At 54.8% G+C, this 109,028-nt stretch overlaps 9 protein-coding genes and 1 long non-coding RNA gene across 18 annotated transcripts; 6 read left to right on the top strand and 4 right to left on the bottom strand.

Moving 5' to 3' along the window:
• The first annotated feature begins 2,358 nt into the window (after positions 1-2,358).
• On the top strand, positions 2,359-10,086 carry ICAM3 (intercellular adhesion molecule 3). Its single transcript, XM_086699122.1, has 7 exons — positions 2,359-2,704; positions 3,276-3,542; positions 7,824-8,129; positions 8,468-8,755; positions 9,102-9,356; positions 9,471-9,719; positions 9,805-10,086. The coding sequence occupies exons 1-7, from the start codon at positions 2,623-2,625 to the stop codon at positions 9,996-9,998; spliced, it is 1,641 nt and encodes a 546-aa protein (XP_086555248.1). The 5' UTR covers positions 2,359-2,622; the 3' UTR covers positions 9,999-10,086.
• A 900-nt stretch (positions 10,087-10,986) lies between these two features.
• On the top strand, positions 10,987-26,360 carry RAVER1 (ribonucleoprotein, PTB binding 1). 2 transcript variants are annotated; one of them, XM_086699124.1, is made up of 14 exons: positions 10,987-11,271; positions 12,844-12,910; positions 15,459-15,928; positions 20,093-20,284; positions 20,458-20,587; positions 20,931-21,025; positions 21,931-22,018; positions 22,308-22,519; positions 22,623-22,716; positions 22,792-22,928; positions 23,700-23,774; positions 24,249-24,389; positions 24,804-24,887; positions 24,985-26,360. In XM_086699124.1, the coding sequence occupies exons 1-14, from the start codon at positions 11,002-11,004 to the stop codon at positions 25,129-25,131; spliced, it is 2,202 nt and encodes a 733-aa protein (XP_086555250.1). In that variant the 5' UTR covers positions 10,987-11,001; the 3' UTR covers positions 25,132-26,360. The 2 variants fall into 2 exon arrangements, with proteins under 2 accessions (XP_086555250.1, XP_086555249.1); XM_086699123.1 differs by having other exon boundaries at positions 22,623-22,928.
• Positions 26,361-26,391: 31 nt separating this feature from the next.
• FDX2 (ferredoxin 2) lies at positions 26,392-31,207 on the top strand. Of its 5 annotated transcripts, none has more exons than XM_086699125.1 (6): positions 26,396-26,742; positions 26,829-26,883; positions 27,026-27,193; positions 27,453-27,598; positions 30,439-30,526; positions 30,776-31,207. In XM_086699125.1, the coding sequence occupies exons 1-6, from the start codon at positions 26,589-26,591 to the stop codon at positions 30,930-30,932; spliced, it is 768 nt and encodes a 255-aa protein (XP_086555251.1). In that variant the 5' UTR covers positions 26,396-26,588; the 3' UTR covers positions 30,933-31,207. The 5 variants fall into 5 exon arrangements, with proteins under 5 accessions (XP_086555254.1, XP_086555251.1, XP_025772344.1 ...); XM_086699126.1 differs by having other exon boundaries at positions 26,409-26,742; positions 27,087-27,193; XM_025916559.2 differs by lacking the exon at positions 27,453-27,598 and having other exon boundaries at positions 26,408-26,742; positions 27,087-27,193.
• A 492-nt stretch (positions 31,208-31,699) lies between these two features.
• ZGLP1 (zinc finger GATA like protein 1) lies at positions 31,700-34,098 on the top strand. Its single transcript, XM_086699130.1, has 5 exons — positions 31,700-31,851; positions 32,085-32,459; positions 33,292-33,377; positions 33,730-33,823; positions 33,969-34,098. The coding sequence occupies exons 1-5, from the start codon at positions 31,715-31,717 to the stop codon at positions 34,096-34,098; spliced, it is 822 nt and encodes a 273-aa protein (XP_086555256.1). The 5' UTR covers positions 31,700-31,714.
• Positions 34,099-37,360: 3,262 nt separating this feature from the next.
• ICAM5 (intercellular adhesion molecule 5) lies at positions 37,361-44,300 on the bottom strand. Its single transcript, XM_086699132.1, has 11 exons — positions 43,845-44,300; positions 42,636-42,905; positions 42,125-42,445; positions 41,616-41,903; positions 40,979-41,233; positions 40,597-40,845; positions 39,889-40,131; positions 39,524-39,802; positions 39,202-39,441; positions 38,530-38,796; positions 37,361-37,807 (listed from the first exon to the last, which is right to left on the bottom strand). Exons 1-11 carry the CDS (start codon positions 43,924-43,926, stop codon positions 37,530-37,532), a joined length of 2,772 nt encoding a protein of 923 aa, XP_086555258.1. The 5' UTR covers positions 43,927-44,300; the 3' UTR covers positions 37,361-37,529.
• Positions 44,301-45,479: 1,179 nt separating this feature from the next.
• ICAM4 (intercellular adhesion molecule 4 (Landsteiner-Wiener blood group)) lies at positions 45,480-46,914 on the bottom strand. Its single transcript, XM_025916536.2, has 3 exons — positions 46,264-46,914; positions 45,837-46,142; positions 45,480-45,691 (listed from the first exon to the last, which is right to left on the bottom strand). The coding sequence occupies exons 1-3, from the start codon at positions 46,655-46,657 to the stop codon at positions 45,549-45,551; spliced, it is 843 nt and encodes a 280-aa protein (XP_025772321.1). The 5' UTR covers positions 46,658-46,914; the 3' UTR covers positions 45,480-45,548.
• A 155-nt stretch (positions 46,915-47,069) lies between these two features.
• Positions 47,070-56,767, bottom strand: ICAM1 (intercellular adhesion molecule 1). 2 transcript variants are annotated; one of them, XM_086699134.1, is made up of 7 exons: positions 56,611-56,767; positions 54,718-54,975; positions 49,861-50,166; positions 49,205-49,492; positions 48,868-49,125; positions 48,437-48,685; positions 47,070-48,296 (listed from the first exon to the last, which is right to left on the bottom strand). In XM_086699134.1, coding segments are annotated over exons 1-7 (1,428 nt in total). In that variant the 5' UTR covers positions 56,678-56,767; the 3' UTR covers positions 47,070-48,294. The 2 variants fall into 2 exon arrangements, with proteins under 2 accessions (XP_086555260.1, XP_086555259.1); XM_086699133.1 differs by having other exon boundaries at positions 47,070-48,350.
• A 23-nt stretch (positions 56,768-56,790) lies between these two features.
• LOC147583780 (uncharacterized) lies at positions 56,791-66,561 on the top strand. Its single transcript, XR_015248537.1, has 6 exons — positions 56,791-57,081; positions 58,382-58,998; positions 59,254-60,240; positions 62,066-62,250; positions 62,668-62,778; positions 66,202-66,561. It is a non-coding gene; the product is annotated as an uncharacterized LOC147583780 (long non-coding RNA).
• Positions 66,087-73,432, bottom strand: MRPL4 (mitochondrial ribosomal protein L4). The gene is made up of 9 exons (XM_025916504.2): positions 73,094-73,432; positions 72,942-73,008; positions 72,705-72,855; positions 70,524-70,575; positions 69,444-69,561; positions 68,453-68,559; positions 68,246-68,355; positions 68,091-68,167; positions 66,087-66,964 (listed from the first exon to the last, which is right to left on the bottom strand). Exons 1-9 carry the CDS (start codon positions 73,148-73,150, stop codon positions 66,819-66,821), a joined length of 885 nt encoding a protein of 294 aa, XP_025772289.1. The 5' UTR covers positions 73,151-73,432; the 3' UTR covers positions 66,087-66,818.
• A 5,757-nt stretch (positions 73,433-79,189) lies between these two features.
• Positions 79,190-93,143, top strand: S1PR2 (sphingosine-1-phosphate receptor 2). 3 transcript variants are annotated; one of them, XM_086699135.1, is made up of 2 exons: positions 79,190-79,421; positions 90,653-93,143. In XM_086699135.1, the coding sequence occupies exon 2, from the start codon at positions 90,695-90,697 to the stop codon at positions 91,751-91,753; it is 1,059 nt and encodes a 352-aa protein (XP_086555261.1). In that variant the 5' UTR covers positions 79,190-79,421; positions 90,653-90,694; the 3' UTR covers positions 91,754-93,143. The 3 variants fall into 3 exon arrangements, with proteins under 3 accessions (XP_086555261.1, XP_025772015.1, XP_086555262.1); XM_025916230.2 differs by lacking the exon at positions 79,190-79,421 and adding an exon at positions 85,700-85,885; XM_086699136.1 differs by lacking the exon at positions 79,190-79,421 and adding an exon at positions 86,228-86,337.
• The last annotated feature ends 15,885 nt before the right edge of the window (positions 93,144-109,028 follow it).

Below are 109,028 nucleotides of genomic sequence, written 5' to 3' on the forward strand. Positions count from 1 at the left end.
TAATTCTGTGTTTGTTTGTTTTATAATGCTACGTTTTTTTTCACATGTTTATTTAGTTGAGAGAGAGGGAGAAACAGAGACAGAGAGAGAGAGAGAGCATGAGCAGGGGAGGGGCAGAGAGAGAGGGAGACACAGAATCCGAAGCAGGCTCCAGGCTCTGAGCTGTTAGCACAGAGCTCAACGCGGGGCTCGAACTCATGAATAGTGAGATCGTGACCTGAGCCGAAATCAGACACTTAACTGACCAACCGAGACGCCCTGGCGCCTCACTTTCATTCTGGTTTTGATTTGCATTTCCCTAATGGCTAGGGAGCTTGGGCATCTTTTTATATGTTTAGGGACCGTTTATATCGCCTCTTTGAAGAAATGCCTAGGGGCGCCTGGGCGGCTCAGGCAGTTGAGCATCTGACTCATGATTCCGACTCAGGTCATGATCCCAGGGTCGTGGGATCCAGCCCTGCATCAGGCTCCATGCTGGGCTTGCAGCCTACTTAAGGTCCTCTCTCTCCCTCTGCCTCTCTCCCCCACTTGTGCTCTCTCTCTCTCTCTCTCTCTCTCCAATTTGTTTTTTTAAGGTTTATTTATTTATTTTGAGAGAGAGAGAGAGAGAGAGAGAATCTCAAGCAGGCTCAGGGGCACCGTCAGAGTGGAGCCTGATATGGGGCTCAAACCCATGAACTGTGAGATCATGACCTGAGCTGAAACCAAGAGGCAGATGCTCAACCGAGCCATCCAAGCACCGTATCTCTAAAATTTAAAAAAAAAAAAAAAAATTAAAAGAAATGTCTATTCAAGTGCTCTGTCCATTTTTAATTGCTTTTTTGTTGTTGTTGAGTTATTCTCTTTTATTCCCCCCCCCCCAAGAATACTGACCTCTCAGGTGAAGGTCTTTAGACCCTGCCTAGTAGTGTCTGCATTGTCCTCTTTAAATGTTGCATTGAAATCCCACCTTGTCACCTCAAGGAGAATGTCTGGAGATCCCCTGTTCATTTCCTCTATAACTTCCAGGAATTTCTGTAATCTGGGTATCATCCCTTTTCACATACACAGGTTTCTCACGCCATACAAAAGTAAAGCGTTCCCATGAAACCTTTTGTGAGCCAAAATGGCTTAAAGAGAGGAAGTGCTTCTCGTTAATTTATACAGAAAAAAATTGTTAGCGTTCCCAGGCCCAAAGAATAACCCCTCTTCGTTTTTTCTGAGACCTTAGGGCACATCCTACTAACGGATGCACAAAGCAGATCAAGATAAAGTACGGATGCCCGTAGACACAGGTCAGAGCCCTGGGGGCCGGGGGCTGAGATGCTGCGTGTAATCCCCGGGACGGGCCTTGGCGGTGTCCCTCTCCCTGCCTCTGCGACGTCCACTGCAAAACCAATGCCGAGTACTATTTTCTCGCTTTTTATCTTTTCTCATAAAAGGGCAAATCGTTTTCAGATTTCTTTCGGTTCCACAAAAACAGGTACTAACGCAGGTCTTTCGTAAACGTGAAGTGGCGTAACGGAACTTTAGAAAAGTGGGGGATACCAGTATTATTTACAAATACTTTTGATTTTGGTTTTAGGGGATCTCGCGGGACTTTGTGGGAAATGGACTGGGGGGGAGACCCGACTGGAGGGGGAAGGTGCTTCAGCTGAGAGAGGAGGGGGCGTGGCCTCAGGATGGGGAGAGGGCATGGGAGCTGGGTGCCATCAAGGACCCCGGCCAGGTCCCTCTCTGGAGCTCCGATCGGAGGCGCGAGGGGAAGGTCAGAAGCTGGGGAGACGGAGTAGATGGAAGTCTTAGGGTCCACCTGACCCCCAGTCCCTTCTCTGGGGGTGGAGAAACCGGCTGCCCGGAGGGGTGGGCAGGGGGGCGGAGGACAGGGGTAAGGACCAGTTACAAGTAGCATCCTCAACAGATGGAGGCTCCAGACTCGGCTGTACCCCAAACACCCGGCCTCAGCATGACCCACGGGGAAGGGGGGGGTCCTCGAAGATCTTCAGAGGTAAAGGGCCCCCCAGTAGCCACTCAGTCAACACACAGCCAGCCACAAGGGCCCGATACATGTAGGCTCTGTTCATTTTCACATCTTCCCTCATCTCAGGGGTCCCTCAACTGTCACCCCCAAGTCTCTTATTCACCCCCACAAGGAATGTTGAGATCTCCCACTGCGCTTTTAGACCCTGCCTAGAAGTCCCCCCCACTGTCAGCTTGAAATCCCACCTTATCACTTCAAGGACAATGTCTGTCAGGAGATCCCGTGTTAACTTCCTCTCTGGGAACACGACACCCCCCTTCACCCAAGTTCATCAGGAAGGAGGTGTCTTCCTTGTGCTGAGAACAAAGGAAGCCGACTGCGTTAGCATTTCCTGTCAGTGCATTTAGAGGCCAGCGGTGTTAAGTCAGGTTTGCCCCTTCCACGACCCAGCAGCACCCTCCACGTCGTCGCTAGGTCCCCCACTCTGGACCCTCTGGGCCACAGAACATCCCCTCTGCCCTTCCCCAGGTCGGGGCAAAGAGCAGCCCCTGGACTTCTGTAATTGTAACCACTGTGGCTGTGCTTCCGTCCCCAGGGTGCCCCGCCTGCTCCCCACTGCCTTGCACCTCATTAAGGCAACTTCCTCCTGCAGGCTGGCCAAGATGTCACCCTCGGGGCTGCTGCGGGGGGCCTGCAGGACCACACTTATCTCCCTGCTCCTGGTCTGCTGTCTGCTGCCCCCAGGTGAGGCAAGTCAGCCTGGGGAGGGCTGGAGTTGGGGGATCAGGGGAGGGTGGGGGAATGGAGAGAGCAAAGCTTCCCACATCCTGGCTGCCGCAACACTTCCTTAAACTCCCACCTGACAGGGGGCTCATCACTGGCCTCAACAGAAAGTTATGGCTTCCTTAACTCAGCCTTCAGGGCTCCCCTGCCTGTGACTTGTCTCCTACCCCAACGCGCGTGCACACACACACACACACACACACACAGTCCCTCCCTGGACCTCTGTCTCTCCTTTTCCCTCTGCCAGGATCACTTCCCTTTCACTCAGATAACCTATCCTTACTTGCCCTTCCGAACTGGCCCGATTTGTTCCCTCCTCCAGGAAGCTTTCCCTGACGTGCTTCCTCCTACAGTCTGGATCAGGGTCTCCCCTAGCCTTCCTCGGAGGCTTCCCCAGTTCCTGACCAATCATCCGTCTTCCCCACCGGACTGAAGTACCATGAAGGCAGGGAGGTGATGTGAAAAGGTGGGGCCTTGCAGAAGGGTAGATTGAGGCACTGGAACAAACGGCGGTGTCCCTCTGTTCCCACAGGTGCCCAGGGGCAGAAGTTCCCACTGAGGGTGGAGCCCCAGAACCCGGTGCTGCCTGCAGGAGGGTCCTTCTTGGTGAACTGCAGCACGGATTGCCCCAATCCCAAACTCATCACCCTGGAGACATCCCTACCCAAGAAGCCAGTGGGCAATGGCCTGGGCTGGGCAGCCTTCCAGCTCAGCAGTGTGACCAGTGACAGCCAGGTCCTCTGCTCCGGCTTCTGCGATGGCTTCCAGATGACAGCCTCCTCTGACATCACAGTATACCGTGAGTGACTGTGGCTTGGAGGCGGCACTGGCCTTGGGCAGTAGTGGTGCGGGGGAGCAGGGAACCCTGAGTCTCCAGAAAGGAACGAGGGCTCTGACCCAGAGCTTGGACCTGAATGTGTGTGTGTGTGTGTGTGTGTGTGTGTGTGTGTGAGAGAGAGAGAGAGAGAGAGAGACAGACAGACAGACAGACGGACAGAGACAGAGAGATACATCTCAACCATATGCCAGGGCAGCAGCTGTGAAATCAACTTGCGTCCCAACAAGGATTCTTAAATGATACCTCGTGTCTTTTATGTATTACTTTTATTTTCACAGCAGTTAATCATTCATGCATGTGGTTCCAAAATCCAAAAGTATAAAAAGGTGTGTGTTAAACCTCCATTGCCTTGTGCTGGCTGCGAGTGGTCACTGTTTTAAATGTGGACACTAGGGGTTCATTCAGTCTTTAAGAAGTCTCCCAGGCGGGGGAGGTACACTTAGGAGCCCCATTTCACAGATGAGGAATTTAAGCCTCAACGGGGTAAAGCTGCTTGTCAGGGTTCATAGCCTGGAGAAGTGGGTAGTCTGGCCCTCAAGCCCTTGTTCCTAACAGATGAGTCTTCCTTCCCAGACCCCACTGTTACCAGTTTCTTTCTCTCTCTTTTTTTTTTTTTTATGTTTATTTATTTATTTTGAGGTAGAGAGCGAGAACCAGTGGGGAGGGGACAGAGAGAGGGAGGACACATGAAGCAGGCTCCAGGCTCTGAGCTGTCAGCACAGAGCCCAATACGGGGCTCAAACTCATGAATCACGTGAGATCATGACCTGAGCTGAAGTCGGATGCTTAATCGACTGAGCCACCCGGGTGTCCCCTGTTTCTTATGGTTCCTGCCAGAATCCCTCTGCACTTAAAAGAATACAGTAGACGAGAAAATAGAGTACGGACACTCATGGAACCTACCGTTTTGTGAAGCCTTCCTAAATAAGTGTAGTATGTGCGTGTGACCGTGTGTAGGCTCCTGCTGTGGGCCAGTATCCGTTTTGTGTACCTGTGTGCGTGTCTGTGAGCGTCTGTATGTGTGTCATCATCTCTGTGTGTCTGTGTGAGTGCACACGCGTGTCTGTGTGTATCTGAGTGTGAATGTGAATGTACACGTCTGTGTACGTCAGTATCCACACCTGTGTGTATATCTGTGTAAGCGTGTTTTCTATGTCAATGTGTGTGTCCGTGTGTGAGTGGCCGTGGATGTCTGTCTGTGTCAGTACATGTCGCTGCATTCATATCTTTGTGTCCGCATTTCTGTATAGGGCGTACATTTGTGTGTGTTTCAGATGCCTCTGTCCAGGGCTCTGCGGGAGCCTGTAGGTCCTGGCTCACCGGAGCCGACTGTCCTCACCTTTTCCCAACCCTGTGTCGCACTGGGTAGCTTAAAAGCGGCCATCGAGGCAGTGCTTTCACGGTAGAAATTGGCGTATGCTCCATATTGTGGCTAGCCCACCGCACCCCAACCCCGAGTTCCCGAGCATTCCTGGCATTTGCTGGCCTATCATCATCTCTGACCAGTGGTGCCCCGATGGGGGCCTCTTTGTTAAATATTCTAAAATCGTAAATAAAGGTTTCTCCTACTGTCCGAAAGTAAAGCATTCCTATGAAACTTTTTATAAGTCAAAATGATAGAAAGTGAAAAATCAATGAATTTATATTGAAAAAATGGTGAGCATTCCCAGACCCCAAAAATAACCTCTCCTAGGCTTTTTTTTTTTTTTTTTAGCTTATTACTTTATTTTGAGAGAGAGCACATGCTCCCTGAGGAGGGGCAGAGAGAGTCAGAGAGGGAGAGAGAGGATCTCAAGCAGGCTCCATGCTGTAAGTGCGGGGCTTGAACTCAACAAATCATGAGATCATGACCTGAGCCAAAATCAGCCCCTCCTAGTCTTTCCTGAGACCTTAGGACATATCCTGCTAACAGATGCGCAAAATAAATGGAGATAAAGCACTGATGCTCACAGACACAGGTCAGAGCCCTGGGGACTTGCGGCTGAGATGCTGAGTGTAATCCCGGGAAGGGAGCCTGGTGGCACCACCTTCCCCGTGCAGGGTGCCTGCTCTCTGTATAACTGCTCTCTGTATAGCTGCATGGTATTTTCGTTTTTTGCCATTTTTTTAAATTTTATTTTTTATTTTTTTAAATTTACATCCAAGTTAGTTAGCATAGAGTGCAACAATGACTTCAGGAGTAGATTCCTCAGCGCCCCTTACCCATTGAGCCCACCCACCCTCCCACAACCCCTCCAGTAACCCTCAGTTTGTTCTCCATATTTATGAGTCTCTTCTGTTTTGTCCCCCTCCCTGTTTTTGTATTATTTTTGTTTCCTTTCCCTTATGTTCATCTGTTTTGTCTTGTCTCTTAAAGTCCTTATAGGAGTGAAGTCATATGATATTTGTCTTTCCCCGACTGACTAATTTCACTTAGCGTGATACCCTCCAGTTCCATCCACGTAGTTGCAAATGGCAAGATTTTATTCTTTTTGATTGCCAAGTAATACTCCATTGTGTGTGTGTGTGTGTGTGTGTGTGTGTGTGTGTGTGTGTGTGTGTGTCACATCTTCTTTATCCATTTATCCATCGATGGCCATTCAGGCTCTTTCCATACTTTGGCTATTGTTGATAGTGCTGCTATAAACATTGGGGTGCATGTGTCCCTTCTAAACAGCGCACCTGTATCCCTTGGATAAATGCCTAGTAGTGCAATGGCTGGGTCGTAGGGTAGTTCTATTTTTAGTTTTTTGAGGCGCCTCCAGACTGTTTTCCAGAGTGGCTGCACCAGCTTGCATTCCCAGCCATTTTTCTTAAAAGCGGAAATACTCTTCAGATTTCTTTCCATTAATACTAACTAACACAGGTCTTTCATAAAAGTGAAATGGTGTCATGGAACTTTTGAAAAGCTACACTTCCCTGTAGTAAGATGTGAAATATTTTTCATGGCAGCCAGTGCACGGGCCTCTGTGATAGCTGAGATCCGGGCTCAAATCGTTGAGGGTATGAGATGTTTCCCGAAGGAGGCCCAGGGTTTGGTACGTGTGCCTCAGAGGGACACTACTGTTGCGGCAGGGAGAGGACCCAGCCTGGGGGTGTTGAGTCCCTCGTGACTGTGTCAGAGCATCCTGAGAGGCTGCTCTGGTAAGAGCCTGGAGAGCCTCGGATGGATTGAGGGCGGGGGGGGTGGGGGCGGCTGGGCCAGGCTCTGGGAGAGGCCAAGGCCAGAGTCCAGGCCAGAAGCTGGGAGTAGCCATGGGAGTCCCTAGATGTGACATCAAGGAGGCAGGTGACTGGGCACCTGGCTCAGTCGGTTAAGCGTCTGGACTTCAGCTCAGGTCATGATCTCATGGTTCAGTTCGTGAGTTCGAACCCTGCACTGGGCTGTCTGCTGTCAGCTTTGGACTCTCCATCTGCCCCCCACTTCAAAAATTAATAAACATTATATATATAAAAAAAAAAGGAGGCAGGTGAATACACGGGTCTGGAGTTGGGAGTCTCACCTTCTAAACCCAGCCGGGCCCCTTTCTGGCTATGTGTCCTTGGATAGGTCATCTCACCTTTGCCTCTCTGGGCCTCAGTTTCTCCATCTGTAAAGGAGAAGAATAATAGAGAAGATTTCACTTGGTTGCCTGTGAATGAAGGTGGATGACATTTGGAATAGGAGGGGCAGCTGGGCGGCTCAGTCAGTTAAGTGTTGGCTCTTGACTTCGGCTCAGGTCATGATCTCACAGTCTGTGAGTTCAAGCCCCACAGCACGCTCTGTGCTGACTGCACGCAAAGCCTGCTTGAGGGTTCTCTCTCTCTCTCCCTCTCTCTCTCTGCCCCTCCCCCGCTCATGTGGTCTGTTCTCTGTCAAAATAAATAAATTTTTTTTAAATTGGAAAGTCTAACGAAAACTCTAAATAAACAGGAACTTTTATGAGTACTAATAATGTTGTATGTGGTCATAAGTTGGTCCCCTTCCTTCCTTCTTCTTCTTTTTTTTTTTTTTCTTCCCTTAACTGTGAATTTCTCCAGAACAGAAAATCTGACTTTATTTCAGTGCCTGGCAAGGTGTCCCACGAAACAGGAAATAATAATCATGATGCTAAATGACAATAGCAAACACTTCTGCAGGCACATACTAAGTAAGCTCTCCAGGTTTATTCAAAATTTCAATTCTGCACTGGGGCACCCTCAGCCCCCTCTCTGCTCTCTGGGGTGGGAGTTGCAGGGCTGGCTGCTAAGTGCAATTCTCCCCCACCCCCAACCTTACCCCAGGGTTCCCGGAGCGCGTGGAGTTGGCCCCCCTGCCCCGCTGGCAGCCCGTGGGCGAAAACCTCACCCTGCTCTGCCAGGTGGCCGGCGGGGCGCCCCGGACCAACCTCACGGTGGTGCTGCTCCGCGGGGAGGAGGAGCTGAGCCGGCAGCCGGCCGTCGGGGAGCCCGCCGAGGCCACGGTCACGGTGCTGGCGGGCAGAGACGACCACCTCGCCAATTTCTCGTGCCGCACGGAACTGGACTTGCGGTCCCGAGGGCTGGGTCTGTTCCAGAACAGCTCGGCCCCCAGGCAGCTCCGAACTTTCGGTGAGGGAAGGGGCTGCGGACGGTGGGTTATGAGCTAAGCCAGAGTAGAAGCGCCCTGGCCGGGAGGGTTTGGAAAACGGAGTGGACTGGACCTCAACGGCTTCTGGGAAGCCATGCCCTTGGCTACTGGACCGTGCACATCTTCCGTTGGGAGACTCGCGGCCGCGGTAGCCTACGAGAAGGCTCCGTGGGTGTATTCTGGGTAGGGGGTGATCCAGGCCGCAAGGTATTCTGGGAAAGGACCGTGGTTGGGGGCACTGAACGAGTCATGGGGTAAGGGGAGACCCTTTCACGGTTCTGGGAGACCTCCTCCTGCTCACGCCTGCCCTTCTCCGCAGCCCTGCCCGTGACCCCCCCACACCTCGTTGTCCCCCGGCTCTTGGAGGTGGGAACGACGTGGTCCGTGAACTGCACCTTGGACCGGCTGTTCCCGGCCTCCGAGGCCCAGGTCCAACTGGCGCTGGGGAACCAGATGCTGAATCCTGCTGTCGAGAGCCATGGGGATACGATCACGGCCACAGCTACAGTCACAGCGAGCGCGGAGCAGGAGGGCGCTCGGGAGATTGTCTGCAACCTGACATTGGGGAGCGACAGCCGGGAGGCCCGGGAGAACTTGACCATCTACCGTAAGAGGGGGCGGAGCCAAGACGGCTCGACAGGCGGGACAAGGGGCGCGGCCTCGGTAGCCGAGTGGCGCCGCACAGATGACGAAGACTAGACTGGAGGGGTGGGGCCTGAGCCTCCAAAGTGGGAGGGGTTGTAGTGTGGGCGGGGTCTAAGTAACTAAGGGTATAGCCCAAGTGTCCCAAGTTGGAAGGGGGCGGGGGGGGGGGGGGGTGGTAGGCGGTGGGGACCCGCAGAGTAGCAGAAAGGCATGGCCTGATACCTCGAGACGAAACAGGTGTTATGGAGGGCGGGGATCCGATGTGAGGTGGGTGGTCAGTAAACTCCAGGGCAAGGCCCCGCTTTTAGGCTTCTGGGGGCCCATCCTAAACCTGAGTGAGTCCAGCGCCTCTGAGGGGACCAAAGTGACTGTGACTTGCGCGGCCGGAGCCCGAGTCCAGGTCACGCTGGACGGAGTTCCGGCTGCGGCCCCTGGCCAGCCTGCCCAGCTTCAGTTAATCGCCACCGAGAGGGATGACAGGCGCAACTTCTCCTGCAATGCCACGCTCGAGGTGGACAGGGAGATCTTACACAGGAACAGGAGCGTCCAGTTGCGTGTTCTGTGTGAGTAGGTCACTCTGACCTTTAAACCCTTGCTCCCCTTGTTTGGTGGGAAGACGTTACTCTTCCTTGCCACGCTGTGACTCCAGTATGTCTAATCATTTGACCGTTTCATAGACGGTCCCAAGATTGACCAAGCCAAATGTCCCCAGCGCTTGACGTGGAAAGACAGAACCACCAATGTCCTGCGGTGCCAGGCCCGGGGCAATCCGGACCCCGAGTTGCACTGTTTTCAGGAAGGCTCCCGGAATGAGGTGCCCGTCGGGATTCCATTTACCGTCATGTTAAACTATAGTGGTACCTACTCCTGCCGGGCGGTCAGCTCTCGAGGCACATACACTGTGACCGTGGTGATGAACGTTCAGGGTGAGCCAAAACGGGGTTGCGGATCCAGATGGGCAACCCACGCGGGGAGAGTGCGTGTGTTTATACTCCTTGCTTCTCTGCATAGGTCGGAATGCCCGTGCTGTCACCATTGTCATGGTGGTGTTAGTGACCCTGGGGTTGGTGACTACCACTGCGGCCTTAGTGTACGTCTTCGGGTTGCAGAAGAGGAGTGACATTTACCAAGTGAACCAGGGGAGCACTTGGTTGCCCCTGACGTCTAGGCAGCCCGAGGAGGCTGTGGGGGAGGGGCCGTCCTGAGCTTCGAACCTGGGGGATGCTGGACCAACGACGATAGGGGTTTGGCTGTATCCCCGGTTCCACACCAATAAAGCCCTGAAAATCCGGAGTCTGTTGCTTGATTCCACTTGCGCTAAGGAGCTCACCCACTGTGCTTTGCGTCCTTTGAGTGACAACTTTTTTTTTAATCTTTTTTTTTTTTTTTTTTTTTACATTTATATATTTTTGAGAGACAGAGAGAGACAGAGCGTGAATAGGGGAGGAGCAGAGAGGGAGACACAGAATCTGAAGCAGGCTCCAGGCTCCGAGCTGTCAGCACAGAGCCTGACATGGGGCTCGAACTCGCAAATTGCAAATTGCAAGATCATGACCTAGGCCAAAGTCGGATGCTCAACTGACTAAGCCATGCAGGCACCCCAAATTTCTTTTAATTTTTTTTTCAACGTTTATTTATTTTTGGGACAGAGAGAGACAGAGCATGAACGGGGGAGGGGCAGAGAGGGAGACACAGAATCGGAAACAGGCTCCAGGCTCTGAGCCATCAGCCCAGAGCCTGACGCGGGGCTCGAACTCACGGACCGCGAGATCGTGACCTGGCTGAAGTCGGACGCTTAACCGACTGCGCCACCCAGGCGCCCCTCTTTTAATTTTTTACATTTATTTTTGAGACAGAGACAGAGCATGAACAGGGGAGGGGCAGAGAGAGAAGGAGACACAGAATCCGAAGCAGAATCCGAAGCAGGCTCCAGGCTCTGAGCTGTCAGCACAGAGCCCAACGCGGGGCTCGAACTCACGGACTGTGAGATCATGGCCTGAGCGGAAGTCGGATGCCTAACCGACTAAGCCACCCAGGCGCCCCTCTTTGAGTGACAACTTATTGGCAGAAAGGGGTGGGGCCTGTGGCGCCCAGAAGCGGCTTGAACTCTTGAGAGGCGGGCTGGGCCTTAGCCAATGGGCCGAGGGGGTGGAAAAGGAGGTGGGGCTTCTCCTGGCCAATCGGCGGGCGCGCCCTCGTTGCCGCTCTATGCCGCTCCGCCCAGGCTCGCTGGTCCCAGAAGGCGCCGGGTTTCCCAAGATGGCGGCCGACGTGTCCGTTACTCACCGGCCCCCGCTGAGCCCGGAGACTGGGGCCGAGGTTGAAGCTGACGATGTCGCGGAGCGCCGGGCACCCGAAGAAGAACTGCCGCCGCTAGATCCAGAGGAGATCCGGAAACGCCTAGAACATACCGAGCGCCAGTTCCGTAACCGCCGCAAGATACTGATCCGGGGCCTCCCGGGGGACGTGACCAACCAGGTATGGGGGGGGGGGGGGGAGCGTGGCGGGAAATACCACCGTGCGCGTGCGCGGGGGGAACCGGGCGACACCAACACTGGGCTCCGTTGAGGGGCGTCGGCGGGAGACTCCAAGCGCGGGATCTGTGCGGGTTCGGGAGAAACCAAGAGCAGGATGGGGGGGCGGTGATGGAAGGAGAAACCAACTTTGGAGTGAGGGAGGACGTTGCTAGGGGCGACCACGGGCTTGGACGAAACCAAGTTATCTCGGGACAGGGAATGGAAGGGGGCGGGCAACTTTGGCCTTGCTGGGAATTGTGAATGGGCTGCTAGAGTGGGGCCGTGGAAGTAGGGATGGCAGTTGGTCCTTCCTCTGATTGTGTTTTTCCCCACCCCCTCTACCTTGGGGTGGCGGGACCTCGTATCCAGAAGTTTCAGGGTTGGCTAGAGTAAGCCTTTCCGTAGCACGCGTTTATCGACTCCTCTGAGAGATCCGGAAGTTGTAGTAGTTTCTGGGGTCTTTTCTTCCCCAAAACCCCTGGATTAATTTGGAAAAATAGAGACTCCTGTCCCCAGCTCAAAGACCTGCAGGAAAGGGGGGGGGGCACTGTTCTTTGCCCCCCACCTCACACTAATCTGGCCCGAGGTGCCCTTCTTTTGGGGCCTACATTGGGCAGGGCTTCCCAGTGCTCTTTGGACCCAAGGAGATTGCATCTAGTCGGCCCTGCCCTGCCGCGCCGCAGTGGGATGGGTTCCTTCTCCCTGCTGCTGAAAAATCTCTGCTCTCTGACCCACCCGCACATCTGCCACTGACTCTCCGTGCCCGTAGGTAGGCACATGGCTGGTGGAGTCCCAGAAGGGAAGGGGTGTGACTTGGCGACAGACCTAGGTCAGGTGCCACTAAGCATGGTCTAGTTTTTTTCTAGAGCTGGTCCTCCTAGTGCTTACCGTCTCTCCGGTGAGAACACTTTATCTCCCGCGGGGTGCACAGTGTGTCTGGCATTAGCTGGCTCAGAGCTTGTCCTCAACGTTGGTTTGCAAGAAGGCCAGCCCTGTCAGCCCGAGGGAATTGGGAGGCAGGTGAAGCCATGCAGTGTGGGCTTATTAAGCACACAGAGTCCCCAGTCAGGTACCCCTGGGTGGCATTCCCTCTGCTGCCCTGACCAACTGCATGACTTTGGACATGTTCCTTCGCCTCTCTGAGCCTCAGTTTTTTTTTCATCTACAAAATGGGCTAATGCGTAATTTGTCCGGTTGTCGGAAAGAGTCAGACTTGCAAACTGAAGTTCAGATGGGTTGAAATTATTTCCCTAAGGGGCATACCGCAGAGCTGGGAGTTGAACTCAGACCCAGCTTACTCTTCGGTGTGTTGTGTTAGTTCAAAGCTTGGAGTCTGCAGCTAGGCTCTGCATCCCAACTCTGCCAGGAGTGGCCTCAGCGTCCTTGGACAAGTAACTGCTTTGAGCCTGTTTCCTCCTTTGTAAAACGGGTCTGGTAATTGATCTGCCTTCTTAGCTGGTCCATGTGGAGGTGGCACTGGGTGGCTCCCTTCAGCCCCTGGTGACTCCGTATCCTTTGGCTTCTTTCTCCGCAGGAAGTGCACGACCTGCTCAGCGACTATGAGCTCAAGTACTGTTTTGTGGACAAATACAAAGGGACAGGTTTGTGGGGCGTATGGGTTGGGCTAGTGGCAGGAGGTGACAGTCCCTCAAGCTGGGAGGGTCCAGGCCCAGTGCTTCCTCTCTGGAACTTCAGGCCCAACATTGTCCCCTAGGTCAGGGCAGGACAGACTGTTGTCCCAGTCTGTCTTTCATCCTGGGTACCCACTGTGGGGCAGCTTTGGTGTTCCTCCCCTGGGCTGCCCGACCTGGGCATTGGGCTCCCCACTTCCCGTGCCCATCCCCCCAGCCAGCCAGTCACCCAGGCCTGTCTGGTCTTCTCCTTCAAGCCCTCCAGAACAGTCGGTGCCCTTCCATCCCTCAGCTTCCTTCCAATCCGTACCTTCTCCATCTCTTCCAAACTGGCAGCTTCCCGCTGGCCTCTCTGCCTCCTTGACTTCAAGCCCCTGCTTGTCCTCCCCCAGTAGCCAGCTCTGATCTAGTTGCAAATCTGATCCAATCTGGTCCTAACCTTGATTATTCTTCTCTCTCCAAAACTCTCTGAGAGCCTTCTCCTGACTGCCTTGCAGGGATGTGCCCCAGCCTCACCAGCACCTCGGGCACCCATAAGGTTCCAGGCTGTTCCCTCTCCCAGTGTTCTTTTTTTTTTTTTTTTTTTAATGTTTATTTATTTTTGAGAGAGAGAGACAGAGTGTGAGTGGGGGAGGGACAGAGAGAGAGGGAGACAGAATCTGAAGCAGGCTCCAGGCTCTGAGCTGTCAACACAGAGCCTGAGGGGCTTGAACCCACGAGTCGTGAGATCATGACCTGAGCCAATGTCAGATGCCCAACTGACCTGAGCCACCCAGGTTCTCCACCCTCTCCCAGTGTTCTTAGCTGTCCCTTCTGCCATCTTCACAGTGCCCTGAACACCACACCCATCATGGCACTGTCACCCTGGACCATTGTCACTTTCTCACTCACCTGCCTCCCACACCGAGTGGTTGGTTCCCTGAGAACAAAGATGGGTCTTGTCAGCCTTGGCACCCCCCCACCCCCACCCCCACCCCCACCCCTTGCATGGGAAGCTCTCTGTGGATGTCTCTGCCTTAAACCTTCCAGGGCCTTTTCTTGCAATCTATAAGATGGGTGAGAAGTAGCTGAGGACAAGTAACCCCTCAAGACTCACCTTGCAGCCTAGAGTAGTTAAGATCTTGGGCCCTGGAGACTAATAGACCTGGGTTCAAGTTCCGGTCTATCCTCACTCTGTGGCCACAGGCCAGTGATGTACCTTCCTGAGCCGCAGTTTTCTCACCAGCAGATTGGGCATGACCTGCTTGAGTTATTCATGAGGCCAAACACACTAGAATACCTAAAAAGCCTGACACCTAGTAGGTGCTTAGTAAAATATTGGCAGGGGCCATGAGTCAGAAGTATTTACTGGGCATCTAATATGAGGATGTGCGAGGCATTGAGGATCCAGAAGTTAAATGACACTTTCATTCATAAAGTCTTCCAACAATGAGTGTTGAATGTCCTGTGCTGGGCACTGGGTACATAGCTGTTAACCAAATGGAGACAGTCTAGTCTGTGAAAAAGGCTGTTATTCAAACCGCTGCAAATGTGGAGGTGAAATGACCATTGGACCAGAAACTGCAGAGCCCTGTGAGAGCACAGAGCTGGGATCTGAAACAGGAACAGTCAGGGTAGGCTTTGTGGGGGAAGTGATGTTTGCAGGCCGACTGTACGGTGGGTTGGAGTTAACCAGGTGAAGAATCCTGGAGGTCAGTGTTCCACGCTCAGGGAAAAGCCGGTGCAAAGGCCCGAGGCAGAGTGTGCGTGGCACAGTCCAGGAAGTAGCAGCAAGAAAGAGGTGGGAGAGGGCCAGCAAGGCCAGTGGGCCAGGCCACGCAGGAGCCACTGGCCCCTGCAGTGAGACACCCCTGGGCACCGGCATGGCATTATCTGATGATCCTTTTGAAAAGTTCCCTGTGGCTGCTGGGTGGAGAGAGCAAACCAGGAGTGGCAGTGGGGGCTGAGGCTGTGGCGGGTGACAGGGGCCTGGATTTGAGAGGTGTTGGTGGCCTGGAAAGGTGGTGAGGGAGGGGTGCAGAGCAGGGTTCTGGGGTCTGCCTGCCTGGGTTCAAGTCCGGACTCCTTCACTCGGGCAGGAGGCGCTGCTCTGGGCCTCTTTTCTTGCTGGCAAGACGGTGGCGGGCGGGAGTACGTTATTCTTATTTCACGTGAAGACACGGAGACCCCAGAGCCATTCGGGCTGGAGCAGAAACCCCGGCCCCAGCGACCACATGCTTAAGCACTCCCGTGTGTCACCTGAGTTAGCAAGTTTTTAGGACCCAGCCAGGCCCCAGTAGGCGAGCACTGCTGTGGGTTGGGAGCGCGGACGAGGGGCAGGAAGCAGGCCTCACGGAGGCAGGAGACGCCTGTAGCAGTCGTTAAGGCTGGCAACCGTCCCATCCGGCTGGTGCCTGAAATGTCCCGGTTGTTGGATACCCCAAAGTCACACGAGGAGGCTTAAAGGGAGGTGGCGGGCGGCCCCAGGGTGAAGGGTCGGCCTCCGCTGATCCTCGCCCTCCTCCCCCTCCCACTGCAGCCTTCGTGACCCTGCTGAACGGGGAGCAGGCCGAGGCTGCCATCAGCGCCTTCCACCAGAGCCGCCTGCGGGAGCGGGAGCTGTCGGTGCAGCTGCAGCCCACGGACGCCCTGCTGTGCGTGGCCAACCTGCCCCCCAGCTTCACCCAGCAGCAGTTCGAGGAGCTGGTGCGGCCCTTCGGCAGCCTGGAGCGCTGCTTTCTGGTCTACAGCGAGCGCACCGGCCACTCCAAGGGCTACGGCTTCGCCGAGTACATGAAGAAGGACTCGGCCGCCCGTGCCAAGTCGGACCTGCTGGGCAAGCCGCTGGGCCCGCGCACCCTCTACGTGCACTGGACAGACGCGGGGCAGCTGACACCCGTCCTGCTCCACTCCCGCTGCCTCTGTGTTGACCACCTGCCCCCCGGCTTCAGCGACGTGGACGCCCTGCGTCGGGCGCTGTCGGCGGTCCACACGCCCACCTTCTGCCAGGTGAGCGCACCTCAGAGGGGCCCTTTGAAGTCACCTGCCTTTCCTAATCTCCCGGGTCCCTTTTAGTAAGACAGCGGCAGTGCCACTTTGAATGGGGTTCTTGTTTGAAAAGCCACGTGGTATAGGGGGTGACAGCCCAGCTAGGAGCCAGATGGCTGGGGTTCAAATCCCTGCGAACCCTTTAGTGACTTGCTTAATCTCGGTGGCCTCGGTCCTCCGTATAACACGCAGGTGAGACCACCTTGGTGAAAGCTCAGTGCAAGGCTCGCTAGCCTCTCGCTCTCGTGTTGATCAGGTTTGTCGAGTGCCTTCTGGCTCCCAGGCCTGGCACGAAGGAGGCGGCTCAAGAGAAGCCCACGGTCCATGTAAGCCTTGAGGTCAGGAAGTTGGGTTTGGTTGGATTCCAGCCGTGCTCTGTGGCTCTGGGCAGTCACTCACTCACTCTGAGTCTTGGTTTCCCTCCTCCGTAAGAAAGGAGTCGATACTCACACATCACGTTGGCCAAATGGTCTCTGGTTCATTCGAGTCACATTTGTCATGCGCTTCTTTGTGTGCGGCACGAGCCCCGGGACAGGCACAGTGTGGGGAGAACGGGCCAGGCCCAGTTCTTAGCCGGCAGATAGTCTCGCCCGCAGACCCCCAGCAGAGACATTCCTTCAGCACCCACCGAGCACATTCCTTGGAATCGCCTCATCCTAATACAGCCCAGAGAAGCAGGTGATATCCCCATTTTCAGGGGGCGCAAAGAATTCAAGCGCCCTGCCGAGGGCTGGACAGCCAGGGCATGGCAGGGCCGGGATCGGAGTGCCGTGGCCTGGCTCCAGAGCCCCAGGCCGGCGTGGTGGAGGCTGGTATATGGCTCTGACCCCGGTTCTGTGGCCCGGGTGCATCCTGTTTCCCTTGTGTAAAGGGAGTGTTGGGCCTGGGGACCCCGACATCTTAGGAACCCCTCTCCTGCTCCCTTTGCATTTGGTCATGCTGCTGCTTTCCGTTGGGGATCTACTGTGTGCTTGTCCCTGGGTAGGCCTCCTGCCGTGTGCTAGGCTCTCTGGTGGGGCTCAGGACAGATGACTTAGCTTGACAGCGACATCCTCTCTTGGAGGTAGGACAGCAGGGCCACGACCACCACCAGGTTCTCACTCTGAGCCTCAGGTTCCCCATCCGGAAATGGGGCTGACAGTGTTTTGTGATTGGGTTGTTGTGACTGGCTGTTTGTTCCTTCTTCCACTTACAGTAGGTGTCCTGGTTGAATGGAGGACAGGCCCAGGTGTCAGGCACGTTGCAGTTGGAGCCTTAATCTCCCTAGGTGGGAGCCACGAAGCCTTGGTTACCCTCTGACCCCTCTCTCTATTCATCTGTGAGACAGGGCATGTCGTGAGAAGGTGTGCATCTGGGTCTTGGTCAGAGGTGAAGGTGGAGTGCTCAGTCGAGGTGGGCTGATGGCTGGAGCCACCCTGTGCGGGCACTGAGCAGGTGCACACCTAGGGCACGACCTTTCTCTGTCACCGTGGAGCAGCTTCTTGAATCCCCACAACCACCCTTTGAGGTGGGTTCGTTTGCTGGCCCCACCTTGCAGATGAAGAAAACAAGGCCCAGGGATGGGCATGTGCAGTGATATGCCTGCCAGTAAGGTGGGCTGGGAGTCAAGGTCAGTCAGCTGACCCCGGGGGGTGCGGGGAGTCCACATTCTTCAACGTTTTTTATTTATTTTTGGGACAGAGAGAGAGACAGAGCATGAACGGGGGAGGGGCAGAGAGAGAGGGAGACACAGAATCGGAAACAGGCTCCAGGCTCTGAGCCATCAGCCCAGAGCCCAATGTGGGGCTCGAACTCACGGACCACGAGATCGTGACCTGGCTGAAGTCGGACGCTTAACCGACTGCGCCACCCAGGCGCCCCGGGAGTCCACATTCTTAAGGTGGTCACCCTCACCTCCCAGGAAGGCTGGATGCTGAGCTGGGAGTTTGCTGTCCTGCTGGGGAGTGTCATTTTCAACATAACCGAGATGTTGAAAGGAAATCCCATAGCTCACAGGCCAATTTACATCACATCTGATATGCTGATGCCATAGACATGAATAGAGCACGTATCGTAAGACCTTGGGTGTTGTAAGAAGCCTTTCTCGTTTTATTTTTTTTTTGTGAATGGGCAGTCCAGTCTTGTTTTGAAACTCAGCACGTCCAGAAAGGTCACTGGCAAAGGCTCCCTCCGGCCCCACAGCGCCTTTGCCTGCAGCCCCTGCTCAAACCAGTTTGTTGTGTCTCCTTCCAGGGTGATTTTATCACGCATTTCAAGCAGATGTTCATATGCCCTTGCGTTCCCCTTTCCCTGACCCAGATACTGCCATGGCTGCTTTGGTTTGGTTCTTACACGCTTTCTTGGACACATTTTCGTGTTTAGGCATGAGAGCTTTCTCATTCCTGTTGAGGCTGCGATATTTTCCATTTCGTGGGTTCTGCCGTCCTCTGTGGATGGACGTTGTCTTGGTTCCAAACCACACTGTGCATCACTGGGGACCAGGAGGAGCATTGTTGGCTCTTTTTTTTAATGTTTACTTATTTTTGAGAGAGAGAGAGCATGAGCAGCAGAGGGGCAGAGAGAGAGAGGGAGACACAGAATCCAGAGCAGGCCCCAGGCTCTGAGCTGTCAGCACACAGCCCGACACGGGGCTCGAACCCACAAACCGGGAGATCATGACCTGAGCCGAAATCGGACACTTAACCGACTGAGCCATCCAGGGACCCCAGCACCATTGGTTCTTAAATATCTTTTTTTTTTTTAATTATTATTTTTTTTATGTTTATTCATTTTTGAGAGAGAGAGACAGAGCATGAGCGGGAGAGGGGTTGAAAGAGAGAGGGAGACACAGAATCTGAAGCAAGCTCCAGGCTCCCAGCTGTCAGCACAGAGCCCGACGTGGGGCTCAAACTCATGAACCGTGAGATCATAACCTAAGCTGAAACCAAGAGTAGGACGCTTAACTGACTGAGCCCCCCAGGCGCCCTGAGCATCATTGGTTCTTGAGACCGCCATAGCCACAGTGAGGCGGGTAGTCTCCTTAAGGCCATCAGCCTGGCCTCATCTGATGCCGGCTCCAGCTCTGTGGCCTGAGCAAAAGGACTGCCCTTCTCTGAGCCTCAGTTTCCTCTCCTGCTAAGTGGGCATGCTGACGGTGCCTGCCTCTGCGATGTGGTGAAACAGCTCCTGCAGCACCCAGCCCATGGGCGTGCAAGGTCCCACTGGGTGTCCTTCCAGTATCTGCTTGCTCTGGGACACCACCAGCCCACGATTCCGGCACCCACAATGCCCTGAAAACCCAGAGGTTTGCTCCCTGAGTTGGTGACAAGCTCTGACCTGACCTGACAAGGGGCCATCTGTGGCCTTTATCTTTGTGCCTTGCTGCAGAGTTATCTGTGTGTCTGATTCATGGGAGCCTCAACCCCACTGGGGGAGCGGACACATGATACACAGCGCGGGCCGCATCCTTCTTTCTCCCAAACAGCATTGATCCTGGAACACATCTGGCCCCAGGGTCTGGATCGGGGGTGGTGGGCCTGAAGTACCAAAGGGCCGCCGTCAAGGGAGGTGGAGGGGCCTCCCTCCCTCCCGGCCCTGCCAGCTTGGAGCCACCTGCCTCACCCCCAGGCTGTGTGTCCTTCCCGGTCCCGGCTGCCGTGTCTTCAGCCTGAGGCTCGTGGTTGAGCAGCACTTTGCAGCCACCCACCTCGTCTCCTGCCAGCGTGTCCTCTTCCCAGCTCTATAACCCGAGCGTGCCATCCTGCCTCCCTGAGGCTGCCTGTGCTTGGCAGCCCCCATCGGGGCCCCCAAGTGGCGCTGACGAGAGGCCCAGGGAGCTTGACCCATGCGAGGCCAGGTCCCAGCTTTGCCCTCCCACCAGCTGTGTGACCTTGGGCACGTCGACCTATTTGAACCTCAGTTGTCTCCTCTGAAAAGTGGGTAGGGTGCGGCCTCCTAGGGCCATTGAGAAGATTCCATGAGCCAGTGCAGGAACAGGGTTCAGAAGAGGGTAGGACCAAGAACCCACCCCCTCTGGGGAGTTCGCTGTCATGATCCGGGTCTGGTCGCTGTGGTCACTCCGTGTGAGGGTGGCCACTGTCACTCGGGTGCTCACGTCTGCCTCCCCCTGCCCCACGCCCCCGCCAGCTGGCCTATGGGCAGGATGGGCAGCTGAAGGGCTTCGCTGTGCTGGAGTACGAGACGGCAGAGATGGCTGAAGAGGCGCAGCAGCGGGCGGACGGCCTGGCGCTGGGGGGCAGCCACCTGCGAGTCTCCTTCTGTGCCCCGGGGCCCCCTGGCCGCAGCATGCTGGCTGCGCTCATCGCCGCCCAGGCCACGGTGAGTGTGTGCCTGGGACGGGTGCCCCCGGGGGCGGGGGGGGACCGGGGGGCGAGCCCTCCTCTCTGGGAAAGTCAGGGTGCCAGCTGGGCTCTGGGGGTGAGAGGGAGGGGTGAGCCGGCCTCCCCATGGCCGGGTGGCGCCCTGAGCCGCTCTTCTGTTTCTCTCTGCAGGCCCTCAACCGGGGCAAAGGGCTCCTGCCCGAGCCCAACATCCTGCAGCTGCTCAACAACCTGGGGCCCTCCGCCTCCCTCCAGCTGCTGCTGAACCCCCTGCTCCATGGCAACGCGGGGGGCAAGCAGGGTAAGGTGGGGCCGGGCAGAGTGGCGGCCGCGGTCCCCATTGCGCTCAGAACCCCAGCCTCCCCAGACCGTTTTCCCATCTGAGCTATAAGGGACTTGAACCCACAAGCAGGGGCTGGGGTGAGTGGCAGTGACCAGGGTGAGCTGGTGTCCTGAGCCCCTCACTGGGGCAAGTGAGGCAGGGTGGTGGGAAGGGGCCGGCCCTCCCCACAGCAGACTCCCTTTCCTGGGCCCCTTTTTTGGGCACGTCAGTTGCTTTCTGGGAGCTTCGGGCCCCGGGTTGCACCTAACCGGGGCAAAGGCTTCCGTCTGTGGTCCGCTCTTCACTTCCCGGTCTCCCCCAGGCCTGTTGGGCGCACCTCCAGCCGTGCCGCTCCTCAGCGGGCCGGCCCTGTCCACGGCACTGCTGCAGCTCGCCCTGAAGACCCAGGGTCAGAAGGTAAGTGCGTGCCCGGCCCGGGGCCCCTGGGACCTCCTCGTCCGCACGGACTCCCCAGCCCTTGTTTCTCCACCTCACGCCCTTCTCGCATCTGCCGGGGGGCTTGCCGTCGCCGGGGTGATGGGACATCTGGTCGTGTCTGTGGGGCTCAGTACGTGGTCTGGTCTGTCGCAGGCGCTTGGGACTCAGGAAGGGACTCAGTCTAGGGAGGGAAGTCCAGGCCTCGCGGGGGAGGAGTGCGGTCTCTCGCTCCCACCTCCTCAGCGCGCATACAGGGAGACCCGTACAGACCAAGGCACACACAGATAGGTATACCGCGCATAGAAATACATACGCCACGTCACCACTCTCTCGGTGCACGTACGCGGAGACCCGTACGTGGGAGGCATGCGCACACGCCTGCAAGCAGACCCGCCGCACACGGACACACGTGTCACTGACCTGTCTGTCAGGGCCACGTCAGTGACACGGGTGTGTCTGACAGTAACTGACGGGATTAGGGAATTAGGGGCTCACCCTTGCGTGGCTGGTACACACACTGTGTTGGACACTGTGCTTCCGTAATAATCAGGGGGGCTGGGTGTGGGCAGTGTGCCTAGGAAGGACTGTCCTGTGTGGGGTGACAGGCCCTGACATGTTGAGCATATGGTGCACGCCCCCTGGGGCTCCCCGGGGTCTCAGATGGGCCCTGGCAGACAGGAGGCCCTCCGTCCCCATGGGACAGCTGGATGGGTGATGGCTGAGATGTCGCAGACACTGGGGGACGCTGTGCGCGTCTGCCCGTGACCGGCCATGGCCTGCACTCTGGGTGTGCTGGGTGTTGTGACTGTTGAGACCCTGGGTGCCACCTGTCTGCTGCCCGGGCCACCCTGGCCCATCTCCAGCTGATTGTGCTCTGTCTCCAGAAGCCTGGGATCCTGGGAGACTCTCCCCTGGGCACCCTTCAGCCTGGGGCCCAGCCGGCCAACCCCCTCCTCGGAGAGCTGTCTGCAGGTAACACAGACCCCCGCCTCTCCTCATCTTTCTGGGCCCCTTCTCACTTTCTCTTCCTGAGGCCCCTGTCCTCACTGGGCCTGGGAAAATGACCTACTGTCTCTGGGTCTCAATAGTCCCATCCGTCCGTTGGGCCCCCACCTCCCAGGGTGGCCGTGAGCATCCTGGGAGTTGATGTACTCAGAGGGGTCTGTTCATTGCCCAGTACCTGCTGATCCTTGTCCAAGCTCAGGGCCCCGGGAAGACAGGTCTAGTGTGGTTGGACACCAACACCTCCTTCTCTCTGTAGGGGGGGCCCTGCCCCCGGAGCTGCCACCCCGGCGAGGGAAGCCACCACCTCTGCTGCCGCCACTGCTTGGCCCCTCTGGGGGTGACCGGGAAGCCATAGGCCTGGGTCCCCCAGCAGCCCAGCTCACTCCACCCCCTGCCCCGGTGGGCCTCCGAGGCACTGGCCTTAGAAGCCTCCAGAAAGACAGTGGGCCTCTGCCACCGCCCCCCGGGGTAAGGCTCCTCCCCACATCCAGTACCATTCCAGCCTCCCCCCCACCCCCCCGCAAGGTGCCACCTGCCAGGGGCCCTCACGAACCCAGCCCTCCTGCTACAGGTCTCGCTGCTGGGGGAACCCCCAAAGGACTTCCGGATCCCCCTGAATCCCTACCTGAACCTACACAGCCTACTCCCAGCCAGCAACCTGGCGGGTAAGGAGGCTCGGGGCTGGGGAGGCACAGGGAGAAGCCGCCGCCCAGCTGAGGGCCACCTGCCTCACCCCCCAGCCCCCGGAGGCGGTGGCGGAGGTGGTGGCAGCAGCAAAGCCTTCCAGCTCAAGTCCCGCCTGCTCAGCCCTCTCGCCAGCTCCCGCCTGCCCCCCGAACCAGGGCTGCCCGACAGCTATGGTTTCGACTACCCCTCGGTGAGTACCCAGCTCCCATGTGGTCTGCCCTCCCGAGGGCCACTGCCGTGGCCCCTTGTCCCCTTGATAGCAAGTCATTCTCCAAACAAGTATTTCACTAATACTGACTGCCCGGCAAGCACAAGGGAGACAGAGAAGAATGTGCCAGACACTGTCCCTGCCCTGAGTCTCCTGTCTGTTTGTCTCTGCCCATCAGACCTGGTTCCTGTCTGTCTTTTTCTCCCCAGAGACTTTAGGCTGCGCTTCCCCTTGGAGACCAGGATCAGTGTCTTGTCGGTCTCTGTCCTGCTCTCCCGTCCTTGATTCCTGTCTCTGTCACTGGAGAGCTGCTCCTTCTATGATTCCAACCTCCTCTAGCTCAGACGTTGCAGCCTGGCCACCTGTGTAACCCCTGTGTTACGTTACGTTTGGTCCACGTTGGGTTTTAAAAAATTTAACAGCTGAAATAAACGTCACTGCTGACATGTAGAAGAGTTCACACAACCCGGATCCCTCGCCGGCCTTGAAGAACTCCGAACACCTAGGTCCATGGGAGCCATGTGCCTTCCCAGCAGCCATCTCTGGGGCCAGGGTGTCACCACTCCTGGCAATGGGGCACACTTTCTGTCTCACTGCAGCTGCCCCACCTGCAGTGGGAAGTTGCCCCCACACAGTAGAGCGTGCCCCCTCTTGGCGGGGGCACTTCCCCAGTAACAGCTGTGCTGTGGGATTCAGCCAGGGGTGAGGTTGGTGCAGACTCCAACCCAGCGTGCTTCTCCCACTTTCATTCAGGACGTGGGACCTCGGCGGCTCTTCTCCCACCCACGGGAGCCAGCTCTAGGGCCCCACGGACCCGGCCGACACAAAGTAAGAGCTGCCCTGTCCATCTCCCCTCCTGGGTGTATCAGTTAGCCTGTGCTGCCTAACAAGCGGCCCCACCACTTTGTGGCTTAGAACAGCAAACATTTTTTCTCACCATTCTTCCTGGTGTGGGGGGGGGGTCTCTGCAGTCACATGACGTGACAGTCACATGACAGCACAGCTGGGGCTCAGCAGTCTGCAGTGGTTTTAGCCACATACCTTGCAGCAGAGGCCTCAGCTGCAGTGATTTAGCTGCTGCATGTGGAGCCCATCCTCCAGCAGGCCACCCTGTGATGCTGTCCTGCGTGTGGTGGTGGTCCCGGGGTTCCTCAGGCAGGCCCCTCTGCCTTTACAGTCATGCTACCCTCCTGTTGGCCAAAGCTAGTCACGGGACAAAGCCCAGTGTCATTTGGGAGGGTCTGCAAAAGGGGTTGGATTCTTCAATAATCTGTCTCACTCAGCCCGGCCCCCTCTCTGCAGATGTCACCCCCGCCCAGTGGTTTTGGTGAACGGAGCGGCGGGGGCGGCGGGGGGCCCCTCTCCCACTTCTATTCGGGCTCGCCCACTTCCTACTTCACCAGTGGCCTGCAGGCTGGCCTCAAGCAGAGCCACCTTAACAAGGTGAGGAGCCTCCCCAGCTGAGGACAGGTCCCCAGGGACAGGCAGGATGCGGGAGGCCCTGTGACCCTTGGTGCCTGGGCCAAGCCCGGGGTGGTGACAGAGCAGGGGTCAGCTTTGCTCAGGGCCGGCCTGAAACAGGCTGTGCTCCCCACACCTGTGTGGCTCTCACCTGGTATCGCCCAGCCTTCCTGGCCTCCTTTCACTCCCTCTCCAGTAGCCCACGGTGTGGGTGATGTTAGCCCCGGTTGACAGATGAAGAAACCGGCTCAGAGGAGAGAAGTAATCTTCCCCCCCCCCCCCCCCCCCCGTGTCCTAGCTAATGAGTGGGAGAGGCAGGATTTGAGCCCAAAACCCCTTGCCTTCGCCCTGGGGGCTGCTTCCTCTCCCACTCCATCTCTCTCCCATGTCTCCCAGGCGGTCGGCTCCTCTCCACTGGGCTCTGGAGAAGGGCTCCTGGGCCTCGGCCCTGGGCCCAACGGCCACAGCCACCTGTTGAAGGTATGGAGCTGGGGAGGGGCAACGGGAGCACGCGGGGCTGGGGAGCGGTGGCCCCCAGATGGCCCCTGACGTGCCACCCCCTCCCCTCTGTCTCTAGACTCCGCTGGGTGGCCAGAAACGCAGCTTTGCCCACCTGCTGCCCTCGCCCGAGCCCAGTCCAGAAGGCAGCTACGTCGGCCAGCACTCCCAGGGCCTCGGCGGCCACTACGCAGACTCCTACCTGAAGCGCAAGAGGATTTTCTAAGGGGCCGGCGCCAGATGCTCAAGGGCCTGCACCGAATTGCTTTTGGGTTTTCTGGTGTTCTGTTTGTGTTTCCCTCTCCCCCTTTCAGTAATAGAAAAATCTCTGAAAGACTTTGTTGACCAACCAGCCGGAGCCCAAGGAGTGTGGGGGAGTCTGGGGGCCAGCTCCCGGCATGGAAACTCTACAGCCTTAAGAGAGAGGGGCCCTGGCCAGCTCTCTCTCCCCTCCCCTGTATCCGCCTGTGTCTGTCTCTCTGGGAGTCCTCTCCTGCCTCGTCACTCCTGTATCTTGGCCTTTCGAGTGCCTTGGAGGTTCCCCTGGCCTCCCGTGAGGATCAGAGACTGTCCCCCTTTTTTAACTTTGACGATTGACTTTTGTTTCCTTTTCTAATTTGTATTATTTTTTAAACAATCCAGGACGACCCCCAGCTCTGATTCCTTCAAGGTCCAGCCTGTCTGGGCCTTCATTCCACACTTTCGGTTTGAAATGGCTCAGCCCTTTTCCTGTCCTGTCTGCTGCAGGCATGGATGTGCCCTGCCCCTGCCCGCCCACTCTGGCCTGTATTCCAGCTCGGGGTCCCCAGCCTCCTGCCACAGTTCCCTCACCTTCTGATGCCTTAAAGCCGGGTCCCAGGCCCTGCGGTCAGAGCCTCTTAGATGCCGAGCTCCGGAAGCTTGACTCAGGACCAAATGGCTCTGGCCTGGGGATTGGGCCCCTCTACCCAGAGTCCCCACTCTGGGGACAGTAAAAGGCCAAAGCCTTGGTTTTGGCAAACCAACTCATCATCCCTCCTGCCCAGGCCTAGGTGCAGAGACGGGTTTTCTCTGCCAGCTCAAACCAGTCCTGCTGTCAGTCTGTGGGAGTGGGGTATTGTGCATCTCACTGAGCCTCTGCTGTCTCCCCCCACCCCCACCCCCCATGTTGAAGATGAGCTCCACCTCTCCATCCCCAGGCTAGATCACCTGGAGCTGGCCTCCTGGCCTCCTGTGGGCCCAGTGGGAGTCCAGCAACTTCAGGCGGATAAGCTCTGCCCTTGCCCAGCAGCAGGACCTTTGGGCCTGAGGAGAGCCTGGGCCCCTCCCCCTGGCCGGCTGGGCCACCAGCTTCTCTCCCCGGACTCTTGGGGGGGGTCCACATCCACTCCAGGGGGGTGTCGTCTCCCCAGTCCTCTCTCACAGACTTTCCTTTGCTGAATTAAAGTTTGTAAGTAAATGGTTTTAAAGAAAGCAGAGCTGGCTGGTTCTTGGGACAAACAGTGGGCGTGGGTGGGAGGTCAGGGATGGCCCCGCAGGACTTTTGTGTGGGTGAGCTAGCCTGGCGCCCTCCTACCTTGGCAGTTCCTGCCTGAAGCCCTTGCTCTCACGAGCCCCACGCAAACGACAGGGCTTATATTCGGGCAATTACGGGCGCTTTGGTCGCGCGGCTGCCACTGGGCATGCCCAGTCCCGGGTCACGTGATGTCTGTCATGGCCGCCTCCGTGGCCCGGGGAGGCGTGAGTGCTGGGCTGCTGCTGCGGGCGGCCAGGGGAGCCTGGTGGAGCCGGCCCGGAGGCAGTTGGGGGTCTGGGGAGGCGGCGGCGCCAGCGACAGCCAGAGGATTCCGAGCGACAGGTACCTGGGGCGCTTCGGGGGCTAGCGTTCATCCGTCGGACCCCCGCAAGGCGCCGCGGGGCCGCTCACCGAACCGTGTTTTTCAGGCTCGCACCCGGCGGGGGAGGAGGAAGCTGGCGGCCCCGAGCGGCCCGGGGACGTGTGAGTGTAGGGGGATAAGGCCCCTATTCTTTATCCCATGAGGTTCCTCCGGTCCCCACCTTGCCCTGCAGCCTCATCTCTGTCCCATTCTACGTCGTCCTATTCCCCTGACCGTCAAGCCCCCCCCCCCCCCCAACCGTAGGTTCCACCTGGCCACCGCGTCCATCATCAAGTTTGGCATCTGCACCTCCATCTGTCCCCAGGGTGAACGTGGTGTTCGTAGACCGGTCAGGCCAACGGATTCCGGTGAGCGGCAGAGTGGGGGACAATGTTCTCCACTTGGCCCAGCGCCACGGAGTGGACCTGGAAGGTGGGAGCCCGGCACAGGGAATTGGGGAGGGCCTTATTCATTGTTTAAAAAGACCCGCAAATCAGATAGGGTTCTCCATTACTTAACCCTCCTGTGGCTTCCCATCAAACATGGTTAAAATCCAGATTCCTCACCAATGTCTCTGACCAGCTCTAAACCTCTTCACTCACTCAGCAGTTATTTGCTGAGCACTTGTTAGAGGTTATTTACACCACTGCCCTCCAGGAGCTTGTATTCTCTTCCTCCTCCTTCTCTCTAGTCTAGACACACTGGCTTTCTTGCTGTTCCTCAAACAAAAAACCAAGTTCGTTCCTGCCTCGGGGCTTTTGCACTTGCTGCTCCAGACATCTGAAGTACTTTCCCACCAGATCCTCTGGCTCTCCATCTCATCCTTCAGGTCTCAGTGTAAATGTCACCTTTCTGACAATCTCATGCCTTCATCCCAGTTTACGTCCCCATCCCCAGTCACACTAGGTCCTCAGTGCGCTTTATTTGCCTCCGTAGCGCTTGTCATTGCTTTCTTTCCATTTTGTCGTCTGTCCTCAGAATGAGACCAGAAACCCTCTTTGCCGCTTATCGGTTGCCTGTCATGGTATTTAGATGCACCAAGTATTAAGTCAGTGTCTGTTGAATGAAAGATAATGATAGCAGACATTACCTTAAGCGTGTTAAATAGCTATTGATTTGATAAAATCTTCATAACAACGCTACATAATAGGGGGGATTATCTCACTTTTTAGGTGAAAAAACTGAGCCCCAGGTTAAATTGACACAGTCCAAGGTCAAGTAAGTGGCAAAACTAGATGCAAAGCCAGTTTATTTTAGCTGCTAATCTGTGCTGCTCTTCTGTGCATATTGAATACCTACTGTGTGCCAGGCAACAGTGTACAAAACAGATAAGGCCCCTGTTGTTTCACACCAGTTTCAACCTAACAGGGACAATGATCTCATGAGTAGACATGTAATTATATCATGAGCAGCTGGGGGCGCCTGGGTGGCGCAGTCGGTTAAGCGTCCAACTTCAGCCAGGTCACGATCTCGCGGTCTGTGAGTTCGAGCCCCGCATCAGGCTCTGGGCTGATGGCTCAGAGCCTGGAGCCTGTTTCCGATTCTGTGTCTCCCTCTCTCTCTGCCCCTCCCCCGTTCATGCTCTGTCTCTCTCTGTCCCAAAAATAAATAAACATTGAAAAAAAAAAAATTTATCATGAGCAGCTGGAGAGGGCGGTCTGAAACAAAAATATACAGGGTTACTGGTTGGGTGAATATAATACAGAGCCTAAAGTATTGAATCATTACAGGGGGCGGAGGTATTGGGGGGGCTGGGCATGGCAGGCCTACTTCAAGTTCTGTTCTGGGATTCAGTCACCAGGAGACCAGGACAGAGATTGGAACATGAGTTTTCGAGGCAAGTGGCCTACGGTCAAATTTTGCCTGTTACCAGCTGTATGACCCTGAGCCAGGGTCCTTAACATCTCTGGACCTCTGTTTCCTCCTCTATAATATGGGGTAATTTAGTTACTGTGGGTTGCTATGGAGAATTACACAGATCTCGTAAGTAGTGCTTAATCCCTGGCATGTGGTTAGTGCCCAGTGACTAGTTGGGACTGTTACGTTAGATAATCTCTCTCTCATGGGGTGAGGATGCTAATGAGGTGGGAAACAGGGCTGAGGAAGAGATCCCTGGGGACTACCTGGAGCTTCAAGGCCCAGACATTTTCTCCCCAGGAGATGGGGAGGGTGAGCTAAGCCACCGGGTCCCCCAAGGAGCTTCTTCCGGGTCAGGAGGCTGCCTTGCAGCTTCATCATCATCGTCCAACATGTCTGGAAGAGAGAGAATTCTGTCCCATTCACTTAGAACACGTGTCTCTTGAGCATCCACAGCATGCCAGCCTCAGTGCCAAGTACACAGAGAGGAGGCCAGGTTGACGGAGCATAGGTAAACCCAGAGATTAAGACGGGAACTTTAGACTGTGGTAAATGCCGTGCAGAAATTAGAGTCATCAAGGCCAGGGGGAAGGATAAGAAATCGGAGGTGGGGGAACTGGAAGACAGTGGAGTTGAGTCCCTGAAGCCAAGAAGGATCTAACCATGGAAAAAGTAGAGAGAAGAGCATTTCAGGGCAAGGGTACAGCAAGTGCAGAGGTCCTGTGGTGGGAGACGAGGTTGGCATGTTGGAGTTGAGCAGAGGGGCCAGTGTGACTGATGTGGAATGAGGGAGAGATCGGGAGGATCTTAAGGATTGGTTTTATTCTGGCTATGAAAACCCTTTGGAGGGGTGCCTGGGTGGCTCAGTCAGTTAAGCGTCTGACTCTTGGTTTCGGTTCAGGTCATGGTCTCACGGTTGGGGGGTTCAAGCCCCAAATCGGGCTCCGTGCTGACAGTGCGGGGCCTGCTTGGTATTCTCTCTCTCTCAAAATAAACTTTAACATTTATTTATTTCAGAGAGAGAGAGAGAGAGAAACAGCGTGAGCAGGGGAAGGGCAGAGAGAGAGGGAAACACAGAATCCGAAGCACACTCCAAGCTCTGAGCTGTCAGCATAGAGCCCGACGCGGGCCTCAAACTCATGAACCGTGAGATCATGGCTTGAGCTGAAGCTGGATGCTTAACTGACTGAACCACCCAGACGCCCCACTCAAAGTAAACTTAAAAACAGAAAACAAAAGAAAGAAAGAAAACCCTTTGGAAGGTTTTAGGCCAGGAAGGACATTATCCTGAAGCACAGTTCTCAGTGATCAATCCAAAAGTTGGGAATGTGTCCAGGGAAAAGCAGGAAACCCCAGTTTCTGCGTCTTGCAACCCTGATATTCTGATCTCTTCTGCCACACTAGGTGTGGAGTGAGCTGGTCCCATCTTTAGGAGCAACGGAGAGATGGGTACACCCTTGCCTGGTGCGGCGAGAGGGTCCCAGCCAGGGCTTACAGGCTATGGGGACCCTGCCTGAGTTTTCACCTCTCAGCTACACTGAAGTCAAGTCCATGTTCCTTCATGGTGCCATGCACGTAGGCCACTGGGGAGTCCTTGGGAGACAGGACACCCTGGACGTCCCTTTGCAGGCCTATCCACAGTTCGGGAACGGCTAGCTGAGCGAATGACAGGGTGGGGGGGCCACACGGTGCGTGTGCAGAGGACGGAGAGAGGAGGGGCGTCTGGTGAAACAAACGGCCTCTCCTCCCTCATGCCTTCGACCGAGCCGCACCTGCCTGACCGTGTCCCTCACCGGCACGTCCCCACTTGTTGCCCCCAGGGGCCTGTGAAGCTTCCCTGGCGTGCTCCACCTGCCATGTGTACGTGAGCGAGGACCACCTGGACCTCCTGCCTCCTCCTGATGAGCGGTGAGCAGGCGGCCCCTCCCGGGCCTGCGCGGCAGGGCCCGGCCGCTGAGTCCGCGCCCCTGCTGCCCAGAGGCCCACACGGGCGGCGGTGGAAGGCAGCCCCAGCTTCTCGCCCCCTCGCGGCTGCTGGCGGCGGCGCTGCCTCCTGACCATCCCCCCTGGATTTGGGCAGCCTGCTCCTGCCCACCCTCGGGGCCCCCGCCAGCCAGACACCATGCCCGCCGCTGACGGCTGTTCTCCTTGCTCCAGGGAGGACGACATGCTGGACATGGCCCCCCTTCTTCAGGAGAACTCCCGGCTGGGCTGCCAAATCGTGCTGACTCCAGAGCTGGAAGGGGCCGAATTCACCCTGCCGAAGATCACCAGGAACTTCTACGTGGACGGCCATGTCCCCAAGCCCCACTGACGTGGGCAGCCGTCGTGGCCCTCGGGGCCAGGACTGGAAGAATAGCCAAGCTGCCCGCCCAGCCCAGAGCGTGGACAGGCCCGAGAGAGATGTTGGGAGCAGCCAGAAGCCCAAAGCCCCTGCTTCAGATCCCATGTCCAGGCTCTGGGTGGGGGGTGGGGTGGGGGGTGGGAGGGGCACCAGCCCCTGCCCGGGAGCCTCCCCCAGACTCAGGAGAATCAGTGTGTGGATGGGGTGGAATCTGACTGGAATGACAATAAAACTGTCTCACAGACCTCCAGCATCTTGAGTGTCCTCAGGGGCGGGCAGGCCTGGGGTCTATGGCTGCATCTTCTTCACCTGGACCCCCAACTCTGCCCTCTCATAGCAGCGATGGGGCCGCGGGGGTGGGGGACCACCGGGGCGGAGACCTGGAACCTCCCGGGAGGAGAGGGCGTGGGGGCCTGAGCACACGTGGATCGGCGTGGCAAGGCCCCGCCCCCACCGCCGCGGAGGGATCCGGAGGGGTCCGGCCCGGCCCGGCGGGGTGCGAAGTCCACCTGAGCCGGGTGACCAGAGTGGCACCGAGGCTGGCCTGAGGCGCTGGGAACCGGGTGCGAGCATCGCCTGCTAGAGGCGCCCGACCCCGCTGGCCCCGCCCAGGTGGGGCTCATTGCACCCTCTGCAGAGGCGCCCCCACCAGGCGCGTCCTGCTCCCCTCAGGTGGGGCTCATCGAGTGGGCCCAGGGTGGGCGGGGCCGGGCGCGATCGGGGCGGGGGAGGTGGGGCAGGGCCGGGGCGCGATGGAGGCCCGGCCTGTCCCAGACTTCTCCAAGCTCCAGGAGCTGCTGGCGCCGACGTGTCTGGACCCTAAGGCGTCTCGGGCGCCCCCTCTTCAGCAGGCACCAAGGACCCCAGGATGCCCCAGACCCAATGGCAGGTGCGTGAAGGAGCGGCCCCTTCCCCAAACCTGACCCAGTGGTCAAAGGGTCAGGACCGCTGGTTCCTGGGGTTATCCAGGGGTCACGGTGTTAGTTACTGGTGCTTAAAAAAGAAGAAGTTCTGGTCCCCAGGGAGAGTTGGGGTCATATGGGGGTCAGAGGCCACGCAATCCCCTTAGCCCATGTCTCTGAAGACTGCACAGGTGCTGCCCACACTGTCCCTTGTCCCCAGGTCCTTCTGGCCTGCACGCCAGGACTCCGTCACTGCCCTGCGTTTTCTCCAAGAAACAGCAGAGGGGCTGGTCCAGCGCCCTGCCCAGGACACCCAAACCCTGGGGGCCTCCCGGGAGCTGAAGGCCTTGGAGTCTCTGGGACCTTCGCCTCTGGCAAGGGATGCCGAGAACATGCTGACCCCAATCAGCCAGCAATGCTGCAGCTCGAGGCCCCCGGAGGCTCCCCCAGCCCCCTCAGCCCTACCCCAGAGGAAGCCCCGGAAGCAGTCAAAGCCCCACCGGGGCGCTGAGAGAGTGGATCCCCGGTTTGAGGGGGTGACCCTGAAGTTTCAAATAAAGCCGGATTCCAGCCTCCAGATCCTAGCCAGCTACAGGTAGGGGCTGGCCCAGAGGAGGGCGCCCTTTTTTGCAAGTTATAGTGATAATGGTGGGGGCAGGGACCTCCAGGCATCTGCTCATGGACGCCCACGCCAGCCCTACAGTTACAAAGGGCTCGAGACCTCAGGCTGGTGCCCGTCCCAGCCCTGCTGCTCTGATCCAGCGACGTTCTGGTCTGAGCGCAGGTTCTTTTTTTTTTTTTTTCAACGTATTCATTTTTGAGAGAGAGCACAAAAGCGGGGAAGGGGCAGAGAGGGAGAGGGAGACACGGAATCCAAAGCAGGCTCCAGGCTCTGAGCAATCAGCACAGAGCCCAGCATGGGGCACAAACTCGTGAACCGTGAGACTGTGACCCGAGCCGAAGTCGGTGAACATCGGTCACTGGTTTTATGAGATGGGCCCGACCATCCTGAGGGCCGCCGCTACTGTTACTTTTTTCAATAATGTTAATGACAGCCATTTGTCAGGAACAACAATAAGAGGTAACAGGCAGCACTTGATGTGTATGGGCTCATTGAAGCCTCGTGAATCCCATTTTACAGATCTGGAAACTGAGGTGCAGAGGGTGAGATCACTTGTCCAGAGTCACGAGGTGGGGACTTGGGAGAAATAGGAACTCAAACTGGCAGGCTGGCCCCAGGCTTCCTACCTCTTCATATGATAATCACCATTATCATTGTTAACGAGGGGCAAGGTCAGGCCTTTCAGACATCAGAAGCCTCCTCGGGGGATGCCTGATGCCCGGACAGTGAATCATCTTCGTCATCGAGGGGCGCTGCCCTGGACGAGATACAGATCCCCCAGTGCTAACTCCTGTCTATTCTCCAGCCTGACCTGCACTAGCCGCTCCCAGGGTCCCTCCACAGGCCCTGCGGGGGGCCCTGAGGCCAACTCAGGAGGCGGCGAGGCCCTGGGTGAGTCCCGGAGACTTGACAGCTATAAATATTTGTGGGGGGGAGGCAATTTCCCATCGTCTCTGTCTTTCTTCCCGTCCTGCTTCCCCATTTAGACCCATCCAGAAGGAGTCATGGTGCACCTCCCTCCACTCGAGCTGAGTCACCCCCACCCCCGGTTTCCTCCTCTGTTTAGCTTTGCCATCTGTCTCCCTTCCTGGCTTTCCCTCTGCTTTAGATCTGGTAATACCCAGGGCTGGCCCGGAGCCGGGTGGGGCCCTCGTCGAGACTCCAACAACATGCCCCACCTGCACGGGCCTCCTGAGCCCAGACTCTTGGCCTCTGCCCCTTACCCTGACCTCTGCCCCTTCAGGGCCCCGGTGCTGTGCTTCCTGTAGGACCCAGAGGACCCCACTCTGGAGAGATGCTGAAGACGGGACCCCTCTCTGCAATGCGTGTGGTATCAGGTCCTCAGAACGGAGGAGGAGTTTGGATGCTTAGCCAGTGTGGGGTTCCGGGAAGGGAAACACCCTCGGGGAAAGTGGTTCCCTTGAGGCAGTTTCTGGGCCCCTGCTGCATCCTGATGTTGGTTTCTTGTACCCCCCACCCCAGGTACAAAAAATATGGCACCCGCTGCTCCAGCTGCTGGCTGGTGCCCAGGAAGAGCGTCCAGCCCAAGAAGTTATGTGGCAGATGTGGGGTGTCCCTGGGCCCCCACCAAGGCCCGGCTCAGGAAGGGTAAGCCCTTCCTCACCTAGCTGAGCCCATCCGGACTCAGTTTCTCCAGGGAGGAGATGGGCAGGAGCCCTCCTGGGAGGAGTGGGGAAACAGCTGGAGTCTTTGGGGGTCTAGCCTTCCTCCTCTCTCTGCCCCCTCCCCTTCAGGGATCCCAGGTGGAAGACCCAGGCCTCCGGCTCCAGAGCCCCTGTCTCAGGGGGCCACTGTGCCCCATCGTGGCCCCTGGTCCAATCCGGCTTGGCTGAGCCTCTCCTCAGAAAATGTCCTCAGCAGTGACACTCATATTGTTGACAGCAGTAACAATAAAGAACAAAACGACTCTGAGAAAAGCACTGTGACTCGGGGATCGCGTCTCACGCACGCAGGCACGTGGGGGCAGGTGTTTTCTCATTCGGATTCTGAGGGACACACACAGAGTCGTCTATACGGGCACCAGCCGCCCCACAGGGAATTAGTCACCTTCACCGCAACTCCCCATACAGGGCGACAGCCACCACACGCAGAGACTGACAACAGTAGACAGACACACACATGGGGCGCCTGGCTGGCTCAGCCCATGGAGTGGGCGACTCTTGACCTCGGGGTTGTGGGTTCAAGCCCCACGTTGGGGGTAGAGATTACTTACAAAAATAAGATCTTAAAAAGAGAGAGAGACAGGGGCACCGCCTTGGGCGGCTCAGTCGGTTGAGCGTCTGACTTCGGCTCAGTTCAGGTCACGGTCTCACGGTTTGTGGGTTTGAGCCCCACATCCGGCTTCAGCGCCATAGAAGCCTGCTTCGGATTCTCTGTCTCCCTCTCTCTCTCTCTGCCCCTCCCCCCGCTCACTCTCTCTCTTTCTCTCTCAAAAATAAACAAACATTAAAAACAAAAAGGCGAGACAAATACATGAGTGGGGCTGACACACACCTTCGCACACACACAAGACACATGGACAAGCTCACATGTGCTGACACTCACATGAGACAGACCACACACTAGCCAGAAACATGCACTGATACTCACACCTGCTGACACACACACGTGACAACACACAGGAAATACACCTAGATGACACACATTGGCACACGGTGGTATCCACACCCTGGGCCCTCTATCAGCTCTCCCCCTGCCTGCAGAATGTCACCTTCCCATGTCTCTATGCATACAGTCCCTTCTGTGCCCCGCTGCTCCTCTTTCAAGGTCTCTTTCACCCCATCAAAGTGTGTCCCTAGCCTGAAGCCAAAAGCCACGTGGGAGAGGAGGGCCCTGGACACACAGGGCACCCGTGCTCACTGGGAGGATGGGTGGGCTGCAGCCAGGGTGGGGATGTCACCCCCGTGACAGTGAGCGAGACCTGCCTGGCCACACACTCCAGGAAGGTGAAACCCTCTTTGTCTCTCCCGGGTGAGCCCACCGGGAAGGCCTGGGCCCGGGATTCCTCAGCCCTCAGATCCCTGACTCATTCGGTCTCACTCTTCCTCAGCTCAGAACACCCTCCCGCCCTGTCTCCCCATAGCCGCTGCCTTCTCATGACTTGGGGGCAGGGCTCAGCCCCGCACCACATATTCAGAGAAGTCTTCCTTGACCACCCAGTCTAAAATAGACACCCCAATCCCATGCTATGTCAGGCTCTAGTTCAGCTCCTCACTGGTCTCCCTCTTAGAACCTACCAGAATTAAAAAAAAAAAAAAAAAAAGAACATACCAGAATTTTCAAGTCTCTACTACTCTGAGCTTATTTCATTCACATTCATCTCCCCACCTGGACCGTGATTTCAGAGGTGCAAAGCCACATCTGTGTCCCTGACCATGATAGGCCACCCCAGTGCCCAGCATGAAGTTCCTTGGGGATACACGTTGAACACACAGAGGTCTCAGACTGTGTGTGAACTCCCGGCTGTTTTTACCCATTTATTCAGCATTTATGGAGCAACTCCTGTGTGCCAGGCCAGTGGGGACACTATATGGTAAATAGAACAAAGGTCCCCGCTCTAGTGAAGCCAAAATTCTAATGTGACAGTAAACAAATAATTAAATATCTCGTAGAATGGCAAGTAGTGGCTGGTACTTTATTTAGAGAAAATAAAGTATGTAAGGAGATAGGAGTTGGGGGGGCTACCTTAGTGATGGTCCTCTCTGAGGGGGGACAGCCAAGGCCTCTCTGACATCTGTGTAGAGACCTGGGGGTAAGGAACTAGCTGTGGGACTTGAAGATGAAGACAGTCCAGGCAGAGTGAATGGCAAAAGCAAAGGCCCTGTGGCAGGTGGGACCTTGTGGGACTCCGAGGAATCGAGAAGACGCTGGTGGGAGTGGAGAGAGGTGGTTAATGGTGTGTGTGACAGTAGGGGCTGCACCATGCTTGTGCCTTTTCTCCTTCTGTACCCTGACTAGGCCTCTAGGCAGCCCCCCAGCCCAACCCCCGTTTCCTGCTCTTACCTTTGCTCGGGGAAATGTTTGCCTGGGGCAGCTGATGGAGTGGGAGCTGTCCAGGACTGTTTCCTTCTCTCTGGCTCTGTTCCTGCTTTGGAGAGAGGCAGAGACTGCAAGGGTGGGGGGAGGTCCAGCTGTTCTCTCCTTATGCTGCCGGGCGGTGAGGGAGGTGGTGCTGTGCGGGGGGGGGGGGGGGGGGGTTGGGGGGGTAGGGGGGGGGGTGGAGTGCGGTTGCAGCTGATACTGCCCTGCCCTGTCTCTTGTGAGTCGTGATGGGCAGTCAAAAGGCAGGTTAGGGGTAAACTGAGACACCTTGGATGGACACAGGATGGAGAAGGCATTGAGGGTGGGGGCAGGGATGCACCCTTTAACGGGAGGGACATTTTGGGGGCTGACGCTCATAACTGCAGTCCCTGTTTGCATTTACTCATCCTGGTGAGGCCTCAGGACGGGAGCCCGGTGTCCAGACCCCTGGGAAGGGCCTCCACCCATCCTGGGGAGGCAGCTTTAGCTCTTCCCGGAACCAGGCCTGGGGGAATCACCTAGCCCCCCCCCCCCCCCCAAGTGTTAGCTGGGTTAGAGGTCAGTGCTCTGGGCGGAAGAGATAAAGGGTAGGGAGCTGGAGGAAGGGGTGTGGTCCCCACCCCAGCCCAAGGGTCAGCTGAGAGCAGGAAACTGGACACCGAGAGAGCAAGCCCCGGGTCACACCGCATGAAGGCGGCTTGCACTGCGCCTGACACATAGTAGGCCCTCAAAAACAAACAAGCAAAAATAGTTTATTTAGGAATATCCCGCGGGGTTGGCATTGGAACCTTGGGCTGCTTCCACATCGCAGACTGAAGCAGACGGACCCAGAGTCCTTTATAAAAACTTTATTGGGGGGCGGGGTAGAAAAAGGGGATGACGCCCCTGGAATTGAATAAATAAATGAATAAATAAATAAATACATAAATAAATAGAACAATAAGTAAGCCCCCCTGTGCCTCTGGGGGGCGTCCCCCGGCCCGCGGGGAGAGGGGAGCGGGCTCACGCTGACGTCAGCTGGATGGCAAAGACCTCGCCCCCGGCCTGCGCCTCCGCGGTGCCCGCAGCCTCGGTTCCACCTTCGGCTGCGGCCGTGCTCCCTCCAGCGCCGCCGCCCGCGCCGTTGAGACACACGGCCTCACCAGAGCTTTCGGCCTCCTGCACGTTATACTCGCCCTTCTTGCAAGCGGTGGACTGCACGTAGAAGGCCAGGCCGGCCCCCGCGGCCAGCAGCGCTGCGCCCCCCGCCGCGCCGCCCACGGCGACCCACAGCCACGGACCTGCGGGGTGGAGATCCTCAAAGAGGGTGGACCGGCTCAAGGCTCCCAAGCCCGGCCTCCTCTTTTCCCTCCCCGCAGGCGCAAGGTGAGACCTCCCGGGCCTGGCAGAGAACCCCAGGGAACTCACAGCGCAGGGTGGGGGATAGGAGAAAACCCGGAAGGCTACCCCCCCCCCAGCGCCCCGACCCCGAGGAGTGTCATCTCGGCATTGGATAGAAGCCCCTAGCTCCAGAGATACCCACAAGTCAACCAACTCACCCCCAAAAGGATGAAGGTGGGGGGAGACCGGGTCATTCCTTCACCCGGAAAAACCACAGAGATACGCGAAGTAGGGGGAAGGGATCTTGGCGAGGGCCCCCCTCACCCGCCTCCTCTGCTCTAGGTCCCTCTCCAACCCCCCTTCTCCACAGCGACGCAGTGAAGGGCGAATTATTAGATCAAGTCTCATCACACATAACCGACCCCAAGTTAATAAGCTCCTTCCGACAGCCATCACAGCCCTGGAGGGTCCCTCCCCGTGAGCTCCAGTCCTCCCTCCACCTTCCGCCCCCAACCCGCCATCGAAACCCCACTCGCCAGGGCGCCCCTGACTTCGGCCCTGGCACACTTCAGTCTCGGGTGCGGCGGAACGGGAGCGGAAACAAGGACCGGGTTCGGGGGCCCCAAGCCGCAGGCCACGCCCCCTGAAGATCCCTCGCCCCGCCCCTCCAGCCGCCACTCACCAGCCACGCGCACTGTGATGCGCCGCGCGTGGCGCCCATGCGCGTTGGTGGCTGCGCACTCGTACTCGCCGCCGTGGCTGCCCATGGCGCCCGCCACGCTCAGCGTGCTGTTGTTACTCGAGAGGCCGATGTTGGGCGCCCCCGGGGGCGCGCGCCAGCTGATCTGGGCTGGGGGCCAGGCCTCCGCGCGGCAGGTCAACGTGAAGTTCCCACCTGGCCGCACGCCTCCGGGAGGCGAGGCTGCCAACTCGGCCACCACCGGGCGGTCTGCAGGGGACGGGAGGTTGGAGGGGCCGCTCAGAGCCGGTCCAGCCACTGACCTACTGACCTTCCACCCAACCACAATCTGAGAGCACCCTTCTTCAGATGGGCAGGCGAGGACCCTGCCTCCCACCAGAGCCACCTCTCCCCATAATCAGGCTGTCATCAGCACTAAAATCCTGTGCCCTGGCTCAAGGAATGAGAAGTGGGGCCCTGCACCAGCGCCCTTTTGACCTAGAACTCGAGGGGGCCCGGGCTCCTGTTCCCTAGAGTTTTCATTCTCCTCAGGTTTAGATGAGGAATCAGGAAGGGGTCTGGGGAGGTGCCCTTGAACTGTCTTGGGCAATCCTACTGCTGCAAGTCACTGTTTGGGGGACCGGGCGCCCTCCATCTGGTGCTGCTCCCACTCACATTCCACGCCCACGGTGACAGTCCGTGCGTCCGTGCCATGCGTGTTGGTGGCCAAGCAGCGGTAGGTACCCGCATCTTCTCGGGACACGCGCAGCCGCTGAGGCCTGGGCACGCCCTCCCGGGAGCAGAGCACTTGCGGGGAGGGGCGACCCCGGGCGGCGCAGGCCAGCGCGGCAGCCTCAGTCCCTTCCAGCCACGTCTGGTGACTCGGGCAGGTGGACTCATCCATTTGCGGCGGCGCTGCAAAGCAGCCATGGGGGACGTTAGGGGGGGCGCAGACCCTGGGGCACCCCTACTTCCCACCAGCCTGGGCCCCGCTCACACTCCGTGCTCACGGCGACTGTCTTGACCACGGAGCCGTGCCTGTTGGTAGCGTTGCAGACGTAGATACCAGGTACCAGTTCACTAGAGATGCGGGGGACTCTGGGACTAGGGTCTGGGGGTGCCAGCGGGAGCAGCATCCCTTCACTGGTGCCCTCTGAGCCGATGCACTCCACGCTTGGGTCTGGCTTTCCATCCCCCTCACAAGAAAACAGCTGCCCAGATCCTTCCACCCATGTCCAATTGCTGGGGCAGCTGAGCTCCTCAAAACTGGGGCCATCTGGGGAGCAGAAGGTCACACAGAGACTGGAAGTCAGGCCAGGGTTATCCTCACATACCATCCTGCCCCGTGTTGTCCCCACTCACATTCCACCGTGACAGCCACATTTTTGGCTGCAGAACCTCGAGCATTGGTGGCTTCGCAGCGGTAGGTTCCTGCGTGCTCCCGGACCACATGCAGCAGGCCCTCCAGGACCCTGGCCTCCCCAGAGCGCACACAGCTCACGCTCGGCGGCGGGACTCCATGCGCCACACAGCTCAGTGAGACTTCTGTTCCTTCCAGCCATGTAATGTGTTCTGGGCAGCCCACGCTGTCCAGCGCTGGGGCGTCTGGAGGAAGATATGTTGGTTCGGTTTGGGGTTTAGGGACTGGCCTAATGTCCCTAGACCCCCTTTCCATCCAAGGGCGGCCACAAAGTGTTGGGCAGGCACAAAGACACTGAACCAAAGAGGTTTCACGCTGGTCGAGCTGTGAGCTGTTTGGAGCCCTTTTTCTGATTCCTACAAAGCGCCCACAGGACCGTCCCCGAGTCTTTGACCTAAAAATTGTTAGAGGGCTTGGAAAGTCCCCCTTTCCAAGACTCCGTCCAGATGTCGCACCCCAGACCCTTATGGACACGTCTACTTCTTCCTCTCCCTCTTTCCCCAAGATCTTCCCCTAATCCCACTCGCCAGCCTCTTCCCTTTTCCAAAATCCTGCCCAAAGGCACACTTCAGATCCTGTTCCCACTCTTCCTTGTAGGCTTAGTTGCCCCTAGACCCTGTTAGAGATGCGCCCTGTGCACCCCCACTCACACTCCACCGTCAGCGTCACGTCCTTGACTGCCTGGCCCTGGACATTGGCCGCAGTGCAGCGGTAAGTGCCGGCGAGAGCGCGAGTGACTGGACCCAGCAGGCCCAGCGCCAGCACTGCCCCGCTGTCAGGCCGTGCGCAGTGCACGGAGGGAGCGGGGTTTCCTCGGGCTTCACAGCGCAGCGTCTGTTCTGGGCCCTCAGGCCACGTCCAGCTCCTGGGACAGTCCGAATCGTCCAGCCGAGGGGCGTCTGCAGGCAGGGGCGTGGGATACAGAGAAGCTGGACATGGACCTTGAGGAAAAGCCCCACTTCCACAGCAGGGCCAGGGACTGGACAGGTCCTTGGAAATCACGGGGAGGCGAGAGGTTAAAGGCCAACTCACATAGGACGCGGAGTTCGGCGCTCTTGTTCTTGCTTAGGGTCTCCCCGTCCACCTCGAGAGTGGCATCACAGAAGAAGCTGCGCCTGTCGTCGTCCTCAGTGGCATTTAGCTGAAGCTGGGTGGGCTGCCCTGGGACCACGGCTGGAATTCCGTCCAGTGTGACCAGGACTCTGGCCCCAGCTGAGCAAGTTACTGTCACCACCTTCCCTTCGGGGATGGTGGGCTCGCTCAGGGTCAGGACGGGCGACGGGAAGCCTGGGGACAGGGCATTGGCGGTGAATCCCTTGACCACGCCCCTCCTGTGGGTCGAGGCTGACCCTTATCTACCCGAACCCTCCCGGCTCTGCGGCCAAACTAAGGGTATCGCGCTCCGCCCCTCGGGATGCGCAGGCTCCGCCCCATCTCGCCCCGCCCCCTTGAGGTTGTCTCCGCCAAATCTTTCGGAGATCCTCGCTGGGTTTGCGGCCTTCCCTTTCCGGCGTCTCATATTCCGCCTGCTATTCAGTCTCTGTCACCCCTTATGGACTTTCGGACCACGCCTATTCCTATACTAAGGCCCCGCCCACTATTTGCCCCGCCTTCCCGTTCCTCTGGCTCCACCCCAGAACCGCGAAGCGCCCGCGTCACTCCCTCTTACTGTAAATAGTCACGTTCTCCCGGGTCTCGCGGCTCTCGCCCCCCAGGGTCACGTTGCAGACCAGCTGGCTGGCGCCTTCCTGTTCTGCACTAGCTGTGGCTGTGGCAGTGGCCATAAGCGCGTCCCCCTCGAAGGTGATATCGGGACTCAGCCTCTGATCCCCTAGCGCCAGGTAGACCCAAGCCTCCGAGGCTGGAAATAGCTCGTCCAAGGCGCAGCTCACGGGTCTTTCTGAGCCCACTTCCAAGAGTCGGGGGGCAGCGAGGCGCGGGCGATCCGGAGACAGGGCTGGGAGTCACAGAACAGCTTGAATTTATGTATCAAACGCTCAGTATGTACTAAGCACGTTCCATGCACCATCTTATCGTATTATCCTCAAGGCACGTAGGGGAAAACAACGTGCAGCTGGGGCATGTTGGAATTAGGATTAGAATTCAGATTTCCCTGCTTCCAAACTTCTTAACACTTGCCCGACCCCTTTTGGTCCCCTTCTCCCGACACTCACTCACCGAAGGTTCGGAGCTGTCTGGGGGCGGAGCTGTTTTCAAAGAGCCCCAGGCCGTGCGGCCTCAGGTCCAGCTCCGCGCGGCAAGAGAAATTGGCCCCATGGTCCTCCCTTCGCGCCAGTACTGTAGCTGTAAGAACAGCGCCCCGCGCTCGGGGTGGCTCCCCCGCGAAGCTGCGACGGATGAGCTCCTGGGCGCCCCGCAACAGGGTCAATGTGAGGCTCCCACGAGGCCCAGCGCCCGGGACCCTACAGCTCAGGGTAAAGTTCTCGCCCACAGGCTGCCAGGCAGGCAGCGGCACCAGCTCTACACGATCCGGCCGCTCTGGAAAGGGTAACCACAGCTTTTTGGAAACGCGGGGGTTTAGAGGGACGTGGCGTGGAACCAGGGGCCCAGAGCGGGAGCGCGTGGGGATCCAGAGGGTGGAGCCCGAAGGGGAGGACTCTGTGACCCAGGGGGCGGGACTTGGAAGGGAGGGAAAGTAGTAGAGTAAGCGTGGCCGCTGAGAACTCACGGAAAGTACGAATGAGCCCACGCGCCTGCAGTGTGCGCCGCGCGCAGCGGAAGAAGCAGACAGGCTGGGTCTCCGGCTCACGGATGTCCACCAGCTGCCGAGCCAGCCAGCGCAAGCCCCTCTGGGTCCCATTCCGGCGCAGCGAGGTCTCCAGGCCACCGCGCTCAGGTCGTGGGCAGTTAGTGCTGCAATTCAGCCACAAAGATCCCCCGCGCTCCACGAGCGCCACGCGGGGCTGCAGATCCGCCCAAAAGGGCTCCTGCGCGACCGCTGCCCAGGGAAACGTGGGCTCAGCCTGGGGAGCCACTTTCCTGGGATCTTAGTGCCCCTATTCGAATCAGGGATTCTTAGGGAATTAGCAGGGGGCAAGAAAGAACTCAGGAGCCCTGCATCCTGTCCCGGCCTCAGGTTTGCAGGCGCGCTCCCAGGGTTCAAACCTCGAGGGCGTCTCTGGGACGGGGCAGCGGAGACACCCCCCCCCCCCCCGTCTCCAAGATGCCCATGGAGCGATGGGAAAGCATGGGGGGGAGGGGGGAGGGGATGAAAGATGGGGTCTTTGACGCACACCGCAACGATGGGAGGAGGGGACCTCGTGTGGAGGAAGGAAAACGAACTGGTTCTCAGGATTCTTGCCGGAGACGGGGGAGACAGGTTGAGGCGAGGGCAAAGGGGAGGTGAAACTGAGTCAAGCATAAGTGAGGACCCCCCCAAACCCGGGAGAACACAGAAGGCTGGGCTCTTGGAAGGAATCGCGGTAACAGCTGAGGGACTCGGTTGCCAGGGCTCCGGATGGAGCGGGAATAGCTCCTCTGAGTCACGGCAGTTGGGGAAATCGGGTCTTTCCGGACCACGAGTGAGGAAGATGTCAGTCCGTGGACCAGGGTGCATAACAGAGCGTGGGGAGGTACCCCGGAAGGGGACAAGGGAGACACGGGGTATCCAGAGCATGAGGCTGGATTCGGAAGAGCACCCAGGATCTCGAAGAAGACGGTAGGGTAGAGATCTGGGCGGACGAGGAGTCTGGAAGCTGGGTCTCCAGTGTATGTTGGTGGGAAGAGGGATAGAGGGGAAAGGCCAGGGCTCAAGGTGGGGCAGAAGCGTGGGAGTGGAGCGAGAGGAGGGCGGAGCCGGGAGGGGCTTGTGGCCGCTTATCTGGTCCGGGAACTCCGCCCCCACCCTGTCCACCCTGAGCCAGGACCCGGCTCTTACCTGAGAGGCCGAGGAACCCCAGGCCCAGGGCAGCCCAGAGGCCGAACAACGCCCGGCACAGCCCTGGCGAGGGCCCTGGCATCGCCGCCGCGGGGGAAGCGCAGGAGGCGAGGAGAGCGCGAGCGCGAGCGCGGAGCTGGGCTAGAGGACGGCGCGGCGGGTGGGTTGTGGAGGAGGCAGAGTTGCGTTCGGGGATTGGTTTAACGTTGGTAACTTGGTTTCCAAGGAGGGGGCGGCGGCAGAGGCGGCTGGGGGGGCGGGAGGGCGAGCGTGCTCCAGGCTCCCGGCCTTGGCGAAGGCGTGCTGGCAGGAGCGAGCGACCCCCGGGGTCTACGTGGAAGCCCGCCCCATCGCCCGGAGCCTTCTGGGGGCGGCCGCGCGCTCCCGCGTCATCCTCCGCGGCGAAGCGGAGGTCCGGGGATGCTGGGTTGCCCTTCTCAACCCCCCACGCTACCCCTAGCTTGGATGCCGTGATAATAAGCTGGACTCAGAGCTCCGCCCCCATAGTTATCCGTCCCCCTCCCCCCTCCGCCTCCGCCCCGCGCCCCTTGAGCAGGGGGTTGAGGGTTTGAGGGCTAGGAGAGATCTGGAAAGAGCAGGATGGGGGAAGGCACAGTTCTAGGGAAGGGTGTGGGGAGGCCTCCCTCACGGATCCTTCTCCTTTTGACCTGGAGAGCTGAGGATTACAGCCACGCCCCTAGTCCCCCTCCGGCTCCGCCCCCGCACGCGACAGAGGGGGTGGGGACGAAAGTGCCAGCGAGTCGGGAACACGTGTGCATGCGCGCAGCGTTCGCGGGCGTCTAAATTAGGGTCGGCTCCGCTCTGGGTCTGTATTTACCCAGCGTGCAGCGGGCACGTGTCTACGCGGCGTGTATGAGCTCAAGCCTCGGAAGAGCACCCCAGAATCCGCTTTCCGCGCGGTAGGCGGGGCCCTGGACAGCCCGGGCCCTGCCAGATACCCAGTGCGGGCTCGGATTCTGTCCACGCGAGACCAAGAGACCAACTATAACACTTCGACCCTTCATCCGGGCCCCAAGCTTTGACACCCCCGCATGTGCCCGGTGACTATCAAGACATTGCCAGGACATGAGTCTGTGACACCCCACGTGGGCCATCTGATTGCTCCTTCCCTGCAGTCACCACATGGGCACCTTTTCTTCATATCTCTGTCCCTCGTTGTCATGGGCCCCCTCCCATTTGTGCTCTCCCCCCAGCACTAACAGTGAACTGTGGGGGCCAGTTCTCGCTCCACCCCTGTCCTCCAGGAAAGTGCTAGGTTTTAAGGGGGGTGGGGGATAGGAAAGGAAACTTAACATCCAATCAGAGCTGCAGCGTGGCAGCAGCAGAGCCAATCGGGAAAAACCATACTGTGAGCCATCCCCTACCACCACCACAGCCCAAAGCCCTCCAGTACCCAAACTATGCCTATCTGCACCCCTCTGATAATGCCTGCAGGAGAAGTACTTTGCCACACTTGGCTGGAAATGCAGAGGGACTGGGACGCCCAGGTCCCCAGGTGGTTGAGAATGAGGAAACCTCAGGTGCCCTAAGAGAGACCAGGAACTTGGAGAAAGTGATTGAGGCAAGGCCAAAAAGGAACCCTAATGGGGGACGTTTAGGCCATGGGACAGAGGCTGACTGAGGAAGGCTTTATTGAACCAGTCAGGGTTCCCCAAATTGCTTCTGATTCCTTTTTCCTCTGGCTCAGCGGTCATGGACCACCCCCTCTGCACCCCGGGACTGCATCAATAGCCATTTTCGCAGGTAGGTGGCCCCCACGACGAGAAGGATCCCCACAAAGGCCGCGATGGAGGTGGAGGCCAAGACCTTGGGCGCGGGGCTCCAAGCTGGGGACAGGAGGTGAGAATTAGGAAGGGAACACATGTTGATGTGACGCCCCGCATGGAGCTGCCGCTTGGCTCTCTCACCCTGCCGGGGTCATAACCCTTCCCCACCCCTCCTCAAGTCTCCAGGATTCCAAAGGTGCCTCACCGAGGACTGTGAGCGTCATGGGTGCCGAGCTGCTGCGGACCACCAAGCCATCAAGATTGAGGCGTGCGTGGCAGGTCACGGGCTGCAAGAAGTCGCGGGGCCTAGCGGGTAACGTGTACGTCAGCGTCACATTGGCCAGGTCCAGGCCAGTGAAGCGCTCCAGGTTCTCAGAGTAGATGACCCGGCCGCCGCGCCTCAGAGTCACCACCAGGAAGCCCACGGGGAATACGTGTGTCACGTGGCAGCGCAGCGTGTACTCACTGCCCACTAAGACTGGGGGATCCAGGATCACGCTGTGCGGCTGTTCTAAAGCAAGAGGGGGCCGCTGAGCAAGGTGCGCGTGCGCCCCCTAACGCGACTGTCAAATACCCCCCCCCCTCCGTCCCCCTCCCCTCACCCCAGAAGAACCTGAGCCCCAGTCCCTCACTGTAGGCGGTGATCTTGGCCGTGGCCCCCCGCGTTTCTCCTGCGCAGGTGACGAAGCAGCGCACCTCGGAGCTCCAGGCCCTCACATCCAACAGCTCGTAGGATACCCAGCCGGGCCCACTAAGCGTTCGGCCTCGCCGCAGCCGAGTGCTGAGGCTGGAATTCTCCGGCAGGGGGCAGCTGCTGCTGCAGTTAAGCCACACCGAACCCCCCGGCGGCACGGCCTTGAACGCCGGGCTCACGCGCACCCAGAAGGACGCCGAGGTCTCCGAGGGCTCCGGAGAGTTGCCTCCGGGGCCTTGAGCCCGCGCAGCCCGGCGCCAACGCGCGCTCCCGCCTCCCCGGTAGGCAGCCGCCAGCAAAACCAGCAGCGAGAGGGGGAGCAGAGACCCCATGGGAAAGGGCCCAGACTGAGGGGCCCCGCGCCAGGGAGCCAAAGGTGGCTGTGGAGATAAGGAGGCCCGCAGCCCCGCCTCCTCAGCCCCACCCGGAGAGACAGAGGCCCCTAGAGGGCCCTGGAGCCTGCGTAAAGACCCTCAGCTCCTCCCTCGGCTCAAGGACGGGATTCCAAACCACCAGAAACCAAGGGTCAGAGAGTTTTCTGGAGAGGAATCTTTAATTTTCGCTAGAATCTTAAGAGGTTCTGAAGAGCCCCAGATTTGGACTAGAGCCTCAGGGGTGGGCCTTGAACCGGCAGCCTTTTCTTAGGGGAGGAAATGGGAGGATGAGGAGGAAGTGGGAGGATGGGACTAGAAAGGGCTCCAACTGGACGTTGGACATCTTCCCTCAACTCACACAAGGCAGGCGCACAGAGAAGAAGCTTTATTAGCACAAGAAAGAGGCTTCTGGAACTGGGAGGGGATCCCCCCCCAGGCCTCTCCTCTGCACTGCCTGCAGGGCCCTTGTCTCCGCTGGGATTTGGAGCTGCCAGAGTGCTCTGTTCTTGCAAGGTCCCAAGATGGAACCAGGTAGGACAAGGCAGGGACACACAGCGGTTGGGCATAGTTTCATGGGACTATATGGTTTAGCTGCCAGTGAATGGGCATTCATGTTTAGGCACGCCACAGTGTCACTGTGAGCACTAGCAGATGCTTATGGGCAGAGAGGTGGTTAACGGAGGTCAGTGTCAGAGATGGGGGGAGGAGTAAGGGCTCAGTGGTTGTCCCTGGGCAGGTTACCAACTAAACCACATCACCATTGCCAGTCCCCTTCTGGGGGAAAGCAGCTTAGCCAGCCGGAGTAGGGAATTCCAGCCCCACTTGATCTTTTTGCCAGGCACTCCTTTGCAGTGCACAGCCGGTACAACTGTACCTGGCGGCCCTGAATGAGACTAGACGGAGAACTCCCTGAGGACAGGAACCTATGTTCCTCTTCTTTACTCTTCTAACCCACATCAAAGGCACTCAATAAATAGCTCATAAGAGAACACATTAATAAATACATCCATCAAAAGTTGGGGACAGTCAGTGGACAGCCGCACTGGAGCTGGCATGTCAGAAGAAGGATGGGGATATGTTTCCATGCTGTATGTGTTTGTGCAGGCCACTTCTCCCTAGGACTGCGGGGCCTCAGCACATGCAGCAGGGGTGAGTTTCACTGTTTCGCAGTTGGGTGTCCCAGGTCAAGTGTCCCACCACACCCCCTCTGGTCTGGTCAGGCTTTGGCACCCCTCACAGTCATGACCCAAGTCCCGCCCCCTCCTCATGGCTCAGTCCTGTGACTACAGGTCAGGTGTGAGGCTTGGGGATCCTAAGTGTGCATGCGCCTTGATCCCCAATGCTGTCCGTATCCTGAGGCCTCTGTCCTGTCCTCGGGTGTCCTGGGAAGGTGGGTGGAGCTGAATGGACCATTGTTCAATGTGGCACTGCTGCCACTGTGTGGGGGGCTGAGGAGGAGGCCCTGTCCTGGGACAGGTTCAGGGTGGCGTGGCTGGTGTGTTCAGCTTCATGGCAGCCGCCTCCTGGGCCTTCTGTAACTTGTATTTCTGGATCTTCCGCTGGCGGTTATAGAAGTAAGCAGCTAGGCCCGCAGCTCCTATGGTGAAAGCAACTGTCACCAGAATGGTGGTGAGGATGTAATTCCGGTGGTCTGTGGGGGAGGACACAGTGGGTGATGAAGGTCGAGCCAGGCTCACTGCCTCTGCCCTGCCCAACCCCAAACACCAGCACACTCACAGATCACGTTCACGACCACTTCACGGGTGACCTCACCACGGGGGCTCCTGGCCTGACACAGGTAAGTGCCTGCAACCTCCCGCGTGACAGGTCTCAGGTCCCCGATGGGCAGCAGAGCATTATCCCCCTTCCGGCGACACTTCAGCTCAGGAACTGGATTTCCCCAAGCTTGGCATGTCAGGGTCTGCTGGGAGCCTTCCTGCCACGTCCAGTTTCCCAGACAATCCCTCTTGTCTAGTCGGGGACCATCTGGAGAAACACAGCAAGATGAGGGATGAGGTCAGGGACCAGGACACCCCTCACCACCTGGGACAGGAGGACTCTGGAATCTGGGGAGAGGGCTGGAGGGGACCCCCAGAGGGCAGGAGCTCCAGGGGCCTTAGGGGTTGGGTCTTGAGGATTAGGAGTCATTGTCCAGCAGCTCCACTCACACAGGACACGGAGCTCCCGGGTCTGGTTCTTGTGTAGCACCTGCCCGGCCACCTCCAGGAGAGCAGAGCAGAAGAAGATGCGCCCATTGTCCTCGGCGCTGGCATTTAGTTGGAACTGGGCCCTGGGTCCTGGAAGCCTTGCCGGGACCCCCCCGCTCAGCATCACCAGGGCCCCGGCCTGGGCTTCACACTCCACGGTCACCACAGTCTGTTCTGAGACCTCTGGCTCACTCAGGGTCAGGCTGGGAGCCGGGAAGCCTGGGGGCGGGGCACACGGTGAGCACCGCCTCCCAGTACCGGTCCCACCCCTTGGAAGCCCCGCCCCGTCTCTACTTACTGTAGATGGTCACATTCTCCTGCCACGACCGGCTCTGGTGTCCCAGGGTCACCACGCACGACAGCTGCTGGGTGCCCTCCTCTTCCATGTTGGCCTTGTCATGGGCCGTGGCCAAGAGGGAGTCGTTGTTGTGCGTGACTGTGGGGTGCAGGTTCCAGCCAGACAGCTCCAGGCGGACTTGGGCCTCCGAAGCTGGGAACAGCCCGTCCATGGTGCAGTTCACGGGCCACTCTGTGCCCGCTTCCACAACGCTGGGGGTAACAAGGTTTGGGTGCGTCGCTGGCAGGACTGGTGAGAGAGGGTGGGTGTGAACACAGAGGGGACAGACAACCTAAAGCCCTTTTCTGGGGGCATCTTCATTCCCTCATCTGGGGCATCCTCTTCCCAAGAGCCTCCGTGGCCCGGGGTCACCCCTGCCCCGGCACACATATGGGGTTACAGATGGGGTTACCGCCTTCTCAGAAGATCCTGCAGCTGGGGCGCCCCATCCCAGTGTACCCCACCCCAATGGCCAAGAACATGCTCTTTCCCGGGAGCCCTTGTAATCTACGTAGGTCACCACCTTAGCACCCCCATGACCAAAGGCCCCTTTCTTCCCCACGCACCAAGCAGGACCCCCCCCCCCCATCCTCTCTGGCAGCTCCCCAGCGCCTCACCGAAAGTTCGGAGCTGCCTGGGGGCCGAGCTGTTCTGGAACAGACCCAGCCCTCGGGACCGCAAGTCCAGTTCCGTGCGGCACGAGAAATTGGCGAGGTGGTCGTCTCTGCCCGCCAGCACCGTGACCGTGGCCTCGGCGGGCTCCCCGACGGCCGGCTGCCGGCTCAGCTCCTCCTCCCCGCGGAGCAGCACCACCGTGAGGTTGGTCCGGGGCGCCCCGCCGGCCACCTGGCAGCGCAGGGTGAGGTTTTCGCCCACGGGCTGCCAGCGGGGCAGGGGGGCCAACTCCACGCGCTCCGGGAACCCTGGGGTGGGAGGGTGTTGTGTGAGCCAGAGAGGCTGCCCGCCCGCAGGGGGCGCTGGGGCGCGGGCTGCGCCCCGTCCAGGGGCCTCCCCCCTCCCCGCTCTTCACGCGACACACCCCAAACCACCTAAGCCAGACAGGAATGTTAAGAGCTTCAGGATAAACCGGTGGGAAGTCCCCAGGTGGCTGAGAAGGGGGCAAAAACAATTTATCCACTGCACCGTCTAAGAGTCAAGAGTGGGAAAAAAAAAAACAAAAACACCAAAAACCTCAAAATCTATCACCGGGAGTCCGGTCAAATACATACAGTAAATTTAAACTGCCCAGTCCAGTAGAGATTGAGTAGAGATTGTTTTTTTTTTTTTTTTAATTTTTTTTTCAACGTTTATTTATTTTTGGGACAGAGAGAGACAGAGCATGAACGGGGGAGGGGCAGAGAGAGAGGGAGACACAGAATCGGAAACAGGCTCCAGGCTCTGAGCCATCAGCCCAGAGCCTGACGCGGGGCTCGAACTCCCAGACCGCGAGATCATGACCTGGCTGAAGTCGGACGCTTAACCGACTACGCCACCCAGGCGCCCCTAGAGATTGTTTTTAAGAGACCCTATGCTCCCCCCTTCTCTTCTTCTTGGCCTTATTTCCCCCCACAGCACCCCTCACTGTCTGACACCCAAGGGTGACACACATCTTCTCAGTTAACTCGTTTCTCTATTTCCCCGTCCTGCCAGGTAAGTTCAGCCCAGGAGAAGGGGGGGGGGGGAGGTCTTTGTCAGCTTTGTTCTCTGATCTGTTGGTGGCATACAGTAGGCTCTCTGTATTTATAGAAAAAATAAGTTTGAGCCACCCACACTGACTTAAGGCCTTTCAGGAGCCCCCTTTTAGGGGAAAGAAGTTCCCAAATGTGCTGCGTGGTCCCCTGAAATGTTAAAAATGCAAGAATAACCAACAGACACTCAAAACGGAACTCTGAGTATCCCCTGAAAACACAACATGTGGGCTTGGGTTTTGCAGGCCAGGGTCCCCGTCACACATAAAGTAACAGAATTTCAGGCCAGGACTGAAAGTGAAAATTAAAAGCAGAGTCCCAGTGAGCTGCGACTTAGCACTGAGGGCCCTGGGTTTGATTCCTAGCTTTGGGGCTTCTGTGCTATGAGCTGTAGGCGAGCGACTTTGCCCTGGAAATTGCTCCAGCCCTCGCAGTTGGGGAAATCGAATCTCAGTTTCCTGAGCTGTAAAATGGGTTATTGGAGGTAGGGCTTTCATTAATGCATTTAAGAAATAGAATGACTGTAAATGGACATGAGGTTTCCTTTTAGGGTGATGGAAATGTTCTAAAATTAGATGGTGGTGAGAGCTGTGCTACTCTATAAATACATGCAAATTTGTTGAATTGTACACTTGAAAGGGGTGACTTATGTATGTATTCTGTAAATGATATCTCAGTATAGCTTTAAAAACAAACGGGGGTGGGGGGCAAGAAAACCTTTAGACATCCAGTGCTTACCCATAAGCACCTGCTGCAAACACGAATTTGCAGAGCTGGGTGCAAACCTCAAACCTCAGCCCCCAGAAGGAGTTCCTATCTCTGAGCACAGCTCCTTGCCCTGAAGGCCAGACTGGGGGAGGAGGTCTGTCTTGCCTCTGCCTCTCCCTGAACCCCAACCTTCAGTCCTGGTTAGTTCCCTCTTCCAAGTATTTGTCTGCCCTCCCTTCCTGTACCCAGCCACTGCCCACACATGTGGCCTGGACGAGGTCCACGGCCAACTGCTCGCTGGCTTCCCAAAAGGCCAGCCTTCTGCTAATGATTTTTTTTTTAAGTTTATTTGCTTATTTATTTTGAGAGAGAGAGAGAGAGCCAAAGAGAGAGACGTGGGAGGGGCAGAGAGAGAGAAAATCCCATTCGGGGCTCGAACCCATGAACCGTGAGATCGTGACCTGAGCCAAAACCAAGAGTTGGATACTTAACAAACTGAGCCACCCAGGCAGCCCAGCCTTCTGCTATCTAGATCCCTGGCCTGCTCTCACACCCTCCATGGCTTCCTAACACCCTGAGGAAATCCCCACCAATCTGCTGGTATTCAGCCCTTCCTAACACCGACCCCCTCCGTTCAGCATGTTTTCCCACTCAAACCTAGGCTGTTCCCTCTGCCCTGAATGCCTGTCTATACCAACTTCTACTCACCCTTCAAGGACCAGTTAGGGGTCATCTCCTACAGGAGGTAACACGCTCATCCTTTCTAGAGAAAGTTCAGCCACCCAGGGATCTTTACACCAGGGGTGGGGCAGGACCAAGCCAGACAGGGCCTCTCCTAGGTGACCCCCTGCCTGTGTGCAGGACATCGGCTCCATTTCACAAAGCTGGAAATTAAGGCAAAGGCTGGTACCCAAAGTCACAGAGGGAGAGACGTGGCAGACCCAGGCCCCAAAGTTGGAGCACTGGGTTTTCAACTATCATGCCAAGATGCAGAAGTCCCTCGAGGAGGTTTGCCTGGGGTTTTACAGGCCACTGGGAACGTTTGGGGACTCTCCTCAGCTGGCCAGAATCTGCCCAAACATGCTCCAAATCAGAAGCAAAGCCGCTGTTTTCCCCAAAGGCTTTGCCCAGACACCATGATGGTGGAGTGTCCTTCACGCCTCAATGCATCATTACACCCACGCGAGGAGGTCTCATGGCAAAGTCAGTGAACAAGCCATATCCCCTGTGGCCACCCGGTCCATAAAGGCCATGCTGGGACTGGAACCCAAAGCTGTCTAACCCCGAGACCAGTTGGCTAACTCTTTCTGTCTTTTCTTCCTTGTTTGTTTGTTCCATCTTGTTTTCATCTGAATTTTATTTATTCATTGCCTATGGTAATAGTAGTTCTCACAGTTGAAAGTGCCCAGAGAAGAAGAAGGCACATAGAAAACACTGGCCCCAGGCCCTCTCCCGGAGCGCCCCTCCCCCAGCCTCTCTCTCTCATTTCTTGGATTTCCTCTCCTGGCTCCTTTCTGTGTCAACACGGGCGGCCCTCACCCCACCCTGCTGGTCCTCAACACCAAGGATGGCATGCCACTCGTTCTGGGCACGCCTCTCTTCTCTTGAACGTGATGGGACACCTTGGAGGTCATTTCTCTTTCAGGACATGGGAGCTTCCTCCTTCTCTTTGTGCAGTTGCATACTGCGCCTTCAAGTGAGCAAACTACAGCGTATCTCTCCCGTGCCCTGTGCCCGAGTGGGTTGCAAACTTTTGCCCATGCAAATAAAGCCACAGTAAAATAACCCCATCCCGCAGCCCACACCGCTCCCGCGGGGCTGGGGACACACATAAGCCCAATCCCGAGGAATGGGATTTCTGTGTCAAAGCACACATGCGTGGGCCACTTAGAGAACTGACACCACTTCCCCACTCGGGGCTGTGCTTCTCTGTTCCCACGTTGTCAGCGATGTCCCAGGACTGCCCGCTTCCCCACCGTCTTGCCAGCATGGCTGTTATCAACCCTTTTGACTGCTGCCAATATGTGAAAATTGCCATGTCCGGGCTACTTTTAAATTGCATCTTCTTTAACATTTTGTTTTAAATGTTTATTTATTTTTGAGAGAGAGAGAGAGAGAGAGAGAGAGAGAGGCCGAGCACAAGCAGGGGAGGGGCAGAGAGAGAGGAAGACACAGAATCTGAAGCAGCTTCCAGGCTCTGAGCTGTCAGCAGAGTCCGACGTGAGGCTCGAACTCACGGACTGTGAGATCATGACCTGAGCCAAAGTCAGACGCATTTAACCCACTGAGTCACCCAGGTGCCCCTAAACTGCATCTCCTTCTTTGTTAATGTTTATTTATTTTGAGAGAGAGACAGAGAGAGAGAGCATGTATAAGCAGGGGAGAGGCAGAGAGAGAGGGAGAGAGACAGTCCCAAGCAGACTCCACACTGTCGGTGCAGAGCCCAAAGTAGGGCTTGAACCCACGAACAGTGAGATCCTGACCTGAGCCAAAATCAGGAGTCAGATGTTCAACCGACCGTGCCATCCAGGCGCCCCTAAACTACATCTTTTAAAAAGTCATATCTAGGGGCGCCTGGGTGGCTCAGTCGGTTAAGTGTCCAACTTTGGCTCAGGTCATGAGCTCGCGGTTGGGGAGTTCGAGCCCCGTGTTGGGCTCTGTACTGACAGCTCAGAGCCTGGAGCCTGTTTTGGATTCTATGTCTCCCTCTCTCTCTGTTCCTCCCCTGCTCTTGCTCTCTCTCTCTCTCTCTCTGTCAAAAATTAAGATTTAAAACAATTTTTTTAATAATAAAAAAATAAAATACAGAGTCATATCTAGGATCTGTCACATGTTTCCAGAGGCCTATAGTACTCAAATGTACTGAATCTCTGCAATACGCTAAATGCACCCAAGAAAATTCAAGAAGGGGTTTCAAACGACAATGAGGCTTTCCGAAGATGTGCCCACCAGTGCTCTGGCGAGCCAGCTCTGTCCCCACCACCAAGCAACAAAGGCTGTCCCAGCCCGAGGGGACTCGCACGCGTCCACCTCCCCCACCCAGCCTGCCTTGTCCAGCCCCTGGGCCCAGCCACTCACAGTACACGGTGAGAGACATCGAAACCATTGTCTGTGCTTGACAGTACGAGAAGCATATTGGGGTGCTATCTTCCTGCACACCACTCAGTTCAAAGATCTTCCAGTTGTCCCCCTGAGCGACCTCCTTCTTAGTCAGCTGCGTCTCCAGGCCCAAGAAGGGGCGATGGTCACAAGAAGTACTACAGTTCACCTGCACAGAGCCGCCTCGGGGTATGATGGCTTCTAGGGGGTGCACTGATGTTTGGGCCCCTCCAAGTCCTAGAACAAAAGACGGAAGTCAGGACAAATCGGGTTCATCAGCAATTACCGTGTACCCAGCTGGGTTGAGGGCTGGGCACAGAGCCCTGAACGAGGCAAAACGCTGCCTTCAGTGTGGGAGACAGAAAAATTCATAGGCAAACAAGATAATTAATAACTGATGTTAATAAGAGCTTTGGCAAAAACAAAGCAGGGTGAGAGAACAGACAGTGACTTGGTGACAGGGTAATGTGTGAGCAGAGATCCGAATGATGAGAAGGGGCTGGCCATTCAGAGAAGAGAGAAATTAATTCTAGGCAACAGGCACAAGTGCAAAGGTCCTGAGGCAGGGTGGCTGGAGAGAGTTAGTGAGGAGGAAGAGCTGGGAGAAAGGTCAGGAAGATGGATCATGTGGGCAGGGCAGGCCATGCCAAGGACTTGTTCTTCATTCGGAGGGCAGTGGGGAGCCACGGTGGACTTGAGCAGAGGAGGGACATGAAGTCAGTGTGCTTCTCTCTCCCAGGATGTGAGGTGGAGGAGGCTATCCCTCCAGGAATGGAAAAGTTCCAACTGAGTTGTCTCCTCACTTCCTCTGCCAAGTGGTCTCCGCTCTCAAGACCTCAATTTCCCCTTCTGTAAGGTGGGTAAATATAGTCATCCCAGCCCCCGCTTAATGCAATGGACTCCTAGCACAGGGCAGACAGTGCCTGTTTGCAGGGAAGAAGGGGGCTTGTGGTGATTAGCTCCCTCCGACCCCCTGGTGCCTCCAAAGCTGAAAAAAATATCTATCTGGGCCCTTCCAAAGGGCCTATCTATCTGCCTCTTGCAAAGATTCCTGTCCTCAGCTTTGGGTTCCTCTATCTGGATGGAGGTGTGGGAAAACAGCAGCTCCGTGAATCCTCCGAGAGTGATTCTGGGATAGTTCCCATTTCACAGAGTGAAATGGTGAGGCTGGGAGAAGTGCGGTTACTCAGCTGAAAAGCAGTAGAAACCACATTGGCATCTGGACTAGAACCCTTTGTTGGGCTGGTAACCACAGGTGTCCCTTTCCCACTCTCCGGCTTCCCAACACAGACCACCATTTGGCGCTCCCCTTGTCTCCCTCCGGCAACCCCCAGACTGGGGCTGGTGGAGGGGTGCTGGGGCATGCCACTCTCAGCCTCTGGCCTTTGGGCAAGTCAGCCCTGGAATTCCCCTGAGCAGAGGCAGTCCTGGACTTCCCCAGGGGCAGGGGGGACGAGGAACAGAATGTACATGTGTGTGTGTTGGGGGGGGGGGGTCCCCAGCCTACTCAGCTTGGTGCCGGACACGTCCGCACACAATCAGACCGAGTCTTGGAGCCAGGCGTGGCACTCGGCCAGGACACGACCATTTCGAGTGGCCGCTCTTAGGTTCTCCATCTTACAGCTGAGAAACTGAGGCTCCGGGAATGTCAACCTCTAACTTGAGGCCTCCCGTGGAAGTGATCCAGGGTCTGGATTCGAACCCACTGCTGTCAACTTTCAGCCGGCGACTCTAGCCCCAACTTCCCATAAACAGCTACCTAAGTACGACAGGGGCTTATCCCCAGCCGGCCGGGAGCGGGTCCTCCCCGTGCGCCCAGGGCGCAGCGGGGATCCGGGGAGTTGGCTCGACGGCAGCCCCACCCCGACTCACCTGGGAGCAGAGCTCCGATCAGGGCCAGGAGCGCTGGCAGCGCGGGACGGGCGGTGCCGAGAGCCATAGCGGGCCGAAGCTGGGAGAGAAGGGCACCGACCTCCGGCAGCGCAGAGACGTGCGGCGCCGACTGGGCTCATGGCCGCAGCGCGTGGGCCTTTTATTGTGGCCGGGCACGGGGGGCAGAGGGGCGGTGCTACTTTCCCGGAAACCTCGCGCCTTCCCCTCCGGAACGAGGGCTCCGGCATTTCCGGATTGAAAGGGTGCCGAGCCTAAGTCGCGTCGTCCCCCCTCGTTGGCCGCTGGAGCGCTGGAATTTCCAAACTGAAGCAACGAGGGGCGCGGCGGCCGGGCGAGCTCAGGGGGGGCTGCTCCCGGCGCGACAGGTTCGGTCCCGGGGCCGGGCTCACCGCGGTGCTGCGGTGCCGCTGCTCTAAGCGCTCTACGGAATACCGCCAACTACCCTGGACGGTAGGGACTGTTATTGTGCCCATTCCACAGAGGGGTAAACCGAGCCTCCGAGCGGCGAGGAGGTTCGAACTCGTCTGACTGTCCAGCGCATGCAGGCCTCTTTAACCGAGTGGACGATCCCTCTTTAGGGTGGGGACCCAGGAATCTCTTCGGGGCACTCTCTATCAAGGGTGCCCCTCCCCCAAGGGGCAAGCCCTTGCTCAGCTGACAGATTTCCCAAGAAGCGCAGGAACAAGCCTGGGCGCATGCAAGGGTCCGCGAAACCATGGGGTGAGGACTCCAGGCGTCATCACGTCCGGGGCCCTGCATCGCGCCCCCCCCCCCCCCCCCCCCCCCCCCCGGCCAAGGCCGCGGCTGCCCCGCGGCCGCGCTTCTCCTTTCGGCCTCCGCCGCGGGGGCGTCTTTACAGCCTCCAGAAAAAGGAAGGAAGCCGCGTGGTCCTGACGCGCCGAGGTCCCCGCTGCCGTCCCCAGGCCCCTCGGGGAAACTGAGGTAGCACACCTTGAATGGAGAGGGGGCGCTCGGACCCTTCCTTTCCACAGGGAAACAACTCCTACGCCCCGAAGTGGGGCGAGGAGAGGAGGCGGCCAAACTCCAAGCGCTGCACCTGGCTCTTGAACTCTGGGCGCCAGCGGTAAATTGTGCGGATATTTGCTGGGGCTAGTTCCATTAGGAAGGGGCGTGGGGGGAGGGATTGTGTCTATAGACCGCCGCCGCGTCCTCCACCCCAAGGCCACGGCCTACGCGTGTGACCCCAAGGCTTGGCATCTACCACGTCGAGGCTGGGGGCCCTGGGGTCTCCCAGCGCTTAGCCATGCCGCCTAAGACTTCCTGTTGTGGGATGCGCGTCGCGTCGCCATGGAGACCTCTGAGGGGCCAGGGAGGTCGCGCAGCAGAAGGGGAAGGGAGGGAGCCCAGGGGACGTTCGAGCCCTTCCTTCGGAGGATAGGGCTTCGAGTCACTCATCAGCTAGAAAAGCATCCCTTCTCCTGCCCTGATGATTCCTAAGGGATTTCCACGGGGATCTTCCTACGCGGGGTGTGGTGGGTGCTGAAATCCCTCCCCGAACTGTCTGGGCAAAGGTGCAGGGTAGGACCAGGGACGCCCCAAGCCTCGAAGGGACTGGGAAAATCCTGTGCGGGAGGGAGAGGGGGGGTTATTTTCCGGCGGATTTTTCTCGGGCTTTCCGCAATGGGTCTCTGAACTTTGGTCCACAGTGCGCGGGCGGCGAGCTCCCCCGCGCGGCCCAAGTCTTCCTTGCAGCCATAAAAGCGCGGTTCTTTCGGATCTCTCCCGACAGGCCCTGCGGTGTTCAGTGGGTGCCTGCTGTGATAGGAATCCTTCCAAGAGCTGGCGACAGGGCAGTGATGAGGAAAGACAAACATTTCGTCATTGTGCAGAGATGGTTTCAACGGCGGGGGACCGATAAGAAACAAAAATAAAATATATGGGGTGAGTGTTGGTGATTAGTGCTGAGAGGAAATAGAATAGGAGGGATAGGGAATGTGAGGGTTAATGAACTTTTAAGTAGAGTACTCTGGGAAAGACTGAGAAGGCGACATTTGAGCAAAGACACGGGGAAGTGAGGAGGCTCCTCCTGTGACAATATCAGAGAGGGAAGGTACCAGACAGAGAGTGCTGAATATGCAAAGGCCCTGAGGTAGGGACAGCCTGGAGGCCCATATGACTGGAGTGCAGTAAGGAAGGGAGGAGGAAACAAGGGCAGGGAGGAGATGGTGCCCGGCATGCTTGTCAGTCTGCAGAGGACTTTGGCTTTTCTTCCCAGTGAGGTGGGAGCCATGGAGGAGGGACAGCCCCAGCTCCAGTGTTTACAGGCACCCTCCTGAGACAGCAGGAGCTATGTCCCAGGGCCAGGGAGGACAGGAGGCCAGAGAGGAGGTGACTCCTCTAGTCGAGGTGGGTAATAATGGGCCCTTGCTCTGGGCAGTGCCATCGGAGAAGTGATCTGACATCCGTTTTGGTGGCAAGGTCACCTGTGCTTGCTGGGACATGAGGACAGAGTGGAGTTAAGAATGACTTCTTGGTTCTGGCCTGGTCCCCTTGGAAGACAGAGAGCCATTTCCTGAGATGAAGATGGGGTGGTAATGGCGGCCAGGGTAGCGAGAGGAGCGTCCGCCTCCTGGTCTCACATTTCCTTTGTGTTCCCTCTAGGAAAAGGAAAGCGGAGGCTCCCCAGCCCTTCGCTGAAGTTACCAGGAAGGGCAAGCCTTCCTCCCGGGTGCCAGGCAGTCTTGGGCAGTCCAGTGAGTGGACCCACTACAGACTAGAGGCCGCGGACTCATATCCCGCTTTGTGGCCTGGCCCCTGCTGTCCCTTCACTCTGAGCTGTGGCGTGGCCACCCCGCCCTTCCTGGCAGCTTCAGTGAATTTCTTTTGTCCCCGAGCATTCTGAACATGCCGTTCCTCTAGCCTAGAATTTCCTTCCCACCGCTTTTACAGGAGGTTCTCAGAGCATTTCATCCACAAGGTTGTGACAGAAGGAGGAGCAGATTGGGGTTTGGATCCAGGCTCTGACAACTTAGCGGCTGTTTTAGTGGACGTTCTCCCCAAAAGCAGCCCCTGGAACCAAACTTGGTGTTCTGGCAGTTTATACCTGGGATGGGGGTTTGGGGGGAGTCGCGGAAGGCAACCAGGAAAGCTGTGGGTTAGTATGGAGACCTCCTTTGGGGCCACTGTGGTTCAGTCTCACTGAGGAACCCCTTGGAGATGGGCGGACTTTTTACGCCAATCCTGTGCCTCGCTGGGTCGAAGCTCCTCCAGGAATGTCAACTGCCTAATACTTCATTATTCTATATGTACATTTCTATTCATTTATTTAAACAGTTTTTGGTCACCGGCTGTCCATCGCATCCCAGGACCCATTTACCTTGTAACTGGAAGTTTGTACCCTTTGACCCGCTTCACCCATTTCCCCCACCCCCTGCCTCTGGCAACCACCAATCTGTTCTGTATGTAAATTCAGGTGTTTCTTTTGTTTTGCTTTAAAGTTGATTTATTTATTCTGAGAGAGAGGGCGGGGCGTAGAGAAAGAATTCCAGGCAGGCTCCACACTGAGAACAGAGCCTGATGCAGGATCACACAAAGCACAAGATCCTGACCAGAGCTGAAATGGGACGCTTAACCAGCTGAGCCACACAGGTACTCCTCAAGTGGTTTGTTTTTGTTGTTGTTTTGTTGTTGTTGTTTGTTTTTAAGATTCCACATATAAGTGAGGTCATGCAGTATTTGTCATTCTCTAACCTATCTCACTTAGCGTAATGACCTCAAGGTCCATCTGTGACGTAGCAAATGGCAAGATTTCCTTCTTTTTATGGACGAATAGTATTCCGTTGTGTATATGTGTGTGTATACACTTATATGTATACGCATATACACGCATACTATATGTCAGTTATATACGTGTATACATATTTGTGTGTGCGTATGTATATAGTATATATCTATATGTATATATCTATATTTATCTATATATATCCGTTCATACATTGATGGACATTTAGGTTGTTTCCATGTCTTGGGTATTGTAAATAATGCTGCAGTAACATGGGGGTGTAGATATCTTTTCAAGATACTGATTTAGTTTCCTTCAGATAAATATCCAGAAGTAAAATTGGTCGATCATATGGTAGTACTATTTTTTTTAATTTAATATTTATTTATTTTCGAGAGAGAGAGAGAGCGTGAGCTGGGGAAGGGGCAGAGAGAGGGAGACACAGAATCCGAAGCAGACTCCAGGCTCTGGGCTGTCAGCACAGAGCCCACCACGGGGCTCGCACCCACAAGCCATGAGATCGTGACCTGAGCCGAAGTTGGACGCTAGAATGACTGAGCCACCCAGATACCCTGGTAGTACTATTTTTAATTTTGGGGGAAACCCACAATACTAGTTTTCAAAGTGGCTATACCAATTTACATTTATATGCTGTGTGTGTGTGTGTGTGTATATATATACATATATATACACATACATGTATATATGTATATATATGTGTGTATATATGTGTGTGTATATATATATATATATATATTTGAGACAAATTCACAATACAGAACTTACTTTTTGCCCTTTAAAAATTTTCCTGTGTATTCACAATCTTGTACAACCAGTATGTGATTCTGGAATATTTCCATCACCATCCCCAAAAACCTGGTACCTCCCAATCCTCTCTCCTCTCAGCCCCTGGCAACCACTAATCTGCTGTCTCTATGGGCTTGCACATTCTGGACATTTCCTATCAGTGGAATCACACACTATGTGGCCTTTTGTGTTTGGACTCTTTCCCTTAGCATAATGTTCGTGATGTTTAGCATAACGTTTCGTCCATGTTGTAGCATGTATTAATACGTTTTCCTTTTTTTTATTTAAATTTAAATTTTTTTATTAAGTGGGCTCCACGCTCACTTTAAGAGTCGGACTCAACCAACTGAGCCCCCCAGGTGCCCCTATACTGAGTTTCTTTTTAGGGCTGGATAATATTGCATTGTATGGAGATAGGACCTTTGCTTTATTCATTCACCAGCTGATGGACATTTGGGTTGTTTCTCCCTTTTGGCTACCCTGAATCATGCTGCTATGCACGTTCATGTGCAAGTGTTGGTATGAAAATTTTTTCAGTCCTTTCGGGAATATACTTAGATGTGCAATTGCTGGGGGGGAAGCGCCTGGGTGGCTCGGACAGTTGAGGGTCTGACTTTGGCTCAGGTCATGATCTCGCGGTTTGTGAGTTCGAGCCCCGCATCGGGCTCCGTGCTGACAGCCCGGAGCCCGGAGCCTGCTTCGGATTCTGTGTCTCCCTCTCTCTCTGCCCCATCTCTGCTCATGCTCTGTCTCTCTGTCTCTGTCTCTCAAAAATAAGTAAACATTAAAAAAAATTTTTTAGAATTCTACTTTCTGCACATCCTCATCGATACTATTGTCTGTTTTTAATTTTTTTTTTTTTTACATTTTATTTATTTTTGAGAGAGAGACTGAGCACAAGTGGGGGAGAGGCAGAGAGAGAAGGAGACACAGAATCTGAAGCAGGCTCCAGAGTCCGACGGGGGGCCTGAACCCACAAACCATGAGATCGTGACCTGAGCCAAAGTGGGACGCTCAACTGACTGAGCCACCCAGGCACAGAAGGCTTTTTAAAGCTCCACTGGCATCCAGTAAGTGACATTTTAGGGATTCCTGTATTTTGCCCCCATTTTCTGTTTTGTGATTACTGTTATTATTGCCATCCTAATGGGGTAGGAGGAAGTGATATATCATTGTGGGTCCCCAGTCCTTCTGACCTGCCCAGCAGACAAACCCACCATGGTCCTGCGGCACTGACGGTTGGGGGGAGTGCGTGGGACAGCAGGTGTCAAGGGTTGTGGTCAGGATGCTGACAGCCCCTGTCATAAGCTGTGACCTTGAGCAAGCCCCTTCCTCTGGTTGCGCCTTGATGGCCTCAGCTGTAGAATGGGATGGTAACCCAAACCTCAAAGGGCGGCCATGGGGTTCTGCTAACACAGTGTGGATGCAGCGCCTGACGAGCACAGAGCCAGAACGGGTAGTAGCAGTTGCTGTGTCTGTTTCATTAGGACTCAGCTCTGAGAATCTCGCCTCCAACTTCCCAGGCAGAAATACACATTTCCTCTGTGTTGCCACCGATCTGGTCGATACATCACATTTCGTCCTCGCGGCCCTAGCTGGTAAGGCAGAAAAATTCATGTTGTTGACATCTCAGTCAAAACACAACTTGGCTTCCTCTTTTGCCCCTTTGTTCTGTGGTGGAACCTTGCCCCACCCCCTGGCTGAGAATTCTGCCCGGGACTCAGGCTCAGGTCGGTGGCATAGTCACATCTCTGAACTTGGCTCAACGTTGGATGGGAGCCCTCTCCAGGCTGGAGGCCTCGGTTGGGGGGGGCGGGGAAAGGGTCTGGTCTCTCTGCTGTCGACTCTTCTGTCTGCCTCGCCCCTTCTCACTAGCCTTTGGATCCCTCCTGCCCGGGTGGGGACATGGCAGTTGGAGGCTTTGCCCTCTTTGGATGACCCAGCAGTGCGTTAACTTTAATCCACTCCTGGTGGATTGGTGGGTATGTGTTTGGGAGGAGGTGCTCTGAGGCTTTCTTTCCTAGACACCCTTTCACTGGAGTGGGGACATCTTTGGTCTGGTTATGGCCCTTCCCTCATCCCCACCCAGTGGGCTTCCGTGCCAACCCCCAATAAGTAGACACCCTAAATCCACCATCAAAGCTGCCTGCCTTTCGCCCCTGTGTTTCCGGGGAGTCTGATCCCAGCCCCAGTGGCTCGATTTTGCTTTCAGTTTCCTTCTTTCTCTCTCTTTCTTTCTCTCTCTCTCTCGCTCTCTCTTTCTTTCTTTCTTTCTTTCTTTCTTTCTTTCTTTCTTTTTTATGTTTATTTATTTTTTATTTTTTTTTAACGTTTATTTATTTTTGAGACAGAGAAAGACAGAGCATGAACAGGTGAGGGGCAGAGAGAGAGGGAGACACAGAATCTGAAACAGGCTCCAGGCTCTGAGCTGTCAGCACAGAGCCCGACACGGGGCTCGAACTCACAGACCGCGAGATCATGACCTGAGCTGAAGTCGGACGCTTAACCAAGTGAGCCCCCCAGGCGCCCCCATCTCTCTCTCTCTTTTAATGTTTATTAGTTTTATTTATTTTTGAGAGAGAGAGAGAGAGAGCAGGGGAGGGGCAGAGAGAGAAAGGGAGAGAAAGAATCCTAAGCAGGCTCTGTGCTGTCAGCACAGAGCCCCATGTGGGGCTCAATCCCACAATGCTGGGATCGTGACCTGAGCCAAAATCAAGAGTTGGAGGTTCAAATGACTGAGTCACCCAGGCGCCCCCGTCTCTCTCTTTTCAGAAAGGCTTATTATAGAGAATTTCAAACACAGGCAATCATGGGTCCAACTGTCTCTCCTTCCTGCAAGGAAAAAGAAAAAAAAAAAAGCACTAATCCTCAGTATCTGGGAATGATTAAGATGAGGTTGGGGTGGGGGGGGTGGTGGAACGAACTCAACATGACTGGCATCCTTATAAAAGGGGGGAATCTAAGGCACCTGGGTGGCTCAGTCGGTTAAGCGTCCGACTTCGGCTCAGGTCGTGAACTCACAGTTCATGGGTTCGAGCCCCACACTGGGCTCTCTGATGTCAGCACTGAGCTTCAGATCCACCCTCCCCTGCTCGTGCACATTAAGTAAACATTAAAAAAACCGGGGGGGGGGGATGGTGCCCAGGGGCACCTGAGTGTCTCAGTTAAGTGTCTGACTCTTGGCTTTGACTCAAGTCGTGATCTCATGGTTCATGAATTTGAGCCCCACGTCGGGGTCCACGCTGACAGTGCAAAGCCTGCTTGGGATTCTCTCTCCCTCTCTCTCTGTCCCCCCCCCCATATAAATACATAAACAAAATAAATAAACTAAAAAGGAGAAACCTGGACACATACATAGAGACATTGCCATTCGAAGATGAGGGCAGACCTTGGAATGACTACCAGCCATGTAACGTCAAGGTTTGCCAGCAGATGCCCAGAGCCAGGGGAAGGAAGAGGTTGGGACAGACTCTCCCTCACAGCCTCAGAAGGAATCAACCCTGCCGGCACCTTGATCTTAGATTCCTAGCTTCTAGAACCATGAGACAGTACATTTCTGTTGTTTCACCTCCCCCAGGCTGTGGTACTTGGTTAAGACAGTGCTGGAAAACTAATGTGTACATATTCATACTGCCTCCTGATTATTGGAAAGCGCGTTTTAGTTATCGGATTTTCTGTGGTTTTTTTTTTTTTTTCCTTTTTTTAATGTTTAGTTTCGAGAGAGAGACAGAGACGGAGCACGAGCAGGGAAGGGGCAGAGAGAGCGAGAGGGAGACACAGAATCCGAAACAGGCTCCAGGCTCTGAGCTGTCAGCACAGAGCCCAGGCGCCCCAATCAGGTCGTTTTCCTAATGCCTTTTTCCATCCTTGGTCTGGCTGGGGTCTCCGGTGCGGCGGGACAGGTTCTGACCCTTCTTTTCACAGTCTATGTGGGCAGAGGTTGGCCTTGCTGTTGCCTGACGCTGTAAGGTAGATAACTCCACGGCCTTACTTGTAGCTAGAAAGATCTAGAGTAGTCTGGGCACCATCAGAACAGCTGGGTCTTACCCGAAGCCTCGTGTCCCCGCGTGGCCGGCCAGACGCGCAGGGAGAGGTAGGTTAACAGTTTGGCTTTGGCCCAAGCAATGTTTTCCCACCCGCCCTCTGCACCCCTTCTTAACTACTGGCTCCAAGTGGCTTTTTTACTTAGTCAAATCTGGTGCTTTAAGGGATCAAAGTTTGTATCCGCAGAGGATTTTCAAAGAATGTGTTGAGTTCTGAAGGCACTCCCTAGAGAGGCATTCCAGAGATGTTTTTGGCCAGGGGCAGCCCAGCCCATGGGTGGTCACTGCGGCCACCTGGCCTGGCCGGGCCTACATCCACAGGTGGCAGTTCTGGAGAACTTTAAAGAGATTGACCACATCGAAGTCTGTGTTAGGACTGTTTTTAAAGATTAACTGGGGGAGCAAACAGCAGACTCAAGAGTTAGGATACCGGTTTGGCGGGGCGCCTGGGTGGCTCTGTCGGTTAACTGTCCAACTCAGGTCATGATCTCACCGTTCGTGGGCTCAAGCCCTGCGATGGGCTCTGTGTTGACAGCTTGGAGCCCGGAGGCTGCTTCAGATTCCGTCTCTCTTTCTCTGCCCCTTACCCACTTGCGCACTCTCTCGTGACAATAATATTAAAAAAGGGAGGGGGTGCCTGGATGGCTCAGTTGGCTAAGTGACTCCTGGTTACTGCTCAGGTCATGATCTCGTGGTTTGTGGGTTCGAGCCCCGCACTGGGCTGTACGCGGAGTGTGGAGCCTGCTTCAGATTCTCTCTCTCTGCCCCTCCCTGCTCGTGCTTTCTCTCTCAAAATAAGGAAATAAAACTTAAAAAAATTTTTTTTTTTTTAAATAGAAGAGAAAAAAGCATTAGGATACTGGTTTGGTGTTTTTAAAAAAACGTGTTTATTCACTCATTTATAGACCACATGGAGTCAGACTCTGCTTAGGGGAAATCATTATGACGACAGCTCAGGTCTCCACTTCCCATTTTTAGATCCGGTTTTTAGACTCAAACCCACTGCTTGGCATGAAGGACCATGACCAATGGCACCACAAACCCCATCAGGGACGTGAATTCTTGGTGCCAGTGCTTGGGAACGGGGACGCACCAGGAGCGGGCTCCTAATGACAGCAGCGCCCCTGGTTCCTCGAGTCTGAGTCGCCCTGGGAAGGTTGACTGTGTCACTGCTATCGACAGCCCTGAGGTTGTCCCCAGGAGAGGTACCCAGCAGCGCCTAGCACTCCGGAAAGAGCTTGACTTGCCACGTGGAGTTATTTACAAAATGACAATGTGCTGTTCTGTTTCTCTCCTTTGATTAAAAAATAAAATTGATCTTAAAAATGAAAGAGAAAATGGGGGCCAAAGTTCAGTTGGGCTGTCTGCCAAGTCGCCTCTTCCTGGTAGTGACACCGCTCAGCCACTCTGTGTGGCCTTCAGCTTCCTACTGGGGGGGGGGGGGGGGGGGTTGGGGCGGTGCAGCTCTGCCCTCATAGGGTGGGCACAAGGCTCCCAGGCCCGCTGGCGGCTTGGCCCGGCTCAGAGCAGGTGCCCGCGTGGAGCGGTCCAGGGAGAGGGCGGCCGACGGGCCCTGAGGTGCACAGGGTCACGGCTCAGGGGAAGTCCCGGTAGGGCAGGCGGAAGGGGTAGAGCGGCGTGTAGCGGGAGTCATGCCAGAGCAGCTTCTCCTCCAGGAAGGCGACCGTCTCCAGGGTCAGGACCAGGGTCTGGTGTTTGAGCATGCTGTGCACGTTCAGGCCTGGGGGGCGGGGGAAGAGGCGCAGTAGAGGCTGGGGTGCCCTACCGCACCCGGGGTCCCTTTCCCTCCCGTATTCCCCTAGAGGCACCACGGTCTGGCGTGGGGTCACAGATCTTGCAGTCTAGCTGCTCACTGATGGCAAGACCCCGGGCAAGGGACTGTCCCCAACTTGTCATCGAGAGCCTCCTGCGTGCCTGGCCCTGCCCTGCGCTCGGGCTGTGATTCCCACCTCATGCTGGCAGGCACTGACCATGACCGCAGCAGATGTGTAAACAGTGTACTGCGGGAGGCCTGTGCACCTACGGTTAGTCGGGAGGTGGAGGGGGTGGGGGGGGATGGCCAGGGCAGGGAGAGGATGGGGCAAGTCGTGCGGGATCCTGTGGGCCTGGGGAAGAACTTGGGCTTTGACCCAGAGGGAGGTGGGACCCGGAGAGGGCTGGGGGCAGAGGCGGGAGGAGCTGGACTCGGGTCGCACGGGCGCCCTCTGGTGGCCGCAGGGGAGAACAGAGTGCGGAACGGAGCAGGAACCAGGGACCAGGGCAGAGGTGACCCCACCCGTCCAGGAGGGAGATGGGGGTGCTGGGTGGAAAGAAGTGGTCGAATTCTGGATATGTTTAAACTCAGAGCTGACAGGGGGAGGTAGCAGGGACGGGAGCAGAGGGTGACGGCATGCTCTGTGGCCTGAGCCACGGGAAGGAAGGAGTTCTCGTGCCAAGGTGCCTACGAGACCCCCACCCCCGACCCCGGAAGCAGCTGTCAGGGAGGCAGCCAGACCTCAATCAGGACACCAAGAGAGAGCTCTTGGGGCCGAGTCAAGGTAGTGACGGGTGGGATGGATCCCACCTCTCAGCCTCTCTGACTAAGGAGCCAGATGAGCAGAGCCGGCAGCCCTCACGCTTACTCTGTGCCGAGCACCGAGGCCCAAGTTGGGAAAGACGCAACCTCAGAGCCTTTCCTTAAGGATGCCATTTTCCCAATGCTCCGTTTGGGCAAGCTGAGGGCTGGCTGGGGGAGGGTGGCCACTGCCCAAGGCCACTCAGCTGCTGAGTGAGTGGCAGGTATAGAACTTGAACTGGCCCATGGACTCTTGGGGGCCTAGGATGAAGAACCAGGGCCCTCTGCTCACCGACGGCCGGGATCAGGTTGAAGGTCTTGAGCCCGGAGGTGGCGGCCACGGCGTTCTGAGGCATGTCCTCGTGTGCTCTGAAACGGAGGCCAGAAGGTGAGCGCGGCAGAGGACAGCACCCAGCACCCCCACCCCCGCTCTCCCCGCACCCTCACACGTCCACCAAGAGCACGGAGTCCCCCCAGTGGCGGTAGCGGGCCAACTCCATCAGGTACTGGGGGTCCGAGGTGGGCAGCTCCAGGGAGTCCACGATGTGCAGGTAATCCTGTTAGGAAGAAAGGACAGTCTGAGCCCCCCACGGCTCGGCCCCCACAGCCCACACCCTAGGGCCCCCGCGGCCCCTGGCGGGATCGGGCCTGTACCTGGGCCAGCTTGACAGTCAGAGCCACCTTGAGACCCTGCACCCGCACTTTCATGGGCAGCATGTAGTAGTAGCTCGTGGGGCCCCGGGGGCCGTGGGCAATGCCTCCTGCAGAGACAGAGGTGTGCGAACAGGTGAGGACCCCCGCTGGGCTTGGGGGCAGAAATCGGTCACAGTGGCTGGTGTAGGGAGGCTGCCCGCAGGCAAACGGAACCGGCAAAGAGGACAGGGCCTCGGGTAGAGATGGGGAGGGATGTTGGATTGAGGATCACCTGGGACAGGTGACTGTGCCTCACTGGGCCTCGATTTCCTCAGCTGTCAAACCCTGAGTGGGGATCCTCTTCCAGGCCCTGGGAGTGCGGCAGGGAACAAGATGGACAGGAGCCCTGCCCTCATGTCATTCATATTCAGACACAGGCTCAACGGCAGAGGGACTCGGGGCTCTCTTTTCGGAGCAGCACGAGGAGTTGCTGGGGGTCAGGGGCCCAAAGGAGGTCAGGGAGGGCTTCCTGGGGGAGGCACAGCCCAAACACATCATAAGGATGAGAGGCATTGGCCACGGGAGGTGAGAGAGGACACGGAATCAGCTGTGTCTGGTCAGAGAGGATGTGGAGGGACAAGGTGGGGGGATCTGCAGGCACCCGTGCCTGGAATGCCAAGGTAGGGAGCTCAGACTTCCTACAAAGGCTACAGGGACTGGGAGGTTTAGGAAGAGCACCCTGGGTGCTGTGTGAAGTGTGGGCCACGAGAAGTGAGACGGGAGTTAGGGCCAAAAGGGGCTGTGGCCATAGTCTGATGAGAGACGCTAAGGCCAGAGCTGGGGAGGGCTGGGAAGGTGGACTCTCAGGTCTCTGATCCGCACATGGGCAGTGAGGTCCGTGGGCCTGAGTCCTGCTGCCCCTGCCCAGGTAGAAGGAATGGGACTGATGAGTTATCACCCCAGATGTGTGCGCAGAATCACCCAGGGCCCCTCCCCTCCCTGCCCCGCTCACCTCCTCGCCAGATTGGGGAGCGGATGCTGCCATGCCTAGAATGCCCACTGCCCTTCTGTGGCCAGGGCTTCCGGCCCCCACCCTTCACCTCGGCCCTAGTCTTGGTCTTGGCGTAGCTCTGCGGGCACAAAGGGAGGAGAGGGTCAGGTTCCCGAGGCAGACACTGTCGAGGCTTAAAGGCACCAGGCCTGGGAATACAGCAGCGAGCCGGGCAGACTGGGGCCACCGCTGGGGAGCCCGGCAGGAGGCACAGAGATTAGGGGGCCGGGACAAGCACACAGCACTTCGGGAGGGAGTGAAGGATAAAGAAATCAAGAGTTCCCTCATCCACTCCAGAATGTCAGCAGCCTCTCTGCTGCCTGGCACACAGCAGGCGCTCAGTAGTTTTTGAATGATTTCAATGTGGTGGCAACTGAAAGGAAGGTGTGGCATAGGGAAAGGTGTGTGCAGAGGCTCAAGAAAATCGGGGAGAGGTATGGGGTGAGGGATTTCCAATGCCAGGCTGAAGACCTCATTTCTAGGACCAGGGTGGACCAGGGAGGAGGACTCCCTAGATTTCTGAGATAAGCAGAAGGGAAACAAAGAGATCCTGATTGATAACGGCTTCTTCAATGCACTTGACAAAAACTCCAAACTATTCACCATCGCTCCTGCTGACCTCTGTGACCACACGAGGCTCCCTTCTGTCCCTGCCGCAGGACTTTTGCATGTGCCGCTCCCGTTAGCGCCACTGCCCCCCTTTACCTAGTTAGCACCTACTACGCACCCGAGGTTAAATGTCTCTTCCTCTGGGACGTCTTCCCTAATCATGTATTTACAGGCATGACTACTCGACTCAAGTTCACCTCTCCAACTAGACTACGAGTGTCGCGAGGATAGAGATCGTGCCTGTCTTGTCCCCCAGCACAGTGTCTCATCTAATGCACAATGGGTGTTCAGAAAACACCTGGCAAGTAACCCATCGGTGAATGGTTCAGGAGAGAAGAGAAGGCCTGAGCCTAGCAGTCCAGGAGCTTCCCTCGGCCTCCCTCCCCCAGCCTCACCCCCCCCCCCCCCCCCCCGCGCCCACAAGGCACTCACAATTCTCTTGAAGTTCTTCTGCCAGATGGCAACCTGGTGCAAGATATCCATCCTGTGGAGAACGAACAGGATGTGAAAGGCCCCCCTCCAACTGAAGTCCTCGCCACCTCACGAGATGCAAACAGGGGCTCCTCCCTTCAGTGCCAGGGCCCTGTGTGATCCGCCCCTCGGCCCCATCTCGCACCACCTCCAGGCCCGCTCCGTCTCCATTCTGTGAGATGGGGTCCAGCCTCCACGCCTTTGCGCTCACTGTTCCCTCTGCCTGAAATGCTCTTCCCCTGGCTGGTCCCTTCTCGGCCCCAAACAACATCTCCGAGAGGAGCCTCCTTGCTAGGAAGAGGGCCACCTCTTCCTGCTTCTCCCAGTAACTTACTCTCTTCCTAGGCTTCCAACTTACTCATTGCCACCCTCTTTATGGGCTGCTTTGCCTCTCTAGCCCTGTGACCCCATTCAGTAGACACTGGTCACAGGCGTGGTCATCGATCGCCTGAAGTGCGGCCAGTGCCACGTGTTGCAATGACAATACTGTAGACGCAGCAGGTTAAAGAAAATAAATCCTTGTTTCTTCCTTTTTTTTTTTAAACGTGGCTACTAGCAAAATCTAAGTTATACGTGTGATTGACGTTACGTGGCTACATCGGACACGACTGCCAGGGTAGTCTGCCAGGGGTTGGCAAACTATGGCTAGTAGGCCAAATCTGGCCTGCTGCCTGTTCCTGTCAATATGTTTTACTGGAACACAACTCCGCTTTTGCTTACAAACTGTCTGTGGCTGCTGCTGTGCTCCACCACAGAGATGAGTAGTTGCCATGGGGACGTTATAGCCTGCAAAGCCTAAAATATTTTCCTATCTGGCCCTTCACGGGAGAAGTTTGCTGACCCCTGCTCTAGACTGTAAACAACATTGGCAACCTTGGCGCTCATTCACTGCTGTATTCCCAACACCTAGAATGGAATCTGGCACATAGCAGATGCTTCCTAAGTATTTATAGAATAAGCAAAATATGTTGTTGTTTTTTTTTTTTCCAACGTTTTTTTTTTTATTTATTTTTGGGACAGAGAGAGACAGAGCATGAACGGGGGAGGGGCAGAGAGAGAGGGAGACACAGAATCCAAAACAGGCTCCAGGCTCCGAGCCGTCAGCCCAGAGCCTGACGCGGGGCTCGAACTCACGGACCGCAAGATCGTGACCTGGCTGAAGTCGGACACTTAACCGACTGCGCCACCCAGGCGCCCCAAAATATGTTGTTTTTAATTTCTTTAAGTTTATTTATTTTGAGAGAGCGCATGGGGGGGGAGGGGCGGGGGGAGAGGGAGAGAGTGAGTATCCCAAGCAGGCTCTGCCCTCTCAGCGCAGAGCCCAGCTCAGGGCTCAAACTCACGAACCACGGGATCATGACCTGAGCGGAGATCAAGAGTTGGATGCTTCACCAACTGAGCCACCCAAGTGCCCCATGTTGTTTTAAATTTAATTTTGTCACCCTCTACTAGATTGAGACTTTGAGACTCTGGAAAAGTAGGGGGCAAACCATACCAATACCAGTAATAGTAATAAATAAACAGCACTTATCATGTGGCAGATATGATGCACTTCAGAGGTATCATATGCTTTAGCAAGCCATCACCCAGCCCAAGGAGTCGGTCCACACACGGTTGAGATCCTGGCTCTAAATCTTACAAGCTGTGTGACGCCAAGCAAATTTCTTAACCTGTCTGTGTTCTCAGTTTTCTTATCTACAAAGCAGGAATAACTGAACCCAGGGTTGCTATGATGGTCTGCTTAACCAAACTGCAAATAGGCTATTCCAGGCACATAGAAAGGGCTTAACCATCGTCCTGCTCATTTTTACAAAACTCAATTAACAGCAATGATAATCAATGTATCTATAGAACTTCTGCTGTGCCAGAATTAACTCGCTTCATCATCACAGCAAACTCTTGAGGTTTCACAGAATGGGGACACTGAAGCATAAGAGGGGAAGGCAGGATTTGAACTCAGTCACTTAACTCCTCGGAGATGTTACCTCTTAGATCTCAACCTCACACAACTCTGTAGCTGGGAAAATCATCATATCCCCCTTTGGCAGGTGGAAAAACCGAGGCTCGAGCCCAGATCATCCTGATTCCTAAAGCCCCGCGTCTCATCCCTCTGGCACTCAGTTCACCATTTCACTCACTCACCTGGGCGCCGTGGAGAAAACGTCGGGGTGCAGTTCGGCCAGACCCACACGTTCCTGCTGGTAGCCCCGCAGGGACTCCACCCAGGCCTGCACCGGACGCCGGGTCGCGGGAAGCGGGAGCTCGCACCTGCGCAGCACAGGCGTCTGGGGACCTGAAGCGATTGGGAGGTCAAGGGTCAGGACCGAGCGTCAGGGCTCCCGGTCGCCGCCCCTCCTAGGGCGACCCTGACAACCTCACCCGCGCTAACTACTGCCTCTGGCTTCGCCACCGGGTGCACTGCCTCTTCCGCCAGCGCGTTCAGGCCCTGTAAACCGTGCACGAGAGTGAACGACGACGCCCGGAACCTCCAACCTTTGTCCTCCCATCCCGTCCCCAGTCTCGGGCCTCACCCGGCAGCCGGTGGGCCGAAGCCAGGCCCGCGCCCCGGCCCGCACTAGCTGCAGCATTGTCCCGCAGCTCCCCACGCGGAGAGGTCACGGCTCCTCTGGGTGTGCGCGACGCCCGGTGATGACATCACTCCCACGACACCGCCCACCTTGCTCGGCTCGGCGCTGGAAAGCTGAGTGTGCAAGAGCGAAGACGGCGGGGCCTGGCCCGGCGTGCCTCCATCTCCGCCCCAAGACTAACCCCCAAGCCCCAACTTTCACGCCTGGCCTAAAGGACCCTCTGCGACCCCTGGAAACGCGACTTGCAGCAAATAGCCGCGCCCCCTCAACACGCCCAGCCCTTCTTTGGGGGTCCCGCCCCCTAAGAGCAGGAATCCAGCCAATGAGACCTCCGCGCCGAAAGGCGCCCTCCTCGTTCAGCCAATGAACGTTAAGCCTGGCAAAGTGGCCCCGCCTATGGCTGGGCGGTTCTGGGGCAGGCTTTAAGAGAACATGACCAATAACCGTTACCCTTTTGGTGTCGGTCACGCCCCCCATGCCCCTCCGCGTCCCATGTATCTTCCTAGAATTTCTGAGGTGGTTTTGGGGTTTCCGATAACGTGCTTTTGTGTGTTTAAGTGCAGGGCCTTATCTCCCACAGAAAGCTCTTAGGACTGAGCCTGTGGGACCGTGCCTCTCCTCTCAGATCCCCCAGAGCAGGGGTATGTTCCCTCTCAAACCAAAGATTAGGTCTGTCTTCTCCGCCTCCTAGGCCAGGGTGCGGTCCACTGTCAGACCGCTCTCCGAAAACGGAGCGAACTGGGGAGTCCGCAGATCCTGGATTCCCTCCCTCGTTGCGCATCCTTACAACTGAAACGCAAATGTTCATTTTTAGGTTCTTGGCCACTTTCCCCGCGCGACCTCCAGAGGGCGACACGAACCCCTCGCTTCGCTGCCTCGCCAAGGCTGAACACCCGGCTGCCAGGGTGCCCTGGACCAGGAGGGGAGCTCAGTGGCCTAGAACGTGGTCTGGGAGCCAACCTCAGTTTCCTCATCTGGAAAATGGAGAGGTCGTGAGACTTCAATGAAGTGTTGAAGGCCAAGCCCTCCATGCCTTGCACAAAGTGAACACTTAAAGGGGTATTATTATTGTTATTATTATTGTTATTGAAGGTAAGTTTTGTCATCAAAACAAGGCAAGAGCCAAGGCAGGGATGAGGGGGACCCCGGAAGACTTGAATGCTGTGCTAAAGATGTGGGCGCTTTTTTTTTTGTTTTGTTTCGCATCTGATATGTATCATAGATATTTTTGTGTCATAGCAACAAAAATTTACAATGTATTTCATTGTGTACTTTATCCCTGCTAGAATAATCGTGGATGTGAATTTAAAGCACCACCCACCTTGTAATTGAAAAAGGTCTTTAAATCCTTCGTGTTGTAGAATTTTATTCATTCATTTTATGTTTGTGTAGGTGACTCACACACCGGGTAAAGAAAATGTGAACAATTACAAGAGTATAACTAGAATGAAATGTCTCCTCCAATCTCTGACCTCTGCCCCTCCCTGCCCTCTCCCAAAAGCCGCTACTACAGCTATGTGTCTCCTCCCAGAACCAGTTTATGATTTCAAAGGCAGATTTACAAGTCTGTCCTCTGCCGGGAAGTTTGGGTTTCATGTAGCAAGCGATGGAACAGTACTTAGTTGCTTAATGATTTCTTAGGCACCTACTGTGTACTGTGTAGGTAAATCCAGCAGACATTAAGATACAGTGCAGTGCAGAAAGACTGAAGAATCGAAACAGGGGAAGGAAGATCTACAGGGTCTGTGGAAGCCCAGAGGAAGAAGTCTTCACCCCTGGGGGCAGGGATCTCAGAGGTGAATTCCCTAAAGCTGTAACCTGAGAGCTAAGGTTTGAGGGTCCATCAGGAGTTCATCCAGAGGAGAAAAGGTGTTCCAGACTGAAAAAACAGGATTCCAAAGGCCAGGAGTGGGGAGAGAGTGGCAGGGCTCAGAGGCGGCCGGCTGGACCTTCCTGATGGCAACTCCTTCAAGTTGAACCCACTGCGGGGCCTTCACACTGTTCCTTCATCCTGGAACATACTTTTCCCAGGGCTCCACATGGCTCTATCTCTCACCTCCTTCAATTCTTTGCTCACATGTCACCTCCTCCGAGAAGCCTGTCCTGAACACCCTATTCAAAACTGTAACCCCCACTCCTGGCCCTTATCCTGTCTTATTTTTTTCTCACCAGTATTTATCTTCTAACATCCTCTGTAATTTCCTGGGTTTTCATGCTTTTTCTCTGTCTCCTCCATTAGAATATAAACCCCCAGGACAGAAATTTTGCTCTGTAACACAGTAGGGGCTCAGGACGTGTTTCTTGAGTGGATTCCTTTCCTAATCATCCTGCTGCAGGGGTCTTATCAGAAACAGAGAAAGCCCTCCCTTTGTCTCCTGGGTCTCAAGATCTCCATTCCCCCGGATGCCACAGGCACATAAGGTACAAGAAAAAAAAAAAAAAAAGATCATTTACCCAATGACACTGTAGTCACATAGACACAGGTTCAAATTTAGGGGGTGTCGCTAGTTGGCTGGGTGTCCCTGGGCAACTGGTTAGCTCTTTCAGAATTTGGTCTCCTCATTCTTATAAGTGGGGTATACACAAACCCTTCTCTTTTCTTTTTTTTTTTTTAATTTTTTTTTTCAACATTTATTTATTTTTTGGGACAGAGAGAGACAGAGCATGAACGGGGGAGGGGCAGAGAGAGAGGGAGACACAGAATCGGAAACAGGCTCCAGGCTCTGAGCCATCAGCCCAGAGCCCGACGCGGGGCTCGAACTCACGGACCGCGAGATCGTGACCTGGCTGAAGTCGGACGCTTAACTGACTGCGCCACCCAGGCGCCCCTACACAAACCCTTCTCTACAGAGCTGTGTGAAGGATCAGAGTTCTCTTTCCTTCCCTCCCTACTCCCCACAGTCTTTTTCCCACCACAGAAGGAGGCTGGAAACTCCTGCATCAGATCACGTCCCTCTGCTCAGAACCCTCTCTCTAGGCCTCTCATTTCACTTTGAGCAAAAGCCAAACTCCTCGCTGCAGCCCACAAGGCCTTGCAGGTCCTGTCCTCCCTTCCTTCCACCTTCACCCTTTATCACTCTGTGGTTTAGGCCACAATGATCTTCTCACCAGAACCTGTCAATCTGATGCCAGCCTCAGGGCCCTTGCACTGCCGCTTCCCTCTCCCTGGACCTCTCTTCCTTAAATATCTACATGACCCACTCCCTCACCTCCTTCACATCTTGACTCAAATACCACCTTCTCAGGTGACATTGGGTCTAAGGTCACTGTTCCCTTCCTACCCCACGTTCCTCATATGCCTTCCCAATATCATTGTTTCTTGTATATCTTCCACATTCTAACAGATCATATCATGTTCTTCTTTGTCTTGATTCTTGCCTCCCCCCCGCCCCCGCCCCAACACTAGAACATCAGCTCCTGGAGGACCAGGTCTTTATTTCTTTCACTGCTGGGCCTCATTGCTAAGAAGGGTGCCAAGCACCCGGTATGTTCTCAGTACATAGTAACGGATGGAACCAACGTGGTGTAGAGAAAGAAGTTTGCACAGGAATCCCCCACCAGCCTATTGATTGTGAGCCTTAATGAAAGAGAGGTAATGACCTTGAGACCTGCATACTGCAAGGCTCAAAGTTTGACCATTTTGGCCCAAACCTGGGTGGAGGTCAAAGGTTGATGTTTCTAGCCCACTCCTGTGGATCAAAGGCTCAATTGCAGGTGACCTCTGTCCCCAGTGGCGTGTGGCAGATGTCAGCCTTGCAGCCCAGAGAGGATCTCTGCTGGCCATGGGCATGATAGCAATTTAGGGAGCCTACACTGGAAGCTGGAGGACTCCCCCTCCCCCAAACATCTGGCCGTTCCTAGTCCCCCAGGACTGTGCAGGACTTTTCACAAAGGCCGGAGGTCAAGGATGGAATATTGGGGGCAGCTGTCAGGAGGTGCAGGTGCAGGCTTGATGACGGGGCCTGACCTCCTGGGGAGAGCTGCTCCCTCATCACTGCCAGAACATCTGCTGTGTGTTCGTTTGCAGCTCAGTTTGTGGGTAATCGCCAAGCACCACAAGGAGCAGGGGGAGTCTCCCCTCGCAGCACGCCCCACCAGCCCCTGGGGATGGGCCTGATTTGCATAGACATTTCCATTGCCTTCGGTTCCCTTCAGTTGGATCCAGATGGGAAGTAGAGCAGAAAAAAAGGGGCTTGAACCCCTGGGCAGGGCACCTGCACTCTCCAGGCCTCAGTTTCCTCCTCTGTAAAATGGGACTATAATTACTCTTCCTCACGTGGTTTGTGTGAGCCGTAGGCCTGTGTGCCCTCAGATCATCCGTTCCCTGCTCTGCTGGGCCCCACGGCTCAGGGCTGCCCCTCGCATACGCCATCTCCTAGCCCAGTGGCTTCTGCTCAGATTTAGCCAACGGCAGGCACTGAGGGGAGATCGGAGGGCGGGAGGACGGGGGCAGGGGGACAGGGTAATTCTCCCCATCTGCTCTGGCGGCTTCTCCCACTGGACATGGCCTCCCTACCTGCTAATTTCTAAATAGTCTAATCCTTTCCCCAACTTCGGTGTCTCATCTATGTAACCAAGCCCTGTGCTAAATCCCCTCTGTCTGAGATATTTCTAGTTTCCTGCGTGGACCCTGACTGATGTAAGGCAGCCGTGAGGCATTCGTGTTTTGTTTGTTTTAAGATGCAATTTATGTGTACAGTTCTTCAAGCTCCCACAAACATACATAGTCACACAACCACTACCACAATCCACATACAGAACTGTTTCCACTGTGCCCCCCTCTTTTTTGAAGTTTATTTATTTATTTTGAGAGATGGAAAGAGGAGTGGGGGAGGGGCAGAGAGAGAGAGGAAGAGAGAGAATCCCAAACAGGCTCCCTATGGTCAGTGCAGAGCCCGATGTGGGGCTTGAACTCACCAATCACGGGATCGTGACCTGAGCCGAAACCAAGAGTCGGGCCCTTAACCAACTGAGCCACCCAGGTGCCCCCCCCCGACCTTTTTTAAATGTTAACTTATTTCAAGAGAGAGAGAAGGGCAGGGGCAGAAAGAGAGAGGGAGAGAGAGCATCCCAGGCTGACTCCACACTTAGCGCAGAGCTCAACGAGGGGCTCGATCTCACGAACCGTGAGATCATGACCAGAGCTGAAATCAAGAGTTGGACGCTTGAGGCACCTGGGGGGCTCAGTCGGTTAAGCCTCCGACTTCAGCTCAGGTCATGATCTCATGGCTCGTGAGTCCAAGCCCCACATCAGGCTTTGTGCTGACAGCTCAGGGCCTGGAGCCTGTTTCGGGTTCTGTGTCTCCGTCTGTCTCCGCCCCTTCCCTGCTCATGCTCATGCTCTGTCTCTCTCTCTCTCAGAAATAAATAAACATTAAAAAAAATTAAATTAAATTAAACAAAAACAAACAAAAGAACTGACTGAGCCACCCCAGGGACCCCTCCACTGTGCCCTTTCAGGCCGTCCCCAGCTCCTGCCGGCCATGAGTCTGTTCACCACCCCTACAGTTTGGCCTTTTCTAGAATGTCATAGAAATGGAATCATATAGTATGTGGGGTTTGGCTACTTTCCCTCCTGATAACACACTGGAGATTCATCCGTGTTGTTAATATCCTAGTTCCTCACTTTGGAAGCCAGTGGCTGCAAAGATTATATCCTTGAGTGGTCTCCCGTGTAAGTGCTATACTATGTCTATCCATTCTCTGGTTGAGGGAGCTGCCGTGAGCTTTGGATGAGCTGATACTCGCAATGCACTCAGGACAATAATGGGCACATTATATATAAGTCGGCTCTTATTACTATGCTGGGGGTGGGCCTGCTGAGGAACAGACCTCTGACGCTCCCCTCTCCCCTAACCGCCTGCCTCCCTCCAGAGAGGGCCCCCCTTCCTAGGCTGGAAGGGCCAAGACTGTATCTGCCGTGGATGCATCAGAGGTGGGCTTCCAAAGGGAACCTTCCCACCCCATCCCCGAAGCTGAGAGTGGGCCCCGAGCCTATGGGCGAGACCAGGCGGCTGCAGCCCCAGTGTCTGCCAAGATCAGCATCTGGAAAGCTTCTCTGCAGTTGGGGCCCCTTCCCCCAGCGCTGTGGTGATGACGAGAAGCTTGGGACCTGTCTCAGACACTTCTCTTCACGAAGTTCCTCCTGCCAAAACCCAAGAGCTGGGGGTTGGGGAGGACAGTGGAGGCCCAGGGAGGCTGGAGGGATCAAGGAGAAGAATGTTCCGCATCTCACCAGCGATGGGATGTGATCCAGAGCGGTAAGCGGGTGGTAAGCACTGCCCTTCTGTTTCCACCCGCTGGGGCAGGGATGGGGGCCACTGCCTCAGAGCCGGGGGGGGGGGGGGGGGGGACGCAGGGTGAGCAAGAGGGCAAATCCCACCACTCCTGCTTTGGTTCTGTCATCTTTAAAATGGGGAGATGAGGAAAAGGCAAAACTATGAAGGCAGTAAATGGAGGGGTTTGCCGGGAGTTAGTGGGGAGGAGGGCACGAGGAGGCCGAGCACAGAGGATTCTTAGGGCAGTGAAACTACTCTGTGCGACACTGTAACGGTGGCTACATTCACTATGCGTTCGTCTGGACCCAAGAGCGGATGCCAGTGTAAAAAAACCATGGACCCTGGATGACCCGTTGTGACAAATGGGCCACTCCGGTGGGCATGTGCAAGTGGGAAGGCTGTACCTGTGTGGGGGCAGGAGATATATGGGAAGTCTCTGTACTTTCCCCTCAGTTTTGCTGTGAACTTAAAACTCTTCTAAAAACGAAGGTCTATAGGGGCGTCTGGGTGGCTCAGTCGGTTGAGCGTCCGACCTGGGCTCAGGTCATGATCTCGCAGCTCGTGAGTTTGAGCCCCGCGTCCAGCTCTGTGCTGACAGCTCAGAGCCTGGAGCCTGGAGCCTGGAGCCTGCTTCTGTGTCTCCTTCTCTCTGCCCCTAACCCACTCACATTCTGTCTCTGTCTCTCTCAAAAATAAATAAACATTAAAAAAAAAAAACCTTTAAAAATAAGGTCTATTAAAAACAGTGGGATGATGGGAAGAATAATACCACCTTGCTGGAGGCGTGACGATTCCAAGCGTCGCGCCCAGCGCGGTGGTCTGTGTTGCGGGGAGCGTTAGCCATTATTGTCAGGGGCCCTGTAATTAGTGGAGGCTGGTCCAAGCTTCTTCCTTCTCCTCTCTTCCCCTGCCTGGGAGCTCCCCAAGAAAAGGGGGCCCCATTTCGCTCATTCCTCATCCCCTCCCTTCTCTCATTCAGGGGCCCCCTAGGCAGGGCTCCGCTTTCCCCTTGACCTCTCAGACCATCAGGAAGTCTAGGCTTACGGCGCTTCCCAGTTCTCTTTCCAAAGCCATTCCCTCAGCTGACCGGCAAGACCTTGAGTTGACCCAGAAGCGGGAGGTGGGGGGTGAGGGGGAGGCGGAAATTGTCTGTTGGTGTATCTGCGTGTCCCTAGGGACATCACCTTTGTCTAGGAGCCATGATCCCCTTACAGACAGCCGGATATGTCTGTGGCCTTGATATTCCCGCCCACTGCAGGTCCCTTGGGGAGGTGTGGCAAAGTGCTGAGCCAGCCGGGGCAAGTGTTGGGGGGGCACTTCCTCCCCAGCCTTCAGGTCCCCACAGGGCTGAGATTTCCGCTCTGATAGCTCCCTGGTGAGGAGAGGACCCAGTTTTCTTTGTGTTTTGTACCCCGTGGGTTGAACACCTGGTTTCTAGAGGTTGTGCGAGCAACACGCAATACACATCACTCGGCAGGGGTTTCAGTGAGGTTTTGCTGAGGTCTGATGGCACCCCAAGATCTGGCCTGGCAGTGACTGGACGCCGAAAATGAGCTCAGGAAAAGGAGCAGTCATTTTCTGAGTTCTCTTATCTCCCCATCAAAGCCCCGCCACCTTTGTTAGAACTGTCTGGTTTGTCTCCGCCGTCAGACTGTCAGGTTTAGAAACCAACAACGGGGCATAGCCAGAGCTAGTACTGAGGATTCTATGAATATATATGCTGCATACATATACATATACACATACATATACATAGCATAATATATTGATTTTTTCTTTAAAAAAAACTTCTGTTTATGTATTTTTGAGAGACAGAGAGACAGAGACAGACAGAGACAGAGTGCAAGCCGGGGAGGGGCAGAGAAAGAGGGAGACCCAGAATCCGAAGCAGGTTCCAGGCTCTGAGCTGTCAGCACAGAGCCGGACGTGGAGCTCAGACTCATAAACCGTGAGATCACGACCTGAGCCGAAGTCAGACGCTTAACCGATTGAGCCACCCAGGCGTCCCTTCTTTTTTCTTTTTTTAAGTAACCTGTATGCCCGACGTGGGGCTTGAACCCAGGACCCTGAGTTCAAGAGTCTCATGCTCTACCAACTGAGCCAGCCAGGTGCCCCAATGTATTGCTTCTTAATGCTCATTTCTTTATTAATAAGTTAAATATATTGTTCTTTTTAAAAAGTTTATTATTAATATAAATTTATTTAATAGCAAGATGTTGAATAATATCAGTATGTTTATTTGTCATGTTATTACTTATAGTATTGGTAATATTTATTTTTTTTATTACAAGAACAATTTTATGACTAGAAGTCTGGTGACTTGTCACCTATTTGATTTTTCATGCCCTTGCCAATTTTTTAAAGTTTATTTATTCATTTTGAGAGAGAGAGCACAAGCAGGGGAGGGGCAGAGACAAAGAGAGAGAGAGAGAGAGAGAGAGAGAATCCCAAGCAGGCTCCATGTTGTCGGCACGGAACCCAACTCGGGGCTCAATCCCACAAAATGTGAGATCATGACCTGAACCAAAATCAAGAGTCGGATGCTCAACCGACTGAACCACCCAGGTGCCCCTCAATTTTTTAAATTGGTACCATGAACTAAAAATTTCAAACAGTCCCCCAAGGGTACACCATAAAAATCTGGCCCCCTCTCACCTGTTCCCCTGCCCCCAGCTCCCTGCCCTGAGGGTAACCGCTGTGACCAGTGTCTTGTGCCTTCTCCGGGAGGTGGCCCGTGGGCCCGCAGGCAAATGTGTGTGTATTTATACAGCCCTTATAAATACACCTGGACGTGCAGGCCTACAATGCAAACTGATTTACATTGTGGTTTTTTTTCAACTTAATACGTTGAAGACAGTTTCAGATCAAGACTCCTCCATTTTTACTTTATAATAGGCAGAAATGGATCAATATTAATTTCCTTTTTTGTTGCTTTGCTTTTCAACACTTTTTATGAAGTATAGCATACATACAGAAGAGTGTACCAAAACTCTTCTTCTATTGGTTGCATTGTCTGTGTATCAAGCAGCCTTAATTATTTTTTTAATGTTTGTTTGTTTGTTTGTTTTGAGGTGGGGGGAGGGGCAGAGATAGAGGGAAAGAGAATCCCAAGCACGGGGCTCCATGTCACGACAGTGAATCATGACCTGAGCAGAAATCAAGAGTCAGATGCTTAACCGACTGAGCCACCTAGGCGTCCGCCCCCCTGTTAATTTTAATTTCAGCTTTCTTGAAGTATCATTGACATATAAAACCGTGAGATATGTAAAGTGTACATCATGTTGATTTGATATGTGTATACCTTCCAAAAGGATTCATTCATAGCTAGTTGGGGTGCCTGGGTGGCTCACTCGGTTGAGCGCCCAACTTCGCTCAGGTCATGATCTCACCGTCTGTGAGTTCGAGCCCCACATTGGGCTCTCTGGTGACAGCTCAGAGCCTGGAGCTGCTTCGGATTCTGTGTCTCCCTCTCTCTCTGCCCCTCCCCCACTTGCGCCCCCCCCCCCCGTCTATCTCTCAAAAATAAACCTTAAAATTTTTTTAATTAAAAAAAAGGATTCACAGCTAGTTAACTGACACATTGATCATCTCACATACTTATTTTGTGTGTGTGCGAGAACATTTAAGTTCTACTCTCTTCGCAAATTTCAACTGTACATTACAGTGTTAGCAAGCAGAGTCCCCACATTTTACATTAGATCCTCAGACCTTGTTCATCGTACAGCTGCAAACTTGTGCCCTTTTACTAATCTCCCCCTTTTACCTCCCCACCCCAGCCCCTGGCAACCACCACTTTCCTACTTTCTGTTTCTTTGAGTTTGACCTTGTTTTGTTTTGTTTAGATTCCATATATAAGTGATACCAAGCAGTTTTATCTTTTCCTCCTTGGTTTATTTCACTTTGTGTAATCTCTCCAGGTTCATCCATGCTGTCTGAAAACGGCAGGATTTTCTTCTTTCTCATGGCTGAATAAAATTCCATTATATATATATATATTATAATATATATGTTATATATAAAACAAAATATGTTATATAAAATATTATATAAACATGTTATATATTATAATATATGTTATATATATATAATTCCACTATATATATTTCCACTATATATATATTTCCACTATATATTTCTACATATATATATTTCATATATATATATAATATGTATATCACATTTTCTTTTTTTTTTAATTTATTTTTTTTAATGTTTATTTATTTTTGAGACAGAGAGAGACAGAGCATGAACAGGGGAGGGCAGAGAGAGAGGGAGACACAGAATCCGAAGTAGGCTCCAGGCTCTGAGCTGTCAGCACAGAGCCCGACATGGGGCTCGAACCCACAAACTGTGAGATCATGACCTGAGCTGAAGTCGGAAGCTCAACCGGCTGAGCCATCCAGGTGCCCCTCTCTTCTTTTTTTTTTTTTTAAGTTTATTTATTTTTAGAAAGAGGGGGAATTTAGAAAGAGGGGGAATCCCAAGCAGGCTCTGCATCGTCAGCACAGAGCCTGACTATGGGGCTCGAACTCATGAAATGTATGATCGTGACCTGAGCTGAAATCAAGAGCCTGTCGCTTGGGGCGCCTGGCTGGTTCAGTCGGTTGTGTTGTGTCAGACTTTGGTTCAGGTCATGATCTCAAAGCTCGTGGGTTGGAGTCCCTCTTCCAGCTCTGTGCTGACAGCTCAGAGCCTGGAGCCTGCTTCAGATTCAGTGTCTCCCTCTCTCTCTGCCTCTCCCCGATCATTCTCTCTCTCTCTCTCTCTCTCTCTCTCTTTCTCAGACATAAACATTAAAAAAATTGTTTTCAATTAAAAAAAAAAAAAAGTCTGTCGCTTAACTGATTCAGCCACCCAGGCACCCCCTACCACATTTTCTTTATCAGTTCCTCCACTGATGAACATTTAGGTTGCTTACATATCCTGGCTGTTGTGAATAATGCTGCAATGAACACAGGAGTGCAGATATCCTTTTTTGTCATTTTGCACTTCAACATTCTTTACTGAAGTATGATATACACACAGAAAGTGCCCTGAACCTTTCCTTCTTATTGCACTATGTCTCCAGCAGTCTTTTTTAAAAAAAATTATTATTTATTTATTTTTCAGATTGAGAGAGAGAGAGAGAGAGAGAGAGAGAGCGCGAGCCTGTGTGCAAGCAGAGCAAGGGCAGAGAGAGAGAGAGAGAGACAGAGAATCCCAAGTAGGCTCGGCCTTGTCAGTGCGCAGCTGGAGGTGGGATTTGTCCTCACCAACCCTGAGATCATGATCTGAGCCAAAATCAAGAGCTGGACACTAAGCTGACTGAGCCACCCAGGCACCCCTATAGCAGTCAATTATTATTGGCATTGGACACATGTGCACATTAAAAAAAAAAAATCAAAAGGTACGAGAGAGTTCATAGAATGAGAGCAGCCTCCTTCCCGTGCCCTATCCCTATCTTTCACTTCCTCTCCCAGGAAATTCACCAGTTTCTTCTGCCTGCAATATTCTGGATATTCTGAGCACAGGTTGTGGAACATCAGCTCCAGGGAGTTTTGTCTGGTTTGTCCCTGATACATCTCCAGCCTTTTAGAACAGTTTCTGGCACATACCAGCCAAATGCTTAATGTTATCTGGTAAATAAACATATAGGAAGGTTATATACACATTTTCACAAATAGTAGCCTCCTACAAGGCTGTCTCTTGCACCTGAACATAAGCTCCATGAAGGCGAGCACTCTGATGAATCTGGGCCTGCCTCGCTGGTTGACCACAGCAAGGGCAGAGGTAGGGTAGATAGGCTGGTGGGTGCTCTGAGTTTTCTAGGAGTCTTATCTGAATTCTGAGGTCTTATCAAGGCAAAACTAATCCTGTCTTTGCGGCAGGGCGTGGCACATAGTAGGAACTTGACCATTTGTTGTGGGAACTCAGAGTAGGCGCCTAATGCCTATTTGCTGCATCGACACAAAGGTGCTTCAGTAGCTCCTTGTTGCGTAAAGGGGATCTCATGCTCTCCTCCAATTCCAAGGTCCCAAGGAACGGGCCAAGAGTATATCTGCAATCAAAGAGTTGTTTCAGGTTGAAGCCACCTGGCCAGGAGAGACGTGACATCACGGAGTCGTGTGACGTCATACGCCGGCAGGTTCTCACGAGTGGGGGCTGGGAGGGGCATGGCGAGAGGTGGGGGAGGCGAACAAAGGGACCCCGCGCGCCTCCCCCGCCGTCCCCAGCGCGCGCCCGGGCCCGACCGACCACATCTGGAATTCATTTAGCCGCCGCCGGAAAGGGGAGGAGAGGAGGGCGGGGCGAGTGGGGGGCCGAGGCGGTGTCTCTCCCGCCCCCCTCCGTCCCAGGTCCCCAGCCCCGGGACGCAGCCCCAGCCCGGCAGGCAGCCCCAGCCCCTGCCGATGCCGTCCCGGGGACGCAGACGCCGAAGCCCCTCCGGCCAGAGCAGGGACCCGGCCTGCCCAGCCAGGTGAGTGCGGGGCGAGGGGAAAGCAGAAAAGACGGGGCCCGGGGCCCGGGAGTCGCAGGGTCGGAGCTGGGGGGGCCAGGCGAGGGGTTGGGGGCGCACCCGGGCGCGCACGCGCCGCCCGTGCTCCTGCTGCACGGAGGGAGTGGTCACTGTGAACCTTCTCCACGACTCCGGGCCGCCCCTACAGCCTCCGCCGCGAACCCCCAGACTGAGCTCCCCGCCTTCCTCGGCGGCAGGAAGTTGGCGCCGAACAGAAGGCGGAATCCGAGCGCTTTCGGCCGGACACTGGGAGGCAGAACCGAGGGGTTCGGGGAGTGCGTATGGGGGGAGGGGGGAGGGCCCTCCTCCTGGCTGACTCCGGCCGGGCGAGAGCGAAAGGTGCAACGCGCCGGCGAGCCTCCAAGCCGAGGGGCGGAGTCCCCAGGGAGGGCAGTCTGCCCCACCGCCTGCAGGTCGGCCTCGGTGCCTCAGTTTCCCCGAGTAGTCCGTCTTCTTCAGTCACCCCGCGGGGGCGTGGCTTTGTTCTGGAAGGAATGGGAACGTGACTGCGTGGCTCCGGCGCCTCATCTTTCTCCTGGGGCCCAGGGATGGGGCGACGGTGCGAACGCGCGTGGCGCGGACCCCGCGTGGTCCCGGGCCCAGCAGATTGTCGGAACCTCGCCCCCTCCTCCGGCACGAGTTGACTCACTCGGGGATTTCCATACCCTCCCCGACTCTGCCCTAGTCAGAGACAACGGGCGCCACGCGCTGAGCCCACGGTCCCCCCGCGTTGGCGCGACGGCGGTTCGGTATTTGCCGTGTGGCTGCAGCTGGGGTCACCCCTCCTCCCCGCGCCTAAGCCCTCCGGGAATACCGAGACGAAGCTCCTTGGGGAGTGGGGGGAGAGGCGTTCCCCACCCCCACGGGAGATGTAGGGATTCCTCGCGTGTGGCTGTCGCGGGAGAGGAGGCGCGGCCCCGGCGGGAGCGAGTGTAGATACCGCGCATTCCACCGCCAGATAAGGAGGCCAGACTGCAGCCCGAGGGCGGGGGCGGGTCCTGTCGCTGTCTCCACAGAGACGCGCTGGGCTTCGCCTAGTCTGGGGGCTCCCAGCGACCAGAGGCGTCTCCAGCCTTTGCTGTTGTTTGAGACTCAGCTGAGTTTAGGTGCCTCTACCCTCGGGGGCCCACGGGGCTTTGTTCATTTGTTCATCCATCCATCCATCCATTCATTCATCCATCCATCCATCCATCCATCCTTCTGTATGGCACATTTCCTGAGCACCTTCTGTATGCCAAGCATCATGCCACAGGGGCTGAGAACGGACTTGGTCGCTGGCCTCCAACACTCGTGCTCTACCGTGCAAGCCAGACAGAAAACAAGAAATACAATAATAATATCCGAAAATGGCAAGTTGTGTGAAGATAAAGCAAGATGCTGCAATAGAAAGGTCCTGGGGAAAGTGGCTATAGTAGACTGACGGTCTGAGGCGACCCCCCCCCCCCCCCCCCAGCCAGTGACCTTGAAACTGAAACCTGAAAGAGGAGACAGTCATTCAAGGATTGGCGGGGATGGCACCCAGGAGGCCACTGTGGTTGGAGTTGGGTGGCCCTGCGGGAGAGTGGGAGGAGGCTAGATGGACAGGGGCCAGGCCATTTTGGGCAATGGGGAGCCATAGAAGAGTATGGAAGTTGGAGTGACACCCTGTACTGGAGTTGTAAATTAGATAGCTCCCCCTGGCTGCTGCATGGAGAATGGCAATGTAGGGTGGGCCTGACTGCAGAAGGGAAACCAAAAGAAAAGGTGGGGGCTCTGTCCCAGGGCAAGTGGCATGGGATCGGTGAGTGACAGTAGAACTGTAAGCTGCCTCCGTGGAACTTGGAGGAGGGACTCCTGGAAGCCTCTGAGGCTTCCTCTCTGTCTTTCCTCTTTTCTAATCTCCCCCTGAACAGTCTTGGTCTGTCTTCCCTTCCCAACAAACTCTGTCACTTGTCCCTCTCATTCCATTTCAGGCCTGGCCATTCCCAGGTTCTGAGCCCAGCGATCCCCTACTGAGCCTCTGGGAGGAAGTTAGGGCTGCCTTGGAGAAGGTGAGCAGGAGACAGGCCCTGTATTTAGCCAGCCGGGTCTGGGAGCCAGACACAGGGAGGGGAAACAGCCAAGGCCTGTATCTGCCTAGGGCTGACTCTCCTGTCAGTCCCAACCTCCAGGCTCTGCTTCCTCTTTCTGGAAAGCATGGACCTGCTTTAAGCTCTGTCTTCAGCAAAGTCCTAGTGGGGAAGATGAGAAGAGGAAGGCAGTGTGAGCCTCCGTTTCCCCTTCTCTGACTAGAGGAGCTACCCCTCCTTCTGAGGATGCCCTGATAGTCTCCTGGGGCTGCAGACAGTGAGTGTGCAGACTGCCAATCTTCCCCCCAGGGAAGAAGACAGACTTTTTGGTCAGTCTCGGGGATGTGAGGAGTGAACCCAATTCTCAATTCTCCAGGAAGCATCCATAAATCTTCCTCTTGGCTGCCAGAGAGGGTTGGTGGCCCCATGTGTGGGAGGGGTGGAGCGGGTGGCCATGGGACACACCCTGGGCTTCTTGCCCACCCGCAAGGGTGTTTCCCAGGCCTGCAACGGGTCCTTGATTCTCAATCACGAACCCTAGGAGGGGCCCAGTAGGCCAGGGCAGCCTGGGGGCGTCTGGTTGTCGTGACCCTGCGGTCAGGCCGTGGTTCACACTCTCCCCAGAGACATGTCCACAGCCTTAACTCTGTCTTCTGAAAGAAGCCGTTGGCCGGTGAAGGACGGCTCACTGGCGCTTCCCTTAGGGCGCCCCCAACTGGGCCAATCAAATGCCGAGGACGGGAAGCTCTGGCCAATTGGCGAATCGCTCAATGCCCTGGGATTGAAAACAAGCCAATCAGGGCGCCGGCTGTTTCTGCCCCGAAGGTCGGTCCAGTAAGGCCGAGGCCAGGGCCAAGTTAGCTCCCGGCCGGCTGCAGCCTGCATCGGGCAGAGGGCATCGGGGCGCCCAGGGCCCGGTCCGTCAGGGGAACAAGGGGCCTCTGTGTGGCGATCTGGGCGGGGCGGCAGTCTCCGGGGATGCGCACAAGCCCTTCTCTGTTTCCAAACTAGGACGGATGCCCCTTTACCCAGGGGGAGCAGCTGCCTCTGTCAGGCCTGGGGCCAGGACGCCCCCTCCGAGGACTGAGATGGCTGAGTGACCCCGGAAGCCCCCCATAGTTCCCAGGCTCACTAGGAACCGGCCTAACCAGCCTTTTTCTGGAACGGTACTCCTGGAGCGCACGTGGTCCTTGCCCGGCATGTTTCCAGGGACCCAGGGCGGGCTCTTCCTGCGCCCTCCCCCATCAGCTAAAGGCTGGAGCTTCTTCCTGGCTCCCCTCCTTAAAGACAGACACAGCACCAGCTCCTCTGAGAGACACCCCCCCCGCCCCCCGCCCCCACCGCCAGCAAGCTGGGAGGAGGCCATGATGTTGGCTTCTCATCTTCTGCCCACGCTTCTTCCCGCCCCCTCCCCCCATGGATCAGTTTTCTTTGAGAAGGGGGTGACTCAGGCTTTCATGGAAATAAATGCCGGTCCCCCCCTTCCCCTGAGCCCCCTCCCGGCAGGGCTGCACGCCCCCTCCTCGGCTCACATGACTTGAGCGTTGCAGCAGCTGCCTGGTCCTCCCAGCCAAGACCTCCCAGACTGGTCTCCTGTGGCTCCCCCATCCCATCACCCCCTCCCAGCCTTTCCCACACCGGATGTGACTGGGGAGTGAGGACTCCACCCTGTTTGTTCCAGGGGCCTCACATCTGGATTTCATCCTGGCTGGGGATGGGGGGGTGTGCCAGTGCCCTGCTTACCCCGCTGGGACCCTCTGCAGGGCAGGGCTAGATGGTGCTGATGAGAACAGGATGTTGGGAGTCTGGCCTGTAGCTCAGTCTCCATCCCTTCCTAAAAGATTGGATGGAGGGCACCTAAGGGAGCTAATATATTAGCTAATATTTATTGAGTGCTTGCTATGTGCTAGGGGTGCTTCATGTACCATTCGACAGGATTTTCCCATTACCCCTATGAAGTGGGCTTTCCTCTCCCCATTGCACAGATGAGGACGTTGGGGCTGAGAGGCTGGGCATTCGGTGACTTGCCCAAGGTCCCACAGCAGGTCGGGTGGAGTGCGGTTCAACCCTGGATTGCCTCCAAGGTCTTTGTCCTTGAAGTTGCCATGACCTCTGAGATGCTTAAACCTCAGGCCGCCCTGGTGTCTCCCCAAGACCTTATCTTGGGAGCACCCATGGCCTCAAGGCTCAGACCCAGCCTGAAATCCAGGGCTGTGGGTGGTAATGAGCAGGGGATGGTGCTATTAGCGAGCATCTTGCTGACCCAGGTTGGCAGGCAGCATGAAGCCCCAGGCTCTAGTGTATTCTGGAAAGGAGACAAGCCCTCCCAGCCCTGCCCAAGGCTCACTTTCCGGGTGGGTGAGCGTGGGTTCTGGAAGTTCACTTTGTGTTTGGAGGACTTTCTGCTCTTTTTGGAAGACAGTGCAGCCTAGAAGTTCTAGAGGCTTTGGAGTGGGTCTCCGGCTCTGCCACTTGGAGACTTACTAGCTTTGAGACTTACGGGAAGTGAATTGACCTCTCTGGGTTTCCCACTGGTAAAGCAGGGACGATGGTAATCCTCACTTCATACGGCCACTCGGTGAGAAGTGAGGAAGCTGGGACTCACACCGCGTCCACCTGGAGTCAGAGCCCAGGGAGCGGCCACGACACTGACCTGTCTGTTGGTCTTTTCCCTCTGCAGCTGTGACAGCCCCATGGCCCTGGCTGGCCACTGAGCCCCACCATGGGCAGCCTGTACTCAGAGTACCTAAGCCCCAGCAAGGTCCTGGAACACTATAATTACACCAAGGAGACGCTGGACACTCAGGAGAGCACCTCCCGCTGGGTGGCGTTGGCCGTCATCGTCCTCATCTGCTTCACCATCGTGGTGGAGAACCTGATGGTGCTCATTGCTGTCGCTCGCAACAGCAAGTTCCACTCGGCCATGTACCTGTTCCTGGGCAACCTAGCCGCCTCGGACCTGCTGACGGGTGTGGCCTTTGTAGCCAATACCTTGCTCTCAGGCCCCGTCACGCTGGGGCTGACCCCTTTGGAGTGGTTTGCCCGAGAGGGCTCCGCCTTCATCACGCTTTCCGCCTCCGTCTTCAGCCTCCTGGCCATCGCCATTGAGCGGCACGTGGCCATCGCCAAGGTCAAGCTCTACGGCAGCGACAAGAGCTGCCGCATGCTGCTGCTCATCGTGGCCTCGTGGCTCATCTCGCTTGTTCTCGGAGGCCTGCCCATCCTGGGCTGGAACTGCCTGGGCCATCTCGAGGCCTGTTCCACCGTGCTGCCGCTTTATACCAAGCACTATGTGCTCTGCGTGGTGACCATCTTCTCCGTCATCTTACTGGCCATCGTCGCTCTGTACGTCCGCATCTACTGCGTGGTCCGCTCCAGCCACGTCGACGTGACCGGCCCACAGACGCTGGCCCTGCTCAAGACGGTCACCATCGTGCTGGGTGTCTTCATCGTCTGCTGGCTGCCTGCCTTTAGCATCCTGCTCCTGGACTATGCCTGTCCCGTCCGGTCCTGCCCCGTCCTCTACAAGGCCCACTACTTCTTTGCCTTTGCCACCCTGAACTCGCTGCTCAACCCCGTCATCTACACGTGGCGCAGCCGGGACCTGCGGCGGGAGGTACTTCGGCCGCTGCAGTGCTGCCGGCGGGCGGCGGGCGTTCAAGGGCGGCGGGGCGGGACCCCGGGCCATCGCCTCCTGCCTCTCCGCAGCTCCAGCTCGCTAGAGAGGGGCACACACATGCCCACGTCGCCCACGTTTCTGGAGGGCAACACGATGGTCTGAGGGGCGAAGTGGGCCACGAGGCCATGGCAGAGGGCTCCGTGGAGAGACACCGGGTGACCTTGGACAGAGACGTGGGGTTGCCAAGCAAGATGCCCCCGCTCCACAGACCTGGGTGGTATTGAAAATACTTCACGCCAGGGCTGGCCGGCTGAGACACCAGCCAGTCGGATGGCAGAGCTGCAGGGTCAGAGGCTAGTGCAGTAACTGGTGTGGCCCCTTCAGAACTGGATCGTGGGGAGGACTGGGGGACCTGGAAGGGGCCTGGGTGACAGCAGGCAAGCACTCAGGGGGAGCTCAGGGCAGGAGCCACTTATAACCCCTTACAAGGGATTTCAACATTTCATGACCATCTGACCCTCTGCCCTGTACAGGGCTCCCCTCTCTGAATCTAGCCCCCTTGTCACCTCCTGGCAACCTTAGGCCACTTCCCCCAGAACCATTGCCCCCAGGGGCCGGAGGCCTCCTCCTTGACCGTCCTGGGTGGCCCCGGCTGACAGTTGCAAAGCCCAAATCCACAGCTTCCCCAAATGTCACCAGCTGCCACTATGGCCTCTTCTTCTTTTCTCCTCTCTCTCTCCATGACATGCCGGGAAACCATGGGGTGGAGAGGGGGGGCTGGATGCCGTTCTCAGACCTCATCGGCCAGTTGCACTATTTGGGGCACAGAGGAATCACCGAGGGCTGGAAAAACTGGTCTGGGGGAGCTGAGGAGGGCTTTGGGCCTCCTGGTGGGAAAGGGTGGAACTTGAGAAAGTTCTAGGGGAACTGTTTGCACAGGATTCCCCCCCCACCCAAAAAAAAAGAAAAAACAACCACCCAGAACTACTGCCACCTCCAGCCCAGCGGAGGTACTGGATCTCCTGGGGCGGGGCAACCTTGAACCCACTGTGCCTCCTTTCGAGTTGTCTCCTACGGAGGAGCACAGGGGTGGGCATGCCGAGGACATTTGTGGGATGCTCTCCCCTCACCTGCCCCAGAAGGACTTTACTAAATTCCATGGACAGATGGAAGGGACATTGCGGTACAAATGTATATTTATGTGTGTCTGTGTGCGTGTGTGGTATCTGTGACCCGCTCTCCCCACCATGTTCCCCCCCGAATGGATGCTATTGTCGTCTCGTGTCTGTTTTGAAGCTGCCAAAGAGGGATCTGGCCCTGCACAGACCCCTTTGTAATTAATGGCTCATCTCCCCACTTGAGAGCTGGGGTACAGCTCTCCTCGGGGAAGGAAACCTAACGCCTCAAAGTGATTTCTCGTGAATGCAAAGGCTGGGGAGGGGGTCTCGGGGGGCAAGGAGCCAGTTGGGGGCTTGTCTCCCCTCGTACAGCTCCCCAGATGCCCCCCATGCCTGAGATCCAGGCCCAGGCCAATAAACGGTTCAATCTCTCATTCTGGTGGTGGTTGTCTTTTTAGGGCTAAGGCGGCACCCCACTAGCACCCCGTGGCTGGAGGGGGGATGGGATTGGGGGGGGTGGCTGCCATCCAGGCCACTCCTACTTTGCCGGCTTTCCTATTCTGTGCCCCAACCCCTAACCCCACCCAAGCCAGGATTACAGTGGCTTCCGGTAAATGCTGACCTTTCCCTAAGGCATCTGTCTGGCCCCTCCCAGTGGTTAATTAGACTCCAGGCCTTCTTGCTTCCCTTTAAAGATAGCCTGGCGTGTTTAGGGAGGTCCCCTACTTCATCCCAAGTACATGTTCCTCCCTGAGGGATGGTCTTGGGGGACACGGGCCCAGATAACCTTCCAGGCCTCAGTATTCCCCAAAGGAACGGGTAACTTTTCCCATCAAGCACTTTCCAAGACGTGAATCCTCAGGAGGTGGGAGTTACTAGGCATGATCGATCGTGGCGATGTGGGTTCAGAGAAGGTACGTGACCTGCTCAGGGTCACACAGCTAGTTAGGGCAGTGCCTGTCTGGATATGATCCTCCCAGCTCCACCACTAGGCCACAGAGAGTGTCCTCAACCCCCTCTTTGCCACCGAGGGAGTGGGGAGTGCAGGCTGCCAGCCGCACCCAGAACCAGGAGAAACCCAGATGGGACACAGCTGGGAGGTGGCTTCCTAGCTCAGCTCCAGGGTGACACTCCCCTCTGCCCAGAGGCACAGGGCCCAGCGGCTCCTTTGGAGATAGATTTGGAACTTTGATGGGGGAACCCAGTCCCTAAGCTAGAGCCCCACCTAGGTCGCCCCAGCACCAGCGCAAACACTGGGGCAGCCCCGGGGGGGAAGGAGTGGGGCAGACGGCAGCCAGAGGCTGAGGTCTGCACTCCCTGTCAGGATTCCCCTCCTCCAACAGTTTGGGGACAACCTCCCTTTGGAAACCCAAGCCCCAGCTGAAACTGGGAGGAGAAAGAGGCACAGGCCAGGCCAGAGTCAGTCCAAAGAGTTCCCCCAGATACATACCTGCTTTCTCTACCTTCTTCAGGCCTCTGTTCAACTACCACGTCATCAGAGAGGCCTGTCTTGACCATCTTTTTCTCTTTGGAGTCCCTCTCCAGCTTATCCCCTGGGAGGAGATTATAGGTCAGTTTATCTGTCTCCCCCAGGAAAATGTGAGCATTTGAAGATAAGACTGCGTCTGTCTTATTACTGTGTCTCTAGAACTTCTTTTTGAGTTTATCTATTTTTTTTATTTTAATTTTTTTTTTCAATGTTTTTATTTATTTTTGGGACAGAGAGAGACAGAGCATGAACGGGGGAGGGGCAGAGAGAGAGGGAGACACAGAATCGGAAACAGGCTCCAGGCTCCGAGCCATCAGCCCAGAGCCTGACGCGGGGCTCGAACTCCCGGACCGCGAGATCGTGACCTGGCTGAAGTCGGACGCTTAACCGACTGCGCCACCCAGGCGCCCCGAGTTTATCTATTTTTGAGAGAGAGAGAGAATGAGCAGAGGAGGAGCAGAGAGGGGGACAGAGGATCCGACGCAGGACTTAAACTCACGAACTATGAGATCATGAACTGAGCTGAAGTCAGATGCTCAACCGACTGAGCCGCCCAGGCGCCCCCGTGTCTCTCACATCTCAAACAGTACTTGGCATGTTCCCACTGCAGGACTTTTCCACCTGCTGGTCCCTCTGCCTGGAATGATCTTCCTATCTTCCCCCACATATGCCCGGGACTCCTCTCTGCTCCTTCTGGTCTACCATAAAATACCACCTTGGGTGAGGCCCCTGGCCACGCGAACATTTCTTGTCCTGCCTGCTTCCTTTGCTAATCTCCGACATGGAGCACATTTTGCTTCTTTGTCCTGTTAATTTTCTACCTGCCCTTTAGGATGCCAGTTCTGTGACAGCAGGGACTCGTATAGGTCTTGTTCACTGCTTGGCCCCGGTGCTCAGAACGGTGGTGAGGACACAGCAGGTGCTCAAGAAATGTTTGTCAAGTGAGTTGAAGCCAAAACAAATGCTGGCCATTTCACTTAGTGTCAAGTTTATTTTCTGTGAAGAAACTAAAACAGGGGAAGCAACGGCTTCAGGTACTCTGTAGAATAGACTGGTATTGGTGCTCTGACAAGTGAAAAACCCTGAGGCACCAGAGAGGTCAAGTAATCTGACCAGGGTCACGCGGCATGTGAGTGGAGGGGCAGGGATTTGAACCCATGCGGTCCTTGATTGAAAAATGTAGTCACATCTGATCCTCCTGATCTGAAAATCTAATTTACTGATATCTCTCAAATCTTGGAGCCTAGAACAGAACAGACCAACTCACAGGGATGCATAATGATGTTCACCTCCTTTCTCCTTCCCGAGGCTGTTGGATATTAGGGGGCATCAGAATTACCTGGAACAACCTGGTAAAATGCAGATCCTTAAGCTACTAGCACATGGAATGTGGCCAGAGTGATGCAGAAGCTGAATTTTAACTTTTTAGAAAAGTGATTTTATTTTATTTTATTTTTTAATTTAGAGACAGAGCATGTGCTCGCACGAGGGAGGGAGAGGGACGGGGGAGAGGGAGAGAGAATCTTAAGCAGACTCCATGCTCAGCGGGGAGCCCAACATAGGGCTTGATCCCACGAACCATGGGATCATGACCTGAGCAGAAATCAAGAGCGGGATGCTGGGTGCTTAGCTGACTGAGCCACCCAGGCGCCCCTGGAATATTTCTTTTAATTATGATAACAAGTTATTAGGCTCAGCTGCAAATGACAGAAAACACAGAATATTAGTAACTTAAATTGAGAGAGAGAAATTGATTTCTCTCATATAAAAGGATTTGGAAATTGGTCCTGAATAAGGACAGATGCTCACTTACTAGCAGTCTAGGCTCCTCCTATCTACCTCCCTCTCTCTCTCTCTCTCTCTCCATCCATCCATGCGTCCATTGACCTACCTAAATACCTCACCGTGTTTCCTAAGAACAAAGCATTCTCTTATATAACCTTAGTAAAATAATCAAAATCAGGAATCTATACATGTTGATCAGATTTCACCAATTGTCCTATTACTGACCTTTAAAGCAGAAGAAAATCCCAGATCACTTGTTATATTTGGTTGTCTTTTTAGTTTCCTTCAACTGGAACAGTTTCTGAACCTTTCTTTGTCTTTTGTGACCTTGACACTTTTGAAAAATATAGGTCAGTTATCTCATGAGCCAAAGTTGGATGCTTAACCAACTGAGCCACCCAGGTGCCCCATCACTGAAGATTTTTAAGAATATCGGAGGACATCACATCATTTTCTTCGTATGTACTCCACTTTTTATCTTTAGAAGAAAGCAACACTTTTTTTTTAACTTAACCACAATACCATGGTTGTACTTATCAAAAGTATCAATCAGCGTTAAAATTTCCCTGTCACAGCTTTTTTTTTTTTTTTTTGATGTTTTATTTATTTTTGAGAGAGAGAGACAGACAGAGTGTGATCGGAGGGGGGGAGGGGGCGGGTAGAAAGAGAGGAAGACACAGAATCCAAAGCAGGCTCCAGGCTCTGAGCTGTCAGCAGAGAGCCTAATGTGGGGCTGGAACCCACGGACCGCGAGATCATGACCTGAGCCGAAGTCTGACACTTAACTGACTGAGCCATCCGGGCGCCCCTCAGCTTTCTTTTTTAACATTTTACTTGTTTGAATCAGAATCCAAACAAAGTCCCCTCATGACCTTTGGGTAATGAATCTCCAAAATACTTTTAACAAGCTTTCCTTGTGAAACCAATTTAACCTTGTTTAGCCAGGTTTAACAGTTTCCTTTCTTTTCTGTTTCTTTCCTTCCTTCTTTCCTCCCCCTTTTCTCCCCCCCCCCCACCTTACTTCTTTCCTTCCTTCTTTCTTTTCTCCCTCCCTCCCTTCCTAACTCATTTGTTGAAGAAACCAGGTTGTTTGTCCTGGAGTCCTGGAGAGTTTCCCGTAGTTTGGTATGGGTTGATGGCAGCCCCTTATGTCATTTAATATGTTTCCTTGTCGGATTCAAGATTGGCATTTTGGTTTCAATTTTGATAGGTAGCCGGAAACTTCCATTAGGAAGACATGATGTCTAGCTGTCTCTCTCTTTTGCTGGTAACAAAGACTGATCGGGGTGTTCAGATGCCATCAGCCTGATCCTACCTTTATCAGTTCCCCAACCAGGGGCACGTGGGTGGCTCAGTTGGTTGAGCTCCCACTCTTGATGTCCCTCAGGTCATGATCTTGTGGTCCTGGGATCAAGCCCTGCATCCGGCTCCGCCCTGAGCATGGAGTCTGCTTGAGATTCTCTCCCTCTCTCTCAAGATAAATAAATGAAAACTTGAAAAAAAAGATGTCACGATCTTTCCCTGAATATCTTGTCTGGAATAGTTAAAGCTATCAAAAAAAGGGAAATGAAGTTGGGTGGGTAGGTTTCACTTTCAGTGGTGATTGTGGCATAAGTATTAAGGATGCAAACTACAAAATCAGAAAAATCAGATTTCAGTCTCAAATGCAACAACTGACAGCACAAGCAGACTTTGGACAAATCACCTGACAAGCCTCCGCTGGTTTCTTCATTTGTAAAATGGATATGTTAATAATCCCAACTTCGAATGTAAAATGGTACTGCCACTTGAGAACACAGTTTGGGGATGCCTGGGTGGCTCAGTCGGTGAAGCATCTGACTTCAGCTCAGGTCATGATCTCGCGGTTTGTGAGTTCGAGCCCCGCATCAGGTTCTGTGCTGATAGCTCGGAGCCTGGAGCCTGCTTCAGATTCTGTGTCTCCCTCTCTCTCTCTGCCCCTTCCCCACTTGTGCTCTGTCTCTCTCTGTTTATCAAAAATAAATAAAATGTAAAAAAAAGACACTTAAAAAAAAAGAAGAAGAGAGAAAGAAACTCAAGTTCTCAAAATAAATGTTGAGTGTTCTTTTTTATTCCTGCCTTCAGAGATCTTACATTCTAGGAGGGGAGACAGTCCATAAAAATAAATATATAATCCAATGTTAGAAAGTTTCCATTATGGAAAAGAGTATGCAGGTCCCTTATAAGATTAAAAATAGAACTACCATATGGTCTAACAATCGCAGTTCTGGGTATATATCCAATGGAAATGAAATCACTACCTTGAAGAGATATCTGCACTCCCATGTTTATTGTAGCCTTATTCACAGCAGCCAAGATATGGAAACATCCTAAGTGTTTGTCAAAGGATGAATGAAGAGAATGTGAGAGATATACATATGTTTGTGTGTATACTAAATGTGTGTTACATATATATCTATAAATATGAATTACATAATATAAAATGTGAGAGAAATACATTCACACATACATAATCACAATGGAATATTATTCAGCCATCAGGAAGGGAATCCTGGGGGGCCTGGGGGGCTCAGTCGCTTGAGCGCATGGCTTTGGCTCAGGTCACGATCTCCTGGTTTGTGAGTCCGAGCCCCGCATCGGGCTTGCTGCTGTCAGCGCAGAGCCCGCTTCAGATACTCTGTCCCCCTCTCTCTCTCTGCCCCTCCCCTGCTCATGCTCTCTCTCTCAAAAATTAAGAAGAAGAAGAAGAAGAAGGAGAGGATCCTGCCACTTGCAACAATATGGATGAACCCGCAGGACACCATGCTGAGTGAGATAAGCCTGACACAGACAAATACCGTATGATCTTGTGTATATGTGGAATCTAAAAGAATGGAACTCACAGAAGCAGAAAGTAGAATTGTGGCTTCCAGGGGCTGGGGAGTGGGGGAAATGGGGAGATACTGGTCAAAGGGTACAAACTTTCAGTTATAAGATGAATAAGTTCTGAGGATCTGATGTACAGAATGGTGATTGTAGCTAATACTGTATCGTACAGTTGGAATTTGCTAGGACAGCGGTGTTCTCATTATACCCCAAAATAATAACTAAGTGAGGGGCTGGACATGCTAATTAGCTGGATTGTGGTAATCATTTCACAGTGTGTACGTGTATCAAATCCTCACATCATGCGCTTCAAATATATGCAATTTTTGATTATTGATGATGCCACGATAAAGCTGGGGAAAACTTTTGCTTCTTAAACTTTCACAAGTGGGGAGCTTGTGAAAAATACAGTTTCCTGGGACCTACCAGGTCTGGAAGAATCTGATGCCAGGGCCCAGGACTCTACATTTTTACCCTGTGCTGCTCCTGATGTGACCCATCCGTGACTTCCAATTTTCAAAATGCTGGTTTGGAGGGGCGCCTGGGTGGCGCAGTCGGTTAAGCGTCCGACTTCAGCCAGGTCACGATCTCGCGCTCCGTGAGTTCGAGCCCCGCGTCGGGCTCTGGGCTGATGGCTCGGAGCCTGGAGCCTGTTTCCGATTCTGTGTCTCCCTCTCTCTCTGCCCCTCCCCCGTTCATGCTCTGTCTCTCTCTGTCCCAAAAATAAATAAACGTTGAAAAAAAAAAATTCAAAATGCTGGTTTGGAGGCTGTAAGATACGCCCCCCCCCCCCAAAGAGATATGGCTCAGACAAGGCCATTACTTTGTCCTGTTCTCATCCAGGCGGTTCCACACCCCCAGGGGATGTATGACAAAGTCTGGAGACATTTTTGGTTGCCCCCTACCTGAGGGCGGAGGTGCTACTGGCATCTGGTGGGTAGAAGTCAGGGATGTGGCTGGTCTTCCTGCAACGTATAGGACAGTCTCCTGTAACGAAGGAACATTCGGCCCCAAATATCAGCAGTGCCCGGATTGAAGCAAATGCTCTCCTTGCTCCTTCTGCTTGATGAGCTGGTTCAAGACTCCTAGGCTACAGTTGGGAGTGTGAGGAAACTTAAAAAAGAAAAGTGGTTTATTAGAGAGAGAGAGAGAGAGAGAGAGGAGGGGCAGGAGAGGGAGACACAGAATCCTAAGCAGGCTCCAGGCTCTGAGCTGTCAGCATGGAGCCCCGACGCAGCGCTCGAACTCACAAACCGTGAGGCCATGACCTGAAGTCGATGCTTAACTGACTGAGCCACCGTGGCACCCCGGTGTGAGAAAACTTCTAGAGGCACCCCCAGTGCCCTAATTGGAGACTGTCTGGTCACCTCTCTTTGCCAGGTAGTTTCAATGACTTAGCGATTGCCTTTGGAGAGGCAGTTGCGGTTAATTAGTGGTCATTTCCAGGAAGGAGCTGTTTCACGTGAAGTCCCTCTGATTTAATGGCCAGGGCAGGCCCAATTCCCATCCCTGCTCAGTGTGGCGAGGAAGATTTTCTTTGCAGTTCTAGAGCGGACACTGTGTGCTTCCACTTTGTGTGCCACGAGGTGGGTCATTCCCCAGGGTCTGTCCGCTGTTTTCCTTTAGGGTCTGGTGGGCTATAATGGGTGATAGCCATGGGACTCAGGCAGGCTAAAGAAGGCTGCGGTGGACTGAGGGAAGCAAGGCAGGATTTGAGTGTCTTAGAAGGAAGGAAGGAAGGAGGCCCAAGCTTGAAGTGGGTTAGAGAAGTGGGGAGAAGTACTCTAGTGATTTACATAAATAGAATCATGCGGTACGTCCTCCTCTATGCCTGATTTCTCTCACGTGTTTTTGAAACTTGTCTGTATTTTTGCATGGAGTAAGAGTGGGTATTCTCAATACTGAAGAGCAGGGTTCTGTAAACTGTAGTTTGCAGGCCAAATCCACCCCCCCACCCAGTCTGTTTTTGCGGAAACTATAAGCTAAGAATGGTTCTTACAATGTTTGATTGTTGGGGAGAAAAAGAATAATATTTTGGGACATGTGAAAATAGTAGGAGATCATTGAAATTTCAAAGTGTCCATAAATAAAGTTTTATTGGAATATAGCTGTGCTCACTCAGTTACATAATTGCCGAGGGCTGTTCTTTGCAAGGGACGAATTGAGTTGTTGCAACAGAGACTGTGACCCACTTGTCCTAAAATATTTACTATCTGACCCTTCCCAGAAAAAAAATTGTGACCCCTAGGTTTAGTATTCCATCGTATAATACGTAACTGTCTTGTTTTATTATCGTTAGATGTTGATGTGGTCTTCAGGTTTTAGCTAATGCGAATAAAGTTCCTATGAATATTTCTGTACGTTTCCTTTGGTGGATAGAAGCATTTACTCCAGGAGTGGAATTACTGGGTCATAGGGCAGGAGTACATTTAGCTTTAGCAGACATTAGAAAATGATTTTGCAAAGTGGCCATACCATTTTGGACTTCTCTAGTAGAGAGTTTTGGTCTTGCTAACACTTGCAACTTTTTCCTTTCTTTTCATATTAGTCATCCTGGGGTGGGTGGGTGGGTGTGTGTGTGTGTGTGTGTGTGTGTGAGAGAGTGTAAGCTAACATTGCATTGAGGTTTTATTTTGCATTTCCCTGATGACTCATGTTGGGCAGCTTTTCACAGGAGTCTTGGCCATTTGGATATCCTCTTTTGTGAAGTGCCTATTCAGCCCTTGTCCACTTAAAGCTCCAGACCATTATTTTTTATTAATTTGAAGGCATTCTGTGTGTATAGCAGATAGGAATCCTTGGTCGGTGAACATCTATCTATGGCTTGTCTTCTAGTGATATCTTTTGATGGACAAAAAAATCCTCTTAATCCAGCCTAAAATTTTCTTTTATGATTAATGTACTTTATGTCCTGTTAAACAATTGCCTATACCCAAGTCCCAAAGATGTTGTATGTTTTATTTTAAAAACTTTCTTGACTTTGCTTTCCTATTTAGACCTGGAAGTCATCCGGAATTGAGTTGTGTATATGGTGTGAGGTAGGGATCAAGATTTACCTTCTTCCATTTAACCACTCAATGGGTCCTGCATTGTGTACTGAAAACACGAGCCTTTCCTTGCTGCTTTCCCAGTTGTTTTTACTTGACATAAATAACCACATGCATTCCAGAAAAAGCAAAATAAAAAAAAAAATCTTCAGAAAAACTCCTTTTCCTGCCCAAAGCTCCTACCCTGCTAGTTAACATTCCTTATCTCCAGGAAGTTAACCATTTCTTGTTTCTTTCCCAAGGTTTTATGTATAAACAAGTAAGTACACAGAATTCTCGCCACTTTTTTGCATAAGCCATATCACACTATGCATTCTGTTCTACATATTTTTTTTCCTAGTAGCAATTAAACAGAAAACTCTAAGGTATTAAATGGAAAAATATTCCTTTTGTTGTTGTTGTTGCTGAGATCTGTCACTGTGTGAATAGAATACGTCTTTAGCTTGATTTCACTGATGGAGAACTAGGTTTTTTCCAGTCCTTGGCTACAGACAAAGCTTAGTGAATAGCTGTGTCCACTTCTCATTTTGCACATGTGAGTGAATCTTGTGAGAAATTCCTGGAACTAGAATAGCTGAATAAAAGGGTGTATACATTTGTTATTTTGCTGAATGTTTGCAGACTAAACATTTAATGTTTGGGGGAAGGGGGGAAAGCATCATGCCCTCACCTATGCAGGGTTCTATGAACCCTTTTTTTTTTTAAGTTTTTTTATTTTGAGAGACCGCACAAGTGGGGGAGGGGCAGAGAGAGCGAGAGAAGGAGAGAGAAAATTCCAAGCAGGCTCTGTGCTGCGCCTGACATGGGGCTCCATCTCCTGGTGGTAAGATCATGACCTGAGCCAAAATCAAGAGTTGGACACTCAACCGACTGAGCCACCACAGTGCTCCCCTTTTTAAGCATGTTTATTTATTTTTGAGAAAGAGAGAGGGGAGGGGAGGGGAGGGGAGGTAAGGGAGGGGCAGAGAGGAGGATGGAAGACCCAGAGCAGGCTCAGCGCTGTCAGCACAGAGCCCGACTCAGGGCTTGAACTTCTGAGTTATGAGATCATGACCTGAGCTGAAGTTAGATGCTTAATTGACTTATTCACCTGGGCACCCTTCCACACCCCCTTTTTTTTTTTTAATTTTTTTTTTAACGTTTATTTATTTTTGAGATAGAGAGAGAGACAGAGCATGAATGGGGGAGGGTCAGAGAGAGGGAGACACAGAATCTGAAACAGGCTCCAGGGTCTGAGCTGTCAGCACAGAGCCTGACGCGGGGCTCGAACTCACGGACCGCGAGATCATGACCTGAGCCGAAGTCAGCCGCCCAACCGACTGAGCCACCCAGGCGCCCCCACACCCCTTTTTAAAGTAATCTCCATGCCCAGCGTGGGGCTCAACTCACCCTGAGATCCAGTAGCATGCTCTACTGAGTGAGCCAGCCACGTGCCCCTCCATGAGTATCTATTGTGTGCTAACAATATCCTGGGCACTTTGCTAGGTATTGGGCATAGGGGGGTATGACTGACCTAAACCATCACCCCCAAAATATGTGATCACCAGCTAATGTAAGGGCTCTAAAAGAGCTGTGGTTCTCAGAGCCTCCCAGACATCCGTTGGGCTGCAGGAGATCAGGAAAGGCTCCTTGAAGGAGGTGATGGTTAAGCCAAAGTAGAAAGAATGGATTAAAGATTTTCCAAGCAGGAGAAGTGGGTGTGTGGAGCAGCAGGGCTTTCCAGGCCAAGGGAACAGCAAATGCAGAAACCTTGCAACAATGGCCTATGGTTGTATCACAAAACCCCCACAGTCTAGTGGCTTAGAACAACACCCATGTATTATCCTTCTCAACCCAACTGTGAGTTAGGAATTGGTCAGCAAAGGGAGTCGTTGCAGCTTGAGGGCTCTCCTATGTTACTGTCAGGTATTGCTGGGGCTGGAATAGCCACTTCTGGAAATGGCCTGCTCACATGGCTGGCTGATTGGTTCTTCTTGCCCTGCCCCCGCCCCCCCCTCCACCCCCACAAGGCTGCTTGAGCCTCCTGACAATATGGCTGTTGGCTTCCCCCGCAAGAAGAAAGTGGTGCTGCAATGCATCTTATGACCTAGCCTCAGAGGTCCTGTACGTTCAGTTCTACATTCCTTTGGCCCTGGCTCCAAGTGGGAGAGGAACCCCCCCCCCCCCCACACCCAAGAGGATGAATACCAAAAAGGCAAAGGATATTGGGGGCCCTCTTGGAGACTGGCTACCACTGGAGACTGGCAGGAAAGGGCTGCGAATGACCAGATGTGGCTCAGCCGGGGTGAGCCAAGGAGTTCTGTATGGCAACAGCTGACGTGGGTGGGGCTAAGTGCATGGGGTGGGGTTGGCCCTAAGAGCACAGACACGCAATGGGGTAGGGAGGAGGTGACCTGATCAGATGGATTCTGAGAAGAGCCCTCCCACTGCTGTGGATGCAAGAGCTGACTCTGTGGTGGGAGGGCTGAGTGGCAGCCCGGGAAAGAGGCCAGGCAGGCATCCGGGAGAGAGGTGAGGATGACCTAGGTTGGAGGCGGTGGGCTTGGAGGAGCAGATCGGCACACTGATTCAAGAGTTGTTGGAAGGAAAAACCTGCTGAGCTCGGTGGCAGGCCTCCTGTGACCCCAAACAGAAAGCCGTCTGCCTGTTCAAGGTCCCTGCAAGGAGCAAGTGGGTCCGTCTGGCACACTCCCAAGTTGGTTTCCCCGGCTCGGATTCCTGGCCACTTGAGCCCAGAGAGCGTGCTTGAGAGACCTACCCTGTGGGTCTCTTCCTGCCTGGCCCCTGTCTGGGGTGAGTGGCAGAGTGTCCCTTTTGAAACCTGGAGCGTCAGTGCCACCGCCTGAGGCTCTTGCTGGGCCTGGCACCAAGTGAGAGCTCAGCAGCCGTGACTAATTCCCCAGCATGTGGGGTGACTCAGCTCTGGCCTTCTGGCTCAGAAGGCATGTGGCTCAAGGCATGTGGCCGTCCCTCCAGCAGCCCTGGCACTCGGGGCTGCCCTGACCTTGGTTGGGCTGACACCTAGCCTCTCCCGGCTTCTGGAGTGTGGCCCTCCCGCTGACGGCTGGAATGTGGCCTGGAAAGCAGGGAGTTCAGGCCTGTTAAGTCTTTCTCTTGAGGTGTTTATGAACGCTACTTTGGAGGTTGAGAGGCGGAGGTGGCTGAATGCCAGCAAGAGCTGAACCTGGTTTCTTCTGGAAGTTCCATTTGCTTCTCCCAAGGGAGGAGCCCATTTTTAGGTGCGGGAAGGGTCTCCAGGTCACTCTGGAGGCGCTTCGAAGCCATAAGTAGCACTTGGGCAAATCTATGTCCCTGAGCCCTTGCCTGGTCTGTAAGGCAAGTTGAATCCTCCCTCGGCAAAGGGATTGTGAAAAGAATCCTCTGAGAGGGGGCCTCCATTAAATGCAGCTGCTCTCCTGTGAGCTGAGGTCCCTGACAAAGACTCACGGTCTATCTTCTCTCTTTCCCCTGTCCCGTGAGCACCCTGTTTCCTAAGGGGTGTCAGGGGCCCAGATGCTGGCTTCTGGCAGGTTTACATGGCCCGATTCACCTTTTGGTGAGATGGTCTTCCATCAACTACACCCTTCCTGCTCATTAATGTACTCCCCCCAGCACTGCTCCTGGGCCTCCCCGGGGCCTGACAACTGGTGGTGGCCAGAATTTTGCATTCAGGTTCTGGAGCTAAAGACCCTTTGGATTCATGGTCCTGATGCTTACGGAGTCTATGATCTTGGATAAGCAGCCTCTGAGCCGGACTCCTTTCTGACAAGTCTCCCAGGCCATGGGAAATGGGGTCCTGGGGCACCTGGGTGGCTCAGTCGGTTGAGCGTCTGAATTTGGCTCAGGTCATGATCTCACAGTTCATGAGTTTGAGCCCCACATTGGGCTCTCTCTGTGCTGAGAGCAGAGAGCCTGCTTGGGATCTTCTGTCTCCCTCTCTCTCTCTACCCCTTCCCTGCCCTCACAGTCTCTCTCTCTCTCTCTCTCTCTTAAAAATAAACATTAAAAAAAAAGAGAAAGAAAGAAAGAAAGAAAGAAAGAAAGAAAGAAAGAAAGAAAGAAAGAAAGAAAGAAAGAAAGAAAAGGGGTCCTGATCCTTCCCTTTACGGTTAAGAATTAAAATAATTCTCTAGGGGCACCTTGGTGGCTCAGTCCGTTAAGAGTCCGATGTTGGCTCAGACCATGATCTCATGGCTGCATCGGGCGGGCTCCCTTCTGTCCGAGCAAAGCCCACTTCGGATCCTCTGTCCCCCTCTCTCTCTGCCCCTCCCCTGCTCGTTTTCTCTCTCTCTCTCTCTCAAAATAATAATAAATAAACTTTAAAAGAAAAAAAAATTTCTCTAAAGAGCATAGTATAGTGTATAAGTGTTGATTAACTATTAAACTGATAGCTATGAATTTTAGTCTTATTAATATTTCAGTCTTCCTGAATCCTGCCATGTGTGGGTAACCCATAGCAACCAGAGTCTGAGGTCCACGTCTGGCCAGGCTGACCCCTTCCGACCAGCTGTTGGGGGAATCTAGTTTACATGTAACTAGTAAACCTAGTTTATGTGTATGTTTACAAATCAATTCACTTGTAAATTCTGTAACATAAAAAAGTGAAAATGTACCATTATTTGTACCATAGTTTGTAACTCTGTTCTGGTGCTTTTTCCTTTGCTGTGGCAGATACATTTTTTTTTTTTTTTAACTCAGCCCTATATTATTAATGGTTTATTTTTATTGTGGCAAGAAACACATAGCATTGACCATCTTAAGTTTTTTTTTTTAATGTTTTTATTTATTTTTGAGACAGAGGCAGAGCATGAGCAGGGTAGGGACAGAGAGAGAGGGAGGGAGACACAGACTCTGAAGCAGGCTCCAGGCTCTGAGCTGTCAGCTCAGAGCATGACGCGGGGCTTGAACTCACGGACTGTGAGACCGTGACCTGAGCTGAAGTCGGACGCCCAACCGACTGAGCCACCCAGGCGATCCTTAAGTACTTTTTTTAATGTTTATTTATTTTTGAGAGAGAGAGAGAGAGAGAGACAGAGCATGAGTGGGGGAGGGGCAGAGAGAGAGAGAGAGAGAGAGAGAGAGAGGGAGGAGAGAGAGAGAGGGAGGGAGACAAAGAATCCAAAGCAGGCTCTGGGCTCTGAGCTGTCAGCACAGAGCTGGTTGCAGGGCTCGAACCCCCAAACCATGAGATCATGACCTGAGCTGAAGTTGGATGCTCAGCCACCTAAGCCACCCAGGTGCCCCCTTCCAAAATATTTTTTAAGTGTATGATAGTGTTAACTACATGCACACAGTTGTGCTGCAGATCTCTGGAACTTTCTCATCTTGTTTAAAAGAGATTCTGTTCCCACTGAACTACTTCCCTTTTCCTCCTCACCAGTCCTTGGTAACACCACTGTTTTTTTCTTTGTTTAGTTTTGATGTCTTTTTTTTTTTTTTTTTTACTTTATATACATATTTTAAGTAATCTCCCCACCCAGTGTGGGGCTCGAACCCACAACCCCAAGATCAAGAGTCCTCCACTCTACTGAGTCAGCCAGGCACCCCTTGTTCTTTTTCTTTCTGAGCGTTTGACGACTTCAGATACTTCAAATAAGTGGAATCATGCAACATTGGTCTTTTCATGACTGGCTTCCTTCACTTGTCCTGATGATCTCAAGGTTTGTGCAGGTTGTCACAAAGGGCAGGGTTTCCTTTTTTTAAAGGCTGAATAATCCATTGTATGTAGATACCAAATTTTCTTCACCCCTACATCTTTCTGGGGCATTTGGGTTACTTCCACCTTTTGCCTCCTCTGAATAAGGCTGCAGTGAAGGTGAGTGTGCAAATATCTCTTCAAGATCGTGCTTTCAATTCCTTTGAATATATACTCAGAAGTGGGATTGCTGGATCATATGGTAATCCTATTTTTTTTAAATGTTTGTTTATTTTGAGAGAGAGAGAGAGAGAGCACAAGCAGGAAAGGAGCAGAGAGAGAGGGAGATAGAGAATCTGAAACAGGTTCTGCCCCTGCAGCCCAGAGCCCAACGTGGGGCTCAAACTCATGAACTGGGAGATCACGACCTAAGCCGAAATCAAGAGTCGGATGCTTAACTGATTGAACCACCCAGGCACTTCCTCATAATTCTATTTTTAATCTTTTGTGGAACCTCCATTCTTTTCTTTCGTGGCTGTAGTATTTTTACATCCCCACCAATAGCACACATGGGTCCTAATTTCTACATTCTTGCCAGCATTTATTTGTTTTTGTTGTTGTTGTTGTTGTTGCTGTTGTGTGTGTGTGTGTGTGTGTGTGTGTGTGTGTGTATACATATATATATATAATTTTTATAGTGGTCATTCTAATGGGAATGAGGTGACTTCTCAGTGTGGTTTTGATTTACATTTCCTGGATTAGTGAAGTTGGGTGTCTTTTCACAAAGTCTGTTGGCCATTTGTGTATTTTTAGGTAATGGTTTATTCAAATCTTTTGCCCATTTAAAAAAAAAATGTCTATTTTGAGAGAGAGGCAGAGAGAGAATCCCAAGCAGGCTCCATGCTGTCGGTACAGTCCCTGACGCAGGACTCCATCCTGTGAACCCTGAGATCATGACCTGACCTGAAATTAAGAGTTGGATGCTCAACAAACTGAGCCACCCAGGCACCCCTTGTCCGTTAAAAAATTTTTTTTCTTAGTGTTTTTATTTTATTTTTGAGAGAGAGAGAGCGTGAGCGGTGAAGGGGCAGAGAGAGGGGGAGACACAGAATCTGAAGCAGGCTCTAGGCTCTGAGCTGTGGGCAAACAGTCTGATACAGGGCTCGAACTCACATGACCTGAGCTGAGTGAGATCATGACCTGAGCTGAAGTCGGATGCTTAACTAAGCCAGGTGCCCCTCCCTTGCCCATTAAAAATTTTTTTTTCAATTTAATTTAATTTTTTTTTTTTTTTTAATTTTTGAGAGCATGGGAGAGGGGCAGAGAGAGAGGGAGACAGAGGATCCAAAGCAGTCTCCGAGCTGTCAGTGCAGAGTGCAATGCTGGGCTCTAACCCAAGGACTGTAAGATCAAGACCTCAGCTGAAGTTGGATGCCTAATGTTTTTCATTAGAGAGAGAGGTAGAGAGGGATGGGGAGAGAGAGAGAGAGAGGGAGAGGGAGGGAGGGAGGGTCTTAGG

The sequence above is a fragment of the Puma concolor genome, chromosome A2, assembly GCF_028749965.1.
Source record: "Puma concolor isolate L17-30 chromosome A2, mPumCon1.1.hap2, whole genome shotgun sequence".
Taxonomy (NCBI): Eukaryota; Metazoa; Chordata; class Mammalia; order Carnivora; family Felidae; genus Puma; species Puma concolor.

Bases quoted from the DNA above. Each gene is read 5' to 3' on its own strand.
- FDX2 (XM_086699125.1), top strand. From the start codon at position 26,589: ATGTCTGTCATGGCCGCCTCCGTGGCCCGGGGAGGCGTGAGTGCTGGG. The intron at 27,599-30,438 runs GTAAATGTCACC...TGTTGCCCCCAG, and splicing joins CTCATCCTTCAGGTCTCAGT to GGGCCTGTGAAGCTTCCCTG. The intron at 30,527-30,775 runs GTGAGCAGGCGG...TCCTTGCTCCAG, and splicing joins CTGCCTCCTCCTGATGAGCG to GGAGGACGACATGCTGGACA.
- ICAM3 (XM_086699122.1), top strand. From the start codon at position 2,623: ATGTCACCCTCGGGGCTGCTGCGGGGGGCCTGCAGGACCACACTTATC. The intron at 3,543-7,823 runs GTGAGTGACTGT...ACCTTACCCCAG, and splicing joins CTCTGACATCACAGTATACC to GGTTCCCGGAGCGCGTGGAG. The intron at 8,130-8,467 runs GTGAGGGAAGGG...CCTTCTCCGCAG, and splicing joins CAGGCAGCTCCGAACTTTCG to CCCTGCCCGTGACCCCCCCA.
- S1PR2 (XM_086699135.1), top strand. From the start codon at position 90,695: ATGGGCAGCCTGTACTCAGAGTACCTAAGCCCCAGCAAGGTCCTGGAA.
- ZGLP1 (XM_086699130.1), top strand. From the start codon at position 31,715: ATGGAGGCCCGGCCTGTCCCAGACTTCTCCAAGCTCCAGGAGCTGCTG. The intron at 32,460-33,291 runs GTAGGGGCTGGC...TCTATTCTCCAG, and splicing joins CAGATCCTAGCCAGCTACAG to CCTGACCTGCACTAGCCGCT. The intron at 33,824-33,968 runs GTCCTCAGAACG...CCCCCACCCCAG, and splicing joins TGCAATGCGTGTGGTATCAG to GTACAAAAAATATGGCACCC.
- ICAM4 (XM_025916536.2), bottom strand. From the start codon at position 46,657: ATGGGGTCTCTGCTCCCCCTCTCGCTGCTGGTTTTGCTGGCGGCTGCC. The intron at 46,143-46,263 runs GTGAGGGACTGG...CTCTTGCTTTAG, and splicing joins GGCCAAGATCACCGCCTACA to AACAGCCGCACAGCGTGATC. The intron at 45,692-45,836 runs GTGAGGCACCTT...TCCTGTCCCCAG, and splicing joins CATGACGCTCACAGTCCTCG to CTTGGAGCCCCGCGCCCAAG.
- MRPL4 (XM_025916504.2), bottom strand. From the start codon at position 73,150: ATGCTGCAGCTAGTGCGGGCCGGGGCGCGGGCCTGGCTTCGGCCCACC. The intron at 72,856-72,941 runs GTGAGGTTGTCA...CAATCGCTTCAG, and splicing joins AGAGGCAGTAGTTAGCGCGG to GTCCCCAGACGCCTGTGCTG. The intron at 69,562-70,523 runs GTGAGTGCCTTG...TTGTGCCCGCAG, and splicing joins AGAAGAACTTCAAGAGAATT to AGCTACGCCAAGACCAAGAC.
- ICAM1 (XM_086699133.1), bottom strand. From the start codon at position 56,677: ATGGCTCTCGGCACCGCCCGTCCCGCGCTGCCAGCGCTCCTGGCCCTG. The intron at 54,976-56,610 runs GTGAGTCGGGGT...CTTTTGTTCTAG, and splicing joins GATCGGAGCTCTGCTCCCAG to GACTTGGAGGGGCCCAAACA. The intron at 48,351-48,436 runs GTGAGTGTGCTG...CCTCCCCCACAG, and splicing joins AGTGGTCGTGAACGTGATCT to ACCACCGGAATTACATCCTC.
- ICAM5 (XM_086699132.1), bottom strand. From the start codon at position 43,926: ATGCCAGGGCCCTCGCCAGGGCTGTGCCGGGCGTTGTTCGGCCTCTGG. The intron at 42,446-42,635 runs GTGAGTTCTCAG...TACCCTTTCCAG, and splicing joins TGGGCTCATTCGTACTTTCC to AGCGGCCGGATCGTGTAGAG. The intron at 40,132-40,596 runs GTGAGTGGGGGT...ATCTTCCTCCAG, and splicing joins CGTGACGCTGACGGTGGAGT to ACGCCCCAGCGCTGGACAGC.
- RAVER1 (XM_086699123.1), top strand. From the start codon at position 11,002: ATGCCGCTCCGCCCAGGCTCGCTGGTCCCAGAAGGCGCCGGGTTTCCC. The intron at 22,019-22,307 runs GTAACACAGACC...TTCTCTCTGTAG, and splicing joins CCTCGGAGAGCTGTCTGCAG to GGGGGGCCCTGCCCCCGGAG. The intron at 24,888-24,984 runs GTATGGAGCTGG...CTCTGTCTCTAG, and splicing joins GCCACAGCCACCTGTTGAAG to ACTCCGCTGGGTGGCCAGAA.